At 40.7% G+C, this 134,042-nt stretch overlaps 4 protein-coding genes and 1 long non-coding RNA gene across 11 annotated transcripts; 2 read left to right on the plus strand and 3 right to left on the minus strand.

Moving 5' to 3' along the window:
- Positions 1-2,001: 2,001 nt before the first annotated feature.
- Positions 2,002-5,390, minus strand: LOC137140272 (uncharacterized). 3 transcript variants are annotated; one of them, XR_010916438.1, is made up of 4 exons: positions 4,491-5,390; positions 4,106-4,405; positions 3,401-3,588; positions 2,002-2,933 (listed from the first exon to the last, which is right to left on the minus strand). XR_010916438.1 is itself a non-coding variant. In XM_067528515.1 (3 exons), exons 1-3 carry the CDS (start codon positions 4,947-4,949, stop codon positions 2,928-2,930), a joined length of 765 nt encoding a protein of 254 aa, XP_067384616.1. In that variant the 5' UTR covers positions 4,950-5,376; the 3' UTR covers positions 2,214-2,927. The 3 variants fall into 3 exon arrangements, 1 of the variants encoding a protein (XP_067384616.1); XR_010916437.1 differs by having other exon boundaries at positions 3,401-3,591; XM_067528515.1 differs by lacking the exon at positions 3,401-3,588 and having other exon boundaries at positions 2,214-2,933; positions 4,491-5,376.
- A 1,430-nt stretch (positions 5,391-6,820) lies between these two features.
- st14b (ST14 transmembrane serine protease matriptase b) lies at positions 6,821-22,413 on the minus strand. Of its 2 annotated transcripts, XM_067528004.1 has the most exons (19): positions 21,845-22,413; positions 20,408-20,561; positions 19,005-19,135; positions 18,850-18,920; positions 18,095-18,282; positions 16,871-16,903; positions 16,382-16,610; positions 15,124-15,260; positions 14,374-14,471; positions 13,320-13,420; positions 12,195-12,328; positions 11,967-12,071; positions 11,587-11,694; positions 11,366-11,482; positions 11,149-11,274; positions 10,878-11,061; positions 9,203-9,474; positions 8,849-8,985; positions 6,821-8,445 (listed from the first exon to the last, which is right to left on the minus strand). In XM_067528004.1, exons 1-19 carry the CDS (start codon positions 21,884-21,886, stop codon positions 8,284-8,286), a joined length of 2,529 nt encoding a protein of 842 aa, XP_067384105.1. In that variant the 5' UTR covers positions 21,887-22,413; the 3' UTR covers positions 6,821-8,283. The 2 variants fall into 2 exon arrangements, with proteins under 2 accessions (XP_067384105.1, XP_067384106.1); XM_067528005.1 differs by lacking the exon at positions 20,408-20,561.
- A 1,263-nt stretch (positions 22,414-23,676) lies between these two features.
- LOC137140004 (uncharacterized) lies at positions 23,677-27,428 on the plus strand. Its single transcript, XM_067528006.1, has 3 exons — positions 23,677-24,128; positions 25,573-25,877; positions 27,128-27,428. Exons 1-3 carry the CDS (start codon positions 23,688-23,690, stop codon positions 27,144-27,146), a joined length of 765 nt encoding a protein of 254 aa, XP_067384107.1. The 5' UTR covers positions 23,677-23,687; the 3' UTR covers positions 27,147-27,428.
- Positions 27,429-29,774: 2,346 nt separating this feature from the next.
- Positions 29,775-34,137, plus strand: LOC137139944 (uncharacterized). The gene is made up of 4 exons (XR_010916411.1): positions 29,775-30,291; positions 31,503-31,839; positions 32,856-32,933; positions 33,022-34,137. It is a non-coding gene; the product is annotated as an uncharacterized lncRNA (long non-coding RNA).
- Positions 34,138-37,041: 2,904 nt separating this feature from the next.
- kcnd1 (potassium voltage-gated channel, Shal-related subfamily, member 1) lies at positions 37,042-101,263 on the minus strand. 4 transcript variants are annotated; one of them, XM_067527871.1, is made up of 10 exons: positions 101,027-101,263; positions 98,218-98,435; positions 90,937-92,150; positions 87,610-87,855; positions 85,074-85,786; positions 44,347-44,509; positions 42,718-42,801; positions 40,551-40,646; positions 40,217-40,467; positions 37,042-39,631 (listed from the first exon to the last, which is right to left on the minus strand). In XM_067527871.1, exons 3-10 carry the CDS (start codon positions 91,090-91,092, stop codon positions 39,424-39,426), a joined length of 1,917 nt encoding a protein of 638 aa, XP_067383972.1. In that variant the 5' UTR covers positions 91,093-92,150; positions 98,218-98,435; positions 101,027-101,263; the 3' UTR covers positions 37,042-39,423. The 4 variants fall into 4 exon arrangements, with proteins under 4 accessions (XP_067383972.1, XP_067383974.1, XP_067383971.1 ...); XM_067527873.1 differs by lacking the exon at positions 98,218-98,435 and having other exon boundaries at positions 90,937-92,145; XM_067527870.1 differs by lacking the exon at positions 98,218-98,435.
- Positions 101,264-134,042: the final 32,779 nt, after the last annotated feature.

Consider the following 134,042-nt stretch of genomic DNA (forward strand, 5'->3'; position numbering starts at 1 on the left):
GGACCACCTTTGACTTGGCCTGTGTGGTCTTTTGTATGCGACAGACCAGAAGGGCTACAACAAAATATGTCCTTAATTAGGTGCCGCACTGCATCACAGACCCTGTACTGGACTCTGCAGATGTTCTTCTCATACCGGTGCTTGGCACATTCCACTGATCTTGCCAGTGCGTCAAATGTTCTCTCTACTCCAAAATGCCTCCAATTGGACCATAGTGAAGCTGTTCCATCAGAGTCACGGTACATGTGAGGCAGCAGAATCAGAGGGTAGAACAACCTCCCTTCAGAGCAGTAACTTCCTCAGCAATACTCAGTTTGGGTCCAGTTTGCTTTGGTGGTAGGGCTGCATGATGCCATTTGTGACCAAGTAGGCCAACCTCTGCTCTTCTCCAACCCCTCCAGAATGAGCACTACATCGGGGTCAGCTATTTGAGCTGCTCTGAGAAGCTCCGAGGACCAACCACTGAAAGGACTTGTGCTTTGTGGCTCATTTACTCTATTGATTTTTGAGAACTGCTGGGACCAGTCTGGGCTGTGGCCAACCACCCAGTCCACCGCACTGCACAGTTCGGGTTTGACTCTATGAAGTCATAGGACTCCAACAGCTTCCTGCTGGTCCCTTCAGAGGTCACCACAGTGGGACACGTTGATTTGGCATGAACAAGTCAAAATTACAGCAGATGATTTCACAATATTTGATAAACTTCGATGCATCCTAAACAATGACAATGTCTCACTGAAGAACTGTTAAAGCTGACAGTGCAACATTTTGTAGGGAAAAACAGATGAAGTTCATTATTTCTGGGAAAACTCACTTCTTTTTAACCTGCTTCCGATGGGATTTTTGTCTATTGTCAGACATTTGTTTCGACAGCATCTGCTCAGTCCCAGACGCTTTATCCTTATTTTCCCTCCAGTTCACACCTTGTAAAAACATTTTTTGTCAGAACAAACGAGCCGCTGAGCTGCAGAAACAGTCAGACTGACGTAGTTCCAGTGGGTGGGACACCGACGGAGACAGAGGAAAGAACTGTCCAATCACAGGAGGTCAAAAACCTTGTAACCCCATTCTTTGGCTTCCAGTGCTACTCTGCGCCTAAATCTGCTAATCAGGGAGCAGCCTTTAGTTCATTAAGAATCAACTAAATACACATTTTAAAAATGTCTTGAATAATTGCTGACATGACAATGATGTGCACAGTGAGAATAAACAGAGTTTATTGACTAATTACTCTGCAATTTATTTTAATATGTCTCATTTCTTCTTGACTGAGGGGGAATGAATCACAGCACTTGAATCCACTCGTGACTAAAACCAGTAAAATATATTAAATGTCAGTCCCAGAGGAAGTTAAGGCCACTGATGACCCGAAACCGGTTAGGACAGGAAGGTGGCAAATAACCCAAGACGATCAATTAACAAAACGAAAAAAGCAAAAGGAAACAGCTGGTCCCTCACAAGACGAACTCCCAGATTTTTTCGTCTAACGGCCTGAAACACACAGCAGCAGGAAACAGTGATACAACACAAAGAAAAACATCAAATTATTACATCAAACAATTAAAACAATACCTTATTACTAAAAATAATCATATTTACACCATAAACCTAAACCTACTACATCCATCGATATCCCACATGGACAGTGGACTGTATAAAATGCCGTGGGGCCACACAGACGCTGAGTCTCACTGGACACAGGAGGCCGTTACCTCAGAACTCCAACCAAAAAGAATCAACTCCACACCAACACACCTGGCTCCTTTATCTGCTTCCCTCCTAATCCAGGGGGACACAGCAGGGGGGTCAACAGGTGACACCGATAACATCATTATTCTCTTAAGTTTGCAACAATGCAATGAGCTGTAGTCAACTATAGTCAATAGTCTTTATGTTTTCACAGCTTCTGAAGTTTATGTCTCAATCAGCAAAGACCAGCAGATGGCAGCACCCACCACAGAGACAGAGGACAGCGTCCAACAAGAGGAAGACAAAGATAATGATCAGCAGGAAAACACCATCCAGGTTATAATGTGGTGCTTTCTGATACTCACACGGACTTTACAAAGTTGGCTGATTGGAGAAAGACGGACAAAAGATAATGAAACAGACCAAATGAGGATTTTTCTGAATAAAAGACAAATGGTCAATTTTAGGTTGAACCCTGAGAACTGTCTTTCAGAAAACCATTTAAATCAGTCGTCACTTGTTGGGGTCTGATCATGTTGGAACAGGATAAAGACAAACTGTGGACACAAACTCACAGAAAGACTTGTCAGTATCATTTACTATGAGTTTCAAATTCATTTTCCCAAACTGGGACAAACAGAACAGGAAGAAAAGCACAGAGGTGTGTGGACAGACATGTCCACCTGGACTGATAAGGTAGTGTTTCTCAATGTCTTCACTGTGTAGTTTTCTCTAAACACAGGAAAAGTAACAATGTTCATATTGGTTGTTACAATTTTGAATTATTCTTTGGTCAAGATTGTCATTTTATTAATAAATAAATATTTGCAGTATTTTATTGCAGTACAAGTACATCATTACTAAAAGTTTTACAGATGAAGCTCAAATCTCGTGTGGAGAAAATTGTGGGTCAATGGTAGAAAACGATTCATTTGACAGTTTTCATTTTATATGTACATGTTAATTAGACATGAACGCAGTAAAAACGTTTTTAAAAAATGACAAAAATATGACATTTCATATTGAAACCAAATGTCTTAAACAGTCATTGGTAATCAGTTAAAAACTAAATCATATTAAGTAATTGGCTTCTTCCTCAGCTCAGTGTTCAAGATATAAACAACAAAACATAAAAAGTTTCCAAATTCCGTCTGGATTTTATTTCGATGTGAGAAAAATGAAACAATCTGTTGCACACTTTTGTCTCATTGACAGTCGGCTGCTGTGGAGGCGTCGTTTTAATCCTGTGAAAAGAAAAAAGGGACAAAGTCGGCAAAATATACAGCGACAAAAACACTACTACTGCTTTAAGTCATGAAGGTGAAATGTGCTGACGGTTAGTGTGGACTGGTCCCACACGGTTTAAAATATCACGATTATCATTTATTAGTTTGGGTAGTAACATTTAAAACAAATGGGAAAGTTTCATGTGTTTCCTTGTTCATTTTCATGAGGCTTAGGTTTTGTGTTTATTATTGTTTTAATAAATAATTTAATGTCAGGCCAAAGGACAACAGATGAATATTTGTGTCCTTTTCACCATGAAGGTGAAGGATGAAGGTAGGATTTACATCACAATAATCTTTTTACTTTCTTCACCATCCACATCATTTCTAACTCTTCTTTCAGCTCCTGGTTTTTCTCAAGCTTTTATTCTTCCTGATGTTGCTACATCTATCACTACAGCCTCGTCCACTCTTCTGGGCATTACCAGTTTGTCTGTTTGTATCTGGAAGTCCCACTGGATCTTAGCTCATTCTAAACCACCTTTGGAGCTGACGTGCTGCTTCCCTGTGGCATCTTCGTGGTTTCCATTTGTCAGCTATGTTCTCTTCTGGAAGTACAATCCTCTCAGTTCTGGCTTCCTCACCTCTGCTTGTTACTATAATTCATTAGACTCTGCTGACAGGGACAACAGAAAGACAGACGTCTCATCCTAAAGTGTCCAAAGCTGGTAAATGAATCAGTATATATCCTCGAGCCACAACTTTCATGAACATGCACGACTCTCTCACTTTGTCTCTTTATCTCCTCGAAGTTCTCAGACATGACTGTGGCCACTTCTGTGCACATGTTCCAATTCTCTGTCCACTATGGATTAAAACACATTTTACTGTGTTTTAATTCTTTAAATTGTTATATTTTCTCCCATATAATAATAATAAAAAAAAAAAAACTGATGTGATGCATTTATAATGTCTTTCTTTTGCACCGTCCCTGTTCTACATTAGTATCCTGATACTAATACTGTCGGTCTGCACAAAGGTGTTTTCTCAATTTCTACATAAGTTTGACCTAAAACACCAACCACCTACTGTAACATACCTACTGTACAACACAGCAATTTTCCATTTGCCATCATTAGAAGCAACATTTATCTTAGTAAGTAAAGTGGAAATGAGTCTGAATCCTTTACCTGGTCTTGTGCTCCTCGCCTTCGTTCAGAAACAGTCGGTGTAGTCGATGCTTTAATCAGTTCTTCGGCCACATCGAAACATCCCTCCCACTGCTCATCACGTATTTTATTCTGCATTCCTGCAGCCAACGTTTCTCTCGCTGACTGCCTCAAAATCTCCTTCAGTACCTTTTCCTCCTGTTCCAGAATAAGTTGGTGGTATAGGTTCTTTCTGTCGCCACTTGAAGGTTTCCTCCATCCCAATGATGACAACAGGGCTGGTACACCAACGATACCAAGAAGCAAAAAGGTGCCAATAATCTAAAAGAGAAACATTACAATGGTTATCTCATCCCACCATCCCTGTGTTTCCTGCACACAGCATAATTGAAGGAAAAATACTCACCCTGGACTTGTTCTTCAGTTCAGCGATGATGGCCCGTTCGTCATCAGTCAGGACCCCCTCAGACTTGCAGGGTAACTGGGCCTGTTCTTGAGAGTGATTGTTCATGCAGCAAATGAACCAGTTTCCCTCAAGGAAAACAAAAACGACCCACAGCAGACCGATGAAAGCTGCCTGGACAATGTGACGGAAAGAAGAACCCAAAAAACTGGAGATGTGGATCCAGTTTGTGCCTCCGGACACAGATGAACACAGGTGTCTACAGACTCTCTGAAATGTCCTGTCTGTCCACAGAATCAGGAGGAATATTATAACAAATGGCAAAGCCACATGTGAAGTACAGTCAAATTCTTGTGGTTTGCAAGTGCAGGCAAAGTCTTTGCCGAGCACGAGAATGATCACGACCACTGCGAAGTAGATGCAGAAATTTCCACGGATCAGATTATTTTGTGTCCTCTCCATGTCTGAAGTCCAGTTAGTGTCTGCTCACAGTCTGTAGCTTGTGTCAGACCACACCACATATTTCCTGTTTTTGTAAAGACGCCTGCTGAAGACATTCAGTCGACATTTGAAACTGAAAGTTACCAATTTGTTGGGTTTGTTTTCTTCCTCTCACCCATTTTCCAAAGGACAAATAAAACTTAATAAACCTAAAATAAATGGATCCTAATGGAAACATTTTTTGTCAGTCGGTGTTTTTTTTGTTATTGTCTATGTGGATGGAAATGGAGCTGATAATGTTCTGAAGGGGGGATTTGCCCCCAGGAAATAAAAAAAAGGAATCAATTTCCCATGAAGTACAAGTAAAACACCAACAAACATGCACAAATACCTAGAAGAAGAGGAGGTGCCATCCATCCTGATGAGGACGAGGCCTGTGTCCACAGGTCTCCAGTCTGTCTCAGGGCCAACACAGTGAGACATACACAGACAGACAACCATTCACACTCACATTCACACCCACAGGCATGTGTCTGGACTGTGGGAAGAAAAAAGAAGGAAATCCACACAAGCACAGGGAGAACATGCAAACTCCACACAGAAATCCTTAAAGCAGGGACCATTCCAGCACTGTGCCGCCCTGAGACGACACATATGCACCATTAAAAAATGGAAACGTTCTCAAACATTACACATTTGCATACGTTCATGTTGAATGTTTATAATATTGTTCATGTTGGTCTGTCATCACTTCCTCATTCAGTCACTAAACTAATTTTAGACAAAATGTTGAATTGCTGATGAATCACTGGTTGTAGTTGCACAAGTGAATTTTTGCCTGTATAAAATGCAGAACATGAAACTATAGGATTATGGTCGGGAAGTCAATCTACTTTTTTGTTCTGTGGTTTAAATTTGACGTTATAATTTTGAACTCAGACACAAATGCAGCAGCAGATGAATTGGTTTGAGACATTTCTGTGCTGAAGCTTAGTTTAAACATCTGGTACCGACAGGCTGCAGCAACACGCAGCAGGTGACTCAAATTCTGAAGTATGACGCCCACTTGATTTTATTACTGATGGGTCATTTTTCCCAGAACAAAGATCAATTGTCCCTAATGTCCATCTTCTTACTGAGATCACTGGCTGAGACACATTTGGTTTGGACAGCTGTAATAAGGGTGAAGCCTCAGTCACATGAGCCTGACGTGCTGTTGCCATGACTTCTTCTCTTAGTTCTTTTTTTTTTAATGACCGCAAATGCAGCTTTGGCATAAACTTGTCTCACGCTTCAGAATGTGAATGTAAGATGTACGTCTGGTGATGATTTTGACATCAATTAAAAAAAAAAAACACAACAAGCTTAGATCAGGAAGTTCATTGATCCGATTCTATAAACTATGTTAGCAGCACAAGTGTTGAGAGACACAATGTTTTAGTATTTTAAAGCTACAATGTGCACCTCAAGTTCATCCTAATGGGAGACACCTAATCTGTCCTCTGTGCTCAGAGACAGCTCGGCTTCACTCGTTACACACCACCATGCTGTGCACAGCTGTTCAGGAAGTGCTAGTTATCAAATTCCAATAAATAAGAGAGAGAGAGAGCACAAAGATCAGAGTTATGTCAAAGATGTTTGTGTATTAGACCAGATGTTAGTTTATGGAAAGTGTTTATTACAAAAAGTTGGGGCTGGGGGAGAATAGCGAAGACTTTTTTAACACAAGGACATGACTAAAAAGTAGTAAGTTACTACCTTTGATGCCAATATTTCTATGTGACCAGAGAATCACAATGACCCCAAACTACCTAAATGTCAGATTGAGACACTGTCCTCTGTTTGTCCTCCACAACTGTGAGTCTGCAGCTACAGCAAAGAAATCAGCACCATTACCTGAGAACATGTATCAGTTTAATAGGAATAATTCTTGCATTTACAAAAAGTTTCATGGCTAAATTGTTCCTAATCCTCCAGCCCAAACTAAAAGCGCAACAAGGGCAAAGACAGATGTGGAACTAAAACTCAATTAAGTCAGCTGTTATGCAACACTGTACAAATAACACAATCATCAGAAAATGTCTGCGAAAAACAGTGACAAACAGTGAAAAACACGAATTAAACAAACCACAAATACAGGAAAGCTGCTGCTTTAAGGTGGCAATGCTCAAATCTTCACAAGCATGAAAGTAGAGTTTCAAGGCTGTTTTTTAATATTGCATGAGTTTGTAGTTGTATTGAATATTGACAAGAAAAAGGGCTTTTAGACTTCTGCGGTTTCCTGGAGGCCCCAGGACGATTCCCTGAGGACGTCCTTCATGACAATTTCATGAAACCTGACAGTTTGACAACCTCAAACCTGCTGCAGTGATTTTTGATGGCAAGTTAGTTTTCAGATGAGTCCTTTGTTTTAAATACACCACATGAGAAATCCAATTATTTAAGATGAAGAGTTAGTGTTAAATCATCGGTACAATTTATCACAACTGTCAACATTTTGACAAAGACCAAAACAAAAAGGGCAAAAGAGCAAATCCTTTATAATACGCTTCATATTTGGAGGGAATTTGACATTTAAATATAAAAATACCAAAATAAGTGTTAATTTTTTGGAATACATTTAAATAATTCTGACAGTTTGACAAGTGTTTATCTGTGTGTGTGTGTGTGTGTGTGTAAATATGTTTGTGTTAGCTGCTGACTGCAGTTACACCTCTCTTCCTGTTTATTTCAAATTAAGAGCACAAGGTTACTAAATGTGTCCTCAAGACCAAGTTCAGCAGACTAACCAGTCTGCCAGTCTGGAGTTCAACTGTGAAGAATAAGGCGGAGTAAAGTGTTGATCCGTTTATACCAGTTTGAGAACTGATCCAGTAGCAACAAAGACGAGACTTGTTTTAAAAATTCCCTTTACACTGAGATTGTTGTTTTTTTAACATTTACCATAAGTTTTAGGAGCAAAATGTGATGCATTTATGTTTATTTAAACATAACGTTTGCTCCCGAACAAAAAGTGATATTAAATGTGCGTAAGCATTCCTGGTTTCCATCATCACCATCATCCTCATGCTTTATAAATTCACACTTGGAGAATAGATTGTTTTTCAGATTCTAGCTTTTAGAGGCCTGCAGTAACAAACTCACGTATTTGTTCCCCTATGGTTCAGATGCTGTAGACAGTAAAAGCATCATCTGTAAACCTAAAAAAAAACTAATTTCACAGACCATGCTGTGAATATAATAACAATCAGACCCTAAAATCAAAATTAAAACCTACACAGCCAACAGTCACCTCCAGTCAAACATAGCCATGAGAAAGAGCACTTGTCCAGACAATCTGTCCACTGGTCTGCAGCTACTCTCCGCTCTGTTCCTTTATCCAGCTGCGGTATTTGGTAACTTTGGTGTAGACGCCGGGTTTGTTCCTGCGACCACAGCCATCACCCCAGCTCACAATGCCAGCCAGGAAGACCCGTCCACTGATACTGGTGACAGACAGGGGTCCACCGGAGTCGCCCTGAGTGGGTCAGAGAGAGAAGGTACAAAGGAAGGTTTAGGTCTGCAGGGGATCCAACAGGGGGCTGTTTTCAGGAACATCAGCTCAGAGCAAAATTAAATCTGCATCAAGTTTTTCATTCAAACATACAGGGTTTAGTTTGACACTGATGGGTAAAAATCTAAAACAAAAACTACAGACTCAAATGTCCTGACACTGACTATAACCGGAATTTACATTTAGACATTTATCTGTGATGGATAGTGAGCTACCAAACAGGTAAATGTCGACTCAGGGAGAAGACACATTTCATTTTGTGCAGAATAGGATTTAAAGTGTCTTGCAACACCTGAAACCAGCCAACAGCTCTGACAGTCATTTTGCAAATAAAAAGGAAAAGTAAAGACGTGGGATTTGTTTGTACCTGACAAGCGTCCACGCCTCCTTTGAGGACGCCAGCACACAGCATCCTATCAGTCACCCCATCTTCCAGCAGCTTCTTACACACCGTGCCGTTGATGATCCGAACCTCGGCCTTCTGCAGGACGGTCGCAGCAACGCCTGAGACAAGGTGGGAAAACAATAGAAAGATGGTGAAGGTGAAATAGGAAAGTAGAATGTTTAGCCTCCAGCAATGTGGTGTTTTCACCTGTCCATCAAACCTGACTGTCCTCTCACTGCGCAAGGAACCCATTAAATCATATTCTCTTCCTTCATTTTTATTTCAAACTTCAGGAAAATCCAACAACGTGATCCATATCACTGTATTTCAGCTCACCTTCCTCTCTGGTGGCTCCCCAGCCGGTGATCCACGCCTCTTTGCCTGCTGGGAAGTCATAGGTGGAGGAGGGCAGGCAGATAGGCCAGATGTACTGGTTGAGAGTGATTTCGGTGTCAAGTTCCATCAGAGCGATGTCATGGTCGTAGGTGGAGGGGTTGTAGTCCTGGTGAGGGATGATTCGCCTTATGTTCCTCCTTACCGTCCACTCGTTGGTCTGACCCTGGGTGTGCAGACCCAGCAAGGCCTCCCATTGGTCTGCCTGCGAGTACCTGCAGCAACACAAAACTCAGGGGTCAGAGGTCACATCTGCAGGATTATTTAACAAACTGCAGGTCAGAAAATGTGAGTGTTCAATGGCTACAGTAGTGAAGATGGGGGTAAAAAGAACAACGTGAAACAGCTTAAAGGGAAACTCTGGCCTTCATGTTCAACTAAATTATCTTAATCATTGAATCTTTTTTTCTTAGAACGACACTGGAAATAAGTCAGAGCCCAAAGCAAAGACTATAAAAAGCTTTTAAAAGCCCTTTTATGTACAAGTGATCTGAGTACGTGACATCAGTTGTGACTGACTATCACAGGTTAAAGGTGAAATAAAATCAACCTGCAGATTAATCACCTAAAAACTGCATTTAAAATGGCAGATTTTAGCTCACGTTACTTGATGCTACAAGCTCGGCACTTAGCATCTTCTTTGCTGTACCTCTTTACTCTCAACTACACAGACTTCATGTCTTGGTTTGTGACCTTATACAGACGTGTGTGTGCTTCCAAATCATGTCCAATCAACTGAATTTCCCCACAGGTGGACTCCAATGAGTTGTAGAACCATCTCATGAATGATCAGTGGAAACTGGAGGCACCAGAGCTCAAGTTTCACAGGTCTCAAAATTTGCAAATTTCAAACAAACGTTACATTGTCATTATGGGATATGGTTTGTAGAATTTTGAGGAAAATAAAGAATTTGATCCATTTTGGAATAAGGCTGTAACAACAAAATGTGGAAAAAGTTAAGCGCTTGTGATATTTTCTGGATGCACTGTACTAGCTAGTCTCTGTACAGTTTTGCAGAGGTGGTAGAAGTACACAAACTCATTACTAGGTAGAAGTGCAATAATTTCCCTAAAAACATCCACTGCAAGTACAAGTACTTCTACAATCATTTTACTTAAGCTGAATACAACTGTGATTTCCAATAATAACTTAAAGTACAAGTAGTCCAAGGAAAAACAAAAGATAGAAATTATGCAAAGAAAAGTTAAAGTAATTAATTAGAAATTAGGGCCCACGTTAGCCAACAACACGGAAAAAAACAAACAAAAAAACGTGATTTTGCATTTGATTTTGTGTTAGAGGAGTTTACAGCTGTAAAAATTAACTAGTAACCAAAGTTGTAAATGTAGTAAAGTAAAAAAACAGTAGTTGCTTTAATTGTATTGAAGTAAAGTAAAACCTGAATATTTAAATAATGTAGTGCAATATTGTACTTAAGCACAGTACAGGGCTTGCAAACCGATCAGCACACTGGCTGTGCTCAAGGGTTTCAGAGTCTATATTTAAACTTAAAGTAGAACTAACAATGTAATATGTCAACTAGAAATGAAGAAAATGAGACGCGTCCCAATTTGCTCAGACACTCAGCTCTGTGGTCTCAGAGGGATGAGCCCCTACCTGACTGTTCCACTGTCCTGGACGCAGTGGGCGGCGGTCAGGAGCCAACGTTGGCTCAACACCGATGCTCCACACACGTGACCTGTGCCCTTGATGTGGAGGCTGACCTGCCAGGGCCACTCGCCCTCCCGCGATGCCTGGCCGCCCACGATACGAGAGCTCCGGTACGGCCTCATCCCGCACGCTGAGAACACAAGATGATGAGACACTGACGTTACTCCGCAGTCACGTGTTTGTGTGTGTGTGTGTGTGTCTGGGGGGGTGAACGTACCACAATTGTCCTCGTCCGAGCCGTCCTCACAGTCCTGCTCGCCGTCACACTCTGGGTTCACTTTACTGATGCAGTGTCCGTTCCTGCAGCGGAAGGTGAATTCCGAACACTTCTGCAGCACCAGAGCTGAACAACGAGAAACACAGGATCTCATCAGTGAAGCTGACACAGTGAAGTGATGCTCAGTGTTTTCATGTGAGCGGATGCTGCTTCTTACATCTTTCACATTTGGACTCATCAGATGCATCGGAGCAGTCGTCTCTTCCATTACACTTCAACTTCTCTGGGATACAGCGACCGTTTCTGCAGGAAAACTCTCCTGGTTTGCATTTTCCTGCATTGATAAAAAAACAATATCCCAAAAGCTGGTTTTATAGCACAGAACACGGACACGACAGCTTTAGTGTCGGGAGGATTTCAGAGTTTAGTTGAACCCACCACAGTTTTCTTCGTCAGTGTTGTCTCCACAGTCATCAAACCCATTACACTGCCAGAATTTGGGTTTACAGCGACTGTTTTTACACTGCATTTGAGACGCTTCACACTCTGATCAGAGACACAAAGTACAAACTGCATTAGACACAGAGAGACGTCCCAAATACAGATTCAATTACAACACAGTTTGCAGCATTAAAGCAGTATTTGCATTTAGTGGTAACAAGTGCATCTTCAGATGAATCCACCTTTGTGCTCTACTGAGTATTTGTAGCAGCAGGATGCCACATGTGAATAAAGGAGTCTTGGATCGACTTAACCAACTACAAATAATTCCCATCCACAGAGGTCTTATGGTTTGAGCACTAAGGTTCTGGACTCACTGCAGTTGGCCTCGTCGCTGCCGTCTCCACAGTCGTCATAGCCGTCACAGTGCAGATCGTTGTTGATGCACAGGTTGTTGCTGCACTGGAACCTTCCCGGACAAGCTGGTCAATAACATCAAAGTGTGAGACGATACACACAAATGACCTTTACAGTACGTACGAGGGCAGAGTTTGTAGTAACTGACACAACACTGCTACTGTCCAATTAAAACATGTCAGGCTTACGATTGGTCGGGACAAAAGCTTCGTACTCAGCGGTGAAACCCTGACTGACGTAAGACGAGTCAGAATGAAACGTGATGGTCATCGTGTTGCTGTGTGCGGTGATCACTGTGCTCTTCAACTGACTGCCACACAGTCTGCAAAACAAAGACACAGGTAGGGAAGATATTCACGTAACACTTTCATATCAAAGCAATGCAAACATGACTGGATGAGTCACTGTAACCTCTGTTTCGAATAATATAGACACCAGCACATCTGGTCTTGGTGATGACCTTGGAGTTTTGACCTGAGACCTGTTTTGTTCGGGGGACTGACTGGGAACTTGTTTATCTGGATTTGGACCGTCTTGGTCTCAGGCTTGCCCAGCTATGACTCTGGAAGATGTTGGTCTTGACTTGGAAGCTCTGACTTAGAATTTGATGTCCTCAAATTATAGTAGAAGTATGTAAACAGAGTGCATCACATAGCCTCTAAGATATATTAGAATTCCTAAAACGAGAACTCATAAATGAACTCATTTGACTTTTACAGTGGGCAGCATTGTTGGCCCTTCCACCTCCCAGTTAGAAGGTTGTCTCACAGTAGACCACAATCCAACTCCAGTGTTTGAGTTCAAGCGCTTTAATGACGATCGTTACACAACATAACACACACGTGTGTGTGACTTGTCACTGTATCTGGGGTTTTGTATGCAGTTGGTTAAAAGGTAAACTATCGCTCAGTTCCTGGTCCCTGTCTGCTCCTTGTTATTTGATGTGATGTGTTGACCTGTGTGTGTGAATGAGAAGCTACACTGGATATCGCTTTAGATAAAAGCACAATATAATCAGCCTTTTATAATCCTTATAGATAAAAGTTACTCGGAAGTTTTACTGCCTAAACTTCACTGCACAACTGCATGTAAATCTTACTGACGGAATTTGTTGTTTTACAGCATGGTCATGATAATACAGCAGATTTTTTTTATAGAATTATTCTGGCAACCGCAGCTGCCAGCTTTTGGCCATAAAAACAACACGTGTTGACTTGGGTGTTGCTGGATTTGACATAGCACTGGACCAGGTTGTTGTTGGTCTTGATCTACATATTAACCAGGACTCCAGTGAGGAACGTGTGAGCGCTGACCTTTGCTCGTTGATGGTGACATAATCTCTGAGGCACTGATCACTTGGATTTCCCACAAAGAACTTGGTGAACTGAACCTTCACAAACTTTTCACTTGGCACCTGAAAAACAAAGATCATGAAAATAAGAGGTTTTAAAAAAAACAAAACTAAACAAATCTTTCAGTTGAATTAATTCTCAAATGACAGTGATTGGATGCCCACTAGCCTGTATGTGACATTAAAGCATCTGACACAGAACATTAGAAATCAAATGTATTTAATATTGAAGGGCATCTGTTTCCCAGCATTGCCAAATACCAGACCAACAATGACACACAAAGGCCACCAGGCCGAACACGGGACACAAAGTCTAGTGCACAACTACTGATTTCAAAGTGTGCACAGTCTTTCTGTGGCATTTCACAGCTCTGTATGCAAGTAACACACCAAACATATTAGTGTAACAACTCAAGTAACCTGGTTACAGCAGAGTCAGGACAGCACAGCTATGTTATAATTATGCAGACACAGCAAGATGAAAGATAAATAATCCTACTTTCACCTGCTGTTTCTGCACTAGCTGACATTGATGCTTCAACTGCAGCATGAAATACTGGAAACAACTAACTAACTAACTGAAAGCAAACTCACACTGGTCTAAATGTTCAGCTGGTCCTGACTGTCAGTTCCTCAGGACGAGCTCCTGGAAAACATGTCCATCTATATTTTAACACAAATGTGCTAATATCTGAAGAGCTGGATTTCTGCAACCAACAGTATCCGTTCACAATGACAACTGTTCATAACCAGAGGGGTGTGTGTGTGTGTGTGTGTGTCCGTCCAACTGTCACCACCAGCTAATATCTAACTATCTGTGAATTTTGTGGTACAGTTGCAGCTTGTTTAAAAACTAAAGTGCACAGAATATGTGGCGTTTCCATATACAGGTAATATCAGAATGTGAAAGTCAGATTGTTCTAAAATGTCCTGATCTAATTCCTACTCTCCAGAGGATGAACCTCATCACATTATCACAACATTAAAAGCCTTAGAACAATACAATGTTGATTTACCTCGATGGTCCAGACGCATGTGGTTTGTGGAGGATAGTTGGATGGGAAGAACGGTGAGGAGAAGGAGCCTCGGTCTCTGGTAAAACTACCTCCACAACCTGGACAAAAAGATAGACAACAGGAAACTTCAGCTAACGTCAACAGCACAAACACTTTTATGGCATTAAAAGGTTTTAATCACTTAAAATTATTGAGTACAAGTGCTCACATTTTAGTACTTGCTGATACCGAGTACTGTTACATGTACTAAACTGTTTTGGTTACAGTTTTTAACTCAAGTCAGTCGCAAATAATAAATGCTTTTAAAATATTTTCTTCAAAACATAAATTGGCCTGTTAGTAACTAGATGTTAAGACTTGAGCACAGCAGAGTTTGTATTCAGCTTTACTTTTGTGCTCATCAATTATCTTGAAACCTACCTGCAGAGGTTAACATGGTACAGAACATCGGTTTTGCAAGTACATGTACAAGTACACAAAGAGAGGATTCGGCCTGATACTGGTATTGGCATCAGGTCATCCCTCATTGAAATATGAGCAGACTAATTCTTTCATTCCACGTTTCTCCATTACAAAGGTTTTATTTCTTAGGTTGGAAAATAGTTGCAGAATTTCACTTTGACCAAACTGTATAACAAAGCAGAATTAATCATTTTCATACTTTTAACAGAGCCAGTTTAAATCATTTTTCATGGTGGATACTTTTATTCTACCCTAAAACATATGTTCAGCCTGTGATTCCCATCGTACTTTGATCAGTCAGGGGGATCTGGGAGTAGTTGGCTCTGAAGCCGGGGAAGTTCTTCTTGGCACTGGTGACCAGACTCAGCAACATGACGTTTCCAGAGGACAGAAAGGACAGAGAGCCGTGAGGATACCCACACTGTCTGTGGAGAGAGCACACAAAACACAAAACTCTCAGTTCCTGTAGGTTCAACCCAAGAAGCTCATCCAGTAAAAATGACTCTCGGCTTTCATTAAGTCCATCAGTAAGTGTTGGTGTTGGAGAAAGGATGAAGAGAGAATTTCTGCCCCTTATTAGACAGAGGACGAGTTTATGGTGAGAGGAAATAAAGGCTTGGAGCTTTGGAGATGCCATAAAACCTAATATTTACCAAGTCAAATCTCATCTATAACACATATAATAATCTTAAGACGGTAATGAGCAACCAGTAGATGTGATCAGCTGCTCGATCTTCTGCCAATATCTTGTTAATATAGAAGGTAATTTAAAGGTTCAGAAGTGTTTGTGCATTAATCAAGCTTACATTTACATTTAGCAGAAGCTTTTATCCAAAGAAACTTACATGTGAAGTACAAGGCAGCAAGTCAAGGAGAAAACATCAAATCAAAGTCCTATGAGAAGAAGTGTTTCCATTTCATGAGATACCAGTCCAAGAAGCAGCAGAGAGAAGGTATTTTTTTTAAATAATAGATTTAAGTGCATAGAAATATACGGAAGAGTTCTGTTTCAGCAGGTTTTAGAATCTTGTGAGTGACATTGCTCAGCATGCAACTTTTTTCAGACTGAGGTTGAGCATCTGTACATTTGATGGAGGCCACTGAGCTGGTTTTCACCAGCGTCTATATACACGACCACAGGAACATCTACAAGCAGAGAGCAGGCTGCTTGTGGACAGTGTGAGCACGAACCAAAAACAGTTGATGCTGAGATCATAGCATCATAGTTTTCACAGAGCTCACTTCTGATGCAAACCCACTGTTCCAAAGGAGCACGGGATACAAGAGGTCGCTATACAATCAAAGACCATCCAGAGAATAACTGGCTTTGTTGATGTATGAATAGTCAAATTGTAGATGACTGTAGGAGGAGGTCAGAAGGACAAGAGGAAATTCCATGGATGATATTTCTGCTTGTTTCTCTTATGAAAACCTCACGCAGGAAAACAAGTAGCTACAGGTTTCAATCTAACATAGACAACAACAGATACATCACTCAGGTGAGTCCATTGTGGATGACTGAGGGAGTTATCAGGTCATATCTCACTCTGTCAGGGTGCGTTGTTCTATCGGAGCCAGGGAGTCGTAGATTTTGATGAAGTCCTGCTGACAGTCGTCCTCCAGGATCAGGGTGTGGAAGTCAAGCCGGACTCTGTGGCCGGGGTCGGCCCGCAGCCTCCACTGCAGGTAGCTGTTCGGAGGGTACGGTGAGTCTGGAAACCCTGGAGACTGGACCATTCCTGCTTCACTGACGTGGATGTTGAAGGTATCTCTATCTGAGGACACAACAGGAAAAATGAGATTTTCCAGACTGAACTTCAGCATCTCACCCGCCACCCGCCCTGTTCGTTTTTTTTTATTTTTGAGGTAATTTTTAAATATGAAAAAAACTGCATCATATAAAAAAGAAAAGTGAATATAATAGTAAATAATAATTATTAAATATGAAAATGTGTTAATATTCTGCAGGATACCAGTCCTCCTCTTAAAGATTTGTCACAAACGTCAAACATCAACAGAAATGAACAGTTCTCACCTAAAAAGCTCCTTGTCAAGCGAGGATCTATTGCTGCAAACAGAAAAAATAATCTTCATTTTAATAATGCACTTAGTGACATTCTCAGCACAAAGCTGATTTTGATGAGGGGAGTCAGATACTCGTTTCACTCGGTTCGCTCTCAACAGCACATGATGGAGCAAATATAAAGTCAGAAATAGTGTGTGGAGGCGATGCTTTACCACAACCCACAGGAGGACGGAACATAACGAATAACAGGGGACGGCGAACAATACAGGACACATTTGGATTTAGAAACTACACTAAAACTGTTTTCAGTTTGTTAGTGCTGTCACTAACATAATTTACCTCAAGGATCCACTATTTCCCCGTCCTCTCACCAAAATCCAGAGTATTTCCAAAGATCGCTCCAATCAATCAGTGGAAGTAACATTGTGCGACTCTTGTCCCTCATTCGGTGCAGAACAGCAGTTTCAGACAATTGAAATGTTCTTTTTTTACAATCAAATCTCTGCTTAAATACAAAGTGTCATTGAAACTGAACATTTAGTGGTCGATTCAAAGTTCAGACACTTGTCGTGATCTTTGCTGGAATCACCTTGTTGGAGAACAGCATTTCATACAATAAGTACTGAAACATTGAACAGTTGGACATGTGAATTCAAAAGTTTAATAGTAAAGTTATAGTGCATTTTAGGTGCATTCTGAAATTTTACCAGAAAGTCAAATATCCCAAACTTTTAGTGAGTAGTGTTTGTCCCACACTGGAAGCAAGGGATGAAATTCAGTGACATCATCTGTTTCTGCTGAATCCACCAGCTCACACTGAAGTTTCCCTGTGTGTCCTTTGTGACGGACTCTCAGGTTTCGTCCTAACTCTGAAGTCATTTGGTAGCAGAGTTCATGTTTCACGTTTAGCTTCAGGAACTGCCCCACGAAGCAGACGGAGAACAGAGAAGTGGAACCAGAGACAATAGAGATGCACAGTGTGTCAGAAAGGTCCTGCAGTGGAAACAAAGCTACTGACTGAGCTTTTTGAAGACAGCAGCAGCTTCAGTTCTCGCTTCTTTATCTCAGCATCACTACATTTATTTTGTTAAAGGACAATAGCAGATTATTACAACTTGTAATTTCCCATGTTCACTGCAGTAAACTGACCCAATTTTACAACTCATGCTCTCATTAAAATACTTCTTGAACTTCTTCTTTATACTTTGTACTAAACTGTTTGAGCTCTCAGACCTCGTGACATGACGCTGTTGATGCTCAGACCGTCGTCGGGTCTCATCATTGCTCGGCTCTTCCCGCCCTTCCGGCGTCCTGCCGTCGGCTCCAGAGACTCGATGGCCTGGTCCACCGAGTCCTGCTGAGGGATGGGAACGGTGAACTCGGACTGGTAGTAGGCCACCACACTGTCACCGCTGTCTTCACTGCAGCAAAACAAACGCGAGCGAATTAACAGCTACAAGACGTCTGAATTTCAAAATAAGAGTGAAGGCATCATTAGCTTAGCTTTGCATACACACTGGAGCCAGGTGGAAACAGCCAGCCTGACTGTCAACAACACCTCTGAAGTCCAGTGAACTGTATCACTTTTCATATCTCTTATCATCACTCTTATCATAAACAGAAATGCAGCTTGTGATTTTTCAGGGAGCCACTCAGGTTCTGTAGGTGATAAACAACATCTCGTTTCCGCTTGTGCTAAGATTTTACTTTGAAAGACCTGCAGGAAGTCTGACTAATAGAATTAACAGCCTTATTCTTTATACATAAACATGAAGTTGTGACTTTAAGACCATCTGGAACTGAACTGCATTGGGTCACAGGTTCTGGGCCGACTCCATCACCATGTACTGAAATTCTAAGATTTCAGTACATGAAATCTTAGAATTCTGGACGACAGGACCCTGTGTTACATTTGGTTTTTCAGCATGTACAACAGTCAGGAAGTCGACCTGAACAGTTTCTGCACCGCTGTGTGATGTGACTGGTACCTGAAGGCCTGGACAGAGGCGCCTTTAAAGTATTTGGCCAACACGGAGTTTTTGGAATAAATCTGATGCAGCTGAAAGAGAAAAAGGTCAAACGCATTAGCACGTCTCAGAAACAGGAAGCCACAAAGCAGAAGTGGTCAGTGTAAACGTCTCACCTGCTGACTGACCATCAGAGCCAGGTTAGCAAACTGAGAACTGCTGGGATCCTCAAAGGCCGGCTGGAAATGCAGGTTATTGATTCCCATGGCACCGATGTAAACTCGCTTCACCTTCAAATCACTGCGGACTGAGACAAAGACTGTGTGTCACCATCTCTTTCTCTTCTTGATTCCAATTAGTAGAAACTTTGAATGTGCTGGTTTTTCCTGCTGTTTCTACACCACAGATGCTGTCACCTATAACCCGACTTCACATCTCGATGAAATTAGAAACAGTCCAGGTTTTCTCCCTAAAAAACTGACCTCACTCCATCACTTCATGAGACAAACATCATCCTGTAACTGGCCAAATTCTCACTAAAGCCTGGAGGCTACAGCTGCATGTACAGTAATGCAAATGTTACAAGGCAACAAAATCCAGTTAGCATCAAACCAGAAGTGCATTAGAAGCAGGGCAGAATAACTGACATATGCACATGACTATGATGTAGGATGAGTATGAATAAATATGACAATAGTCTAAATAAACAGTACACAGAAAATGATACTGTAAACAATGGTTATCATGGTTTAAAGAAAAAAATATCTATCTATATCTCAACAATTTCCAGTTCAGGTTAGACACAACATAACAACTGGATCTGCAACACAGGAAGCTTGAGGAGAATTGCTGGTCAACACAGTGTTTGTTTAGTGTCATTTAACTTTATTCTCATTGTGTTTGACAATAACTGCTGAATGACTTCCTCTGCAGTGACACACAAAGACGAAACTCCGACAACAAACATGAAAAACTGGTTCTGTTTTGCTGTGTCACGTCATTAACAACACATTTTAAATCAACCAGTACACAACAGAGAAGTGAAGGTAGAAGATTAGTGAACAGTGTGTCTGGATGTTTTATAGAATGTTTGAAGATGTGGTTCGGTTTCTGGTAATTTGTTTCTCACGGATATGAAATGTTTTTTTCTCTGTTCCTTCTTCACTTTTACACAGACCTTTAGGTTTGTCTTCCCGTATGTAAAGTCAAGCTCCATCATATCTTAATGATCTCAGAATGCAGGCCTACTTGTGGTTCCCAGAATTTCCAAAAGTAGAATGGGAGGCAGAGCCTTTAGCTCTCAAGCTCCTGTGGAACCAGCTCCCAGTTCAGATTCAGGAAGCAGACACCCTCTATGCTTTGAGGACCACACTCGTGGATTTAGAGTCACTAGACTATAAAAAAAACTAATCTCAGCCCCTGACAGATACTGTTTTTGCATATAATTACATAGGATTTTACTTTTTGCTCATGGTCCACTGTAGATTCAACAGCACTGAGCACTTTCCAAAATGTCTACCCGGTTACACATAGTTAGCTTTTTTTCGTGTTTAAATAAAGGTTGTTAAAAGCAGCTCACGGTGAAAGTGCCAGACCAGCAGCCCGGTCAGCAGAGCCACGAGTGCAGCTAAGACCACCACAGCAAGGATGATCCCCAGCTTCTTCTTACGGCCCGGCTTCTTCTCCAGACGTTTGCCGTCTGTGGCTGGAAGGAACGTCTCCCATGCCTGGTCCTGCAGACACAGAGTGGAGGGAGGAGTCTTAGTGTGTTCATGGGTCTCCTAAAGATCCAGATACTTCTTCCCACCAGATGTGTGAGATATGAGCAGTGAACACCACAATATACAGGTGAGGTCATCAGGAAATGAAGACAGCAGTAAAAATATGGTGAAAAACTTAAAACTATCAATATCTGAGACCTAATGTTGTGTGAAATGTCTTTTTATTTCCATATGAAGCAAATACTGTAACTGGCAGCAGGGACAGAGCTTTAAACCTCATAGCCACTTCTGAAAGTTACAGCTCCTCCAACTCCTCCATGTTCGTCTCACTCAATTTCTCATTATGTCCACAACAACAACACCACCACCACCACCACCACCACCACTACTACTACTCCTAGTCCCACTACACTCCAGAATATGAACAATCTGAGACACTGGTGCAGACAAATGAAGCAGCAGGGCTCCGCCTGAACCTGTTCAGCAGTGTTTCTGTGGAGCAGGGCGGTGCTGGACAGGAATGCATTTATGCTCATATGTGTCATGTTGGCACGTTGTGTTCTGCACCTTCTCACGGGCTGGTTCAGTTTTATGTCCGCACCCTGATACACTTAGTGACATTCTCAGAACTGGGACTCCAGGAAAAAACTAAAAGAAACTGCTCAGGAGGACAGAGGTCAGACTCACTGCGAGTTCAGGACCTGGACGTCAAACTGTTGCTGACACCAACAGCTCTTTGTTTCACTATTTGTACATGAGACACACCTGAAGCTGTTGGACAGCTTATCTACATTTTAACAAACACTGATATCACGTTCTCATGCAGTGCTAACAAAGTGTCCCTCAGTTATATGCAACAGTAAAAGGTCCCCACAGCACCACTCTGTTAGTGGAAACCTGTCTTCAGTGTCCACCACATGTAACAGGTCCCCTGTGTTCCAAACTATTGACTCCTCAGTCCAGAGTAGATTTACGAGTGAAAATCTGAAGGACTGAAGACCAGCAGTGAGTCAGTCTGAGACTGTAAAATCAGACACAGGTCTGTGGTGCGATAGTCCTGCAATTTATCGGTCCACTGTCCATCCCCTCCACCTCATTCAGTTATTCAAAAAAACAAAACAACATGCGTCATCAGAATCTAGTCCCATCTTGTCAATCATCAGAAACCAGAAACACCATCAGAAACCAGCCACCCGCGAGATGCTACTGCACAGAAAACCATTCAAACCAGTATAATTTAGACTGTAAACCACTTCAGTCCACTTACGTCCCGCTCAGGTACCTAATGGACTCACCTGTCTCGGGCTGAACTTCTGTCCGGAGTCTAGTGAATCCATGGAGCATAAAGTGATGTTTTCCTATTTTCTTCCGTCTCCAACGCAGATTATGTCCCGTTTGTGAGCGGAGACGTTGCTGCCATTCCAGTCCTGACACGACGAGGACAGGTGAACAGGTGTCTCTGTGCGTCAGGTAGACGCCGAAACGTAGCGAAAAACCGTCTCTGGAAACGTCTTAGAGCTGAAAGTCAATTGTTACAAGTGGATCGCTGGGTTGACCGGGTCCCTGTCAGGTCTGGTACCACGGAACCGAACAGCAGCTCGATTCTAAAGAAGGAACGAGGATCCTGCGACAGAGCGGATCCGAAAGCTCGGAGCGAGTGAAAGGTGAAAGATTGGTCGCCGCAGGTAGAGACACCTGAGCCTGGATATTTCCTATGATTCATTGCGCGATGAAACCCGCCACACCTGCACCTGCAGCGGTTCTTTTACGTGTGAGTGCGTCACAGCAGCGGGGTCCTACGGGGTCTCTCTGAGCTCATTGTCCCGGCGAGGTGGGCGTCCTTTCATGTCCTGTCTGTGTCCACGCTGTGGGGATTCAGACGAACACATTCATCACTCACCTGTTGCATTTCATTGCTGAACTATTTCCGCTACGAGCTTCACATCACTTTAACTTGGAAGTGACGTAAAAAGTCAAAGTTGTGCAGAAGACGCTTAATGCATCGCTGTCACCTCCACTTTGTTCTTTGCATATTATTGAATTGTCCAAAAAACCTTTTACATTAAAAAAAAAGATTTACGTTTTCATACTTTACTGAGGTGGAAAACTTTATGTGAAAAACAACATCCGGTTTTTGTGATGAAACACAAACGTCACGTCTGCGTGATGTTTACCATCATCTGACGTGAGACTTTTTCCAATCTTCTTCTGCAGATGCTGTTTGTCCCAACTCATCAGAAGTCGCTGTAACACGGGGAATCAAACGGTCCAGGAGACAAATAACAGCTCGTTCCTGAGGCTCTGACACGCTCCTGTTACACCTGCTCATGTTACTAGTTGTCAAAGGCTCCATTCGTTTTTGATTTGCAGCAGTTACTTTTCCATCTTTTTGTTGCTTCTCTTCCAACTTTGTGAGATGTGTTGCTGCCATCAAATTCAAAATGAGCTTATATTTTTCCATGAAATGGTCAAAAGTCTCAGTTTCTACATCTGACATGTTGTTTATGTTCTATTGTGAATAAAATTTGAGTTGATGATTTATGTTTTCACTTCCTTCCGATGTTTTGGATTTGGGGTTGATCAAAAGTCAAAAATCAAAAACAAAAATGGTCCCTGAGTCTTTTTAGAAAGTTACAGTTAAAGAATTAGTCTGTCCCCCTTCATAGAGGAGATAAACATGAACTTCTTCTCTCTGATGAAACAAAACTCTCACCAACTCACATATAATATTATGAAACATCTTTGTTTTAATCTTTGACATTTTAAAATGACGGGATGCAAACTTTTGCAGCCACATCCCTGAATCGAATGTTCACTTTCACTATTGATTCTGCACCAGAAGCTGAACCATAACTTCATGATTTAACCATGAGCTGAGAAGAAAAACGTCATCAGTCACAAATGTAATTCTCCTAAAGCTTTGAAGCCTTGAATGATGCAGATCAACTGCTCATCTCAGGAAAACTCTACATGTCTCTCATTCACAGAGCGGACAATGGTGAGTCTTTTCAAACACAGCTGCTTTTATGCAAAAACATTTTCATCAAGACATTTGGCAGACAAATGAACAAACCGGTGAGGCTTGTTGTTGCTTGTTTCAGGCTGCAGGTCTGAGCAGATCCACATCTTCAAGCCACCATGCAGGACATCAAAGCAGCAGTGAGGGAGATCTTTGACGAGGTGTCTGAAAAGGCCGGTGCCTACAGCACAGTCGTCGGGATGTTTGCCTACAACTTCTTATACAACAAGAGCTTCCAGTGCAGCAGCCCGGCACCACCCTGGGTCTGCTGGACCTACATGTTTCTTCCAGTGCTTTTAACGCTTGTCCTGATGCTCTGGGTGGACAAATCCTTTCAGAGAACCTGGAAATTCGCACTCACAAGGGGACAATGCAACTGTGGCTGGAGCTGCCACTTTTGGAGGTTTTTGTGCGCTCACATCCTCAAATCCCTTTTCATGGCTCTGCTGTGGACTGTGTCCGTGTTGATAGACGGGGACTGGTACGTCTGCTGTGCATCCTGCTGCAACGGGACTCTGGCAAATGAAGAACACAAGTCTGACCTGCAAAACGAGTCAAGGGTGAGTGTTTATTTAGAGAGAGCCATTATTAATAAAAGCATCAGACACGACTGAACGGAAATGTTAAATCATAAAACTGTTTTATTCGGTGACGTGTGATGAAAAGTGTAAATTAGACAATAAAAGCATCAAACTGACACGTAAAGAAATGAAAGGAGGATCTGTCACTTCATCAACCATTTATTCTTTTATTTTTGCAAAAAGTGTCCATGTCCAGATTTTCAGTTCATATTTTTAGACTTTCTAAAAAAGGATTTCACTGTGCATCCTGTATGTTGTTCACCAGATGTTTACAGGATTTACACACAGTAAGTCACTATGTACTGATACTCAGGTACAGCAGCTAAATATAAACTTGAAGTGCTCGTTTACTTGAAAATAATATTGACTGACAGACAAAAATGAAACTGAAACTACATAAAAACTAAGCTTTGAGAAGAAGAACTAGGACTAAATGTCACAGGGAAGAAGTGATTCTTCGGTTGTGTGTGCGGTTAATGTTTAAACCAGACCCCAGTCTTTCTCCTCTGACCTTCACTGAGGCCTGAGAGAAACGTCCATGAACAAGTTGAGTTACACTAAATGACGCTGAACCAACAAGAGTGACACACAGCTCAGCTGGGTGAGGACAGGTGGAGGTGGGGCCTGGCTGCTTAATCTGGGCTTTAAATAGACTGATGAACACGGACCTGTGACGTCACAAGAGCTCACACAGTTTCACCAAAGATTCCAGATTTATCCCTGGTATTGTGGAAGCTTCACCGAGCAGCGTTTGATAAAGGAAGTTTTCCCACATCGCTGTGCTTGAAAAACATTGAGAAACTTTCGGTTTCACATCCAGATTTATCAAAGCAGGAAACAGCACTTTTCAGGTCACTTAAACTAATGTAGAATCACCTTTGAAACCTTTTTGCTGATGAATGATAAAGTTTACTGCTAATTCAGGAGTTTTTGTAGTAACGGTCAGTAATAGCGACGCCAATGGACCTAAAAATACGTGAAGCTGTGAGAAAAGAACGTCAGAAAATACAGCAACATCACTGTACTTTTTACTTTTAATACAATAAGCAAAATATTTCATTTTCTTACTTTTACTTCAGCAGAAATGTCAGTGTGGTACTTATACCACAGTACATTTTTCTTTGTGTATTTTTTGATTTTTAAATACTTCATCCAGCACTGGACTGGTGTATACACACTGTTGTTTATGAGTATTTCTGATGATTCTGTGTTGATGTAATCATCAGATTCTCAGCAACAGTTCACTAGCTTGACTGCTTCGTCCTAAACCAAACCACAGGACATGTGAAAGTGTTGATCACATATGAAGGATTCAGGCTCCAGGATCTTTTATTTTGGACCAACGTGCTCTAGCTGACATGTTTGGTTTGACATGACTGGTTTCATGTTAAAAAACAATCTTTCCTTTAATTCTGCTTTTCAGATCCAGGGCCTGATTATTCTCACCATCATTATTTCTCTGTCTGCCTTTGGGTCGTCACTGCCGTGGAGGAGATGCTCATCATGGACGGTGGATGTTGTGCAGATCATTTTGGAGGAGGGCGAAAACCTGGGGACGGACAATTTGCGAGCAGCAGCCAAAACGAAGCTGACCGAAGACCTCAACCGGCAGGTTACTGCTGGACAGTGGGGGAAATGTTTTGATGTCGCTGATGAACTGATTAAGAAGGTGACATCTGTGTCCCACTCTGAAGACGGACTCCATCTGGACGACTTTGCTCTCAGCAGGTGAGGTGATACTGTGACTATTAGAAAAGTAGCACAGTGAGCTCAGTCTGTTCTAGTGCACTGCATCCTGGATCAGGGGTTTTCTAGTCAATCAAAAGCTGGAAGATACTAACTCAGTTCACCTTCCTCCTCTCCATCCTTCAGCTTCCCACCTGATTCAGGTAATCAGCAGTGGGTAGTTCAGAGACAGTTGGAAAACAAGCAGGACAGGATTGAAAACCGCTATGAAAAGTGTAATTACCTCATCATTTAATGTCACCAGCAAGTTGCACTTTACCTGCATGTTAACACGTTATTCAGTGATTCAAAACCTTTTTAATTTACAGTGTAAACAAAGGAAAAACATGGGCTGAAGACACCAAATAAGAGTTGGTGGTCATGGTGGAACGGCCCAAAGAAGAATGTGTTGAAATCCAGGTAGAAGTAACTGCAGATCAGGGAACATTGGGAATATTAACAGTGTGAGTTTGGCCACTACTGAGAAACCAAGTTGCAATAAAGCAGCTATACAGAAACTCTGTCAACAAATCATCATTTTTTTCTGAGAAAAGTGTTATTTTTTTCATCGTGGAAAGAATAAATGACCAATGCTGTGTTCGAATTTATCTGGTGCAGAGGTTTACTGTAGCTCTTGTATGTCAGCCACTGTTCACGGGCTTAAAAAGAGCTGCACAGAAAAATGATAAATGAAAACTTTCTTTTTCTTTTTACAGTATTTTAGACCTGTATTCAACAGGTCATCTCAAAAAAGTGCACGTGCAGAGAGCAGAAGGGTTTGTTCTCCCTAGTAAAATCACTATGGCTTATTGGGATATTGATAGATTGATTTTGTATCTTGCTGTTTGACCAGAAGTCGTGTTGATTGAGAGAAAAATGAGTTTTTGTTGCACGTTGTTAATGTTTTGTTAGTGTTGGAGCATTTTGCAGACACAATGTGTCATTTTGGACAGTGAGCTTCTGTTCAGCCTGTGTGTTCACTGAAAATGTGATTTCAGAGAGGACACGAGTTTCTAAGCACGTGAGAAAAACTGGAACAGGCTTGTGTGTCTGTCCCCCTTCAGTTTTTGGTTCAATTGACGAAGAACTGGCCTGTAATTCCACGTTGTGCTCACTAGAGGTCACTGCCGCACCAGTTTCCAGGTTCACTGACTTTAATCAATGTCGTGTATTTAATGGGAATCTGTCCTGTTTGAAATGATTAATGCAGTAAACAGTTAAAAGTAACTATTTTTCTTTTTTCCCACACACAGTGACAACAAACCTCAGTAAGGACGACGACAGAAGTGTCTGACTCTCTGATGTTTAAATCCTTGTGTATCGCTGCTCAGCGTTGATAAATGTTCTTCTGGGACATGGTTGATTTATGTCTGTATTATTATTATATTCTTTATTATTAGTCTTTCAGTTCTTAAATGAGCTCAACAAGCTTGTGTAGCCCACTTCTGTCAGATATATGAAGATGAATAAACTGTACTTTTGTCCAATTTTGTAACTGAGTTAAATATTTTAAGCAAAATACTTTTACTTTTTCTTTCTGTAACACAAGAAGCTCAGCCATGAATTGGATATTGCTGTAAACGTGTGTTTGAAATAGAAACTTTAATGAAATGAATTAAACCTATTTATTGTTGAGTTATTGAGTTGTGTTCTTCTTTCCTTCAGTCAAGGTCCATATTTCTCTCTTTTAATCAACACTAAAGATGCACAAAGCTGAACGGAGGCTCCATGTCGTTAGCGTGAGCTTGTTAAAAGGCCCATTGAACTTCTAGTGTGAGATAATACGAGAATCCTTATTCACACGTTATAAAAATGCCAGCTCAGCTCATTGAGTCTGATAAACAAAAAACTGTGCGATGTGTGTGACATGCTGAGCACTGATCTGGTGAATAATTACTGCATTCTTTCATGTTCTAAAGCTTAATCAGATGTGCATCATATCACATCGGTTGCACTGTAAAACATTTCAGACTGAAACTCCTGTACAACAGGGAGAAACCTGAGCTCTAACTGACGGCTGTGTGCAGAGGTGGAGCAGACTGCTCACAGAGAACAGTGGATGGTAAAAGCTGGGCTGTGGTGTGGTGCCACTTTAGATTCAGTGGAAAACAGCTGTGGAAAACAGTGTCCTGCTTTGCTGCATGTCGTGGCAAAAACTGTAAGGCAGGTTAGGAGGCAAAAAGGCAACTAACAAGTGAATGTTAACGGTGAATTTAATCAGCAAAATAGAGAAACATGCAGAGCAGAACAGAACTACACTCATGAGTGGGTCAAAGTGATTGACCCAGATGTGTAGGTTGTTCAGCCTTTTATACATTTAACTCAACAGCTGGGTTCACACGAAGAACAAAGGGACGAGTCAATGCAAATCAACCTTCATACAATGTGGTCAGGAGTCTTAATTAGCAAGTTCTTGTTACTTTGTCCTTTTGTCTTCATTGTCTCTTAAGTCCTTGGGACTGATGATTTGTGCTGGTTCCCGTGGGCTCCCTTCTGGGAAGCAAAGGTTCAGCTGTAGGTAGTTTTATAGTTGATATCTAACTAACACACTTCTTTGTGAGGCCAGAGACAGGATGTCTTGCTGGGGAGCAAAAGGTGAGGAAGCACTGGTGAAAGCAGGTTTGATACTGGGTCTGTGAGAAGTGTGAAAACAGTGAAACACTGTTACCTAGATTTTGAAATTTCCCTCACACTGCACAGCACAGAAGTTCTTTTATGTTTGGAATTATCAGGCCTACTAATTTTAGTTTTACTGGTAAAGTGAAAATACATTTCACATCACTAACTGCTCCATACGTTATTGAGTTTATTGGATTGTAATCATGTGCAGCAAGGTTGTGCAGGGGACGTTTCCCCCCCTGCTTTCCTTCACACATCAAAAACATGCACGTAAAATGGCTTGAAGGTGTGAATGTTTGTCTCCCTGTGTGTGTCTCTCAGAGGCCCTGAGACACACTGGACACCAGACTGTTTATCCAAATCACTTTTAGAAAAAGGTCATTTTAAAAACAACTGCCCTTTGAGGACAATACAGTTTTTCTAGAGTCTTGAATCTTTCCAGTTATTGCAACTGTGGCACAGATAAATGGAAGCAACAGGCTCAGCGAGTAAATCATGGTAGGAAATACATAAAAGAAACGATTCGGACAAAATCTGAAAAATGTGTCAGTTTTACAACTTGTATTTACTGTAGCGTTTACAACCTCATGTTGATGTTCTCACTCACTCTCACCTGAAGACCACAGAATTACAGCAATTGTTTGATCAAATGGGGAGAGAATGAGTTAAAAAGTGTCTCTCAAAAATGCTAAATGAAATGCGGTAGAAATCTGTCTGCCCTCATCCATAAAATAAATTAAATAAATAAATAAGAAGTGTACTCACACTTACAATAGGCCATGCAGTCAACTATACCATAAAACACAGTATGTAGCTCGTTATCTGGATGAAACGAATCCTTATAGCAAAGAATTTGAGTTAATGTTAAAAACAAACTGATTAAACACTTAAACTTAATCTGTTGAAGTTTAATTCATGCACAGACTCAAGGAGATAAATATTTATTCCATCTCTTCACTAATTGTCAGTATCCATAAAAATGTTGGAGGAAACTGCTGAGAAATGACAATTTTGAAAGGAGAAAATATTCATAGTTAACAAACTTTAGAAAAACAGGTTTGTAGCCCTGCTGTCCTACAAACTACCTTTAGTTAACAAAGCTAAAATGCAATGTTAAGAATTCAATAGGGGGAAAAATGACCATTGACTCTACAGCTGCAAAAATGTTAACTACAAGGTGAAAAACTACTATAACTGTGTTTACTACGGGAGCAGTGAAGAGGTGCTGAAGGACGGACTTTACATCATGTCACATTCCTTCAGCAACAGGAAAGGGTGTGGTTTCCATTGTGCACTCGAGGATTAGTACCAGATGTTTCAGGCTGCAGTTCTGAGCAAACGCAAACTTTCCACCATGGAGCGACTGAAAAGAGCACTGGAAAATATCATCAGTGATGCCTCTCGCAAAGCCGGCGTCTACACCACAGTTATTCTGGTTTTCACTTATCACATCGTTTTCGACAAAGACTTCCAGTGCAGATGTGCAGGATACCAGTTTGACTGCTGGACTTACATGATCCTACCAGTATTTTTAATAGTCATCTTTCTGCTCTGGCTTGACAATGCATTTCAGAGAGTCTGGAAATTCACACTTAGGAAGTGTAGCTGCTACTTTTTTTACATTATATTGCAGTGTTTTTTGAAAGCATTGTTTGTGGGTCTGCTGTGGCCTGTGTCTGTGTTAATCGATGGAGACTGGTTAATTTGCTGTTGTGATACCTCATCTGCCCATCAGGCCGCCTGCACGGACTACGGTTTGCAAAGTAGAACCATTGTTGACGTTAAAAGCAAGTCAAAGGTGAGTTTTATCCTGTGTTATAGATGATTTACATGCTTATCGAGTTAACTAACTTTATGTTTACGGTCACGTTCAAACAGGAACCTTTATGGTAAAAAAACTGCATTTTATTCTTTGGAAGTGCCGTTGTTGCCTCCCATAAAGTGTTGCAGTTATTATTCCCTACCCCCAAAATTAAACTGTACTTCAAAATCAATCAAAAATGTTTCATATAACCAATTATAATTTGCAATTCAAAGTGCTTTACAAAAGGTTGAAAAACAGTGCAAGAATCCAAACTGTGATAATAAGGTCAATGAAACGTGAGCATACTGTAAAAAATATAGAGAAATCAACAACAAGGCAAATGAACGAGAGCAATAACACGTAAAAGTGTGAGACTATAAAACAATAAATAAAAGATTAAAAAAATAAATAATCTGAATTATAATTGAATTATAATTCATGAGAAATGTTAAGAACACGATAAAGAAAAGGTAAAACAGATACAAAGGATGAAAAAAACATGAAAAAAACGACAAAACAAAGTTAAGAAAACTAATAGTTAAAACAAATGATATGTAATAAATGCACAAAATAACAAAAATTAGCAGTTTCAATAAAAAAAGAAAACTATATATTGACAGAAATGACAAAATGTTTGGATTCTGGAATAGCAAGATATGTTCTTGTGGTAATGTTGTGGTAAAAGCATAAAGCATAAACATGATGTTACTTCATCATAGATTATAGATTCACAGAGCAGCATGTAGGATCTTTTTTTCAAATAACTGTGAAACTGTGAAAAAGTTCTGATTAGCACAGGTTATTACAATCTGAGGTTCTGAGGTTCTAGTAGCTAAAAGAATGTGGGGAATGGAATTAAAACGTTCTGTCCTGTCCTGTCTTGTCCTGTGAAACAGAGAGTTGCTAAATTCTTCCTTTGTCTGGTGGGACAGTATCTGAAAGCCACAATGTTCCCAACAAATGTGTAACAGTGCAGAAGAAGCAGAGGTTGTGATCTGCACATCCGAAGCTGCAGCTCTGACTGAGCAGCCATTTTGAAAGTGCAGCCTGAACATACTGATGCATAATGATGGAGACAGTGACAGATGATAACAAGTCAGGTTATGGGTGAACTTACTGACTGCGTGTGATGTAACTGTCGTATTAACGTGTATAAAACGACTTGATGGTGACACCATAACCTCTTTTTTGGTTTTATTTTTCAGATATGGGGCTTAGTTACACTCACTGTCATCGTTTGCTTAGCTGCCATTGTGACGTCACTGCCACTGAGAAAACGCTCAAAACAGCCTCTTGTTGCTGCAGAAATTGTTTTGGAAGAGGGTGAAAATCTAGGGACAAACAGACTGAGACAAGAAGTAAAAGCCAAACTGGAGAGAAAAATTAAAAGCTACTTCGACAACCAAGGAGAAAATTGGACACAATGCTGTTTTGCTGCCGAAGAATTTATTATGAAGGATTTATCTGTGCAGAATTCAGCCACAGCCGACAATGTCCCGGAAAGCACTTCTCCTCCTGACGCTCCTGCTCATCAAAATGAAGGTTGTCTGGTTTTTTATTTCACTTATAAGCCACTTTATACAAAACTGTATCAATTGTTAGCAAAACAGCAGCTTTTATCTGCACAATAAAACAGTAAATGGATGATTTACCATGAAATATAGCAACGATCATCACTGCTGATGTTCATTAAGTCAGTTTACTGCGTTATCATGTTAACGTTTTCTGACAAAACTAAGTCGTGAGAACGTCCTTAACTTTGCAAATTTATCAGAAATAAATACATCAATACACAAAGGAATCACAATAATTCCCAAAATTAATCTAAGAAAATCCATTAACCACGTTACCATATCGGGATAACGTTAGCTAAAGTTTGCTAATGTTAGCTTACTAGCTAATAGAAGTCAGCAGAGAAAAATGACCAACTTACTCAAAGAACATGGAAAAGATGCTGCTGTTCGTGGCGTCAGTTCACTACAGAAGCAGGTCGGTTTGGTCTTTTTGCAAAGTAAAAAGCAAATTAACGCTAAATAACGCTAATGGCAGCTCTGCTGTCTCACCTGTGCTGTCAGCAGAGCAGCTTTGATGGACAGGCAAAAGGCCATCAATCAAAGCTGTCAATCATACTAAGACAACTTCATTAATAACTTCTTAGAAAGACACTTAGGCACAAATGTAAGTCCACATGAAGTCAAACTCAAAATGTTACTGACAATCTTTGTCTTATATTAGACGCAATCGACAAGTATTTTTCAGGTTGACCAACAATATTTGAGTTTTACCAAGTGAAGCACAGAAAACAAAATTGATATATTTTACATATTTCTGCACTTATTCAACAGGCTAATCTTACAACACATTAAGATTAAAAGGATCTTTTTTATGAAACTGTGTGTTTCTACCACAGTGCTGAAAGAAGAGTTTCATATTGATGTGAATGTGCTTCAGCGTCTGATAAAATACACAAACTACTTATTTCTCTTTTAAAACATTTTGCACTGAACTGAAGATGCTACTGAATGTTGCTAAATGCTGCAATGTTCACCCCCCAACAGGAAGCAAACTACTGGATGAACTAGATGCTTCATCATCTGCAGGAATCCCACTGGACACCTTTCCTTAGAAGAAGGCAGGTTTTTCCTTTTCTTCATCGCTTTATACAGGCAAAGTGGCTCTGATTTCAATTCACTGACCAAAACTACTGTGTTTTTCCGCAGACAGACAGACGAAGCCAAGGCAGAGGTGAACACGAGTTTCACTCCACACATCAAGTGTTTTACTGGTTCATCAACAATACGGTGATTTAACGCTTCAGATCTTCCGTATAATCCATCCATCCATTATCTGTAAGCACTGATTGTTACTCAGGGCTGTGGGGGGCTGGAGTCTATCACAGGGGTCATTGGATGAGAGGCAGGGTCCACCATGGACAGGTCTCCCGTCTGTCTCAGGTCCTGTTCGATATAATCGATGTGCTTTCTTTCTATTTTAATACAAGTCAAACAACAACAGCCAAAATAAAATGGAACTTACATTACAGTTCGTTTGCATAATCTGCACATATGTAATTTTCCGATATGATACACAATGTTATGGGTTTTCTTTATATTAGGGGCGTCCTGACGCTGGTACCAGGATCGGCATCGAGCCCTGACTTTGTGTACTCGTACTCGTAAAACTTGTTCAATACTGCGCCCTGTAGCATGTTAGCTAACGCAGGTAGACGGAGGTGGAAAAATGTCTGTGATTTAAGAAAAATGCTGAGGACAAAGATAAAACTAATACAAACTTTTATGTGCTAAAGTCTTAAGATCTAGTTACTAACAGTCATATTAACTTTCTGAAGACCGTTTAATATTTGTAACTGACATCAGCATCGAGGGTTATATACAGTGACTAGAACGTTACCAGAAGTTCTCTTTGTTTTCCAAAGTTCTTTTACCTTCATGTTCCTGTGTTGTTCACACTTGTCCATCCAGGATCTCGAACTAAACCTGTGCTTTGTTCCAGTTTTTCTCCGTTTTCATTTTGTTCTTCTCAGCAAACGTTGCTTCGTGGTCGCCGCCATATTTGTCTTGACAGAAGAACACGTGAAAATTTTAGTTCTTTTTGTTTGTATAGTATTTGTATCAGTACTCGGTCTCCGTGAGTACTAAAATGTAAGTACTTGTACTCAGTCTGGGAAAACGTGGTATCAGCACATCCCTACTTTTTATCTTTGACTTATTGTTATATCATAAAATGAGCAATGTATGAAACTATTTGTTTTTACAGCTGTTGATTGGTTTTCTTTGTGTTTTGATTTCAGTATTATTACATGTACTCAAAATAAATAGTAGTAAAACTACTTTTTGCTATTAAAAAATGGTCACTGTGGTTGATACACATACTTACATACTGTTTTATATTAGATGATTATTAGTGGTGCAATATTTTGTACATATTTTATTGTTGTGGTTGATGTGGAGCTAGTTACAAAATCTTTATAAACCTGACACTAATCTTATTCACTATGGATTCATCTGGTATATATACAAATCCAGACAATAATGATGAATATTAGCATATTTAGAGTCCAAAGTGAAACCATCACAATACAAAATTAACAACTGATTTTAAAAATAGTTTTGAATTAATTTTTTTGGTAATCGACATCAATAATCCTTCACAAGTTTTAGGGCAATTCTCATGTTTATTGTTGGCTCATTAAATGTATAACCGTCTTAGATATTAAGCTCTTTATATGGTTTTGCTGCAAAAAAGAAGCTACATCTGCAAAAATAACATACAAAGGCCCAAAATAAACTATAAAGAGAAAATGCTCATAGCTACAGTATGCAACATTTTTCTAGTCTTTTTAAAAAAAAAAAATAAAGATATTAGTTCACATGCAGGGCGAAAACCCAGTTACTTTTGAATAACGGCAGCTTAAAACGAACAGCAACAAATGAAGTGACAGTGATGGTCCTTCACCACTAGGAGGCAGCAAACTCATGTTTAAGTGCACAACACTGAATACGCATGTTAGTACAGTGTCTACTCTGTGTAACTTATGTCAGTTTGCATGTTAATTTAAAATACACTTAAATATAATTTGATGTGATACTGGGTTTTGCAAACGCTGATTCTTGTTTGTCAGCAGACTTAATGTAATATTCTCATTAAGAAAACAGTTTTTGCTGTCAGTTGATGCAGATAAGTCTTTTTGAACTTCATAATAGATTTAAAACCACACAACATTTGTACAATACTTTAAATTTCAAATCAAGTGAAACTGAGGTGTCAACATGTTGCATCCTGAGTAAACTCTGCACCGTCTCAGTAAATGGTGAGAAAATAATTGGCTGAGTGTTCAGAAAAACCACAGCTCTCCACGTTCTGGTTTCTGTTGTCTTTATTAGTGGAATGGACTATACACCTCTGTGCTTTAATGCCGTTTTCTCCTTCGTTCATTCATTCATCACTCGCTGAGACTGAACATCACTGTTCATCAGTTCACTGGATGAAAAACTGTACGACTCCTAACACGTGTGAAGTGCTGGTTTTCATCTGAACTAATGTGTAAAAACGTTTGCCAGATAAATGCAGCCTGTTGGTTTGTTGGAATTTGGAATTGTGGCCTCTCAATTGAATTGACAGCAGTGTTACTGTTGTGTAAGCATCACTTCAGCTGCTGCTCTGCTGAAACATCTTCCCAGTAAAAACAAGTTGGAGAGCAGCTTAACACCTGTTCAAAAGCTCAAAAAACGCCCCTGTTCCCAGAATCAGGACAGTATGTTAAGTACAGTTGGATTCACTTCCAAATAAACTTTATCAGACTATTTTGAGATTGTGTGTGTGTGTTTGTGCATGAATCAACTCATTAAAACCAGGAACAGGAGAATAAATAAGTGTTTTTTGCTCTGGAAACTGGGTCTATTTTTAGTAAATATTCTTCACACACATTCCATTCAAGTGTAGTAGAGTCACAACTCCGTCATTCGCTGTAGTGTCAATGGTTTGTTGGGCAGAAGATTGTGGATGTTTAGCAATGATGTCTAATAACCAAAATACAATTCAGTGGATTTTCTTGTACAATTCAGACATTTTAAATAAACAACTGACAAAGCACGTGCATGAAAAACTGTAAAAACCGAACAGATTCAGCTAAAAGTGCAGCTTAACGTACAGAAGGCCAAAGCTGAGAAGGCAAACACACAAAGAGATTTCATAATTACACAACAGAGGTTATAATACTGACTACGTCCAGGAAACACATGAGCTCGAGTTGGGATCATTATGTCAAACATTAAGACTGCAGACAAATCATAGAAAATATGACGGTAAATAACAGAGAAAGACGTCCAGTGAACAAACAGACAGTGTGTTAAATCTCCTCTTTGTCGTCTCGCTTTAAACGGCCGGAGAAAACATAAAATACCTATAACGGTATCCATGCATATTTGTGACTGCTCATCATACAAACACTTTCTCTCTCTCTCTCACACACACACACACACTATGCATTCTGGCGAGGAACATGCCGGAATGAATTTTATTTTTGAAATCAATAATCTTTAATATAATTAGCTTTATTTCCTCTCAGTAATCTAATGTACATGTCTCAGTAGTGCAAACACTCATCTTGAAAAGTTTCGGGAAGATGAGGAAAAACAAACCAACGACTGACAGAAGAGAACAAAAAAAAGTCGTCATGCAAAAGAAAAGATGAGATTTTTTTTTTTCCCCATTTGTGTTTTTTTTTTTCCTTGCTTTTTTCAGCTATGGTTGATAAATTCCTAGGATCAGTAGGTGCTACTTCTACTGTACGACGCTCATGCACAGAGGAACGCCGGCCACACACCCGGCAACTTCTCATCATCGTTTTCTTTTTTCTTTTGGTTTGAGGATTTGTTTGGAAGATGCAGGTGAAAGTTTATGATACAAAATGTTACAGTATATACGTCTCATCTTCTGTCGGTGTGTCGCTCACACACACTCGCTCCTAAATGGTCGAGATAAAGCTTCGCCAAAATACTCACAGCTACAGGTTCATGGTGTCCAGCCCTGAAAACGACTCCGCACCTTTGGGTCTTTACAGGTGAAACCAACTCTGCTGCAGAAACATGTAATATTGTATATTATCTTAGAGGAAATTTGTTTACAAAAAATGAGTTCAGCCATTTTTTAAATAAATAAAATAAGATGCTTCTTTTAGACACACAATTACCCCATAGATGCTAAATGACTGGCTACGCAGGGAGACAGTGAATTGAATTTTACTTAACACGTCCTATAGTTCTTTTCAGAATGACTTCACAAATATATTTGTTTATTGTGCAGATTTATTTGATTATTTCCTATAATTAACACATTTCTTTCATTTTCCATTCTCATCTATTAAAGTGTGAAAGATTTGTTTGTTATCATGCAAATAAAGTATTGATTTGAACTATGAGTCACGACAGGCATTTAAAAACATGCACTTTTTGGTGGTTTCTTTTTTTAATGTTGCCTGTTGATTATTGTACACTTGGAGAACTGCTTGAAATTTGTTCCTGCTTCTTGTAGGAGGCAACATTAATGTGGCTGCAGGTGAAGCAGGCTTCAGGTGTGAACACCGGCCCCTGCTGGAGGATCTGCAGTTTGATTAACGTGAATAACAGGTCATCATGTAGAACTGGGCATCACAAAAAAAACATTCTAATGTTTTAATCCACCAGTCTAAAAAGTCTAAAATCACAAATCTTCTGCTCTGATTTTCTGTGGCATATGTGAACGGTTTGCACTGTTCCATCACGCTCAGGTTTGCAAAATTGGCCCCAAAGGTCTTTACAATACTCTATAGCACTGAAGCAATTCAGGCAAAAATGGGATTTAAATAAAGCTTAAGATGTCTGATTTTACCCTGAAATTTCCCAAAGAAAGATTAAAAATACTAGTTACAGCTAATACAGCTGGTGGAACAGAAGGAAACACAACAGTTTTAAGTGGGTTGTGTTCAAACTGATTTGAAAATGTTTGTCCGGATTCATTTGTTGGACCTGGACAGCCCCACCTGCTTACGTCCCACTGAAGCTCTGGCTTCATTTACAGCGCTCATGTTCAGGGGGATCCATGATAAATAAGAATCATTTTTTTTATGCTGAAGAGCTTTTGGCGTCGCTTTTCTCCGTCTCATTTAGATCTATTGCGAAACACGTGTTATGTGCTCTCTTACAGAAAAGATCACATAACAAATACATTTCTTGGTTGCTTTACATTTTGTTCCCTGCAATAATTACTGTAGTTTTTTAAACACACATTATTATTGTTATTAATATTCTGTTCACTTGTTGATGCTATTTTCCTGCTTGTTGTAATGTTGCATATTTTGATAAGTAAAGGCTTTCGTTCCCAGCCTGGGCGTCAGTATTTTACTGAAAATACTTCTGAGCTACAGCCAGACCAGTCAGTTCATATTGGACCAGGTGAACCCAGTCCTGGATCCTTCATTAGACTCTTTCCTCACCAAAGTTCCATTTAAAAACAAGGTAAGTCCAGTTCTGCTAAGACCAGCTCCAGCTCCATAAAGCAGCAGTTGTGTGAACAGTATTCGGGCTCAGCATAGATCAGTTAGACCCAGATCAAGTCAAGTGTTTAAGCAGCTTCATTACATTTCATTTTCATTTCTTGCAAATGGACGATGATAAGAGGTCAGATGTTCAGACTTTTCCAAACACGTGACCTGAAGTGACTTCAGGTAACGAGAGCGTCCACCTTCTCCTGAGCTCCACACTGAGGACATCAGAATCAATTAGAAATTAAGATTTGTTTCTTTGAAGACCATTAAGTCATGTGCAACCTTTACTTTCAAGCAAAACAAGTCCAACAGTAACTGAACCGAGCACCATTTTTTCTGCAATGCGGCTTCGAAGATCTCGTCTGCTGCTGTAAACAAAATTCTGCCTCAGAAAGCTTCCAGATTTGAGTAAAGCCGAAATGTAAATCCGTAAATAACAGTCTTTGAGCTGATACTTGTCCAACAACCATCTAACAGTTGGAAATCCAAAAATCACAGCCATGGTTGGTTTGGTTGTATGATTAATTTTGTCTTTTTCCAAACACAGATCCTCAAACGTACAGCAGTCCCTCTGGTTCTGATCAGTCCCTTCACACCAAGGTTGGACTAAAGCTACCACCATCGGTCTGTAGGGTCGTGAATGGGGATGAAAAAAACCCAACAATCCAGTGTGTTAGTTTCAGGGTCCTCTACTTCATCCTGCGGAGTCCTGGAATCTTTTCCATTGTGGTCCAGGAGTCTGTGCAATGAGGGCCAAGTTAATATTGTGCAGTGGGGGGAAGTGCATGTTGGGGTCTAAATGCATGAGGGAGTGATTCTTCAGAACAACATCAGGAGAACAATTACTGTTTTCTTTTAAAAGGACTTAATGGTTCATGGTCCCATGTGTTGCGTTGTGTCGTCCTCTGCATGGGAAGCCATTTTATGTAATCCACAAAATGTACCTGTCTCTGTGCCCGAAATCTCAGCTAGCAGCACCCCGGGTTCAGGATCAGAGGTTCAAAGGAAGGTCAGAACTTATAGTGAGTGTGACTGGCTGGGCGGCAGGGCGGTCGTCAGATGGATGGAAGTGTGGGCAGAGGTTATAACGAGGAGATTTTCACGGTCTCGTGGGTGAAGGCTGTTGCCCTGGTGTTGCGCAGGATACCAGGGATGGGAGCGGGTGACGGGGGGAGGCTCTCATCAGGTGTGTTGGCAGGCGGTGTGGGGATGCTGATGATGGCGGCGGTGAAGTCTTGTTCCCTGCAGTTGAGTTTTAGGTCACATGCCTGAGCGTTCAGACTGGAGCGACTGAGGACAAAGACAAAAACACAAACTAAGACATTGACATTATAGATTGACAGCAGATATGAGAAAGACAAACCACCACTGTGACACTAACACAGCAGATTATAGCCAACATTCATGCAGGTTTCCATTTGTCGTTTAAACCAAAAAGCTGTTTGCAGACATATTTATGTTGAGAACATGAAAATGCTGTTTGACGCTGGTTCAGTGTCCAAGGAAAGAGGTGAATAGACACGACCGGCCCCCACAGGGTGTCGACCCTGTGCAGACTGAGTCAGCTTGAAATTATTGGTGTTTAAATATCTTGAAGTTATAACAGTGAAGCCCCTAAAATGGGATTTGACCATCATTTTGAGATGATGCAGACCTGTAGGAAATCTCACGTGTATATTGGGTTCAAAACCAGAATTGCTTTAACTAAATGTAACAGAAGTTAAGAAACTCTGTAGCTTGTGCTGTGAAATAAGTACATCAAGGGTCTTTATTTTTAACTGGACTTCATCCCAAGTGTAACGAGGATTTGTGTCCCGCTGCATGTTTCTCTGCAAGGGGACACACAGTCCTCCTCAGTCAGGCATGTGTGTTTACGTTTGCGGTGGTATGGAGGTGGTTTTGATGTGCAGGGTGTCCAGCTCCTGGACGCTCCCCCTGCTGACGGACACAGTGGAGTTAGCCAACCGCATGGCAGCTCTCCTCCTGGCTCGGCGGGGGCAGCAGCCGGTGGAGTTGTTCTGCGCCCCCTGCTGGCTGGACAGGGAGGTGCTGCGACTGGTCCTGAAGCCCACGGACTCGGTCATACACAGCTCACTGTAGGTCATCTCGTCTGTGAACTCGTGATTCTGTAAGCAGGTGCAGAACATATCTTTGGCATTTGGGTGACACTGATTTACTGGACCTGGTCTAACACTTTGTGGATCCTCACCGTGGTTTTCTCCAGACAGTGCAGCAGGTGGTGGTGTTGATGCTCGAACGCTGATTTGTTCTTCACACACAGAGCTGTGCTGTCACTATCCCGGTCCTAGACACACACACACACACACACACACACACACAATAAAAAGAGAAACACACAGGCCTTAGTTGTTGTAACCTGGGTAAATTCATTTTTCATCATGTGTTTGTTGACATTAATTAGAATGAAATGTGTAATTGAAAGTTGACAAAGTCTGAGAATCTACACACAGTAAAACTTTTACTTACTTCAAGTTTTTTTTGCAAAAGGCCTAAATGAATTCATCTTTAAGTCTCTTTTCTCTATTTTTATCCAAACTAATCTCTCTTCTAATCTCACTTCTCTTCCCCCATCACTTCGCTCTTTTGCTTCCTTCCTTCTCCTTCTTTTCATGCGGTGTCAGAACAGACAGGGCCTCACTATGGCTCTTTGATTACACAGATTGATCTTCCTGTTCTTCCTCAGTGCCCTCTTCCTCCTCCTTTTCTTCATCCTTATTTTATAATTACTCCCCTCTCTTCATCACCCTTCTCTTCTTCTTTGCCCTCATTATGCACTCTGTAAATCCAGCATCGCTCTTTCTTGCTCAGTGCTGCAGAGGAATTAGGACCAAACCATATCTGAGAGAGTGTGTGTGTGTGTGTGTGTGTGTCAGCTCCACCTGAAGCTTAAAACCATTTTACTGATAAAACATTCAAACCCAGTAAGTGTTTCATCCTCTGACTGAGGAAAAAAACCCTGAGTTTCATGTGAGTTCACCTGCACATTCACATGCAGTTTATTTTCAGATTGTTCCACTTCCCAAAAAGTGGGATACGTTAATGTAGTGAACACACTACTGTGCAGTGACTGTAGATGTACTCAGACATTTACTTGATACTGCATTCAAACAATCCTCAGCCACTTGCAGTAACATGTAGTATTAAGCAAAATATGAAATAATGAATGTTTTATGTTTATAATGACAAACAATCCGAAAGCATTGAGACAACAGCTGAAGGTCACAGTCTGGGACTGTGTCCAGTCAAACTGTGATGAGCCTGATGACACCATCAGAGCCACGTTACCATAACACAGCCCTGTGAGGCCTCAGGAACTCATCCGTCCCAGTGTCCACCTCCCAGCTGCTGGTCTCTCCGTCCCTCTCTGTACTAATGGAGCTGATCTGTTTCTATTGTTCCTCTGCCAAGTTCCTGTTGGGAAAAGTATCTCTGATGGATTTGTTATTGGTGAAGCTACAAACTGCTGAAGCAGCAGCTCCTCATCTGTCTGTGTCTCGGAAACTGTCTCACTGTTTTTTTGCTCGTCCTATTCTGTCTTATTTTTACTCCCACTTGATCTCACTCACTAAAACCTCAGGCTCAAACACAAATACAGTGTCTTCCCCACCTGGTTTTAAGCTGTGATGATCACAAGCCACAAGAGGAAAATATGTTTAATACTCATAATTCCTTAAACATATTTCTAGTGCAGCTATTTACATAAAATTCCGAGCAAACTCAAAAAAAATTAACTCAATCAACCACCATATCCATAGAAAAAACGAGCTGTGAAGGCATCTTTATTGGGACAAGTTCATTTTATCTGCATCTGCTGGTTTGTGGACGGAACTCACATGTCAGCAAGCACAGAACACGTCCCAATTCTGTTACTACATCCACACTCCCCTCATGTTTTAGAGGGTTGAAAAGAGAAAATAAGTTTGTTCGTCCAAACAATAAGACTGACGCACACTTACACTGTTTGTTTGAATATGATCTGCATCATAACTAAGTGTGTTTAACAGCTTTTACTGATGCAGCTTGTGAATTATTCAGTATTAATAATAATAGCTTTCCAGTAATGACGACTTATGTATCGACCGAGAATCAAGGGATGGTCGAATAAGATTTGGGACGTACCCACAGAGTAATGGAGGACGCCCTGAGGGGCCCCTCCGATGTGCAAGGAGCAGCTCATGTGACCAGTGCAGACAGATGCTGGCTGGTTTCATCCGTTCACATTCATCCTCATGCGGACGTTTTCTTGGGTTTTTGTGACATGCACGGTTTTGGACATATTTGGGAGGTTTTCTTTCATTTATATCTTTTCTTACACTGAGTTAGTCTGTGTGTTTGTGTGTGTTTGTGTGTCTCACTCCGAGCGCTCGGTCTTCTTTGTACTGGAGGAAGGCGTTGGTTGTTCCTTTTTTCGCCATTCGGATTCGAGCCAAACGCACTTTCTGTTGGAAACACACAGGAAAACAGCATAGTCAGCGGATATATCACACACACACACACACACACACACACCTCAAGTGAAGCCTGTCAGACTTTCTTTGTTTCTTTAAACTCAACACTTCTCAGGTGAAGTATAAAACTTAAAGCTTTAGCTGTTATAACTTTATTTATTCAGTCACTGTCTGTCAGATTGTTGCATCACTTCCTGTGCATTAGTTAAGATATTTGTGAACAGCTGTAAGTCCTTCCATAGAAAATAGGATCCCGGCTCTTCAGACTGAAGACAAAAACCCAAAACCACTACGAGTGAAGTTAATATTAATCTGCTTTGTGATTTTGCACACTTTATTGTATTTCTAGTCTCTTTGGTAATATTTTTTTCTGTGGTTACTTTGTGTTTGTTTTAGTCATTTATTCTGTTGGTCCCATTGTATCAGGTAACTGAGCTCTGGGAATTTCTGAAAACATTAACACTCATTTCAAAGCCAGGAGGCCCTGAGCTCCTGTTCACTAAATGATCCATTTCATACTATACTGTACTATATACTGCACATTATATCCTTTAGAATTCACACACACTCAGTCAACAGCTGTAGTTAAATGTCAAGCTGGTTTTTGTGAAAAGAGCAATTTTAGCTGGAATCACTTGGTTGTTTATAACTGTGTGTGTGCTGACGTCTGGATAAACATGGAGGTTTTTTCCCCAAGAGATGCGTGTGGTATTATTTCAGACAATATTAATATATGACACAGTTATACTCACCTTAGTAAAAAACTGAAAAATACAACCTCAGAATTTAATACGAGGAACAATAAAATCGTTAATTCTGGTGGGAAATTACAATATTGTGGCAGCAGAAAGTAATATAACTGCACAAGTCAAAATAATAACCAAGGGAGATTAATATAAAGTGCTGGGGTTACTACAGGCCTTATATAATACAGCAAGCTACAGGGTCTGTGGTCTCGTGTGGGGTAAAATACCATAATATTAGTTATTTGTGCGTCTTTCATTATAAACAAATGTCAAAACTGTTAATTATGAAGTTATTTGAGAAACAGAAGAAAAATGCCTCCAGTTTTGACCTTTGTGCACAGAGATTCCTCCTTTTGATAATATTATATATACACTGTAGATGGTGGCATCTTCAAAGTCTTCGCAATTTTACATTGAGGAAACTTTTTCTGAAATTGTTCCACATTTAGACACAGATTGTTGAACCTCTGTCCATCTGTACATTCGAGAGACTGCGTCTCTGAAATGCTCTGTTTGTTTTTGATATGCAGCAATTACTTTTCCAGCCTTTTGTTGCTCCTCTTCCATCTTTTTGCTGCCATCAAATTCAAAATGAGCTCATATTTTCTATGAAATGTCTGTTTAAACACCCGATATGTTGTTTAATTTCTATTGTGAATAAAATATGAGTTGATGAGATTTGAAACACTCATTTGCATTTTACACATCGTCCCAACTTTTTGCCTTTGGGCTTGTAGAGGTTTAAATTCTGAGGTGACTTTGTATAGGAGAAAGCTGTCAGGACTCTGACCTGCTGTGCTCTCATCTTGTCCGCTCTCTGGTTCTGGTGGTAGATCCGGCTGAAATTGGACACGATGACGGGGACGGGCAGGGCGATTACAAGCACGCCACTGAGAGAGCAGATCGAACCGAAGATCTTTCCTGCGATGGTGTTTGGCACCATGTCACCGTACCTGCATAAAGAACACGGAGCCACATTTTCCTTCAGATTCGCGGAATTAAGATACTGAAATATGCATTAAATACATTTCTCATCAGCGTCCAGGAATATCAATCTAAAGGATCTACTGACCACAGAAACAGCACATCAGCAAATGTCTCATATGTGCACATCTCTCCCACGTTTCTGCTTTTTCCTTTCAGGCTTTTTTTGGCACAAACTGAGAATGTTCACAAATACGGATCAGTGGAGATACATTCTAAAGTTCAAAAACCACTTAATGAAGCTTTAAGTTGTTCTACAATATAACATCTGTAGTAACATTGGTACTTTGTATCTCTTCTGAACTAATCTGAACCTATTACCTCAAAATAAGATCACTGATCCTAACAAAAGGATGTACATCATTAAATGGACCTACAATACTGAAGTGATGTTGACACACAAACACAACAGCAATAATAATTCAGTGTGATTCCAAAATTATTCTGGTGGTAACCAGACAATTCTTCGACAAAATGCAGCTCATCTATCATTATAAATTACATTTTAAAAGCATTAAACTGTGATTTTATTATTACATGAAGCCAGTTCAGATGATTGTTTACTTAAATTGGTGGAGTTTAACTACAGAACAAAAACTGACATAGATCGATGCTGATCTGGGAGGTTTTAATCCTGCAGCAGATCTTACTGCTGTAAAGCTGCACACACACACGCACACACACACACACACACACACACACACACACAGTTGTTCCCTCTTGTGGCCTTCACCTTTCAATGTACAGAGCCATAAATCACAGGTGGAGAGACACGGAGGAGGATGAGGACATTAGATAGTGGGCAGGAAGCCAGGGGGGTTTGTGAGATTCTGCTCAGACACTGTGAGAAAACACATTACAGCTGCACTGATCCACGTTGTACTGAACAAACCACTGAAGAGCTTTGCTATAAAGCCAACTTTCTGTCTCCAGCTCCCTGTGATGGTTATTTTATGGTTTATGTGATAGTTTCACTACAGCAGAGGACACAGTTATTGTGCTTCTGTGAAGTTTCTATTCACACAGTTCTCAGATGAGGATTAAATTACCTGCTGTACATTTACTGTACGTGTTTGATTATTTCTTTGTGGTCTCTTTCAGGGAGACGTCCTGCAGTGGACATCCCACGTACGTCTGTGAGATGGCCGTTACCTTGGACCTCAGTCCACAAACAGCTCTGTGCAGAAGATGTTCAGTGTCCCACAAATCACACGATGTGCAGCAGACAGGCACATGATGAGCCCTGCAGCAGGGTTTATGTGAAGCTGATGATTCATAAACTATTCATGGCATTGTTTCTGAAAGCTTCCACATTTTACTTTTAGTGTCTAAAACTTCTTCACAGCACAGTCCGTGTGTGGAGCCAAATAACTAGAGCACTATGTGGGCACAGTTCCCAGCCTGGGGAAGTCTTCCAAACTGTGGGAGCTGCTGGTGTATATGTACATCTCAATAGTGTCCAACTGGATGAGCTGCTGTCCTTCCTCCTTATACCCAGGGAAAGGATTTTAGAACATGGCTACGTTTGCCTCTTTTACAGTTACACACATTGACCTGTGGGAGCTTCCCATTACACAAAGAGTGACCTGCTAGACTCCGAGCAGCTCCTCAGGAACAGTTCAAGGTTTTGCTCAAAGGAAAATGCTGCGTTATCACTTGACCCGCTCCAACTACTTGATGGTCTGGGGATTTAATCAATGACTTTCCAGTCACAAATGTGCTTCTCTAACCTCTAAGTGACAACCCCTCAAACAAACTCACTGTAGTCAGTGATGTCAATATTCAATGCATTTCCCTTTTTCTAAAAATAGAAACCAGAGATCTATTTAATAGGATGCAGCACATGCCTACATTTGCAACACAAGCCCATTTTCCATGTTTCTTAGAAGCTTTTCAAGGTGACTTGTCGGTTCAACTTCAGGCATTTTCAAGTATTCTGTTTTCTCTGATCTGATCCATGGACCAGTTTGAGAACTTGGTCAGTTTTCTTTTCACACCGAAAAATCCAATCAAACTAAGACACATTGCAGGGAACTCGTGCAATGAAGTTCTTCTCTGAGAGACAGAAGACCCTGTTCTGTAACTAAATGTTTCTACAGTATGAGTGAGAAATTTGTATCAAAGATGAAGTAAATGCAAATGTGGCATGAATCAAAAACCGATCATTATGTGGGGAGTCCACCAACAAACCAGACGCTAAAACATCTTAAAAACACCACAGCTTCAAACTTCATCGTAGCGTTTAGCAAACATCCTGTGTTTTGGGTCGGTTCAGGCTGTCGTGATAAACTTCACCAGAATTTGTTTGGCACCAGATTGAGACCCTATCCAGAAAAAGTGTTTTGGTTTACACCCAAGTGTGATTGCTGTGCTGAAACCTGCACATATAAACCAAACCAAGGGGGAAAAAAACCCGAGTCTGATTCAACCGCACTAAACCAACAGAAGGACTTCACACAGTTACATTCGTGTCTGCACTGTAGGATTTAATACATATTTTACATAACTGACAATAGCTATTGATACAGAGGCAACTGTGGCTCAGGAGGTAGAGCGGTCGTCCACCAATCTCGCAGTTGTTGGTTCGATCCCCAGCTCCTCCAGTCACATGTGGAAGTGTCCTTGAGCAAGACACTGAACCCCAACTTAGTTGGTCCCGGTGAGCGTTGGCCAGCTGCATAGCAGCTCCCCCATCGGTGTGTGAGTGTGTGTGAGTGTGTGAGTGTGAATGGGTGAATAAGCAGCAGTGTAAAGCGCTCTGAGTGCCTATAGGTAGAAAAGCACTTTAGAAGTGCAGAGTATTTATCAGTGCATTTCCCTCTCATGCATCAGAAGCTTTAACCACTCTCATCCTTTAGAGGTTCAGTTACTGTGGAACATGGCTGTGCTTCATTTATTACATCAAACACTGATTTCAGCTTCCGTGCTTCCTTTACATAAGCAGCCTTTCTGACCTGTAATCAACCAAAAGACTGTGTTCCTCCGCCGTGGACATACAGCTGGAGGAGACGTCTGTAAATTAATCAGCAAAGCTCAGTTTCTGTTGAGGCTTTTTTTGCTTCTGTCCTTGGCACCTGAACTGCTGTTATGCAGAAATGTTCCAGAAGCAGTTAGAATTAGAACCTGCATGAGTTTGTGTTACTTTAAAAATGTCCATGAAAATATTAGTGATATTCCCACACAGTCAGTGATTTGATGTGTGATATTATGGCTGTGTCACGCTTCATATTCAAATATGCAAATCACCCCTGACCGTACAGTACATTAGACATCCAGGTAATGGACTGAAGCTCTCTGCTCGAGTACCTGCTGCAGTGGATTATGTCTCAGCCCTTTACAAAATAAGGCCACGACCCTGTCGGCTGAGTTAGTGCTCGTATCGCTGAGCTAATTTACTTTTTCAAACTATGAAGCTAATTTCAACGCCGTGCAGTTTGTCTTAGCATTCATGCGTTTTATACTGGATCTCTGTGGCCATTACACGTTTGATCTTTACGCAAACGTAGATTTTATAATCTAAAAATCTAAATTCTCACTGAAGACTTAAATACCATTACAAACATTATACGTCACATTTTATCACATGTGATCTGATTTGTTTGTGGCTAAAGCTCTTCAGAAGGAACGTGACCTGGTGCTGAGACATCGGGTTTGGAATAAACTCTGTGCTGTGCCTGTCAAAGGTACAGAGATGCTGTTATTGCCGTTTCTCCTTTTATCTTGTGATAACTCTGTCATTACTCCAGGATATCAATTTAGTTTTCTTGGGATAATGAGATAAATCAGTAAAATTCAAATGACTTTCTCAGCTTCAGTAGACCACACGTAATGACTTGTTCTTTAGGGTTTGTCTAATAATGTGTGATTTTGCTTTGTGGACACGGGTTATTTGCTGTTTCGTAATCTTTACCTTAGTGGTCAAATTAGAATTCAAAAGACGTCACACAACGCTCCCACCATCACTGTGGAGCTGAAACAGAAGCAGGTTTCACGTCCAACTTTAAGGGCTTCAACTTTGTTACAAGAAAACAAACTTTTCTATCCAGAGAAATGATCTCAACTACACACGCAGATAAATATCCCACTGTTAACAGATAAAAGCACAAAAATGATGACAGCATCTCTGGCTGTTCTTGGCTTCCATACAAAAGGCTCCTGCTTCTTTGCAAGTATTTTTGATGTTGGGATATCTGAGCACATCAATTTACTTTTCAGCATGTTGGCTACAGAATTTTACGTTATACATGTTACTGTGAATACAGGTTAAAATCATCACCAGCTCAAATAAACTACCCCATCGTCCATGATCTGAACTGCTTGTCTTGGAGCTGTTCAGGGTCACAGGGGAGGGGCTTGGTCAATCCCAGCTCAATCTCAGTCAGACTCATTTTCACCATGACAAGCAATTTACAGTCATCCATGCAAAACAGCTGGCAGGGGGGATTCAAACCTGGGACATTCAAGCTGCGAGCCACTGTGCTATCAAGCAATTGAGATGGTTTTTAAAATGAGGTTGTGATATAATTTCTGATGATTACTGGTGATAAATTGTGCCACATACTGTAAGAGCTCACCTGTTGAACAGTCACCTGTTCAATGCAAAAAAATGTCAACATTTACAAAATCAATTTTACAACATCTGGCTTTGATGTTGTTACTCAGCAGTGTGTTTCCCTGCACTGCACTCTAATACCAGCGACTGAAAGCAAGGCAACGCTGGCAGAGGAGAGCAGATCAATGGAGATAACACAGAGGGCCGAGAGGAACAGAAGTCATCTGTAATTGTTGGTAAAAAGCGTTCAAAAGAATCGACAGAGACGTCAGGCTGAGGCCAAACAGCCATGATGAATCTCTGCTGGTACCTGAACTGAATCCCCCTGAACATCAAATGGACCTAAATATTACTCCTGACACAAGTTCACTCACATTTTATGGGGAGGGTTGCAGCAGGTAGAGCATCCGTAAAAATGCCAAATCACCCCCGAAGGGACGAGCCGAAAGCCGTAGATCTTTGTTTATAGGATGATTGTCAAGCTTCAAAACAGCCTCAGTGAAGTTAGTAAAACAAGCAAAGATTCTGCTTAAACCTGCTTCATGGTGCAAAATTCTGAGAAAAATACTTTCATCAGTATTTCACTCTTGTAACGAACAAGATGAATAGCAAACATCCATCCACTTTCTGTGAACTCTCATCGGGGGCTGGAGCCTATCCCAGCTGTCACTGGATGAGAGGTGGGGTCCAAGAACAAGTCAAGACCCCAAGACCAGACACAGCCAAAAACTGCACAAATAACCTTGACAAAAGTCAATACAAACATACAACATACTTTTTTGCAGTTAATCACCTCAATGTGCATCAAAAATTTGGGAAAAGATCCAATTAAGTGCATTTTAGGTGCATCCTGAAATTTCACCCAAAAGTCAAATATTCCTAACTTTTTGTTTAGATATAGATATATTTGATTCATCTGGTCTTTGGGTCTTCACTTGGTCTTTGTCTCGATTGTGACTACATACACAGACAGACAATCATTCACACCTACAGCCAATGTAGAGTCACCAGTTAATACAAGTCTTTGGGATGAAACCGGGGGAAAACGAGGACAAAATACAAACTACACGCAGAAAGGACCAGGGACCCTTTAGCTGTGAGGCAGCAGCGCTAACCATGCCTCCACTGTGCCGCTCTGAAGAAGATACATTATGGATATTTTTGATTCATGAGCAGTTGCAAGAGTTGTGCACAGGTTAACACACATTGGGTTTAGCAAGGAGCAGTTTGGTTCAGATCAGTTTGGTTTTGAAAGTAACATTCAGTTCTTTGCTAAAAAGCTTGTTCGGTTCTTGTTCAGCTCCGAAAACAGTTGTTAGGTTCAAACTGTTCAACAAAGTCAGAAGGTGAGTAATTATTTGATTTAATCCCAAAACCATTATATTAACACCTTTGCTTTAGTGGCTAAAGATGTTGGGTCATGTTCTACTTCAGCATCTACTTCAGTGCTATAAGGAGGCCTAGTGGCTCAGTGGGTCGAGCACTAGGCTGAGATGCAGTAGTGTGCAGGATCAAATCCCAGCCCAGACACCAGGTGTGTCCCTGAGTGAGACACCACTGCTCCCCTCAGGGGATGAGTTACATGGAATGTGATGTTGATAAAGCTTCTTTTTTTTTTCTTCCAAAACGGTTCAAGTTAACTAGCAGTTTAAACAAGTCAAAGTTAGCAAGTCACACACCAATATGTGGTTGGACCAGCTGTAGATTTTATTACAAAACACTGTCACTGTGGCATCATTTCAATGAGCTTATTCAGACTCACAACATTTATTTCCATCTCGAGTTGCATCAATTGTTCACCAGGATCTCGAATTGATGATGGGAGCATCAGTCCTCCCCAGCATCTCCCTCTCTACGTGTGAAAATGATGTCTCCTGCTCGCTGAACTACTCTTGCACAATGTGAGCGCGATGAATTCTGGCATTATCATTGTAAACTATGTCTTTATCATTGGGGAAGAAAAACCCCACTGATGGGAAAACCTGGCTATTCAGTGGATCAGTCAGTTCGTCACTGTCTCGCATTAATCAGTGCAGTAATTATCCAGTGGAAGCCTCTTTGCTGTTTGCTTAGTTAAATCCAGGTGGTGAATTTTTGGCCAGGCAGTGTGTACAGGTCATTTTTAACTAAATGTGGTAAAACAGCTGAGCAGAGTTTGATTCATGTTGATTTTAGTGAGTTTGATTTGTAATGTCGGGTTAACTTGAAGGTCGGTTTAGCAGATCAACTGTTACAACCTAAGACCTTCTTTCCAGCAACAGCAGCTGTTTAGAGTTTTCTACATGTAAATAAGCTGGACATTACACACATACATACATATACATTATACTTGAGGACACAGTCACAGTAAGGACAGAGAGACAGCTGCTGGCAGCTGAATGTAAATGTTACGAGTAAAGCAGTGACACGCAGATGTTTAACTGACACACTACATCTGGAACATCCGCATCATTAGCCTGTAATTTATGAACCTTGTACTTCGTGGGTCGTAAAGTTCCACTGTGACCTTTGGAGGAAGTAGAAAGAGCAAACACCAACATTATCAGCTGTTAACAGTCAAGTCAACAGTTCCTAAAGGTCAGGGAAGTGATTTCATTGAAACGTTACTCAATCTTTACAGATGTTAGTTTGACTTCCTTTCCTGTTCGGACTTATCCAACACTGTTCCTCTGTGAGCAACGGTGTTTAAACAAATGGTAAATGTTCTGCACTTATTTAGCGCTTTTCTACCTATCGACACTCAAAGTGCTTTACACTGCTTGTTATTCACCCATTCACCTTCCTGCACCCAAAAAATAAAATATGAATAAAATGTGAATAAAATATAGTTTGATGACATTTGCCATTTATTGCATTCTGTTTTTATTTACATTTTACACATTGTCCCAACTTTTTTAAATTGGTTGTGGTTGTAGTTAGGCGACTTGATGCAGTAGTATATTACTATTTTCAGAAAACATATTGTGAATTTTTTTTAACATAACTACAGTGAATTCATGTTTTCTAAGTAACAATCTCCTGAATCATCTCGTCTGTTTTTAGGTCCACTCACACACTACACTCGCCGAGTCAGACTCCAACGCTAATGTCTGAAGGAACTGGGCCTTTAGAACTTGACTTTACATCGGACCAAATATTATTTTAGTTTTGGAAAATTGAACTAAGAAATTGCTGCATTGAGAAGTAATATTGTATCTTTTTAATTTTAAATGAACAGTAATGTGTATTAAACGACTATAGAAAAGTAACTTCTCCAACCCTTATGTCATTAGGAAAGATGCATCAACAACTAACCCTTGTTCAACAACATAGAGGTAATGCTGAAAAAAGAATTAATAAAATTTAATTTTAAAAGATAGATTTGATACCAAATTCTAATTCCATAAATGCTAAAAAACTTCTACAAAATTAACAGTTTGAAATATTTAAATGTTTCTATTCTGTTTGCTAAGGTTTTAGTTTAGCAGCTAATACTAAAATGCATCCACACATTTTCACCATCTCCCCCTTTTCTCAAGTCATAAACGCAGGAGAGAAAAAAAATTTGATTGGATTTGGAAAATAGATGTCCACGTTTTTTTGTTTGATTTTCACTTACACAGCTTAACAGGGTTATTAAAGGGTAAGAGCTCAGTTTAGTATAGTAAAAGGTTTATTACCAGCGATTCTAAATCAATAAAATACAACCAAGAAACATTCAGGGCACACAGACCGAGAATTGTACCAAGAAACAAAACAAGAAAATATAAACTACAAAGTACAATTCTGCTTGGGATGAAACAATCTTTCCCAAAGGCCGAACAGTATTTGCTGCAGCACTGTATTGAATAGGTGTTTTTTTCCACCTTTCACGTGTGCGTGTGTCCTGTCAGTCGAATTGATCCTAGAATAGCTCAGCTCCCAGCAGAGCACACAGCCTAACCTACATCCAGCAGAATCAGTGACCTGACACCAGATCAGCAGCAGACTCAGGAAGGAAAAAAACCCTGACAGCTTCTCACAAACTGCAGTTTCTTCACTTGTAACAAAACACAAGCAGCCAGTGTCACGGCAAAAACCATCAGGCGGCACCTCAGCTCTCCACCAGCTTCACAGCTACCAGGGGTTTCCCAGAGTCAGCATGGGTGTGAAGTCCCTCACAGAAAAGCTGAGTGATTGGTTCATTCTTTCACTCTGTTCTCCACAGACACATGTTCCATCTCAGCGTGTTCAGTGCATACAGGAGGTTGGAGCTCAGTTTGGTGTGTTGGATGTTTCCACTACTGTAAATCTTCTGTTGAAGTTTAGATTGATATGCCGTATGACTTAATATCACGTAATCTGAAAACACTAATCTTTGGTTTTGTGAAATAAAAGTTCCAGTTTTGTCACAGGAATCATGTGCTGCACCGGCAATGAAAATACGACTTTTTTACTTTAACATTTTTAATGAATTGCTTCAAACAGAAGCTCTAAGTCTTACATCTGAGCTTAAAGCTACAGTGAATAACTTCTTGGAACCGTTTAGTAGAAACATGCTCCATGCTTCATGAAAATGAAGCGTTTTGTTCTCGGCTCTACATGCGCTGTGTTTACTGCCACAGCTCACTCTTCTAAAAAATCACAGAATTCCCACAGTTTCTGCTTGATTAGTAAGTTTGGCAGCTTCTAATTTATTGTAATTTGATAATAACTAACACCCGTTGAGCTGTGCACACAGTGAAAAGCATAGCAGAGCAGGGAGAGGGGGGGCAGGGTGGAGACTGGATTGATCTGCAGTCTCGTTTTGGCGCTAGTTTAAAGTTCCACATTGCAGCTTTAATGAGCTCCAAATATTGATTTAATGCACAAAAAGTTAAAGCAGGCTGATAATTTCTCTAGAGGAGTCTCCACTCCATTGAACTACAACACAGTTCACTAGTGGCCGTAGAGAAATAACGCACAGTAATGCATCTCAATCTTTAGCAGAGTCCAGCCAGCGGGTTGAGAGGCCACATTAACCAACAGACTACAGTTTCACTGCTGCTGTTGCACAATAATTATGACCCAATGTTGCTAATGTTGCTCGTTTTATCCAAAGAAGAACAGAGTCAGCACCAATAAGGGAAACAATGGCCCCAAAAAGTTGTTTATAACCAGAAACATCCAATAACTTTGGGCATGTTGAGTTTTTAGCACTTTTAACATGAACACACACACACACACACACACACACGTAGTCATAAAGCCTCGTGCTGCTGTTTGTGTGTTTTTATTGTCAGAGAGCAGCAGTAAATCTGCAGCGGCCTTCAGTCTATAGCCCAACATTACACACAATGCACCTTTAATGGACTGTAAATTAGCTTTGACGATGTTGCCGTCACTGCATTGTGTATTTGTGTGTCTGACTTTTGTAATGAACTTAGAACAAACAAGTGATGCGCCTGGTAGAATAATTCTCATCTACAAAGCTTTGTCATAAAGACTCAGAAGTCCAACAAATACACAATGTTTTTCCCGTATGTCTCCTTGTACAATGTTTCATTAAAGTGAGCTGATGTAAAGACAAATAATTTTTGAGGTTTTTAAGATTTACATCTTCAGCAGGAACTGCAGTGGTTTTGAGCTGACAGTTACAGACAGTATACATAAGAAACACTGTCAGACTCAACAAATCTCATCTCAAACCCAAACAACTGTTTAATACTATCAGACTGTAATTCTTTTTAAGTGGCTTTAACAAGGTAACAGTTATGTTATACACTTGTCATGAAAGCCATAGAAGAACAGTTAAGATCAACTCTGATGATCTGCCATAGTTGTGAGGGATAAACAGGCATAACAACCTTCATCTGTGCAGCACACAGCTGTTTCCTTTATCCTTTGGATCCACATCGTCTCCTCTCCAGTCCAGCCAGCTACACTCACCACATTTAAGGGAACCGAGTTAAAGCTAATACAAATCCTGCACTTGACCACTTTTTGAGTACAGACCTGTCTTTACCCATTCGTGGTTAAGACACTTGAATGAGTAGTTTTCAACCAAATCATGGCTTTTCTGTCTCTAAACAACTGCAAAGTTGGTCCAGCCCTCTGTCCTAATTCTACTCGATCCATCTGTGGTTTTCAACACTCCACCCTTTGACTTGGGCATCTCAGGTACAGCTCTGACTTGGCTCAGGTCTTACTTACTTGAACAAAGCTCAAACGGGTCTAGGCAGGGCCACCTTTCTCTCTCTCCACAGGTGCACCACATGGCTCACTTCTCAGCCCTCTTCTCCATCTGCACCACATCTGTAGGTCCCGTCCTAGTTTTTCCCAATCAATTACAATGGAGATAACACAGCTCTTCTTGTTCTTTCCACCGGATGACTCCGCTGTCTTAGCGTGCACCTCTGACATGTCCACTGCTCAGGCTGCTCACAGCCATCGTTTTTACCGAGGTGGTTATTTGTAATAATTTCCTACAAGCGATGATCTAAGTAGCTCCAGGGGTCTAAGGACATAAGGTAAAACAAAAGTAAGATCTACAGCAGCAAACTGTCTTGTGTCTCACACTATGAGTGCTTTTTAATAGACCATCATATGTTTGTACAATAAAGATGCTATTTTTAATATACAACAGTGTCCCGAGGGCGTTTCGCCTTATTGATGTCTGGAATTCACTTCGGTTGTGGAGGACTATGAAGTGTTCCTTCATATACGTCTCCATTTTGCTGCCGTGACATGCAATAAAGTTCCCCCCCAAGAGAAGCATAGTTGAATCCAAATTGTCAGCACAATATTGTTTACTACAACAACTCTACAGTGTGCAGTTGACTCGGACCAGCAGAGGTCAGTAAAGGGGAGCATTTCAGCTTAGAGCTAGGTTACCTTCTAAAATGTTGGAGGTTGTGACTGCAGAGAGGTGATTAAACCAGTTGAGACTGTGTGTAGCTGCCAATGTTAAATAATGGATTGCAGCATTAGAGGGCTTGTAGCTGGTTAGTAGGAAGAAGAGACTGAGGGAGGAAAAAGTTTATATACACCGTCTTCGTCCCTCCCTTCTCTCTTTATACTCTCTATTTCCTTCCTCTTGTGCCCTTTGTTCTCTCCTCCATCTTTCTTGCCATCTCCAGTTTCTCCCTCTTTCTCTGGGGTCATTATCTGCAGCTGCTGGAGCCAAGTCTCCATCCTGCAGCAGGAGAGGAGGACGACACATCGAGTGGTGGCTTGACACAAAGCCAGAGGAGGGAGATGTAGGAGGAGGCCGAGTTAGGACAGAGGGAAAACCCATTTTATAAAATCCATACAGGAAAATGACCTTACAAATCTTAGTTTGTTTTTTAAAAGCATAAAATAAACCCATTTAAACTTAAACTTGTCGAGCATATCAGTCTTGGACCTTTCCTCTCTATATTCTCCCTCCCGTTTTTTTACTGTGATTTCTGTTTTTTGGACGATGTGCTCCCTGTACAGACTTTGTTTTAATCCCCTTTGGATGTTTGGCTGTTTGTTATTTCTTTTAAGAATCCGAATCTGAGAGTCTTGGTGTTCGCTTCCCAAATGCTGCACTGAATGTTAAGAATAATAATAAAGAATAACGAGGCATGATAATATTCATTAAAAGGGAAGATGGACAGTGTGTTGTTTGTGTCATGTGCTTTCTACTCCTGCCTGGACTTTGACCTTTCTCTGCTTCTGCCTAACTGGTTTTTCCTGCCTTGACTGAGAGGATGCCTGTTCTTCCATTTGGTATTAAACCCTTTTACTCAGCTCGTCTGTGGTGTCTGTGTCTGCACAAGAAACGTGACAGTGTCCCTCCACTGCATGCATTATGGACAAACGGGTGAGACACGTTCACCTACAAAGCCTTGTCAAAAGAAAAACAAAATGGCTAAATGGAGTGAATAATTCATCGTCATTGCATGTCACCAACTGAAGCTGCTGATAAGGCTCTGAGCACGGCGTCTGCCCCTCCAACTGATCCCCATCGTTGTAGTAAATAACGTTTTTACAAAAAGGGGAATTCTCAGGAGGCCCGGGTCAGCCCGGTTATTCTGAGCTGCTCCCTCAGTACTTTAAATATTTCATGATGAGCATTATGTCATCCTGCGCCGAGCCACAGACGGAGACGAACCGGGAGAGAGGGAGACCGAAAAAGACCAGAAAAGAGAGAAAAATGTGATCTAATGATGGAGGCAGCGATGGAGACAATGAGGCTGAGACCCATAGTTTAAAAAACTGCTTCCAATTATGCCTGAGAGCAGAAAAACATCTGGTCAAACGGACAGAGAGATGAGAGAGTCTGCTGCCTCCCGATTGGAGCAGATAGGAATCCATTATTGCTGACTCAGCCAATCAAATGCACCCACCGATCCTTATCTCCTACCTGTAATAGGGGAGCCAGCCAATCGCAATCTAATAGAGGGACAGACAGCCAATGGTAATTAGTTTAGAGAGGAGAACAGGAAGGACAATTAAACTCAGGTGATCCCTGCCATCACAGAGAAGAAGAAAAATCTGCTCTTCATCTGCAGAGTTTCAAAGTGGTTAAAGTAGGAAAAACTAAAGTATGTGCCAATCTGATCGTGGTTTTTTTTAGCTTGTTTAATTCTAAAAGTCTCTTTTTTAAAGACACAACTAAGAACAAATGCCTAAAATATACACACAAGGCAATTGTGAAAAAATATTGCACCGAATGAGTTCACATGTTGTGCATGTGCAGTTGTACAAAGCTGAATCTAACACTGTGGTTTTCTCTGCTTTTATCGCAGTTAAATGCTTTTGGCTTGTGATTGGTTTATACAGTCACATGTGATTTGGGAAACAGGAAGTGGTTTGGTTGTGGCTACTCACAAAGTGAAGAAAGTGAACAGTAAATTCCTACCAATTCTCTAGAGTGATCCAGCCATTGGTTATGGATCACGGTTTGGTTTAAAGGTAATTTTTCCTCCATTAAGCTTTGACCACAGTCTTTCTGTTTCCTTATCACACGGCTGTATTGAAACAGTTTGTTAATGCTGTAGTTACAAAAACTGGATGTTGTTCTGCATAAAGGGTCATTTTAGTGATGTGTTTGTGACTTGTTAATAATGTAAATTGTCATATCCTCTATGAGTTTACAGATAACAATCTGGATGAAGTTCTATTTTCTACAAAATGTATTTACATTTGTAGTTAGTTATATGATGGAGGTGCAGGTGAAGACTAACATGTTTTTTTCCTTTACTAGCAGAGATGGAACAAATGAGAAACAAGAGTTAAAACCGTTTCTCCCGTCCCAGTTCCTTATGTCCTTATGTCCTGTCTCCAGCTTTGTGCTGAACAGAGACAAAGCTACTGTAGAATTTCCCATTATCTTTTATTCAATACAAATAAAAGCTCATGTCTTTGGTTTGAATTCTTCACAAGACTTCAGGGAAAGCTACAACCAGCTCACACACTGCTGGACATCTGAAAGACATTTCAGGGAAAATTTGAAGCCTCCAAACTGTCTGAATTGGGATTGTTCTTCACAAGGACACTGGTATCGACCGGACGAGTTTGAACCTCAGCTCAGTTTGTTTTTCCTCTTTGAAAACTTCTATTCTGGGTTACAGCACGCTGCTAAAAGCTTCTCCTCCTCTTTCCCCCTCCTTCTCATCTTCCCTCCTCCTCTCCTTTCCTCTCACCTTTTCCTAAATCTCCCCCCTTCTCCATCTCCTCTTTTCCTCTCCTTCTGTCCTCTGCTTTCCCTTTTCATTCTCCTCTTCCTCCTTCTCCAGTGTAATCTGTGTCCATGTTTAATTGATGGCGTGATGATGAAAGTTGCAGGAGGAGGGATGGTGGTTCCATGTTTTCTCCTCCTTGGTTGAAGGAGATCTGACTATTTAAGCAAACAGAAATCTTGCCTCTGTCCCCTCTCTCCCACATTTTCATTCCTTTTTCTGTTGTATCCACTGTTTTTCTCTTCTTTTATTCTTCCCTACTTTTAAATCTCTTTCCTAGATCTTGCAGTACAATACAGTCGTGTTTTTTAAGGACCTCAGATCAACCATTTACAGACCACATGACATGAGAGTAGCTGTGTCCACGTGAGAAAATACAACACGGCTGGAAGCTGCATTCACTTCCAGACTGACCGACTGATCTTAACTACACAGATGAACCTCGGAGCAGTGGTCGCCACATAAGTCAGAGTGGCTCTATGTATTCTCCTGAAACCTCCTAATCCAACGTTTAGCACATGTAAGTAAGGTGACGTCTGCCCCTAGGTTTGTGCTGACAACCTCTAAAGACCACTACAGCTGGAAATGAGCCTCACAAGCTTTATAAAAACAGTTACCATACATCTAACGATACACCACGGCCACCAAAACTTATTTCAGCCTGTGTTATTTGCGATCATGATCTGAGGTTTGGAGATGCTGACTGACTCCAATCACTGCCCACTCTGCTGCAAACTACCCCAGTGCATAGTGAAGGTCATTCTAGGCTGGTCGGGATTTCTACATGATACCACATGTAAAGATGTAGCTGCCTTAACTGTACCATAACACCAATACTATCTAGCTGTAAAATGCAAGAAAAGAGGAAGTGGTTTATTTTTTCCCTCTTGCCTACATGGATCGTGAACTGGCAAAGATAAGAACTGAGCCACTTTGGCTCAGCACTATATCAGACTAAGGCTTTTCAATCATTCTTGTCCTTAGAGCAGGCAGTCAGAGAGGCAGTTTTCACATCAGCTAAGCTGATAAAGATCAGCCAGCTAAAGTAAAAACAGATCCCTGGGTAAAAGTGACAAGCGCAAGTTAAACACCTACTACATAAATATAAAATGCTACATTTTCCATGTTAAAACTGCGATAGGTAGAAAAAGAACTGACAAACCACATTGGTTTAATCTCTAAAGCAAAGTTTATCAAACTAATTTTCAAAAGCAGGTTTAAATATGTGATCTTCCCAGTTTTGATTATTAAGGGCTTTAATAAAACTTAAATAACTAAGCAAAAGTAAAAGTAGTGATGACTTAAAGAAACAAAGTGGATCTGCTACAATTAAAAGAAAACGGTAAAAATAGAAGCTAAATCTCAGAGACTGAGTTTATTTTCAGCATCAGAGTTTCTGGTGTTATTTAAAGCTGCAGAGACAGTTTACAGGTTCAAACACTCAGATCACAGCACATCAAACTCTGACAGTGACGAAGGGCGTGACGTCACAGTACAGGTTCTCTAAGCTGGACCAGTTTGGAAAGGGAAAAAGTTCTCTACTTACATCATCTTTTGATCTACGTACAGTTGGTTTACTGTTTTATTCTTAAACCCTCACTGTTGGATGTGAGATTTTTTCAGATTGATATTCTCAACTTCTGGTCAACAAATTTAGACATATTCACTGGTGTTTGTTCATTCACCATTTAGTCCAGAAATATATCAATACCCTCAAATGCAGTCAGAGTTTGTACAGACATGTTCCCCACAACATGTATCCTAACAGTGACTCTCTTATTTTTTATTTTTTAGTGCCACCATGAGGTTGACATTTAGTCCAAAAGCCTGGATGGTAACACACTTGATGGAGACATAGTTCATGCCTAAATCTCATTTCCCTTGTGGGTAAGTGCTTATATACACCAATCAGCCACAACATTATGTTGTGCATGGCTACCAGTGAGCAGGACCAGGCAGGTATGTCTCCACGATGAAAGTCCTCTCAGTAGAGAGGGCAGAGACATTATAGAGCCACGAAATCTGTTTTTAAGCAATTCATGGTGGACGTGTAGAAATACAGGGAACACAAGATGACATAAAACAAACAATCCACTGTGTTCAGAATTTTGTGCAGGTACAATCCAGTAGCTCAGCATCAACAACAAAGTCTCTAGCATCTTTAAATTGAGCACAGGTAGGCTGCCAAAAATGAGCATCAACAAATCCGCTGATGACACAGTCCTTTGTTTTTATCAGCAGAGTTGACAGATCAGCATATAGAAAGAAGGTAAGAGCAGTGCAAATACAACTGTTGGATGTTAATAAAACATAAGAGATGATAATGGACCTGAGGAAGTCCTGACCACAAACCCAAGTGCACGTCAGCAGGATCCAGTTTTCTCGGTTTGCACGTGACCGAGGGCATTACCTGCATATAAAACACACCCTCCCCGTGTCTGTAAAACGTTATCTTGGCCTGTACTCAACCCTGTGACACAGCAGGATGGCTGAATGTCTCCTGGAGTGATTTCTCTGATCCACAGAGAGAATCAAACCTGGAATATAAAGATAGACTGTGCATCAATCCACCATGTGAGCAGAAAGCTGAGCAGGGCTAATATTAGACTCCAAACATGCTGAAAATAAAACTCTAAAGCCAGAACATCATTCCCAAAATAACACACACACACACACACACACAATGCTGAGCGTGTGTTTTCTAGGTCATAAAATAAATGTATATATTTTACACAGTCAGCTGATAAATACAGCACATCTGCCTGTTCTCTTGTGGATTCAATTTAAAAATGTTTACAAGAATAGAAGCAAAGGTTTGACCATATTCTAAACTAAAATCATTTTTATGGTTTAAGGGCCCACACACACACACACACACACACACACACACACACACTCTAGCACAGATATACAGTTACTTCAGATAGTATCTAGTACTCAATTATTAAACTTTAGTGAGAACAGCACTTTTTATGAACTTAAATGATCCATGGAATTTATTTTGTATTCTGGCTTCACTATTAAAAGTTTCTACAGTAACATTTTCACACTGCACTGACAATAGAAACCAGCATCAGCCTGTAATCAGCAGTTATCACTGCCATAATTCTGCTTCACAGGGAGCAAGTGGGATCTACCAGAAGGTCAAGAGGTGCATTTTATGGGACATAAAACTGATCATATTTTAGCCTGAAATTTCCCCAAATTTAAGAAAGTTGTTTTGTGCCTTAGTCTTGTTGCTCTGAGCTAAAGGTCCAGCAACCAACTCAGCAACAGAGGATGTGGAATGAGGCCGATGGCAAACGTGGCAAACTGCCATTGAATGGGAGATGCAGACAAGGACGATGGTTAACTTTAATCCGTCATCTTTTCTGAAATTAGGATCAGTAGTTATTTTATGTATGTCAGTTATGTATTAACATAATCTTAATAAAACCTTTGCGTTAATACCCAAACAAATCTAACACTGTTTATTTCACACTCAGTTGAGATTAAAATCAGCTTGTTGTTTTTTTCTACATCTCTCTCTTGTCTTTCCTCCAAGTCTGCGTCTTCCTCTCTGTTCTCAGTTTCTACACCTCGATCTTCCTATTTCCCTCCCCCTCATTTTCTCCTGTATTTACATCTCCCACGCTCTTTTTCTGCCTCCCCCATCCCTTCAACGCATTATTAACTCCACTGTTTGTCGCTGTGAGGAAGGTCACGTTGTTTCACGTCGCCTCTGATATGTTTTATTTGTTCATTTTGCATAATCCACATTTCTGTGTTTATTTTTACTGCACACACACATGACAGACATAATCCATCTGTGTGTGTGTGTGCGCGTGTGTTTAAATATCACATGATTTGTTATAAATGTTTCAGATACAGTCTCACATGAAGAAGGAGGAAAGGGAAAAAAAGGACAGGGGGAGAACAAGCAAAAAGAGAAAAGGAAGAAGTAAAGGATCGAATGAAATAAAGAGGAAAACAAAAATAGGAGGAAGGAATAAAAAGAGAACAGTAGGTAAGATCTAAGGAATAAAGCGGGAGAGGAACCAGTGAAAAAAAGACAGGAAAGAAGAACTATTCTATTTGATGAAAGGGAAAAAAATATTAAAGGAAAGTAGTAAGGACAGAGAACTTAAATTTAAGTGGGGAAGAGATGAGAAATGTGATGGAAAAGATAAAGAAAAACAGAAGAGGAGGAGAAAAAAAGAAACCCTTTCAATAGATGAAGGAGGAGGAGAGGAAAACAGGGGGAAGGAGTGTAGGATAGAATGAGACTGAGAAGAAATGTAAAAAGGAAGAAAAGACAAACTTTGGCAAGGAGAGGAAAAATAAATGAAGGAATGGGACAAAAGGAGGAAGGAAGGAGAAGTGAAGGGGAGACAGAAAGAGGAGACAATGGAAATGGAAAGGACAGGATAAAGAGGTGAGATAGTAGAGGAGAGAAAGGAAGAGATAAGCAGTGATAAAACAGGAAAGGAAGAGGATTAACTAAAACTAGAAGAGGGTGTGAGTCTGGCAGAAGAAAGGGGAGGTAAAGTAAGAAAGAATGGAGGTGGGGAAAAGATGGAAACAAAGCAGGAAGGTGAGAGGATAATATGAAAAGAATAAGTATAGACATAAAAGGATGGATGAGGGTAGGAATGACAGAGCAGAGATGAGAGGAAAGACATGGGAAACAGGAAAACGAAAGACAGACGGAAGATGGGAGGAGGAGGGAGGAGGGAGGAGGGAGGAGGGAGGAGGGAGGAGGGAGGAGGGAGGAGGGAGGAGGGAGGAGGGAGGAGGGAGGAGGGAGGAGGGAGGAGGGAGGAGGGAGGAGGGAGGAGGGAGGAGGGAGGACGGAGGACGGAGGAGGGAGGACAGGGTACCCAGACGCTAAGAGGAAATCATTCATGAGAAGAAAAGTTCTCTCCTCCTTTTTTTGCATCTGTTTATCTGAAGCTTGCTCGGCCAGACAGAGCAGCTGCAGCAATTAGGGTCAAGAGACGGGGAAAAGAAAAAGACAAAGAAAGGGGAGAGGGGGAAACATAGGAGGAGAAATAAAGTGGGAAAAGGGGGGTTACAATGAAAGAAAGGACAACTGGAGTTTTAAGAGAAGGATAAAGAAGAAAGAAAAGATATCTAAAAATGACAGAACAGGAAAAAGAAAGAGGCCAAAAGAAGAGAAAAGAAGGAAGAAAGGAGCAGAAGAGGTCAGAAATGAAAAGAAAGAAGAGTGGAAACGAAATGAGTGGTTAATTAAAGTAATAAGAGAAAGAACTTGCAAACTCCACACAGAGGCTGCAGTCGGACGGGGATTTGAATCAGGGACCTTCTAGCTGTGAGGGGACAATGCTAACGACTGTGGTGAAAAATCAAATACAGCCAAAAGTAGAGACTTGAGACACTGCACCATCCAAGTCCGAAACCTCTATGCCAAGTACTACGAGCAGCTTCAGACCAAAATGCTGAACCAGGACCAGACCCATTGAGCTAAACTCCAACAGAATTAAAATAGAAATCACTTTAGAAAGTGCTGCCTCCTACAAAGGCTATGCTTACTTTAAAGGTTTTGATTAAGTTTTCTCAAAAAAATGATGAGCAATAAAAACTTGGAATTTCAAGTGTCCGCATCAGCTGCAAAAGCCACAAGTCAGTCTTCTGTCTTAATCCTACTTGATATATCTTTAGCCTTTGACACTGAACCATCAGATCCTCTTGTCCACACTCTCTGACTTGGGCGTCTCTGGATCAGCTCTAGACTGGTTTCGTTCTTACCTATCGGGACAAACCTTTAAGGTATCCTTGCAGGGGGCATCTTTCTCATAGCCTCTCTACCGGTGTGCCACAGGGCTCAGTTCTTGGTCCTCTTCTTTTTTCTGTCTGTACTACATCCCTGGGTTCCAATATTCACTCACATGGTCTTTCCTATCACTGCTATGCTGATGACACACAGCTCTTCCTGTCCTTTCCACCGGATGACTCCACTGTCTCATCACATATTTCTGCCTGTCTCTCAGACATCTCAGCCTGGACGAGAGAGAGACATCTTCAACTCAACCTCTTCAAGACCGAAGTCCTTATCTTCCCAGCCAGACCTTCGACGCATCAGCATCAACATTGGATCTATAGTGACTGTCCCCAGTAAGTTGGCCAAAAATCTGGGGTCATCATCGGCGACCAACTGAGCTTTAAGGACCACATCTCCTCAGTCTCTAGGGCAGCAGATTTGCCCGTACAACATCCGGAAGATCAGACCCTACATCCCGGAATATACAACCCAACTCATTGTACAGGAGCTGGTCACATTTCATCCCGATTACTGCAACGCTTTGTTGATGAAGTTACCGATATCCACAATCAAACCCTTGCAGATGATGCCAAACGCAGCAGCTCACCTCATTTTTAATCAGCCAAAAAAGACCCATGTCACACCCCTCTTCAGATCTCTGCACTGGCTTCCTGTAGCTGCTCACATCAGGTTCAAAGCTCTGTCTCTTGCTTAAAGGATGGTTAACTCAACAGCTCCTGCTGACCTCAACTCACCTCAACTTTCTGCTCTTTCTCACACTTGCATCTCATGAAATGTAAACACTTTTCTGATAAGACTTTGCTTTGATGTTTTCTCCTTGATTTGGATAAAAGCGTCTGCTAAATGACTAAATGTAAATGTAATAAAATAAATGCAAGAAAATTGACTTTCTTGAGGTTCTTGAAGATGTTCATCATAAGACATGTTTTGAGAAAATATTGCTACATTAGATTTTCCCATTTTTTTAGTTAGCAAATAATAACTTCAGAACGGAGAGAAAGAGGCTTTCAAAGGGAGGAACTAGAGGTAGTGGTGGATAGAAAGATGGCAGGGAGGAGCAAGGATAAGGTGTTGATATAGACAGAGGGCTGTGGATGGATGGACGAGAAGGACGCTCACAGGAGGGGAGAAAGACCAGAGAGCTGAGTGGAGTAGAACAAATTAAAAATAAAGAAGAAGAGGCTGAAAGGATGGATGGAGAATAACTTAAATGAAAGAAAGGAGAGGAAAGGAAAAATTAAAGTGAGGAGAAGAAGGAGGGCAAGGTGTGAACAGATAGTCCCTGCAGGGACTCCAGTCACCTGGAAAACTGGGACACAGACACACTTGGGTCTACACCATGTTTTACATTACTTTACAGCACAGAGAACTCTGCTCTCTGATTGGCTGGCGTGAGTTTGACATGAACAGGTGTGATTTTAGGTCAACAGTTTAACCTCAAGATGGAGCAACAGTACACATTTTCATGTTTTGCACCCGCTCAAGGACATCTGGAATTTCTTCAAGGTCTCTGCAACTCGCTGAACCAACTGCCGAGTATTCAGAAAATAAACGTTTGAAAGACATTTTATTTACTCATTTTGTTCAAACTGTATGTTTGTGCATTAGCATCTAAATGTTTGCCAGTAATCTGTTGTTTAAATCAACAAAATATTGAGTTAGTCAATAAAAAACTCCTTCATTTTCAATGTGAAAACCACAGTTTCCTTTGCTGATGACACGGTCTTGGAAGTGTATTGATGCTAACACAGATTGTTCCCTCTCTGGGTCACAGTCTGCTTTTTATGATGTATAGACTTCCTCTTAATTTCAAAGTTGCGGTAAACTGCATGAAGATGTGATGCTTCTTCTATCTCATCAGTACACTACGCCATGCACACTGGATTGTGGAGACATTGTATAAAATAGAGTTATTTGTCCACTGGATGTAAATCCACCAACTTCTCTACAGCTCATCGTCTGTTCATGGTTTCCATTTAGCCTCGAATGGAAACACTTCTGTTGATACTACAATCGCGTGTATGAATATGTGAAACTGTTCCACGTGTGTCCACCAGAAAACTAAAAGAAAAGTTCCTTTTTTGTTGTTTTTAGCGATAGAACCTTAAATGGAGTAAAAGCTGGCTACAACAAGAAGAGACATAAGCAATATGTGTGGTGCACTTATCTTTTCTAGCACATCAGTTGGTCATAATGCAGAAAAAGAAACTCTCCAAGGACTCAGAGTCCATGCACAGTCTTCACAATGTCTGTGCAGAGCATCTGCATGTTTCAGTGCCAATAGGTATCTATCAGTGATTCATGGGATACATTAGGCAACATGTAGAAGCCATAGCACATATCAAAGGGTCAAGTATGGCAATAAGTGACATTTAAAAGCATATGGAGGAGTTGAAGGTGGAGGCCCAGTGAGATAACACAGGACTGTGAAAAGACCAACCAACAGACGGTTTCTTTAGTCAATGCTCCTACTTTAACCCAAACTGAGACCTTTTCTCCAACACTAACTTTAGTTAGTGTTTGAGTTTTGATAATGTCCTACTGGACCCACTGAGTCACAGCTAGTAAGTCATAAATATGGGCTGATATCATGACAGAGAGCTTGATAACATCTAAATCTGGTGCTTTGCATTAACAAGCAGCCTTGTTTGCTCTCTTTCCTGGAGCATGTTCACACACAGTTCCCATGGGCCACTCCACAAAGTCATGTTTACACAATTGCAAATTCCTGAAAGATTACTTTGTAATGTTATCTTCATACTTCTGCCATATTACAACCTCACATTCATCAGGACCAAAGATAAGGTGGTTCTGCAGACAACATTCCTCCTATGTGTGTACATGAAACAATGCAGAGTAAATGTCTGGATCAAAGAATTATTAAAGAAGATGTAGCAATAGAAAAAGCCAAATTGCTCACAGAAAGTGAACAAATCTGTGCTTCATCCTTATTTTTTTTCCACTCCTATCAAAGCGCAGTCACACATTTTTTTATATTACACTCAGCCTATTTACGCCCTTTGCCTGTACTCGGTCATGTCTGCTCTGACATTAGCTCCTGTAACTTCCATCTAAGTCAGTGCTGATCCTCAGCAGGTGTTCGACCCGGCTGAGCACGACTCTTGATAAGAGGCTGTAGAGGAGACAGAAGGGCAATGGGAGGCCAGCGCTGCTCGACAGGCGGATTCAGAGCTGCGAGGTCGAGGTATGAGTTTCAGAGCTGTGATTTAATTTCCTCTGTTCTCGTCCGATTTCTGATCTACTCTCAGAAAGTTCTCACTGAGGACACTGTGGCAGGAAAAAAAGTATAACTGTTGAACAAAGTCGAGGTGTTTAAGAATTTAAGCAATTGCAAAGTTAATATGTTAGGTTTAGGGTTCACTTTGCAACCGCTTACACTGAAACTACATGTAGGGGGGATGCAAACCTACTACAGTAACAATGGACATTCAACTTGTACAAATGATCTTTCATCAGAAGTAACAATATAGGAAATGAATTTCTATAAAAAAGTTAAAGAAAAAGAATTCAAAAGTGCAAAAGTTTGCATCCCCTGGATAAATTTGTGAAATATTAATTAAATGCTGATAAAGCGTGGAAAAAGTGGATTAAATACTATGTTTTACTCTTTCTGCATTTTCAAAATAAGGAGATGCAAACTTTTGCAGTGACTGCATGGCGTCAGTGATGATCCACAGAGTCTAAAAATGTCTTATTTATCAGGGTTTAAATTTGTGGGAACAAAACCAGCTTTTAAAATAGTTGCGTCCACTGTCCTGGTTTACTGAGTATTTGACCTTTTACTATAAATGTCAAGCCTTCACAAGCCTGCTTTTATCTTAAAGGCTGCAGCAGTCAAACTAAACTTCAGTCAGTAGAAGAATTCATTTTTCTACATCTCAGATCTATTTTTAATCTAATAGAGAAACCCAGTGGACCAATCACACCACCGGTGCTCTTTAATCCCAGCGGGATCATAACTCCGGATCTAAAACTGATCACATATTCACATATAAATCACAGCTAAACATGATATTTTCATTTTCCTTGTTGAACACAGTTTGAGGTTCACAATTAACAACATGACCTCCAGACATGACCTGTCTCCACTGGAAGGTCATAGTGTTTGATGGACCATCTGTCCCAACTCCTGATACACAGGAGTTTTATTTTAATCAGATTATAACATCCACTGGACACAATTTCCTTAAAAAAAATAAAACCAAAACACATATGTAACCATGGTAACAGATCTATTTGTGTGTGTGTGTGTGTGTGTGTTGAGGGATTTGGTGAAACAAGAATTTCCTAAGCACACAGGAGCAGGATAAAATATTTTCTTCGCTTGTTAGAGAACTCTGAACACTGAGTGTGTGTGTGTGTACGTGTGTGTGTGTGTGTGTGTGTGTGTGTGTGTGCACGTGAGCACGTGTGTGTTGGTGTGTGTGTGTCTGTGGGTGTGTGTGTGTGTGTGCGTCCCTGTGTGCATCTCAGGGGCAAAAGTAAAGAATCAAATCCTTAATTACATTTTGTAATACATTTCTGGGGCTCGTTGAAGGGCAGAAACAGCGTCTGTGCCCTGAGGCTCCGTCGGCCTTCAGACCATCACTGTCATGTTGACTTTCTGAGCAACGGGAAACCAAACACACACTTACATGAAGTACTAATTTCCCTCTGCTACAGAGAAAAATGTCCACGCTGATATTGTACACGTTTCACTTGTGGCCATGAGACCACTACATGTACTAAGTCTTACACATCTAACCTCAACAACTGAATACGGCTCTGAACGCTTCCAAAACACAAGTTACCTTTACTGTCGATGCATGGACAGATTATAAGAATATTGGCTCTTGAACAAGGACAGATTAAAGTATATATGTGATGGGGTCCAAGAGGTCCTCTGTATGAACCGACTGTGCCGAGCAGGCTCGTTCAGTAATCCATCTATGTCCTGAGCCAATCTGGAGGATCAGCATCAGCACAGATCCAAGCACGTGTTAAAGGCTCAATATCAGTTAAAAGAAACCACATCAGATTCTACTCCTGTCTTTACTGAATGCTTAGTCTGAAATTCTGCTGCAGCTGCTCTACTTCCCGGCCGGGCTGTACAGAGCTAAGAAAACATTAGAGAGAGTTCACATACTGTTGGCAGATCTCACAGATTCAATCTGTTCTCCTGATCAACCATCACAGAAGAAAACATTCAGCTGCAGCAGCTTTCCATGTTTAACCAGAGCTGACGCTGCATTTACTGCAGTACACGTTTTCAATATCATATTGCTGGAGAGGCTTGAACGCTAAACATTAAACACAGAAACAATTAATGGTAACCTGTGGTAACTCCTGCTTTGATGGTCAACCTAACATACGAGGAAGTGATTCATGTAATAATAAAAGACTAGACTGTGCAGTCCACATGTGGCACCTGACAGGCTAAGGTCAGAAACACAGCTGGATCCCCTGCAGTTCAAACAGCTGAGCTGAACTCTGGCACCACTTTTACAAGAAATGGTACAGTAGGCAGTTAAAAGTTTTAAAAGCATCACTCAACTCCAACAAGTGTAAAACAAGAATGGACACGAGTCATGCTGATTTCTAAGCAGGCATGTTGGATTTGGTCTGAACAGCTGGAGCATTTCTTCAGTTTAGCTGTTCATCTCATCAACGTCCTCCCATAGTAATGATTATGTAACACGAGACGTACAGGTTGAACACAGTGAACTTACCGTGTATTTATTAGTAACAATGGTGCCACAGTACCTATGGATATATATTTGTTACTTGATAACAATGAGCAAACTTTGGGGGGTAACAGGGATGAGAATAAGAATGAGTATTTTGTAGTTAAGGGTATCTGTTAAATATTACATGATAGGTGTGAATATTTATGATGCATCTGCTGTGTAACTACACATAAAGGGTAAAAGGCTCCACTTTAAATCACAGCCCTCATTTGTTGCACCTCCTGTATAACAGGTAACAAAATGGGTTGAGAATTATATATTATATTACAAAACAAACAGCAATTATTCTCTGTGTATTGCCTCAAAGCATGGAAAACTAATTTAAATCAGTTTAATTTTGTAACTTGAACAACTTATTGAGCCTCATTTTAAATTAATTCACCCACATTAATGTCACCAACATTAGTTTTAGAACAGAGTAAAACACAGGCACCAGTTTGCAGAATATTCTTGTAACCTCACTGACTCCTGTTCTCAGGTTTTCTTACTTACTCTGAAAAATAAATAAATAAAGTAGAAATTATTTTTTAAAAAGTTATATCGTGGTGCCAGGAAGAATTCAGGTTTAATTTATCAGGTATTTTCAGCATTTTTGCAGCATCTTTAAATTCTTCATAGTCGCTCTAAAAATTCTTTGTCGCTCTATGACACAAATAAGACATAAGTACTACTACATTTGAATTACTGCAGCTTCTGCTCTGCTGATGAATGAAGCAGCCATACTCGATTTAGAGATCAGGGTTGCTCAGGTTTGTCCAACTTTCGAAGATCTGACTTTGGGGGCATTGTGTTTGAAACTTGGAAATTCTGACATGTGGTCTAGTCAGCAACCACAGATAATAAAATTCTGCCTTTCTAATCTTATTCTCAAGTGGATCTGAAGAACAGACATAACCATAGAACCTGGTCCAGGATTAGAACATCCAGCATTATCTTTTTGATCTTGGATCTGTTTTGCTAAATAAAATGAACAGGGACAAAATCTCACACAACCAAAATTTGGCTAAAAGGTCTAACATGTCCGCAATCAAGTCATTCATTGTCTTCAGGAACCCGTCAAGCCTCTCCTGAGGATGCATGTGAAATATTTTAGTCTGACCTGACACCACACATGCAACTCCCCACTGATGATATTTTTAGTTTTTATTTAAGTCTTCTGACATTGAAGACATTGTGGCTGGAGCATCACAGCAGAATTTGATGGCGTGTACATTTGTGAATACCAGAGAAATAAAAGAGCCTATAAGACTATGTATGGACAGTGTGTACACTCCTCTGTACTGTACCTGAACCGGCTGCACAAACATGTAATCAACATCCTCTTAACAATCAGAATCAAGAACCCCAGAAAATACTATGCATCAAATCATTTACTTCCTCAAAGTGGATTTAGTCTTTTGTTGATACTTAAATTGTGTGTGAGCAACAGCATCTGTTTGTTTAGCTCTCACTCTCTCTCTCTCTCACACACACACACACACACACACACACACACACACACACACACACAGGTTATTGTATGAATAAAGATCATCAACATTACGCAGAGAGTGCGGCTCCAAAGGTCAGCGACTTTCTGCCAAAAGCTTCAGGAGATGCTTGAGCAGAATGACTCATTGAATTAGACTCATGTTTACTCTGAATGAAAATTAGGAATTTTGTTTTGTAAGCGTCTTTAAGCGAGTTGATTTGCAGATTGGAGTTTTAGAATTGAATGTCTCCACATAAATAAAACAGAACATACGTCTCGGCTGAACTGGGCCAAAACTAGAGAAATGACCACCGCATCTAAATGTGTGGGATTTATTTCCAGAATAAAATCATAATGCATAAAACTTATTAAATATTTATTTCATGTGTTACAAATATAATTACCTGCATTAAATAAAAGTTTACCAAGCATGTTACAGCTGACAGACACAGTATAAACTATCAGCTAATTTAATCCCAGCCGTGTGATTGCTGTGTTTGCTGTGTTCAGCTACTGCGATTTGCTCCTACCGATCTTGTTTCACATGGAGTTCACATTGAATAATTAATTCTGAGGGACTGTTCAACACTTAATTACTGTTGATGTTTCACTGAAACTGAATTTTCTGAAACCAAATGCTACATCGCAGCAGTGGAACAATCTGAAAACCAGCTTTCACTAAGACGGTTGTGCTTGAGCACCTGATATTTAAAGTCTAATATTTTACTCTGGTTCTGTCGACGCACAGATCCGGACACCACAGCATCTTTGACCACAAGAAAAACATGCAATACAAGGAAAGTTGTTTATCCACTGATACCAGAGCTCCAGCATTTGATTCAGCAGGAACTCAGGGACTGAATCAGTTAGGAACATTTCCTGCAGAGCACAGCTCCGTATTACCATAATGTCTCACTTAGCATACTCTGCTAATTACTACAACCTGAGAATTAGCATATTACATAATGACTTGTGCTGTGGTAAATGCCGTAGCACTGTATTATACCAGTGTGACCTGTTACATAAAACACACAGACCATAGGTTTGGACTCATGTTTCCATCATGCCCTGTGAGAAAAGACAAGACCTTTGGATTCAGCGTCTTGTTCTTCAGTAGAGTTCAGAGATGTTAGTGAAAAAGATTTGGTTCTGGCAGGAACACGAACCATCTCCACAAACACACACTTCCCCTTTTTGACCAACACCAAAGTGAGGAGCTATGGAACTTAAGATATGAGCTAATACATCTCTAGTCCGATTGAGTCTAAAGCCTCTTTTCCAGCAAAACAGCTGCATTTGAGAAGTTAGCACTGATCCAAGCTTTTGTCAGCTGTGAACCACGTCTCTACAGAAGAGACAAAAACTGAATGATCCAAGAACTGATCGTCTTTATTTGCACACATGCAGGGCATCTTTAAATGCTGCTCACTGGGTCAAATTTGATGATCACGTATACAGGCAGAAAGGACCAAGGTGAGAAAACTGACTAACTGAAGTTTAACATGTAGTCTTTTCATAAATTAGAGGCATTTTCAACAATGAATTTCTTCTACTCATGTTTAGTGTCCATCAGTCCGTAAGCTGGATTAACTCAGTCTGTGGTGTAGACCTCTGCTGTTGTCATCCAAAACCAGAAAGGAACTGGAACTGAGGAACTGAAACCACAATTAAATTTAGAAATGACCAAAGTTATGCTTTAGTAACAGACCAATCACAGATCTGTATCAATGTCCACACTCCTCAGGGGCCTCTGTCCTATCACTGCATTACCCACTGCTGAATACCTGGATCAGGTGAGTTCAGTGCAGTTCACTGCTGCACAACAGTGTCCCTCTGAGATTAATAAAGTGGTTTGAATGTTAAATCTTTACAGAAATGGCAGATAAATCACACTATTTAGCCTGTACGGTTACTGGTAGGAGGCAATTACCAGACACCTGAGGGCTAAAAAAAAGTTTGGTAGAGTTATTAATTTGTCAAATGAATAAATGTGTAAACACGTAGAAAATAACGTGGGCTTTTTGAGGGGTGGAAAAAATATTTAGCTGTTGCTGTCTAAATAACATCCTGGCTCAGCAGACCGAGTACAGGTCTGCAGTTCTAGATCTGCTCTGAAAGGTTAGTTTACCCTTCAAAGCTCCTGTGTAGATCCACAGCAACACAGATTAGAGACTCATTACAGAGTCTCTGCCAGAACCAGATCGATCGCAGGTTATTGATCAGGTTCATGCCAGGGCTCTCAGAAGCTTTTCACTGAGGGAGACAGCAGCTGATTTCTCCCGTTATGGATCCACGCTGGAGTTCTCACTCCATTACAAGAGCAGAGGATAGATGTACGGGCACATAGATCAGCAAAAAGCCGACCTGATGATCGCACAAGTTCTCACTCTGTCTCTGCATCACTGTGGAGGCAAGTCAAGCAGGAAACCTGGTTCAGCTCCAGCTTGTCCACATCACAAAGAGCGGAAGATTAATTAACCAAGCAGCTTCTGCAGGGTAACTGAAATTTGTCTTTTTTAATGCCCCCTCCCCCCCCACACACACACCATTTATCTCCATCTCCTCAGTTACTCTCATTGGCCCGTACAGCTCAGTGCAGCAATCAGCAGTTCAGTGCATTGCTTAAGGGCACGTTGGCAGTAAAACTGATACATGTGCACCTTATCAAATCACGGCAGACCAGGATTTTTTTAAACTGAAATGTACTTTTCATGGAGAGAGTTACTCATTAAAAGGGTCAGAACACCAGTTCTATAGACGAGGACCAGTTTAGTAGTCTTACAGCTTCCAGGACTGCGTCACTAATTAATCATTGGGATTCATCTTCTGATCATTATTCTGCAGTTTGAAGGTATTAAAGTGGGAAGGAAAATAATTATTAATTGATGAGGAAATTAGTTTTTCAAATAATCAGGTAGTTCTTGTTAATATCAGAGAAAAGTGAAACTTTCCATATTGAAGTCAAAGAAAAGATGACTTCACCCATAACCAGAAGAGGTGCTGAACTGAGATAATTGTTCGTGTTTTGTAGAAGGTACCGTTGCAGTTTCATGCAGGCGTAACTCAACATCCTCTTTTTCATCTATGTCTGTGGCAAACAAACACATTTCAACAATCTGTCTTTGAAACGGTTTGTTATAACTCTTCATGCGGGTTCACATGATCACAAGCAATTACAGGTGAATTCACACTAAAGGCTGTACTATGACAAACTGCAGCAGATCGTGTGTGAAAGCAAGGTGTGGCAGCTTCTCTCCACAGCAGACAGTAAACACCTGACTGAGGATTCAGACTCATTAATCTCTTGGAGGCTGATTGTGCTCATGTAGTGTGAAAGATGTACACACAGTGTAATGAGAGTTTCTCCTCTGTAACATTAAAATCAAAGAAATTGAGTCATTAAAAGAAGATGTTCGAAAACTCTGCAGCACTTTCCATCCATGAGCCAATTATGGGATTGGTCTGTACGTGTATGCTGTACTTGTTAGAAGAGATATTACTGTGTTTTGTTACTGCTCAGTATAAGCAGCAGTACAGCAACACTAACCCAACACCACACAATTATACAGCACCATTCACAACACAGCAGTTAGATATTACAAGTTGTTTTGTCCTTTCCCAGTATCTTTAAAGAGCATAATAAATACTCAAACCAAGGCACTTTCCCGATTTACAGCTTTTCCTCTTTTATAAATTCCTTTGCGACAACTTCCTTTCCGAAGCAGATAAACCACATTCGCAAAATAGATGAAAAAAAAACTCAAGGTTAAAACTATATTTAAATAAACTATAACTGTTATAATCTGCCGTCACCTAATAAATTCAGTCTAAATCTACTTCAAATTTCAATATCTTTTCCTCTTGTACATTTTGAAGTATCATTAAAAGTCTGAACATAAAATCGAGCTACCAAACTGTGTGTTTAAATTTAAATTTATAAAAAAGGAAGTGCAGACATAAACAATGATAAATGAGATAAATGACTGGTGTTTTTGGCTCATTCACGCTTTTTTCTGGCTTCTGATTGGTCAACTGAACATGCTGCTGCTCCCACACAGCTTCCAATTAGTGTACACAGCTGCAAAGCCATCTCTCACAATGAAAGGCAGCTGCTGCTGGCCCAGGTTTGTGTTAATGCTATTAGGAGAAGTCCAGTACAACTGGATCGATGGATTCGCTGTCAACTTCTTGTGTCAAGGTGGTTATGTTGAAGTAGCATATTACAGTGACCATATTTGGACACAGACACTTGTTCAATGGAGGCACTCAGGTCACACTGAGCCAGACTGCAGCTTCTAGGCTGACTAACTTCCTGCTTAAACATCATTCTGATCTGTAGAGACAGGGGAAAGCATCTGGTCCTGCAGCTAAGCTTGTTAAACAAAGATTAACCTGGACAAAGTGCAGCACCAACATCACTTTCCAGACTAGATATAACTAATCAACTGCAGCAGGCTAATGACCTGAAACAAATGTTCTCTTTGGTGCTGCTGTCTCTTAACTTGTCTCTCATTACTTGCAGTAAAACACATCCCCAGCTGCTGTCAATTGAGAAAATGGTTAATGAAGAACAGAAATAACTTTGAGTTCTCCACAGTCATCTGCTGACGTGAGGAAGCCCTTAGCAGCCATTTTGAACTCCTTTCATTTAGCCGTCTGACAGGAAATTTACAGTCCATCCAGGAAGAATTTACAGAACTTAACATTTTCCACATTTTGTTATGTTGGTCTTATTCCAAGAGTCGGCGCACAGCCATTTTCAGATCTTTCCAGAGATGTTCAATCTGGCCTCTGGCTGGGCCTCTCACGTACATTCACAGAGTTGTTCCTGTAACTACTCCTTTTTTATCTTGGCTGTGTGCTTAGGGTCATTGTCCTGTTGAAAGATGAACCGCCCAGAGCTCTGGAACAGGTTTTCATCCAGGCTGTTTCTGTACATTGCTGCATTCATCTTTCCCTACATCCTGACTAGTCTCCCAGTTCCTGCCGCTGAAAAACATCCCCACAGCATGATGCTGCCACCACCATGCTTCACTGTAGGGATGGTATTGGCCAGACCAGATAATTTTGTTTGTCATGGTCTGAGAGTCCTTTAGGTGGGCTGTCATGGGCCTTTTATTGAGGAATGGTTCATGTCTGGCCACTCCACCATACAGGCCTGATTGGTGGAGTGCTGCAGAGATGGTTGCTCTTCTGGAAGGTTCTCCTCTCTCCACAGAGAAAAGCCCTTCCCTGATTGTCCTGTTGAAAGATGAACCGTCTCTCTTGATCGCTCACTTTGGCCAGACACGCACTCTAGAAAGAGTTTCTAGGTTTCAAACTTCCATTTACAGATGGAGGCCACTGTGCTCATTGGGACCTTCAATGCAGCAGAAATTTGTTTTGTTCCCTTCCCGAGATCTGTGCCTTGATACAATCTTGTTTCTTCGGTCTACAGATGATTCCTTGGACTTCATGGCTTGGTTTGTGCACTGCATGCACTGTTCACTTTGGGACCCAATCAACTGAATTTCCCACAGGTGGACTTGTATAAGAAGTTGTAGGATGATAAATGGAAACAATGGAAACGTGCCAAAGGCAGTGGATACTTATGTACATGTGAATTTTTTAATACATTTGTAAACAGCTTTCTTTTATGTTGTTATTGTTATTTAATCCATTTTGAAATAAGGCTGTAACATGTGAATACTTTCTGGATGCACTGTACCTAATAAACTAACTTTACGTCATCATCTCACCATCGCTGTAACTGTGATTAGATTTTTTTTTTATATCTCCTCTCTACATCTCTCTATTAAAATATTACTGTACATGAGCCATGCGTTGAGTTGGTCTATAATTCCATCCAGGCGGTTTTATAAGGCCATTGCTCTCAGGCTCATATACATCCTGTTCCTCTGAGGAAATTGCTGCTTCCGTTCATGTTCTTATAAATAATGTTGGATGCTAAAGTGCTCTGCAGCAGCACAAACTCTCTGTAGCCAAAGCGAACAAACAGGACACGAGGCCTGCTCTTATGGAGTGTTGTATGTGAAAGTGCAGTGAAATTTTAAACTTTGAACCTTGGCTCAGATTTTCAGATCGATATAAATTGTATATAAAAGCCCATTTCACGATGTGATTGAGTAACTAATCAGTTTGAAAATTAATGCTCAGGTTAAAGCACAAAGTAATGTACTGATGGGCTCCTTTCCCTTCTCTTAGTTGAGCTTTTCTTGCCATAACATGGATTAGTACTATAGTCATAACTTCGATGAAACCTACCCATGCTCAACTCATGATGACAAATGCGCAAAGATTTAAAGAAATAACAGAAATTACCTTTCGACATGTTAGATTAATTTCAAACCATTTTCAAGTGATGCAGCAAATGGATAAAAATGAACAAAGCTGCCGTCATAGATTGACAGCACCTTGTGATTGTCATGGGTTTCTCTGCATAACCAGCTCCCTACAAGCTGCCGACATCAAATCTGCCAAAATTATGATCAAATTCCTCAGTTTTTTGGTCTATTCCATATAATCTCAGCCACAACATTAAAAAACCTCCTGCTTCACATTGTGTAGGTTTCTCTCTGCTGCTAAAACAGCTCTGATGATTCAAAGCATGGACACCAAGGGGTGAGCAGCAGACCTTTTAAGAACCGGACACGTTATGCCTTTTGCAGATAAGGAGCCTGAACACTGAGAACACAGCACTGCTGTGGCCAGACAAACTGAACCTGGGTTTGAGTTCATCAGCTTTACTGGCCACTTTTATGCAGAGTTTTGCATGCCCGTCGAGAATTGCATCCCCTAGCCTTAATCTGAACCAAAGCATGCCCTAACCCTAACAACCGAGGGGAGGGCGCTACATGAATCCAAAGTTAACGTCAGGCAAACGCACAAAATGGCATAACAACCACATTTCTTTCAGGCTGCAGTTTTCCCCTTCGACCACATCCGAAAGATCAGAACCTACCTTTCTGAATATGCAACCATCTCGTCGTTCAGCTGCTGTTCAACGTCCCATCACAGGGCGTCAAAATCAAACCCTCTAGATGATCCGAAATGCAGAAGCACATCTCATTTTGATCAGCTAAAAAGGACACGTCACTCTGCATCTCTGCACTGGCTTTACTTTTACATTTGCTTTAAAAACTTCAGTGTATTCTTTGCTGTATTTAAAAGAACGCTGCAGAGTTTTACATTTTATGTTGTTCTAGTTTATCTTTTGTTTTCACTGTAATGCAGCCCATTAAGAGAAAATTTCATTTGAGATCATTTTTCTTCATCATTGGCTGAATGAAAGATTTCCCCAGTGAAACAAACTATTAATTGTTCAATTCAAAGTTTAATTAGACCACCTGAAGGAAATCAAGGATTATCTGGTTTCCAGACACCAACAGTCTGTATGTTTCCCCTCTCTGACTGAGCTCCAGCAGATTGTGTTTTGTCTCACATATATTGTTTCTGGAAGGGCTGCAGTAGGTTTATGGTTTCACTTGTAGTTTATTTGCACAGGGATAAAACACCGGAGCAAAGCAATAAACACAGCACAATGAAAAAACAATGATAACAAACCAGTCAGACCACAGACCTGGAAGGAAGAGAAAGGGATGGGAAGGAGGACACGGCAGGAGGGGGTAGAGGACCAGAAAGAGGAAGTGGAGAGAACAAGAAGGAGAAGAACAACGCAGAATAAAAACATTTTAAAACAAATGTGATCAATGAAGGTTTCTGAAAGTCGATCATGATGCTGTAAGTTTAGAAACATTTCAAACATCTCAGGACACTAAAGTCTCCATTAAAACCAGACAGGACAATATAATTGTGTCTTCATAATAAGAGTTTTTACATTGATTTCCTGATCCATAGTGTGAAAAGGGGCAGCTGTAGCTCAGTTGGTAAGGCAGTCATCACCATGGACCACAGGGCCAGCGGTTCGATCCTGGGTATGTATCGAAGTGTCCTTGGGCAAGATACTGAATCCCAAGTTGCTCCCGGTGGTTCAGGTGAGCGTCTTGCATGGCAGCCACCGCCATCGGTGTGAGTGTGTGTAAGTGAGGAGCAACACTTCAAAGTGCTTTGGATAAAGTGCTGTTAATTTTGAAAGAAAATCTCTTCACATTCGCAGACCCCACTTGTTTCAAGCGTCTAAGGTCCAGATTAAAACTGAACACACTATGTGACTAAGCGTCAATCATTCATCTCTGTTGCCCAAAGCACAACTCTGATGATCTAATTACAAACCCCTGATAAAGTACAAGGAATCCGTCCCAACAGCTGCGAAGGAGCTCAGGGCTCATCCTGAGGATGGCTGCTTAATTCCGAACAATGTGAACAGAACTTTGATGTGCAGTAAAAGGCAGATTGTGAATTACCATTTGATTATATTTTAGTAATGGAATAATTAATATTTCATCTGCTGCTTCTTGTCTGATTTCGGGTGGTAGTTGCACCTTCTCTGGGATCCTGAGCTGGTCTGACGATGGTTCGAGGTCCACCCCAAAGTCTCCTTCCAGATGGATTCTCTGGGAAAACCTTCAATGGAAGACATGTAGGACAATTGTGACCAGACACCAACTGGTGAACTGGTTCCTGTTGATGTAAAGTAGCAGTGCCTCTACGTGCAACTCTATTAGGACGTTCAAACTCCATCTGATGAGGGCTGACGCACACTGTGGAGCAGGGTGCCCAATACGTCGATCGCAAAGGTAGTGTGGGTAGATCGCATGGAATTAACAAAGTAGACGTCAGCCCATCTTCCATCCTCACTATGAAATTTGTCACTTGATTGACGTACAGAGCAGCCAGTCTGACATCTGACTTTTTCAGGGTCACCACGCATGCGCATCAGAGTAAGGTAATGACAAAAAAATTACAGAGTTGTATTGTGCAGTATGGGTTCATGCAGTTATGTAAGCTACACCAACATATACTGTGCATATAAAGAATTCTCAATATATTCATAAATAAATATATGTTTTGTACTTTTATAGTAGGTAGATCATTTTTACTTGGTCAAGTAGCTCATGAGCCCAAAAAGTGTGGGCACCCCTGCTGTAGAGGGACCTCTTTAAAACAACGTCACCATTACTGCTGATGCTGCACTGATCCAACTGTATCACATTTAACCTCACTTGTGAACAAGATCACAGAATAGTCAAAGTCCTTCACTGGTGTCAGCCACTCACTCCCATCCAAAGAGAAGCGATCCACTGTTTTCCAGCACAGACTCATGGCTTCACACGTGGAGGTTAGTTGAGGGTTGCAGTGCAGATCCAAATCAAAGTCTTTACCTTCTGGCTTCACATTCACGTTACTGTTGATGTGAACACCACACCAACTGTCAATCTCATGCTCCATTTTCCACTCACTTGTGTACGAGAACAAGATACCTAAACTCATAATCAAGTTAACACAGCTTTGCCCTCTGTGTGAAAATGTACACAGCTTCGTTCTTAATTTGACGATGCACAGGACCCCGCAGAGCAGCTTATTAGGAATCATGCTGCTTTTACTTGGTAGCAGCTACAGTACAAAGTGGGGTCAGGGTGTGGGAGACCACCGTTTATTCCCTGTATTAAATTTATACAAGAAGTTCCACAACTATGGACAAAGAAGAACCAATTTTAACCCTAAACCACAGCGCCTCCTTTAACCTGACCATGTTCTTGTGGTGCATAAACATAACCAATACTAAGTGAAATATCCAGATTTATGGTATGGTTGGGTAGGTGTTATGAATGGTTGTCCATCTGTGTATGTCTCTCTCTGAAACACTGAATGGTGACCAGGGTGGACCCTGCCTCTCACCCGATGACAGCTAGGATAGGCTCCAGCCTCCCTGCGACCCAAATAGGATAAGTGATTACAGATAATGGATGGATTAAATGTATGTTGGGGTATGGACCAGCCAACAATCCATGATCATTTACAGCACGTTTAATGACATATTGATTCTTCCTGCTTCTGCATGATGGCTTTAAGTCAAAAAACATAATCTGACCAAGAGTCCAAATTAACGACATTCCAGCCTCTGTTTAGAAGGTTTTTGCATAGTTGCTAAAAAAGCCAAGCAAATAGTGGCTATTGTTCATTCTGTAATGTGTTAATGTCTGAACTGGAATGTGGGAGAATAAACTAACATCCAGACTCTGTCTTGTGTGCAGGTGCAGCCTGGCTAACCTGTACTTTACAGCTTTTTTTACATTTTTTTCACCAAGAAGTGGTTCACGGCTTTGTCTTCTGCTGCAGCCAACACCTGCCATCTCCAATGTAGCATGAGTTCCTGAATAATTCACAGTTTTTTGAAGCAGTGACTATTAAAGGCTGCATCACTACAAGCTAAAACACTGGCTAAACTAAACACATTCAGCAGGCTAAATAGGCCTAAACCTAAGCTCCAGACAGGTAAGACAATCAGAGTTGTCCCTGAAGTTATGAGTCTTCCTCCACATATAATTAATACTTCACTGGATCAAAGCAGTCTTTGGAAACTGAGGTTTTCTAAACATCTGATCAGTCATGTTGGATGCTGAGAGTAATCAAATTCACATTAGACAGATAATGTGTTATTTTGTTTGGTGCCTTAATGCTGCTACAAGTTCTGATACTACAGTGGGAGAGAGTAGTGAGGACACAGAGGAATACTCCCCACAAGGAAACAGTAACTGAGAGCATGGAGAGAAGTGAGGAGGAGGAGGAGGAGAGGGGTGAGGTAAAAGCCTGGGTTGGGTTTTGCTGCCTGTAGAATCCATTTAGTGGCCGGCCTCTCCCTGATAACTAATGGACCAGAAGACTGAAGGGGAGAGAATTGCAGGAGACAACAGTAAGTTGCATGTTTTTTAAAATGCAACTTACTGTTGTGTAATTTGCTACCATTAATTCAACAGATCATTTTGTTAGTGTACAACATGCAGCATGTCCAACAGCTGAAATCGATCAGTTCACCATTAAAGATAATTTAGAAGTCAAGCCTTAAGCTCACTGCTTTAACTGGTCAGTGATGCTGAGAGCAGCCATTGTACAGACTCTGCACTCGATATGTCGTCATGAATCAGCTCGGTGCTGCAGCATAGATAAGCAACATACTAACTTTAAGAGCTTATTAGTGTTAATCAATAGCCTCACAACACCTGGAAAACCTGTGGACACCACAACTTCAACTGCCCATTTGTGCCAGATTAGGACATTTTCAGATAGAAATGTTTAGATTTGAAAAAAAGAAAATCTATTAAAAAAAATAAAACTAATTAAATTTTTACATAATTCCAATATAAAACACATACTGCTAATGTTATTTTCAAATGTTTTTTGTTAGCCTGATTTAAAAAACTAATCCTTTCTACAAATAAAGCCTGAGTACTGATAAAAAGTGTGCTTCCTATTAAAATGATAACTTTGGACATTAGCATTTTTAGAGCATTGGTACTGTTAATGTTATTTTCAAATGCTTAAGTCGATGAAGAGTGAATGTGTCAATAAACCATGTGTTTCTGAATTTTTTTTTGTCCTTTCAGTTTATCCCGTGAGTTCAGTGTCGTCACAGCGGATCATTGTCCGCATGTTGATTTGGCATAGTTTTTACGCCGGATGTCCTTCCCGATGCAACCCTCCCTAGTTTCTGCTGGGCTTGGACCGGCACTGCACAGCTGGGGAGGGGAATGGCCTGTTAGGGTTTAAGAGTCTTGCACAAAGACACTTAACATATAGCCGGGACAGGGGATCGACCCTGTGGTCCGTGGACGACTGCCTTTACCAACTGAGCTACAGCTTTTCTGACTCTTTAAATAAGACTTATTTATTTCTGCTCTGGTATTTTACTATGTGATTCCCTTATTACAATCCTTGACCCTTTTCAGCATTTCCTGCTGGTTCCCCATGTTCATTTCACCCTTTAATATCTCTCCATGTTTCTTTTTACATCTACTTTTGTCATTTTTAGCTACAATACATGAACAGGAAGATTTGTTGGTTTCTGATACATTTTCATAGAGATTCCTGCCGTCATGTGCTGCACTATGTGGCCTAAAGTTCTCAAGACCCAAAGTTAGAAAAAACTGAAACGCGTACAGGTTGGCAACCAGCAACTCGCTATCGATTGTACAGAGACAAGATCAGAGTAAAGAATCTTTTTAGTGTGTCACACTCACAGATGAAACTGATTAAATCACAGAGACAACCACAGGCTGCTAAGCAACTAGAGTCACAAGAGTAGGGTTGGGTTTGGTAAACATTTTTAATACCAACACAATAACTATATTTTCAGAGCCACTAATCTTTTGCTTTCTACAAGTGCTAAAAAAATGCTGAGAATCAGTCGACATACCTACTCAGAGTTGTACTTGCCACCTAAACAGTTTTTTCCCCCCGGAATACAACGCTCTAATTTACAGTCGGGATAAACGTTCACACTGTTCAGTCCTGCTTCAGTATCTTATGTTGGAATTTAACGACAAGACAGTTTTCAATATTCAATAGTAATGAAGCAGACTAGTCGGCGCCAAAAAAGTACGGAAGTTAAATTTACTTTGGGTAATATATGAGCAATATTTCAAAGTAACTGATCACCAGTTTGTTTATGTTAAACCAATGAAAATCCAGAAGTGATGGTTTTCTTTGGTCTGGACCAACTGAACCAACCTGCAGCTGTGAAAGAGACCTTAGTGCTATGAACACAAAATGGTGTTTCCCAAAAGCAGTGTTTCAAACCGCGTCAGCGTTTCACAGCTCTGCACAGCTTAACACTACTGTGGGTTTACTACAGCTCACTGCAATGTTGAAGTCATTCACACTTTACTCATTCACACGTTCACTTTCTCCATTCACAGACAGGTAGGAGTAAAGAGTCTTATAGAGAGGTGTGTGTGTGAGCAGTATGGTGGTGGCGCGGTTGAAGCTTATGGCAGATTCCTGACTCACTCAGTTTCTGATTATTCTCTTTCAGTGCAGATAATAGATCAGTGCTGGAGAGCTGCAGGGCAAACACACCATCATCCTCACACACAGAAACACGCACTCTCTCATCCACATGGCAGCAGGGAGTGTGTGTGTGTGGGCGGCACCAGGGTGAAGATACACTACCGTACTCGGGAAGCAGCGAGTGGGAGGCCAACACACACAGTTTTGGATTTTCACACTTCATCTCTTTTCATGATGGAAACAGACAGTAAATCCTCCTCCACGATAATAATGACATATCTGAGTTCTAACACATAACATGACAGTTGCACTATCACACACTTGCGATGCTACAGTGATGAAGTCATCAGTAGAGAAAATAAATGTGTTTAGTGTCAGATATTACAGCAGTGAGTGAATCCACCAGCATCAGTTTGATGCTAACTCACCCTAGCGTCGTCATGGTGACAATGGTGTACCAGAAGGAGGCTGGGATGGAGGTGAAGGTCGAGCCCTTGGTCCCCTTCTCGGCATAGAACATGACAGTAGCGAAGATGATGATGGCCATAGTGAGCGAGAAGAGCAGAAAGCCAAGCTCGGAGGCACAGCTCTTCAGCGTGTAGCCCAAAATCCTCAAACCCTGCGAGTGACGTGAGAACTTGAAGATCCGGAAGACGCGGAAAACCCGCAGGGTGACGAAGGCGCCGCTCACGTCCTCGTTCTCAGGCATCACCAGGCCGATGTAGTAGGGCATGATGGCCACCACGTCGATCACAGACATCACCGAGCGCATGAACTTGCAGCGGCTGGGTGCGGCAAACAGGCGCATCAGGTACTCGAAGGTGAAGATGAGCACGCAGGCCGTGTCCATGCAGAAGAAGGCCAGCTGGTATTTTTCCCCACAGGGAAGGTCTTTGACGCTGCCTTTGGGGGGCCGGCAGGGGACCGTCTCCACCACGTTAGCAATGACAGAGACAGCGATGAAGAAGCCAGTGACGTAGTAAAAGACCAATGCCATGGTGGAGGTGTGAGGGTTCTCGAAGGCTCTCCACAGACGCTCCCTGGGAGTGCTGTGTGGAGGGAGGGGGGCATCTGTTGCCTCATTGGCCTCAGTGTCCTCTGCCAGACGCTCCTGGTTCTCCTTTTTCCTGTCTCGATATTCCTGCAGAGAGAGGGACAGACAACGATTATCCAGATCATTTATCATCATACACAGGATGTCTATATTTGTGCATCCTGGGTCTCTCCTCCGTTGCTACTCCAGAGGTTTCTACCATGTTGTTGCATTGAAGGGGTTTTTGAGGGAGCATCTCTTTATTGAATTCATGGGTCTGAGGACAGATAATGTCATGATCATACAGATTGTGAAGGCTCATAAAACAAGTTTGCAGGCTGCATAAATAAAACTTTATTTAAGCAAGAAGACAAACCTTAAGAAGAAACTAGTCAGTCATATTACCAAAGAACTGACTTCAGGAAAAGAAAAAAGGTTAGTTCTTGCAGTCTATGATTTGTCCAAACAATGACTATGGAATGTCCATTCTTAAGGTAACTTCTAGGACCCAGTTTGCACCAAACATCAACTCACTTCATTTGCTTTTTTTCTTTCAGCAGTTAGTGAGAGCTTAACCACTGCCCTGGCAGGAAGATACCCTCTCAATATTAGGCTTTAACTCCAATCTGACAAAAACTCGAGTCAACATGCAGAGAGAAGATGGTAAAAGAGATGTGTGAAATTACTAGAGGAGTAAAAATAGAAATCATGTCGACCACTTCTGGTGAGAAACTATGGGGGAAGTGTTGAGCGAGTAAAAACGAAATCCAGAAATCAAATTCTCTCACAGCTGAATCAACGCTTGTGTGACCATGATCAAGGCTGCCAAATCTGAGGAAATAAAGAAGCATTACTCATTCATGAGTCATTGGACAGGCCAGTTCTGAAGATATAAAAGGCTCTGAAGACCAGGCTGATATAAAAAAGATTATATAAAGAGCTGAAGGTGATTTGTGAGAAGGGAACAAATGACTTGTTTATGAAACGTTAAAGAAATCACTCACAGCAAGAGGAGGCTTCCGAGCCTGCCAAAATCACGAGCAATAAAGAGCCAAATAGATTGCATTTGAGCTGCTGGTGTTTCACAGGCCTCATCACGCCATCTTAATGAGTTTGACTTGGATAATGGAGTTTGAGTGCAGCACTGTAGTTAGTAATCCCCCCAGATCCATCTGTGTTTTTAACATTTGAGTCATTTAGCAGATGATGCTCTTCTCCGGGGAGACTTAATGAGTACAGCAGCAGAATAACCAACAACTATCAGGAAGACATCAGAGGTCAAAGGTCGCAGGCCCACATGAGTACATTACAAGTGGCGCCATTATAATAAACACGTCTGAATGCACTGCAGAAAGAAAACAACAGAACGCAACAATAGCACTTCAACATGCACCTGCAGCTGTTTCACAATAAAAACTGTTGGACACATAACCAAGAAATGCACGAATAAGCACTTTTATCTTGGAGCAGCTACAGGCACGTACACAAAGCTGTTCAGAATTTTGGTTGCTACAAGTTGCTTAGAACACCTTCGGCTCTGCAATGATATGGTTTAATAGCTCACAGTTTGTCGAGTCAGGTCCCACATGAAAACTGAAAGACGTCTACAGGTTGATGTAATGATTCCTTCTGTTCATACTTCAGTAATCTGAAGTAAACAAATCAAATTGATAGCTTTACAAATTTCGACTATTTTTGTTTGAAATTCCAATTTTTTCTTCTTTTTTTATACAGTTGAAGGAAATTAACTATGAGAGGAAATTTTGTACTGAGCATATCCATTCAATGGAGAATGGACGCACTAGGCACAGGCAGTCTGAATTACTGGACATTAGACAAAATGATGCAGCTTCTCATTGACAACAATTAGTCAAATTTTAAAAATTACAGTAGCAGCGAATTCCCAAGCTAGAAAAAAGGAAAGGGTTTACCTCCATGCAGCAGTCTCCGATGATCTCTGGAATGATGCCGTAGAAGGCCAGCTCCTCATCGAAGGCCTGGATGCACTCATGTCTCGGGTAGTGGAGCTTGCCCGTACGGTAGAAGTTGAGAATGTGCCGGAACATTTCAGGGTCTCTATCGAAGAAGTATTCTTGCGTGTCATCGTTGTAGAAAAACTCTTTTTCCGAAGAGCCCAGCAGCGTGTCAGGATAGCGATCCAGAGTGTTCTTCCACGTCTGGAACAATGGAACAGAAGAGAATTTTAAACATGTTATCATGTGGATGTCCCCTTACTACACACACAAACACATCCCAGCATCACAAAACTCTGTAGCTGTAGTTACGTTGAGCCTTCTACAAAAGACTTCAGATCACGGTTTCTGGTGCCTTGTATCTTCTTTTGTAGGATCTTGTAACTGGTGAGCGGGCCCAGTGCTCCGAAGTTGCTTCAAAAACTGCTTTTAATCAACCACTTGCACTTCCCACACATCCTCTCATCAATATTGACACAAAACAGTGGACAGAAATGTGGTCCAGCTTCAAAGCCAGAGTTAATTAACAAACAACAATGAACCCACAACACAAACCTCAGAACAAACCATGGGCCCTGTGAGACAGGGGGCCGCTAGGTACTTCTACAATCAGGCAAAAGGCATGTGTGTTGGCTTAACTAGTGTCTTTGCTGGTGCTGATTCAGTGCAGGTGAGAGTGGGCGGGGTGAGCTAGGGTGGGCGGGGCATGTAGAAAAGGAGACAAAGGTGTCGGCAGGGCTTAGTGAATGTGACCAGGTAGGAGAAAATAAAGAAATGTCAGGACTATAACTATCATTGTTACACATTTACATTTACTCAAGTACTGTACTTGAGTAAATGTAAGTACAATTTTGAGGTAATTCCATTTTATTTTACTCCACCTCATGTATCTGACAGCTTTAGTGACTTTACAGATGCTGATTAATAAAACTAATAAATCATACAGTACAGCCCCAATTTCCCATATGGAATCAATAAAGTTGTTGGATCTTGAATCAGCTGGATGGACTTTCTGCTGAAATACGGTTTAAATCTGAGAGTTCATCTTGTTTACAATGACTAATCCCTCCTGCTCCTGAGCAGGTTTGAGATCTGATATGTTGTCAGGACAACGAGCTTAACATGGATTTGATGGCTCAGCTCATAACAACATTATGAGCTGAGCAGTGAGTCCTCGTATGGTAACAGGGCACAGGTGTGCAGGGTGTGCAGATTTTAAGAAGAGAATAATGTACAATCAGTCATATAGAGCATGAAACTTTTTACCACATGTTCCTAAGTTGTTGAGTCAGATGGAAGCACTGAGCCATCACTAAGTGATGTGAAGTAGTTAATGCCTCTCAGTTATTGTTTGCCATTTTACATTAAAAGCCAGCATTACTGTATGTTTCTATTTTTACTGGCACTTAAAAATTGGGACAAACTCACAGGTTTGACAACAACTTTGTTCTTGTTCTGCCACCACAGCAGAAAGCCACCAAAAATCTATTTCAGTCACGGAGCCACTTTTTTATTATTTCTGCCCAAATGCACATCATTGCGCTGATTAGAAGTCCAGTATTTACAACTTCCAGCAGTCAAAGTGGGAGCAGAGGCATCGAAAGCTGCACAAATCTGTAACAGCACTTGCATTTTTCCTCATTGATGATCTCAAGCGTTCTTATTATAGAACAATTGAACAAACATTGAGCTTAGAAAAGCATCTAGAATATTTGGTTTCAGTATAAATGTACAAGTTTGGAGGAACATTCAAAACAATTTGCATTTAAAATTTGTGGAGCCTGTTGGATAAATTTACACATCTCTTAATCTACTTTTGGATTTTTGAAGCATTTTTGCAGCAGCCTTTTGGATGTAGCAGAAACACTATTAAAAAGCTGCTAAGCTCTGTGGATTTTATTAACAATCTTTTAATGCACCAACATGAAGGATAAAACCTGGAAGTCCGTATAGAAGAAACCTGTGCATGAAATCTAATCTGTATTTACAAGGTCAGTATTAAATATGAACATTAGATATCTGCTTAAATTTGGCTCAACCATTAGAAGAAATGAGCCCAACACCACATTCAGTGATTAACATCTTGTAGGATTATCATCTGATAAAGACAAACGTCAGGCAGTGAATATGAACACTGTAGTAAATGGCTTAAAGTGATGACAACTGCAGTGTACAGAAGAGAAAGTGGACATGGAACCACTTCAGTGATAAACTGGATAAATGTCCCCTGGACTAATACCTCATGATGAAACTCAATGATGAGAATTTAGCCAGTTTTTAATTGTTGCACTTCAAAACAAACTGAACAGAAAACATATGTTTACTTTAGCAAATCTGACTGAAAATAATGGTAAACCACATAAAAACAACTGCTGATTTTTCTGTCATTAACATCTGTCATTAACTTCTGTAGATCTACAGATGGAGCTGATGTAGTTCTAGAAATACAACATGAAGGAGTGGTTCTTGGCATCAGAGTGGAACAGCAGGGGGTTAACATACATTTATAAGTTTCACTCAAACAAATGATGATCTTAGAATAAATAGAAGAACCTAAGAACTTAAGTCAACTTGAGGTTATAGTTATACACATGGTTAGGATGCAGATTTAAGTGCTGGCCAGTGTGGTTTGTGTCTGGGAGTCTCAGTGGGGAGTATGGTGGCCTACAAACAGCTAATGTTATAAATGCTGGCAAAAAACTGAATCAGAACTGAATTTTGCAGAATCATGCAACCAAGGGGGGACAAGCCCAACACTCTGCCCAGAGGAACGTACTGTCACTCACGGACCTCGTTACTATGACCACCTGCCCGATGTAATCCAGTCTAAAAAAGCAGCTCTGCATGAATTCTACTTAAACCTGTCAGAAAGCTGATAATTCTACTCTGTGTTTATTGTTGAGGACAAAGTGGCTAGTGGAATCAGACTGGACTCCATTAGATTAAGAGGTGGTTCTAATGCTTTGATTACCGCATTTAAAATGAATGAAGGGGCCAAAACATTCGAACTATCTCTCAATATAATGCACTCCGGTCCGACCCTCTATGAGCTCAATAATAAGCAGATAGAATTACCACCTTTTTGACAGTTTCAACTTGAAACCAGAAAAATTGGAACCATGTAAAAGAAGAACTCGTGGCAGAGCTACTGTGTTTGGGTTGTATTAGATGGTACCTAGTGTATTGGTAGACTTGTGCACTATGACTGTCATTTGTAAAGTTTGACACTTCTTGAATCAGGTTTAAGCACATTTTGGAGCATTCTCAATAAACAGCAGCACCCACCTGGAACCTGACCCCGCTGACGTTGACGTACAGGATCTCGTCAGATTTGGACGAGTTGTCCACCGGAGGTTTGGGCATTGTCTTTTTGGCCAGCGGCAACCAGCCCACTGCCGCCGCCCGTGCAAACGGCAGCCACGTCGCCACGCCGGCTGCCATCTTGCATTAGAACGTCCCAGCTGTTAAAAGTGTGTCCTCGGTGGAGAGTGGAACAAATGAATCGGGGCTAAGTGCTTTAATAAAGTCCTCGATCACTTCTTGTACGGCCCTGATTCCCTCAAGCCATCGGGGCAGTAAGAGACAAGATTGGCAGACATTTTGAAGGTGGAGGAATGGGGGAGGTGGGGCAGAGGGAGGGGCCAGATGGAAGTCAGGTGTCAAGCCATGAAGAAAACAGTGTAAAACTGCAGGAAAGGCAGTGCATGTGAGAGCTGTCCTGGTGGGCGAGGACAGAAGCTTCCTTCTGCTCTCTCTCGGCTCTTCTTCCAGCGTGTTAGATGCTCCTCGGGGTAAAACCGACGCCGCGACGCTCTCGGGAATCTCAGAAATCCCTGGATGTTTTTTCCAAGCCTAAGTAACAAGCCGCTCCGGTTCAGAAGACAGACTCTCCTGGTAGGAAAACATCATTTCTTGAACTCTCAGCAGCTTTAGAACAGGAAAACAACTGCAAAGGTTCCAAAAGGTTGTTCTCTGATATTTGTGTCACAGGTTTATTGCTGCTGGGATTAAGAACAAAAGGAATCCAGGTAGAAAAGCTTTACAAATTTGTGTCCGACCCCAACTTCACTGCTTCTTCTCTCTCTGTCTGACTCTAGCTCTCTCGCCCACCCTCTCTCCCTCTGAAGACAGATTTGTTGCAGCACCGCAGCCTTTCAAATTCTTATTAAATTGTGATGATGGTCCCTGAAGTTGCAAGATAGACAGAATCACCAGTGTTGCCTCCCTCCCTCTAAGTGTTTCTCTGCTGTGGAGAGTATGGATCTGCAGACTCCCTCTTCCTCTTCCTCCCTTTCTGCTTTTGCTTGCTGTTTTGCGCTTTCTAATTTCCCTCTATCTGTCTCTGTGTTTTACTGTCTCTCTTTGTCTTTCTCTCCTTCTCAAGTCAGTGAGGCATTAGTGGCAGCCGCAATGGTGGTGGTAAAGAGACACTGGCTTTGTTTTGGAAAGCGAGGAGGCGGCGTCAGGCGGTCCTTACTCCATGTCCATGTATGGCTGTCCTGCCAGAAACATACAAACAGAAGAGAGACACAGAGTGAGAGGCAAACCAGGAGGGCAAGTGGAAAGGAAAGGAAAAGAATAAAGAAAACAGAAAGAGAGAAGAGAGAAAGAATGAATGGAAAAGAAGGGGAAAAGAAGTAAAAGAATGGATGAGCTGTAAGCTAAAAAGAATAAAGACGAGAAGGCTGGACATAAATAGATGAGTGGAAATGAAAAAAGAAGGATAAGGAAGTAGATTTGTCAGAACAGAGAAGGAGGGATGACGCTTGGCAGATAAGAGAGTAAATCCTGTCACTGTCTCTCAGTCTGTCACTTATTATTTATTCGTCTTTTCATCACTTAGTAACCGCTCTGTAATTCCAAACCCAGAAACCACCGCCCCACCCTGACTCACCCCCTCCCCTGCTGCCCACCTGGTTAAACACTGTCCAGCTTTATTCCTCCTTGTAGCTTGTTGACCCATTCCTTACTTCCCTGGTTTTTGGATTAACACTACCAATAAATGACGTAAGGACTGTTTATTTGAACTTTTACCAACTGATCCCAAGCTGCGAATTTAAGTTCCTCCTTAAAACATAACACCTTCTTAAAAATATCTTGACAATTTACTTATGCTGGCATTTTATTATGATGAAAGTGGGACAATATGGGACCTGTAAAACGGAGGAAAGGACTTGGTCGGCAAAGCGGGGAAAGAATAAACTTTTTTGTTGATGTGGAAAAGGAGTGAAATCACAAGGAAGTGAGTAGATGAATAATCATAAGGAGCCAAGAGAAGAGTGTGGATTTTTGATTTTTATCGTACTGTATCATATTGGAATGTACATCTGCAGCACAAGTAAACACCCAAATTAAATCGTCCTAGTTTGGTAAGAAACTACACAAACTGGTCCTCAAAAAAGTGAAACTCTTTTCCACACTCTCTCTGTTGCTCTGAACCGTTGACCCTAAGTACTTAAAGTCCTGCACCTTCTTCACCTCTGCTCCCTGTAACCTCACTGTTCCACCTGGGTCCCTCTCATTCACACACATGTATTCTGTCTTACTGCAGCTAAGCTTCATTCCTCTGTTTTCCAGAGCAGACCTCCACCTCTAGATGTTCCTCCACCTCTCACTACAGATCACAATGTCACATCCTACTTCCTGCTCCACACCAGTCACCTCTTCTACTCTTCGTTCCCTTTCATTTTCCTCGTTCATCAACTCTTCAAAGTTCTCCTTCCATCTTCCCATCACACTCCTGGCACCTGTCAATACATTTCCATCCTTATCTTTAATCACACTAACCTGCTGCACATCCTTCCCATCTCTATCTCTTTGTCTGGCCAACCTGTACAAATCCACCTCTCCCTCTTTAGTGTCCAACCTAACATACAAGTCCTCATATGCTCTTTGTTTGGCCTTTGCCACCTCTACCTTCACCTTGCGCTGTATCTCCCTGTACTCCTGTCTACTCTCTTCAGTCCTCTCAGTGTCCCACTTCTTCTTAGCTAACCTCTTTCCCTGTATACACTCCTAGACTTTCTCACTCCTACACTGAGTCTAGAAGCACCCTCCTGACCACCCAGAGTCTGTCTCAACTCCTCCCTGAAAGCTACACAACATTTGTCCTCTGCTGTGCCTTAGTCTTCTTTATCTTCCTCACCACCAGCATCATTTTACACCCCACCATCCTGTGTTGTCTGGCTACACTCTCCCCTACCAATGCTTTACAGTCACTGATCTCTTTCAGATTATAACGTCTACAAGATGTCGTCAACCTGAGTGCTTCTCCCTCCGCTCGTATACGTCACCCTATGTTCCTGCCTCTTCTGGAAGAAAGTGTTCACTACAGCCATTTCCATCCTCTTAGGAAAAACTACTTTGTATACTCTTTTCACCTCTAGAACATTTCTCACAAACTCCTCTCGTAGGATAACTCCTACCACATTTCTACTTCCTATGCAAATCATGGTAAAACAACCTGAAACCTGCTCCTAAGCTTCTAGCCTTGCTATCTTTCCACCTGGAGACACAGTATATCCGCCTTCCTTCTCTGCATCCTGTCAACCAACCAACCCTCTAGCCTTCTCTGTCATAGTCCCACCATTCAAAGTCCCTACTTCTCTCTCTGCCTACAAACACGCCTTCCTCATCATGACCAGCACCCTGTAGGTCACCAGCACCGGTGATGGTCCTTTTTAACCTGGGCACTAACCGATCCAGTATGGAAGTCAGATTCGGTGTGGAAGTCATGATTCACATGTTTAATTTATCATGTGTTTTACGTCGGATGCCAGAGTTTTTCCAGAGTTGGGACTGGCACAAAAAGAATCACATCAGTGGGTAAAATGAAAGCTGAAGGAGATTCCTTTGTTTTTACATGCAATCAACATGTATTTTAGCAGATTGTCTATTCCATATCCAGTATGATGAGTTATTTTCTTTTACTAAAGTGGTGAAAGAATTTAGTTTGGACTTCTTTGTTTTAAAATTACTTGTTTTCAACATGGTGATGTCTCTTCCTGTTTCCAACATCCATTCCAACATGTTGAACATGACAGTATAAAGCTACAGGTTGGTAAAGATGGTTTCTTCTCCTCAGAGATGCAGAGTTTCACTGAGACTGCTGAAGAATGAAACAGTCACTCGTCTCACTCTCTGTTCTTCACTTAATAAAGCAGCAACAATAAAGTTACCTGTGAAACAGCTTCTCATCAGATAAAAAGTTACTCTTTTCAGTTTATAGCATAAAATCCACAGTGGGAGCAATAAAATGATTCCTTTCTCAGGTTTAGTTAGAATCAGACAGATTCTGTGAGATTCAGGAAGTTAAACCTGAAGATAGATCTTTATAAACTATTTGTCCAAGAACTTTATTTAAAATATAAGTGGAGATCCTAAGTACACTTACTCAAGCACTGAAGCTTCCGAAGTACAACTTTGTGTTTTCTACCTGTGCGATATATCCATACATCACTACTTTTTAGTGAGAGGCTTCTTAAAACCTTCACTCATTTTAAATAGATTTTTAATTTTGGATATCGAATTCAGAATTGTATTAACAAATAACTTTTGCTGCATTATTATGACATAAGGCTTTCTTGAAATGTAATCCCACCCTCAGCAGATTAAAAATAGTAAGACCCCCCCCTCCCCCCCATTTCCAGGAAAGCTGGGAGGCTGTGTAACATGTAAACAAATGATTTTTTGAAAAAGTATTTGCTGCTTTCAAAAAAGTTGTCACTTTATTTCTTTTTTTACCAGCACTCTGTGTTTGGGAGATCAGCTGCTTTAATTTTCGAAAGCAGATTTTTTCCTAATTCTTATTCAATATATTATTAGTTGTGGGAAGTTCTATTAGGTCTTTTAGTTGTTGTCTGCCTCTGTCCCAAGTTTCTGGAAACATTTGGCTGTCATCAAAATGAGAGCATATTTTTTAACGAACAATCAAATTTCTCAGTTTCTACATTTGATGTGTGTCTTTGTTTTATTTGCAATCAAAAAAATTGTGCTTTGTAAAAGTATGATTTGTAAATCATTGCATTCTTTGTTTACAGTGCAGCACTAGAACTTTTCTGAAAATGGGGTTTGTATTATTGATGCAAATACTTTTGCATATTATTTTAACTAACATACTGAATACAGTTATTTTACTTTCAACAGGACTCTGTGGTAATGATACATTCACAGTGTTTAAGTACAAATGTTGAGTACTTCCTTTCCCTTAGTTGTGGTAGAGGTGAATATATTGTGTTAGCAGTAGTGTTAGTTTCTCTGCAGGTTTCCAGTCAGTCCATCTGTCCGCCCTGTCTGTGGGAATCCCTGCTGACATCACATGTTCCTGAGGAGACATTAGATATTTGCAGCGTCTATACGAAGCTATTAACCTGCAGCCACAGTTCTGAGATCAGTGTTTCCGTCACACCGAGCTGCAGTTGCTGCTGTTGCTGTGGCTTCAGGCCTGGAATCTTTCAGTAATGTATCAGCTGCTGGTTTTAGGGTTATTAGTGTGTGAGGTCTCATCCCGAGTCAGTGGACTTCTGTCTGACCACGGAGTGAAAATGTCTCCTCGAGCTTTTGTGACCGGACTTAAGAAAACAATGGACGATCACATTTCTGTCTCCTGCACTAATTAAACAACAGGTTTCTGTCCAGACTGCTCAGTCAACTCAGTGCATGTCGTTTCCATCTCACTATCAGTCATTTAAAAGCTTCAGACAGATCTGAACAATTGTGTTTGTCTATGAACAACCTCTCATCTTCATCTACCTGTGAACACGAGATGAAGAATAAAAAGTGTGTTTACATAAGGGAAGAAAAAGACTCAGTATTACTGTCTAAATTTCTTTTGGATCCTGAGAATAAACTCTTTTGATTTTTGTTCTGTCAAACTGTGTTTAATAAGTTTCTGAAACACCGGCAGGAACATTGGAGCCTCTGTAATTTACAGCTTTTTAAAAAGGAGACCCAACAAAACCTGATCCAGTGCTGACATGACAGTCCTGCAGCCTCTGCTCAGCTTTCTGTAACAATAATCAATACCAGAACAACAATGCATCTCCGATCACTGATCAATGAAACACAAAACATGTTTTCTTTGCTGATCAATAATGAGGAAGCAGAGTTCTCTGATCACTGATCAATACAAAGGTAAACAGGAAGTCTGGAGCAGACACAGTTCAAGATCCAATTTTGTTTGAACAAATGTATTTGAATATAATTTTCTTTTGGGAAACAGTTACTATATAAACTCAGATCTATTCTCCATTTTCCCTTTGCACCATCCTTCTTATACCTAAAGCCTTATTTTGTGTAAGAATATTTCTGGTGTGTTACAACTTTTCTCTTTTATATAAATTTATGAGAAATAATACATTTTCCTTTAAATGTTTTTCAAAAACTGTATGTTTAAGGTAGATCAGATCCTCCCCACAATTATCAGATAGATCCTCATGTTCAACAGTTTTTCCATCCTAAATAAGAGCACAATGTCTCTTAGACTGCGTCTATAGATCTGGCTGACTTCAACAATTGCTTCAACTAAATCATCATGATGCCTGTTAAGCCTCCTCCTGAATAGACTGGAACTGTCTTGATCCAGGTGTTTTAGCCAATTACAGACCAATATCTAATCTTCCCTTTATTTCTAAAATGCTTGAAAAAGTAGTTGCAAAACGGTTATATGATCACCTGTACAGGAATAATCTGTATGAAGACTTTCAGTCAGGATTTAGAGTTCATCATAGTACAGAAACAGCACTGGTAAAAGTCACCAACGATCTTCTCATGGCCTCAGATAATGGACTAGTCTCTGTACTTGTTCTGTTAGATCTTAGTGCTGCATTTCAGCAGCAGTTGAGACAAATCTTAACTTATTTGTCCCTAAATCTCAGAAATATGATGGCTAAGCATATAATTAATTTAGATGGTATAGCTTTGGCCTCCAGTGCTCTGTGAGGAACCTTGGAGTTATTTCTGACCAGGATTTGTCTTTTACCTCAAATATAAAACAACTCTCTAGAACAGCCTTTCCTTCAACTAAGGAATATTGCTTAAATTAAGGGGAACCTGTCTCAAAGTGATAACAAAAACTAGTGCATGCATTTGTTATACTGGTCAGTGGTTCAACTTCCATTCCTTCCTGGTTATTTGTTGAAGTGTCCTTGGCCAAGACGCTGAAGCCAAGGTCGCTCCCCATGGGTCAGGTGAGCACCTTGCATGGCAGCCATTGTTTCAGGGACTGTGTGTGTGGGAATGGGTGAACGAGAAGCAATATTGTAAAGCACTTTGGATAAAATCAATATAGGCGGAGCATTTACCATTTACTAAAATGCTGCAGCAAGACTATTGACAGGCACGACAGATTATATTTCTTATTTATTGTATTTTATTTTAAGCTACTTTGTACTTGTAGTGACATGTGTAGCCAATAGTTACTTTACAAATTTAGGACATATCCCCCACCCCAACTATTGTTCACATTTTTGTGATTAACACCAGTCAAAACAACATCAACAGTTGAAATCCAATATTCAAATTATTCTGAAAAAGTATTTCAAAAGCATTTCTGAGAGAATAACTTACTGCTTGTGTGAACAGTGGGGTGAGGGGCCACAGTTATGCCTTTGGCACCTGACATCGGGTTCATTGTTCTCCGCAGTCCGGTTGCAAACCTCCAGAAGATATACTGTAGCTTCCCAACAGATTTGGGAGGTGTTTCCTCTTTCAGTTTCAACAGTTTCCCCCTGCTTCTGCTGTTTATGCTAAGCTCGGCTAGTCTCCTTCAAGGACTGATTTCTGTACTGGACTCGCAGACAAAAGAACTGAAGTCAGCAGTGTTTCCTGCAAAATGACTGCACCTTTTAACTACAGACTCATATTGTCATTCAGTATCACACACACTGTCCAGAGCACATTCATAAACAGGAAACAAATCTGTTATCTACATGTGTTTCTTCTTCGCCACTTCACTTGGTCTGATGGAACACAGATGATAATCCAGTCCAACACTGATGTTTAACACTCAAACCACCAGGGGTAGAGCAGCAAAAGGAACCAGAACAAGGAACGGACCTAACTTGACAAATCAAAGACGGGGGCAGCTGTTGGTAGGTCAGTTGGTAAGGCAGTCGTCCACGGACCACAGGGTCAGTGGTTTGATTCCCGTCCCCCTTGCTATGTGTCATAGTGTCCTTGGGCAAGACACTGAACCCTAAGTTGCTCCTGGTGGGTCAGGTGAGCACCTTGCATGGCAGACACCACCATCAGTGTGTGAGAGTGTGTGTGAATATGTAAATGTGAATGAATGTGATTGAAAGAGCTCCAATTAAAGCTCAAATGATGGAAAACGATGGAATGGACTTGATCTTAAAGGCAAAGGCAAAGACCCATATGGTGACGAGCCGACTTATACTGGATTTTAGTCTTTGGCACTCAGGAAGGAGCAAACACCTTACGACTGAGGGAACACTGCAGACAACAGGACACAAAAATGCTATTTATGCGAGCTCACACCAATTCTCATGTGTCCTTGTTCCCAATTACACGTGGACAGCAGCTGGCAGCTTGTACTGTTTAGACAGTGGCAAAACAAGGGTTCGATCGTGGCTGGAGAAGCGTGGACAATGCTGACGGTGGATCTGCAGAGGGAGCTGCTGTCAGTCACATACAAAAGTCTTTAAGACAAGTGGCAGCGACTTGGTTTAAAGAGTCTGTACGCACATCTTAGGTTTTGTCAGCACCAATTGACAGAGAGTGGAACAGACCCAGCCCAACGAACAAACTACATCCATAATCAACTCAAAAGTCCCCACCCGACTTTTTGACTGCATGTACAGGTATTAAAAACCTGAAACGATTATTGTGTGAGATTTTTTAAAACTCCCACTCTTCATAATGTGCAATGTGAACAGCTAGTACAAAACCTCACAAACAAGTCTTAAATCAGGAAAACAACTTATTTTGTGATCATCATTGGATATAAAGCATAAATCTGGTACTATTTTATATTTTTTTCTTTTTAATTAACACTGTTATTTTATAATAGTTATAATTGCACTTTTTTTACATGCTGGACATTTAAATGCACTATACCGTTTACATGCTGCTCTTTTTTTTTAACATCCCTAGCACACTTAACTGAACTGTACTGTACTGTAAAATAGTATACAGTAGGTTTACTGGTCGGCACTGTCTTGGGTCTTGTGTCTTGTGTCCTGTCCTGTGTTACTTGTGTTGTCTGTCTACACTGTACGTCTGTACTGTTTTTTCGTCTGCACTGTTTGCACTTGGTTGCGCTCGATGCACTTTATTATAGCTTGTGTTGTTTGTAGCACCTTGGTTCTTGGAGGAACGTTATCTCGTTTCTACTGTGTACTGTGTACCACTGTGTATAGTAGAAATGACAATAAAAGCCACTTGACTTGACTTGACTTGACTTGAATGTATCCTGTGTTTGTCTTCTGCCTCTATGCCACAGAAGATGTGATCCATACTATACCTCTTTTCTTTCATCACCATTATCACACTCTAGTTTACTTTGACTCAGTCCTACATTCTCTGCACTGCTGCCACAAATGTGCAATAATCCACCACTGACAACAGCCCCCAACAAATGCACGATTTGCTCCTGTTTGACAAAAGCTAGTGAAGTGTTTTTTGATTTATGTCTTCAGCAGGAACCCGTGAGTTTAGGGCTGCGAGATTGGGGAATGAAACAGAAATTTCAAATCACATGGATGCATGTAACCTCCATCTCCAGCTGGCAGGATTTGACTTAAAAACTACCAACTCTGCATCATTGATGTTTTGCACAAAACATTCATTAAACTTTAAAAAATACATGAACATTATATGAATATTGAAGAAGGATTTTCAACACAACAGGAAAAGTGTTTAGTTAAGGCAGAAGCAGAAGGTGTGTGAATTTTAATGAGCACTGTGGATTTACGTGTGTGTGTGTACATGCATATATATAAAAAGTGTGTATGCAGTTGTGTTTGTGTCTTAATGCCAACCACCGTCAATAGCAAACATACAGAAGTTCATCACTAATTCATACAACTGGATTACGTCAACCTCAACACACACGCACGCACACACACTCACACTGTTTGCAGACCCCTCTATTCTAGTTACTCTGCCCTGTTCCACTTCTGTCTTTATCGCTTTTATTATCTCTCCAGTTTCTATTCTTCACTCTTTATTCTCTTCTAACACTCAACACTCATTTTCTACTCTGATTTTATTTTCCTCTTTTTTCCTCCTCTCCATAAACTCTTCCCCCTCTGTGCCGCTTCACCGTCCTGTCCCACTCCTGTCCTCGACTTTTTCTCTCTCCTCATTCTATTCTCAGCAAAAGAGGTGTATCTGGAGCAGTTTTCATCCTACTTACCACAGTTGGTGCTGCTGCTGATGATGATGGTGATGATGATGATGAAGGTAAAGAAGAGGAGAAGGAGTAGGAGGAAAGCAGGAGCAGTTTTTTCCAGGTGGGAATTGGACGAATGGATGTGGAAGGACACAAGAATATTAATACTGAAAAGAAGAAGAAAGAAGAGGAGGAGTGTTGTTTTATTGTCTTAGATCTGCTCTGCTCTGCGGCCGCTGCAACAGCCACATCTCCTGTCATCCCTCCTCTCTCTCTCTCTCTCTCTCCCTCACACACTCTCTCTCTCTCTCTTTGGCTCCACCTTCTCCCATTTGCTTGCTCGACCCACCCCTCCTTTATCCTTTACTCTCTCTCTCAGTTCGTTGTCATTTCTCGCTCTCCTCTTCCTTTTTTCTCTCATCCCTCCCTTTTCTCTCTCTGCACACACACTGCTCCACATTAAACCGACTGATGGGAGTTCCATGTTGGGATGGGGAGAGAGAGAGAGAGAGAGAGAGAGAGAGAGAGAGAGAGAGAGAGAGAGAGAGAGAGAGAGAGAGAGAGAGAGAGATTTAATGAATTGTTAAAAGCTAAACCCCATCCTCACAAAACTAACTGCCACCTGCACAGTGGTGCACACATCCAGGCCAAAAAGGGTAAATGTAACTACTACACTGGTATCATTCCAGTTTTTCTCACGTGCTTAGAAACTCGTGTCCTCTCTGAAATCACATTTTCAGTGAACACACAGGCTGAACAGAAGCTCACTGTCCAAAATGACACATTGTGTCTGCAAAATGCTCTAACACTAACAAAACATTAACAACGTGCAACAAAAACTCATTTTTCTCTCAATCAACGCGACTTCTGGTCAAACAGCAAGATACAAAATCAATCTATCAATATCCCAATAAGCCATAGTGATTTTACTAGGGAGAACAAACCCTTCTGCTCTCTGCACGTGCACTTTTTTGAGATGACCTGTTGAATACAGGTCTAAAATACTGTAAAAAGAAAAAGAAAGTTTTCATTTATCATTTTTCTGTGCAGCTCTTTTTAAGCCCGTGAACAGTGGCTGACATACAAGAGCTACAGTAAACCTCTGCACCAGATAAATTCGAACACAGCATTGGTCATTTATTCTTTCCACGATGAAAAAAATAACACTTTTCTCAGAAAAAAATGATGATTTGTTGACAGAGTTTCTGTATAGCTGCTTTATTGCAACTTGGTTTCTCAGTAGTGGCCAAACTCACACTGTTAATATTCCCAATGTTCCCTGATCTGCAGTTACTTCTACCTGGATTTCAACACATTCTTCTTTGGGCCGTTCCACCATGACCACCAACTCTTATTTGGTGTCTTCAGCCCATGCTTGCAACAACATCTTGATATTGTTCATGTTGTATCAAAGATGTTGAACTAAAGCTCACAATCCTGTGATAGTTATATATATTTTTATTTCTTTTCCTTTTGGCTTGTCCTGTAAGTTCGGGGAGGCCTGATAAACCAAAGCACTGGCTAATTGAAATCAGTTGGTGGAGTTGTTGGTGGCACCAGGTAAAAAGTCAGGAGTTGACTAAATTCACAACAATGAATGTCTTTCCAAAAAATGTCATTGCAATGGTGCAATGGTGGTTGGGTTAGCACCTAGTGGGAACACGGATGTCCGTAGCAGCTGGATCTCACATCTCACAGGGCGACTGGCATCACTTTGTGTGATTTCCACATCATACCTTCTGTGTCATGACCTGTCTCCTGCACCAGACACGGTCCCTCCCCAGAACTAGGGTTGTCCTGCATCAATTTTAGTTCAGTTCACTTGGTTTTACAAAGTTATTTTACCTTAGTATTCCTGTGTGGACTCTACGGTCAGCGCTTATAGCGCTATGTTGAACTAAAGCTCACAACTACAGAGCTGGTGAAAACTGAAGAGCATGGGGGGGACAGGATCTGAGAAGTGGTGATGGCCAACTGAAGCAGTTAAGATGGTTTGGCAGCAGAGTATAGCAGGTGCACCAGCAGAGGTGTATAAGCTGGTGAGAAGGCAATCAGCACAGTCAGAGAATCCACTAACAAACTTAAGCAGGCAAAATAAAAATTAGAAGGCAGAGAGTCGATTAACAGACTGACAAAGCCGATGAGATAATATCGACAGAAAATAAACTGCCATGCTGAACCAGCCGCTAGTGAATGGTGACGAGGGGTTTATGATATGTAAGGTGCGTTAATTAACAAAAGATTACAGGCGAAGATTTAAAGAGAACAATACCCTGCACACCAGAACTTCACCTACTTCTACAGACAGAAATACAGCTGTGCCATGGTTCCCCAGTGTCACCTATAATTGCCAACCTGTAACTGGAGAAAGTGGAGAAGAAAGCACAAAGGACACAAAGGGCAACAGACTTGGCCTTTCTAGACTGTGCAGTTAGTGCAGGGAGCTGTGGGGAACAAGAAACAGAAATCTACATGAAACTCAAACTGACCCACCACCCACTGCAACACAAACTAGGATTTATCAGGATGTTGCACCATAGGGCAGAAAACATCCCCATCTCCATGGAAGCCAAAAAGAAGGAGGACACATCTGAGGAGAGCTCTTAAGGCCTGTGGTTATCCTAAGTGGGCCTTAAACAAGATGTCATCCAGATCCAGCAGAAGGACGGCAAACAGAGGAGAGACTCAAAATCAAATTCCATATTGCACTAATACACACAAAGAAAAACGTGTGATAAAAGAAGTTACCCAATGAAATGGTTGGTGACTACAAGAAAAAGGAAGGACGAGTCCCCACCAAATATAACACCCTGTATTGGAGGTTCGAGTGCAACATACAAGGAACATCCACTCTTACTGATAAAAAATTCACACAAAACACAATGTAAAAAGAACAACAACTTAAAAGACATAGAGCTAGGGCCAGATATTCCCCTAAAATGCCTGATTATTAGGTACAGGTAGACACATGTGACAAGGCATCAGCAAAAACATTTTCTGCTCCTTTTTTGTGATGGATTTCCAGATTAATGTCCTGAATGAGCAAAGACCAACTCATTACTCTCTAGTCCAAGTTTTGCATCTGTGCCAAGAATACAAGACGATTTTGATCAGTATATACTGTACAGCAAGTGGTAGTGAGCTGGGGCCAACATAAACCTCATATTGTTGGAGGACTAGAAGCAATGAGAGGGCTTCCTTTTCAATGGTGCTGTATTTTAACCGGTGTTTGTTGAATGGATAAATAAACAGATGACATGATCGATACCCGGCTCATCCTCTTGCAGCAATACTGCACTGATACCACTGGCACCTGCATCTACCTCCAGTTTAAAGAGTTAGGCAAAATTAGGTGGCGCTACAACAGGTGTGCTGCAGAGGAGAACTTTAACAGACTGAAAAGCATTTTGACAAGCAGAAGACCAGACAAAGGATTTGGTGGTGCTGGTGAGACTCGTTAGGGGAACATCAGCAAAGTATTTACAGAAACATTTAACCTCGCAAAGATTGTTTTTAATGTGCTCAGGCCACAGTATCCTCCATGTATACCTCACCTTACCAGCAAGGACAAGGTGCATCAGGCACTAAAACATAGCAGGTACGTTTCATGATAAAAGCAGAAGTTTCAGAAACACGTGCAGTTTAAGGGACTTGCCAATATCCTTTCAACGCGTCGGTGAAGATCCTCAGTAATCCAAGTTTTGTTATCCGAAGATTGAACCATGTCAACTGGACTTCTTTTTATTTAGTTGCAACAAGGACAGAGGACACTCGTTTGAGGATGACAATGTACACAATTTGGACAGAGAAGACAGACGGTATGAGAGAGGAATATGTGAAGCCATTTCTGTTCACATGAAGAATCCTTCCCTCAACAGAGGAGGAGGTCTCCTTCTTGCCATGTTTTATGCTCCCCTTTCATCCCCAGGAAGATTAAGACCACTTTAAACATCCACCAAGAGGGCCACAGCTAACAGCCCCATCTTAGGGGTTTAAGGAGTTATGCTTGTAATTGTTACATCTTGATGACTCCACCCTGTTCCCACCTCTCACCTTAACAAGCCTATTCAGGCCAGGGTGGAAAAAAGGCTACTCTGGAGGATATAACTGGGTTCCCCACTTTATAAGTAGCAAAACATTTCTAACCATGAAAAAAGTTCAGTTGACATGAAGCAATCTTCAGATCCTTCAACAGTTCCAGCTTAGTCATAAAGTTTAGGGCAGAGGATATGATTGTCCTTTGGTTACTTTTTGAAAATCAGAAATGTGGAGTTTTGTCTGGCTTGGGCACCAGAAGACATGGGAACTCCATGTACTAGAACATGGGACAGCTAAACTATTCTCCAGCAAGAACTTTCTGCAAGAGCAGAGCACGCTTCATTGGGTTCATGCAGTACGCATGCTGCTTAATTGGCGGATGGTCACCAACATCAAAGTCATGAGAGAGAACCAGTGCAGGACGGCGTGTCTGAGAAAAGGCCAAGGTTATTTTCAATAAGCTACATAACATTGGTTTTTGTTCATGTTGTGTACGGTAAGGTTGGTTAGATAAAGAAGTGTATGTGTAAGTGTACTGATGATGTCTTCAATTACATCACATGGGGGCCTTTGAAGTGCTTGCCTCTAAGGTGTTTGCCTTTGAAGTTTGTTTAACCAGTTGTCAAGGAAACAATGTAGATGGTTGTCAAGGAAACAATGTAGATAGAAGGTTGGTTACAAAAGTTTGTGCAGCTCTAATACTGAAAAGAAGAGACACATCTATCGGAGCTAGAGACACAGGTTTTGAAACTGACTACAAGGTTGTGGAGAGCAACAAGGTACAGTAGCTGTGGAAAGTTACACGGTTTCTTAACTTGTTCAGTGGAAATGATTTGTTAACATGTACTGTGGAATTACTATGATGAACGTGTTCGTGGAAGTGAGTAAATGTTCATTTGTCATTCACCAATCTCTGGAGTGGACAATCTTTGGACCACCAGACATGATTAAGTCTGCCTCTACATTAGTAAGAAACTGTCTCTACGTGGACTAAACACGTGGATTGACATTCGGTTAATAACGGAAGGATAAATTGATCCAGCTATAGTGGATCTGTATAGTGGATTCTCACATGCAAACTTAACATACGTTTGGTTTTTCAGACTCTAAACCTTTGCCAATATGCCTCAGGAACAAGCTCATAATGTCGCAAAACCGTGGCCTTCAAAATAGCTCTCATCTTTGCCTTCGATGCATTTGAAGGTACAGAGACATATAAAAAAACTTGTCAAAGGTTGGATGTCTTGTAAACTCATCCATATTACAGGGTTAGGGCAGTTTACCCCTACAGCTTAAAGTAAAACACTTTATTTCTCATTATACATACAAGTTGTACAACACAATTATGGTGATCAGATGGAGGGTTGAGCCGATGCGACTAAGCAGGTCTCCCCGATGGGCCAAACTGATCTGGTCCTTTACATGCTTTCTAGTGGTAGCGGGAAACCAGAGCACCCAGAGGAAACCTACATGCAGAGTCCACATAGAGAGGCCCTGTCTGGTCCAGGGATTGAACCTGAGACCTTCTTTCTGTGAGGAGTCATAACTCCAAGAGTGCTAACCACTCTTCCACCGTGCCGCCCAGTACTTGCTTCAGTACCATTTACAGATTATGTTGACATGATAGACAGTGATACGTTTATTTATTTATTGTTCAAATATGAAGGAAGACCTCTTATCTGTGTGTTTGTATGTTAAGTTTACCTGGGGGAACGCTGCAGTAATGGGAACTTAAACTGTCCCTGGGGTCCAAACACCCCCCTCACTAGCCGATTATCCATTGATTTTTCTACTGCTGAGTGTGTGCATTTCCCGTCTTTCCGATACAGTATAGGTCAACACAATTACAACTCGGTTTTCACCACAAGAAAGGAGAAAAGATGGTTAATGTCTTTTCTTCTCTTGTACAAAAGAATTTCAAAAAGCAAATACTGAGGGTGCAGTGTGGAAAATATGGCTTGGATTTAGTGTTCAGCCATTTACTTCGCCTCATTCCACACATATTGTTCTTTTGCATTCCTATAAAAAACGGTTCCAGACATGGAAACTGGTTGCTGCTTATCGCCTTATATCATTTCCCCTTATGACTAGGGTCATCACTGACAACCAGTCGATGACTGATGAATTTTACTGGCCACATCTTTGCTCTCTTTGGCACCAGGTTTACCCTCTACAACATCAGAAGGATCAGACCCTAGATCAATGGTTTTTGGGCTTGTCCCTTCAGGGGTCACCACAGCGGAACATGTTCCGCACATTGATTTGGCACACGTCTGTTTAAACTGGACGCCCTTCCTGCTGCAACCCTCCCATTCCATCTGAGCTGGGGACCAGCTTGGACCCAACCCAATGCTCTACCACTGAGTCTGATCTCTCTAAGGGGGCCTTAGAGAGATCAGACCCAACTCATTGTGCAGGGATTGGTGATATCTCTTCTCGACTATACCCCTGCTGACAGCTACCAGCAGCACAATTAAATTCCTTTAGATGATTCAAAATGCAGCAGCACAGCTCTTATTTGATCCTCTAAATGGGACAAACATCACAGTACTCATACTTCAGATCTCTGCCCTGGTTTCTAGTAGCTTTCCACATCAGGTTCAAAGCTCTGATTCTTGCCTACAAGCGTGATCAACTTAAGGACTCTCCTACCTAAGCACCCTCATCCACGTCTTCAATCCCTCCTGCCCACTGGACTCTGCCATCAAAAGGTGTCTGGTGGTCCCTTCACAATAAAGCAAAAGATCCTAAGCAAAGCTCTTCATCTTAGTGGTCCCACAGTAGTGGAACAAGCTCCCAATATTCGAAAAGTTATTGAAAATTAAATTCTTCTGCATCTCCATATGCACTTAAACTAATTAAAAATAAATTCTATATGTCCTATTTTCCTTTCTTTTCCTAGCACTTTGCTTTAATGTCTTCACCTTGGCCACCTCGTAAGTCACTTTAGATAAAAGCATCCGCCATATGAGTAAATGTAAAGATAATTTGTAGACAGCTTGATGTTGGCAGCAGAAGGTTACAATACTTTTGGAACAAGTATGATTTGAGTCGTCTGTTACAAAAGGTGCTTGTTTAATGTATCTAGGTGTAAATACAGTCACATTCTTCGTTTGATCTTAAAACCAAATATTGATGTTCCAATCATTTTGGAGGAGACCATCTACTTTACTGAAACATATGCTGCCAAATCATGTCAACAAATCATACACTGAAGCAAAAACTGGTGCTTGAATTGAAAAACATGGATCTTTTCATATATTGTTTAGTCAAAATGATTTCTTTCATTAAACATTCTAAAACAATTCATGTTCAATATACTCAATTTTCATTTATTAAACTAATATGAACTTTTTCATATTCACTTAAAGAATTTGATTGAATTGAATGATTTACAGGATATTCAGTTTTATTATTATGCATATATTATGTTATGCATATCAAGTGAGGCCAGAGCCAGATTTCCGGGGCTTTGATAAAAAGCTCATATTTTATTATCTGACATATTCTCTGTTAGCTTGACCTCTAGTTGGGACAGTACCATTTTGTTGTTTAAAATAAATTGAGTTTATCGACACATATCTAATTCTTGTTCACAGCAGTAAATACCTCTAAATCCCTGAATTATTGTTTGAACGCAGCATTAACTGTTTTTATCTTTGCTCAAACACCATCTAACCAGCTAACGTTAGCTGGTAGCTAACGTTAGCTAGTTAGCGGCTAACCGCAACTAACGTTAGCTAGCTAGCCAACAGCAATCCAATATCAGGCATCTCACTGAATTAGTAAATCTTGATGAACAAACCTGAAACCTTCCGCTGGTCTGGGTTGGGGTGGCTGAATGAAACCTATCTGTCCCAGCTGATCCACCTGTCAGTAGGCGAGACACAAATCACAAAAAAACAACCCCAACAACAACGTTAGTGCTGAACTACAGACGAAGATATTAGAATAAAACTACCAGCTCAGTCTGAAGGACACAACATTATAGTAATGCCCACATGCAGACACACCTGTAGACTAGTGAAGACACTCAAAGACTGGACAGTTCACACATAAAGACTGTTTCCACCAGCTATCACAGATTTGTAGTTTTTGAAAGTCTGGAAGCAGCACACACCTGGCGACTGTTAACCTGTGAAAACACACGTGAAGACTGGTCTGAATTACTACACATTCTGGAGATAAGACGACCCCCTCAAAAGAAATCCAAGTAAATAAGACAGTAACTAACAACTTTGCCTTTTTAACTTAACAATTTGTGCATAAAAAAGGAAAGAAAAATCAGCCAAATCGTGGATTTAAAGGTGAGGACAACGCAGATTACACAGAAGTAAATAAACCAAATAAAGTTCATACATCAACACTGTGTTCAGGTGAAGCTGTGGTTTAAATTTGTCTTTTTTTAATGGACAGGTGAAGATGTGGTTTTTGATGGTCTGACTCAGGTGGGATGCTGCCAAAACTGGGCATAAAAATTAAACTTTTTAAAAAAATTTGAGACAGAGTCTTAAGACTAACGATCAGCTTTACCTCAAAGTCTGCAACTTGTCATTGTTTACTGTGGGTCGAATTCCCAGTGCTGAAATCCAACAAGTGTACAGTGATACTTTGTCTCCTAAACGCAAATGAGATTCATACCCATGTTCTCAGCACTAGGATTAAAAAAATACTCTTCACTATTACAGAGCTTATAATTATGAGGTTCAGTAGTTTGTCCACTTATCACAGGTTCGATTCCCTGTTCTTTCTGTCCTCATGTTAATGTTTCCTCCCAAGGAAACATTAACATGAATTTAAATTCCTCATGATGATCAAACCAGCACATTCCAGTACAGTCAAATTGTTAAAATTGTCAAAAAATTGTTAGAAGCCATAATAGCACTGTGAACACCGTGTGGCAGAGCAGACAGGAAAGTAAAAGTGAAGAGGAAGAACAAGGGAGGGTCAGAGGAAAGGTTTTTTCTGGACGTATTGATCGAAAGAGAAGACACACTGACGGTGTGTGTGTGTGTATTTGTGTTAGAAAGACCTCATGAATAATTCAGAATGGCCTGGTGCAGTGTGGGAGGAGAGAGCAAAAGGGCGACGAATAGAAACGAAAAGCAGGAGAAACCCAGGGAAAGAAGGGAGGAGAACGAACACACACACCAACGATAATATTCACCAGCCTGTGTGTGTGCTTCTATATATAGACAGTGGTGCTGACTGGACTGACATTTCCCAGACAAACAGGGAACTCCCAGATGTCCTCAGAGTTCAGAGAGGAGTTCGCGTCAGACTAAGTCTGGTAACTGACTTAAACACATTCTACCACTGCTGAACTATCCACCTGTTGTAGGAACAACAGAGAGGATATATTGCAAACCTGAATAACATATAATACATTTTTCAAATCCACCTAAATGTAGTCGCAGGCTTCTACTTCTGTCTATATAACCAGCAGCAGTCCTGCACATTTTGGTGCCCAATGTAAAATACTCAGTGACCCAAAATTATAATATTACACTCAACATCATCAGCTGCTCCTTCAGGATCACTGGAAGCCAGCAAACAGCTGAGCAGACCTGTACGAATGCTGTAACACTAAGTATTTCAGTTGGAGTTGGAGACCCACTTTGTCTTTTACCTTTTCCATTGTTTTACTGCAAATGTCTGAATGCAAAGCAGCCATTATGGAAGCTGACAAATGTGATGCAGCGACACTGGAATCAATACAAATTTCCCCCAAGTTGACTTTGTCTCTTTAACATCGGTGAAACCAGCACACAGTGAGGATGTTGTTGTACTGTAGTGTCTGAAAAATTTTTAAGCAAAGTACCAAATTGGATTATTGGGAAACTCCTGCTTTTTCCTTCCTCACAGAGACTCTATCACTTCCACCACCACCTACTCTCCATTTTTGTTTAGACTAAAAAAGTCACTCCCCATCGTCCGTCATAAGTTAAAAACTCATTTCATCAGCAAACACTCCATGACTCTGCTCTGTCATCCTTGTTGAATCACAATCTCTAATATCGTGCTCCCTGTCTAATAGTCTGCTCTGAGGCCTCCGGAGAGAAAAACTAATAAACTCAGCGACTGTGTTGATGTATATAATGGGATGATGATGTATGAAGCTTATTTTGCTCTGGACATTAAACAGCAGCAGTGGTGAAAGCGTCAACACTTACATAATGTTGTTTTTGAAAACCTTTAACCTTTCTCCAACAGGACAAAAAACATTTAGTCAAACGTGTTTTAACCAATGAGTGCATAGTTTTAGTGGTCAGAAATAAAATCCTGAAGGGGCTTTGTGTGTCCCTGGACCCATAAACATTGAGAACTTGTACAAATGTAGCCATCGGCTACTGTAAGCAATTGTTAAGCAATTGTTTCATGTCTAATTTATAAGAGTTGATGGTGAATGATTTATGCAGAGGTGTAAGTAGTTCTGCAGAGGTTCATCTGGATTAGCTGAGTGGTGCCATAGAACATCTGAGAGGAAGCAAATTACTTAACCAGTGATGAGCTGTATCTAATGGTTTATTAATGGTTGGTTCTTTTATGCTGAACCAACACAATCTGTGCATTTACCAGAAATTATAACTGAAGTTATAAGTGTTGTAAAAATTGTTGTGTTATTACCTAAACTGACCTTCAGAGAAACTTTATAGAATCAACAGGATGTGATTAGCTTAGCTTAGCAGACATTTTGGGAGCCAGGAGAAAAGCTTAGCCTTGAGCTGTTCAGAGTTTAAAAATACACCAACTAAATCCTTCAAAGCTCATGAATGAACTTGTATCTCATTTTCATCTGAACCCAAACAAAGGTGTAAAAAGCACAGTTTGGTTTTTCTAACGAAAAGATTTACTTTGTCTATTACACTGTGTTTTTTTTTCTGGTTCTGTACTTGGAGGAAATAGTTTTTGGTTTACATGATCCTGCTTGGAAAGTTTAATAGTAAATGTTAAACGTTCTATACAGATGACACACTGTTGTGTTACTGCTACTAATAAAATATTAATGTGTATTTTCTGTTTTGATTTTGTTTGTTTTTTTTAGATTATAAAACAACATTGACAAACTGAAATGCAGTAAACTGTCACAATACAGGTTTTTAGTAGGACCCAAATGCACGAGATTGGAGGCAGATACACCTAAGTTTACACACATAATACTTACATTCCCAAGGCACCTCTCATCTATAAACATACTTAGGGCCACATTTCCTCATCTGCTCCATTCCACAGAGGAAACAACACAAGTACATGGCTTAGAAAAAATGTAAAAAAGAACCACAAAAGAGCGACTGACTTTACACTGTGAGGCCTTAAATATAAAATCTGAGACGTCTATGTGAGGGAGGCAGTACTTAAAGGAATAGTTGGGAATCCAACACAAATCTCTAACTGAGTGACAATTAACCTGAGTCAGCTGAGGCCAAACTAAGGTAAAACACCAAAGCCTAAAACACTGATCATGACATACAGTAAAGGGCCACACAGAAGCGTTATTGACATCAGTGACACAGTTTTATCAAAAATGACACAGCACCTGAATATTGTTTTACCACTGGTGCACTCTCCTTATGAACAGACGAAATGTTCCCAAACAACATATTTCTTCTCTGCCAAAATATCCAATGTTGCAGTACAACATTCAGTTTGTCTGACTACAGCTTTGTGTTTACACTCTCACAGCAGTTGCTTGGGTTTAAGTTAAGAAAAAAATTGACCTAACTGTAAGTGTTTCAACAAAACCACTATCTCTATCTAAGCTCCACTAAAAAGCTTTCTTGCCTAAACCTAATGTTGTATTGAAATTAATCTGGCCAGTTGATTAAGTTCGCTGAAAACATTTCGTTGTGTTTGGAAATTACATTACAGACATAATTTGTTAGGGGACAGGGTTTTACCCTCCTCTGTCTTTTTAAAAATGTTTGTTTCAGTAATGATATCACTGATTGCTGTGATACAGTCGCTGCATTTTCTTCATTCTCTGGGTTTGGGGGTGGAAGACAGAGTATAACACAGTGATTGCCTGGGGGAGGAAGCCTGTCAGAACCAATGAGTCTTGATTTGTATGTCATGCTACAGTCTGTGTTGGGGGTATCTCCTGTGCTTAATTTCACTACCTCTCTTCAGCATAGATCTTCAGGTTAGCCTTTAGTTTTTTTGTGTATTTAGTCTTTCCACTGCTGTCTCCTTTTATCATACAGTCTATTTTTTTTCTAACTGCAAGCACTACACCAGCACCTGAAGTCATAATTTGCTGTCATAATTAATCCACCGCATAAACATAAAATGACAAAAGCTAGTTACAGACTTCAGTTAGGTGTGATTCATTTTGTTGAAATGTTCAAACCACAGTGGGATGACTAAAGGATGAAAAGGATTCCGATTCAAGAAGTGGATTTGATACTGACTGCTCTGCTACTGGCGAAGTCCTGATAAATGAGATTTTTTTATCTTGTGTGAACAAGCGATAATATTCTATCTACTATATAAGATAAAAATATCGGATTTTCAGGGTCTCTGGGAGCTCTGGACTATTCAGATGATATTAAATGAGTGTGTGTTGTGTGCAGATGATTGCGAAGTGTGCGTGTGAGACTGATATGAAATGATATTAAATCCCAACTGTGTATCCTGGAGAGAAACAAGCTACTTTGAGGATGTAGTAGAGAGGAACTGCAGGACAACAGGCTGAAGTGCAGCTGCAGGATAGATGAAGGACGAAGAACTTCAGTGTTCCCTGATAACATCGAGACCTGATATCATCTGTTAACTCTCTCTCTTTCTGTCTTTGTCTGGTGTCTGTCTCTCTCTCTCTGAGGCAGAGAGGATGTTAACTGAGGGCAGTGCAGTGACCCAGAGGTTATAATTTAACACTCATGCATCATAGATGAGACACATACACAAAAAATGACCTTAATTCAGACACAAAGCTCTGCATTTAAAAGCTGGAAGAGGAGGTGGAGGAGAGGGGTAAAGAGAAGGGAGAGTATGTATTGACTGAGAGGAGGACAAAAAGCAATAAGTGGAAAAAGAAAAAGGGAAAGTGGAGTTTCACTATACTTATGTATTTAAAAGCAGGAGGAAGTGAAGGAGAGAAACAGTGAAGTGGAAACATGAATGCATATGGAAGAAGACGTGAGCATGGGAAAATAGAAAGTTGAAAAGAGGAATGAAAGCTTTGGATCAATAGAGAGTGAAAGAGATGGAGGAGAGGAGGGGGTAGGAAGATGGAAAGAGTGCAAGGAGAGGAAGGATAAAGGATGAAGGAAGAGTCCTCTAAAGCCGACACTGCATGTGGACGCAGAAGCTGCTAAAACTCAGCTGTTGGAAGTCTCCACGCCTGTGGGACAGACCAGCTTCAGAAAGCACACACGCCCTGAGAGAGACACGGAGAAGAAAACAAGAACCCTGTCAGTTCTGAGAATAGGACAGAGGAAACACCACAGCTTTATTCGTGTACGAGGAATCAGAGTCTGGGTGCAGTGGCAGCACGTTTAATAAGGCTTTAGAGCTGCTTGATAAATGTCCCACTGTACGCTGAAGGTCATGGTCTGATGGAGTCAACACAATCACATCATCTGCAAAAAGCAGGGAAGTCATTTTAAGGTCCCCAAAGCAGACACTGTGATCCTGTCCATGAAAGTCACAAACAGGATCGTCGACAAGAGACGACCCTCAGGGAGGCAAAGACCAACGGGGAACAACCCAGAATACGGACACAATTCTTACTCCAATATCACCAAAAGGACCAGATTGCTTGTGATGGCTGAGGCAAACATATGTGATGCAGTAAAAGTACAAGAGCCCTCACTCAACAATCATGCAAACAGGTACAGATCCTTACACACAACCCTGCACGCAATGTGTGCTTGAACACACACAGGAGAAGGTCAGCGGATGGTTGAGTTACATTAGAGAGTGAGTGGGCAGTTCCTTCTCACGCAATGCTCTGTAGCTCACACACTTCTCTGCTATTCACACATGTTGTGCTGCACTCTAACACACATGCATTCATATTCACTCATTCATGTCCTGACACAAGGCTGCTTTTCTTTTGAAGGACACAGTCAATGAACATGCATCCGTCACAGACTAAGAGCTCCCATGTTCGGCACTGCAGACTTATTTAGTCTGTGTTTCAGTGTAGTTTGTGCTAAATTTGAAAGCCTACAACAATAAAAAATTCACAATCTGCTGAATGCTGAAAGCAGAGTGGTGATGTAATGGTCTGTGCCACATATTACAGGGCCATGTACACTTATACAGTAAAGTCCTGGCAGATCATCACCAGCTTGGGACCGAGCATCTGATGATGTTGGAGGATTCAGATAACCAAACCTGCATGAATCAGAATCTTGTTTTTTTTCTTCTTGTTTTTGAGGACCTAAAGTGAAATCTGTAAATAGAAACTGCTTTGTAAAAAAGTTGGGTTGTAATTCTCACATATTTCATCCAACATTAAAAAAAAAGCTGACAGTCTACAATTAAAGCAGATCTTCGCAGTCACTTTAAATCCACTGTAGTGTATAACTCTCTGTCCACATACGTGTGGACCTAACTGTACCTACCTGATCTACATATGCACAGATCACTTAAAATGCCATATATAAAGCACATGGTGTGCTTCTTTACTAAGCTGAAAGAATAAGACATCCTAACATGAATCTTGTTCAAGCTTATTGCTGCATATATGTACTGTAGCTGTCAGTGGTCTACATCCAAATTTAAAAAATACCTGTATGAGCGCAACGATACAACGATCTGCAGAGTTAAGGTTTCTTACCGTGTTCTGCAAGTTCAGTGAGTTCAGCCATACTTTGAGAAGCTGGTTTGATGAAACCGCTTGCGAACTTGCTAGTGAGATTACTGTACTTAAACTTGTATGTACAATTGATCCGTCATCCGCTAAGTTGAGAAGTACAATAAATGTTTAATGTTTGTCATACAAAGATCTCTGGAGTAAAGTATTTGCTGGAGCGTCAGATTCGTCAGATTCGTCAGATTCGAGTAAGACCACCTCTACAACACCCGTTTTGTGAGACATGATTTGCTGTCAAACACAAACACATCTAGTCTAATAAGTACACTAGGACAATGTCCAAACATTCAAGAGCTATTCTTGTTCATTTGTAAACAATTTCTGATCTTTGCAGATTATTCCAGCAAATCCCCTAAAGCACCACAATGCGATTGCTCTGTGATGAACCTCTGTCTGTTTGGAATATTGTAGTGTCCCCTAACGTCACCGAGTGCAGTGTCCACGCTGGGTTTCTGTTTCATAATATATCTAATTACAAGAACACACTGCTCACAAGACACAAACTCTGTATGCTCATTTTTAAAAGTCCTTTAAAAGTAACGTTTAAATACTTTTAAAAATATTTTTTTTCATTTCAGTTGTAAAATCTATTTTTTCTGCGACTTTGCTCGACATATTACTGCTTTAAAACATATGACTTATATTTGATTATAATAGATTCTATATAATATTTAAGAAGTGTTCCTGAGTTGGCCATTTTAAATATCTAGGTCAGTCTGATTTCATCTAAAACGTGTAAGAGGAATACATTGTTTTTTTCTGACAGAAAAAGTGTCCAGACTTTTTAGTAGATTACTGATCACTCAGCATAGATGTGTCAGAGGTAACAAGACTATCATGTTTTTATGGGAATTCAAAATCAGAACTTATAGTTAACACACACACACACACACACACACACAGTGTGCTGAGCCTCAAATGAAGGCAGAAATCATCTTGACATGCTTGTTCTATAATTAAACTGTCTTCCACAGGATCAGGCTGCAGCTGCATGAGACACACTTACGGTGTCCTTCCTGCCAAACTGGCTACTGTTACACTCTAACACACACACGTACACACACACATGTACAGTAAACCTCTTTTCATCATAGCGCTAAAGGAAGATTTTCCCCCCTGAATCTAGAATCTGTTCACCTCAGTCCTTATGTTTTACTGCCTCTTTTGTTAGAATCACAGGGTTCTGGAGAAAAGTCTTGTCCTAAAGAAATCATGATATTGTCTGCAGGTTTTTTGGTTTTGTTTAGTTTTCCATCTTTCTTTGTAACTAATCCCATGGAAATTAAGTCGATTAGTAAAGAGAACTACATGGTAAAGAATAAATATCATCATCTGTCTACTTGGCTCTCAGCAGGTAATAGGTGACCTGGATGACTAAGAATTGTAAATTTGAGTTTCAATTCTGAAAGTCAGAAAAATCTCAAAAACTTATTTTTTTTTTTTGCACACTAGCCTGATTCCTCTTTCATAGCAAACGTTAAGTTCTTACATATCTAATAAAGTATAAGTCTGAACCAGGACTTTGCTGCACAAATAGATAAATATTGAAGCAGCATAAACATATTGCTTCAGATTCATCCATTGTTTTTATATGAATAGATCATTACAGAAGTTAAATAACAAAGGAACATGTCATTTGGAAAGTTTCTATTCATTAGTTTACCAATATTTATATGATTATGTGCAATACATTTCGTAAGTTATGAACGTTTCCCGTTTTAATCAACGTTCTTCAAAAGAGTCAAACAGCGCCCCTCATCATAGTCTAGTGGTGACAAGCAGTATTGCACCCGCCCCCAAAAAGGTTAAATTGATAAAGGGTCATTATTAAATACCGTATGTTGGTCATATTTGGGCAGTTTGCATTTCGGTGAAAACTGGGAATGCTGTGGGAATAAGGAGGAACTGACTGTAAGTCAGTTGTTGCGTGGAGTTACAATAAACAAAGTACTAAAGTTTAGCTAACATCATGATGTGACTGAGATCCGTTGCTAATGCTAATGCTAATGCTAACAGCTAGCTAGCTAATGCTACGTGTTAGTTTGCTAACATTGACGGAGGCGAAGGTGAGAAGCAACAATTAAAGTGAACCATCGGACATGGACCCACCTGACTTTCAAGAAGAAGATGAAATGGATTTATTCAGATAACGTTAAAGTGAGTCGCACTCTGCCTGGCTGTGTGTTCTGACAGCTAACGTTAGCTGGTCCGTTAGCGTCTAAAATCTACGTTTATTCTCTGAAATTGCAGATAAAATTCAAACACACAAACACAACATAGTTTAGATTGTGATATACTTTGATATAACCTTAAAAATGCAAAAGTTGCCTCAGAATCATCATTTTTTAAGTTTTCTATAAAATTCAAATTAATGAATTGATATCTGTCAGAAATGCAAACCGGAAGTATTACTAGCTAACTTTCCCAAATGTAACCAAATGCACCGATCAGCAATAACATTATGACCCCTGTGTAATTCAATCCAGTACAGCAGCTCTTCCACAAACTCTACTTTTACAAGGTTAGAATTTCTCAGCTTTTAGGTTGAAACTGTTGGAAAGGTGATAATTGTCCTATGTGTCTATTATTGGGGTCAAAGTGGCTTGTGGAGTCGTACTGTGGCTCATTAGAACCAGAGGGGCTTCTACTGTTTTGCCCCCTCATTCATTTTAAACAGGGTGGTAGAATTACTGTGTGCTGTCTTTGGACAGTCAGCAGCAGACGTCTTTGTGTTACACTGGGATTTTTGGAACAAGTCTTTTTACAGACGGTACAGACAGATTCTTCTACACCTGTCAATTTTTAAAATCTATTTTATCATTTATTTATTTGTCATTTAAAATCTCTCTGTCTCCCTCCAATAATTAAACTGATCGCCTAGTTCCTCTTACCTGTACACTGCACTCCTTGCCGTTCTGTCTTGGTATTAGTATGAGGCCATGTTTTATTGGTCATTGCATTACAGATTAATTTTAGTCATTTTCTAAATGTACGTTTTTTGTTTTTTACCCATTTCCTCACAGACTCTAACATCAACAATGAATTGTCTCTACTTTTGTCTTGGCAATACACATCATCCAAACTTAGCATTCGACTCAAATGGTGCAAATCAACAAAAGTCTTTTTTTAAAGTAAAGGCAACTTGGAGCCTCTGGGACATTTGTTAACTTTTTCTCTGCCAAACATTTTGGAATGAAGAAATACGTGTCATGCTGGTGTGTTTTAATACATTTTAGACAAAAACAAAGGTCTATGGCACAAATGAAGAAGCTAATCCAGGCTGCAGATGGTAACACGTAACATGAGTAGAGGGAGGTATTGTTAGTTTGGGTCCATGTCACGCACATATTTCCTGCTTGGTTATTGAGTCATGTTCACATGCACTAATACTCTAAACACTTAAGCCACTGATGGCTGCAGCTGGTTTGTGCTTTAGACTGCTTTCTATGGAGGGTGGGTTTGATTTTATTAATGAAACCATCAAACAACAGTGTTTTTACAGTATTGGAAATGTTTGCTACCTTTGCATCTGTCCCTGCTGTGCATCCTCTCGTCTAAAACTAAATGGGTCCCGATGACTGATGGAATTTTTAACTTTGACACTTGTGTCGTCTCGCTGACTTTTCCGTACGTCTTTTATCTTATGTCACCACAGTGAGCAGTGAGTGCAAAGACGGGGCTGAATTATGCTACTGTACCTTGTCGAGACAATGCAGTGCTTTCCGGTCATTATGTAGACTGTAGTGGCCCACAATAGTCTCAAAATGTATTGAAAATATTAATTCTGTGCTCATAATAAAAGATCTCGAATCATTTCGCTTACTTAAAACTTCAATCTTCAATGGGCATTACTAACATGGATCTGCTCTGTCTTACAGCATTGAGCTACAGCCCGTGGTTTAGTTCTGATCATGATTCTGACTATGGATGGGTAGCAAAACCTTGTATTAAACCAGCCCTGGGGCTAAATTATTCAGGACAGAAGGATCAATAAGCTTTGAGATTATCGGTTCTGCTTTCAATAGTGCAGACATTGAGAAAAGTGTTTTCTAATTTACAGTTATCTTGTACATTTTACATCACCAACTGAGTTTCTGCCTAAGACGTTAGTCTGTGATGCATTTTTGCTATTACCAGTCCAGGGAAGATCTCTGTGTGAGGGGTGGGGGCAGCTCTGTCTCTGTCATACGCTGACACTGAATGTGCTCTTAGTGAAAATGGTGGAGAGAAGTACAGGTTCAGAAGTGTTCTTACTCTTCTTTAGAGTCACTGCTCACAGTTTTTGACTGCATCACTCATATTCATTTCTCATTGCCCAGGTATGTTATGCTACAGCATGGAGTCTGAAATCTAAACCGTTTCAGAGCACTAAGTGCAGGGGCAGTGATTTGGGAGCTGCAGGCAAACTACCACATTAAAAACACATTCATAGAAAAAGTCCTGCAATATTTATGTTTCTTAAAAATGAAGAATGAAAGGAGTATTATCAGCACAATGCACTTACATTCACTTGTTTTACATTCATTCTTTGTTTGAGTAATAATGCACGGCTTTATTTGTTTCAGTTAAACCTGTGACACTGTGCAGAATACTCTGAACTCTTCTATGAACCAACCTGCTCCTCCCTGTACTGCTGCTGTTGCACTAGGTTATAATTTCTCAGATTTTAGATTGTAACTGTGAGATGGTTTCATGTGTTTATTATTCAGGTGAAAGTGAGTAGTTGGGTTATACTGGAGTGTGTTGCAAGAAGAGGTGGTTCTATTGTTTTGGCCACCATCTAAAATCAGGTGTCCAAAACAGAGAGAATGATCTATTCTATCTTTCATGGTAGAGCCACTGTATTGCATTGAATTAAATTGCACAGGTGGTTAGAATGTTTTTCCTGATCGGTGTATAGTAAACATAAGACAAGTATTGATAGGAGCACTGTACTATTAGTATCTAGTACTACAGTATCTATCTAGTACTAGTATCGATCTAGTACTACAAGTACTAGATCGATAGGCATTACCAGTAGTAATACTGTTAAATCTGAATGATATTCATCCCTAGTTCTGACACTTGTTCAGCTCATGTTAGCAGCTTCCTGTTTTAGTCGGTGGTAATCTCTTAAATGTCAAACATCAGGTTTGATCAGTCTCTCTGACTAATATCAATATAATGGCAGGACTTTAAAACTGCTGACAGGCCAAACTGCGTGTGTGTGTGTGTGTGTGTGTGTGTCGACAGACTTGTTTTACAAACACAGCTGTTTGTTAAACAAAGATGTTGAGTCTGTTGTCCAGCTTTCATAATGCATCCTCATCCGACTAGTATTACAAAAACACATGCAGCTTGTTTGTAGATTTAAAAGTGCAGCTCTGTTAAACTGCAGTGTCAGTTTGAAAAAGATACTGAGGTAAATGTAAGTGAAAATCACAAGCTTAGACAGTTCAGTGTTAGAAGTAGAAGCAATGGAGGAAAAGAGGTGATGAAAAACCAGGTAGTTGTTCTTCTTGGTCCTGTGCATTAGAAGACAGGCAGATAAAGTGAGGTGAACAGTGGTTGCAGCAGAGGCCAAAATAATTAGAGATTAAAGAAAATGTCAGAGAGAAAGGAGGCAGACAGATAATGTGCTGCTTAGCAAAACTGGACTGTAGAAGAAGAGAGAAGTAATTATTGGTCTGTCAGTTTAATGATCTACCAGCAGAGAGAGAGGAGGAGGTTGTAGAGTGAAGAGGAGGATGGAGTGGAAACTGTTCTTCTTAATACCAAAGAGGTTAACAGGGGGAGAAGTGACGGAGGAAATCATCGGTAAGGAGGTTTCGAAGCCGATACCAGGATCCTGCCTCTGTGTACTTGTACTCGTAAAACTTCTCCAGTACTGTGCCTGATGCCACATTAGCCTCAGCAGGTAGGCAGAGGTGGAAAAATGTCTGTGGTTTAAAGCTGTGTTAGGATAACTGTTGATGACAAAAGTAGAGCTGACATGCTCCTGTTTCTCAGGTATATTTTAAAAACATTTAATATTTGTGACTGGCAGCAACTAGAACGTTGCCTGAAGTTATTTTACCTCGATATTCCTTTGCAGATTCCACAGTCCATGTTGTTTTTTCCCTTTCGTTTTGTTCATTTCAGCCAAAGCGTCTTCATTTATTAACACAGGTTGCCGCCATATTTGTTTTGGCAGGAGAATACGAGAGAATTTCCGTTCTGGTAGGATCTGCTTCCATGCAATGGACTGATGAGGATTTTGCTATCCAGCAACTTATTCTAAGAGCATAACAGTTTAGTACTCGTGACTTTACTCAGTATCGATGAGTAGTAAAATGTTAGTACTTGTACTTGTAATCAGTCTGTGGCATCGGGACATCTCTAATCAGGAACAACATTTGGAGGTGGTGCGGATGGAGAGATGTTGGGGAGAAAGAACACATGAAGGCTAAAACATGAAAAATACAAAGTCAATAAAAGGATAAAAAAAGTAAAACATGCTTTTGCGGCTGTTCCGCTGCCATCAGGAAGAGGTGTGAGAGACTCTGTCTGTCAGTCTCTCTCCACCTGCCTCTGTGGATGGAAACTTTGGGGGCCTGCAGAAACATGATGCTGTCTGTGGTTCTGCCTGTCTGCCCTCCTGATTCTGTCTTTATATCGGATTTTACTGTCACACACCACAGCAACGTGATCATATGTAAGTCTTACCTGTCACCCCACCTGTCTGCCTCCCTCCCTGTACATCCACCTGCTCAGACCTCGTGTAACTCAATCGTGTCTGTGTTTATTGCTGCCTATTGGTCTGTCCTGCTGTCCCGTTGTGGGACAGTTGATATAAAACCTTCTTTTTCGTCTCTCTGCTTCCACTGTCCCTACATCAGCAGCAGTGGTAATGAAAAATGTTTTTTTTGCTCAGAATTTGCAGGTGTTGTGTACTGAAAGTAACTACAGTCTCATTTGAGGTCTTTGTACCTAATTTCCAAATATGTTGTTATTCTCTTGCACTACAGGTCTTGATTTCAATGATTAAGCGTAACTAATTATGTTCGACAGCTTTATTGAATTTCTGTTGTGTAACACCCTGTGAAAAAGTTCCTTAAATTATAAATTGACTCACACCAGAAATACTCTGCACACATTTTCAAAACAACAATGGTGGATCAGCTGATTATTTCTAACCATGTGGACACTGAGTAAAACATGACAGTCATGGATTCAGTTTCCTGTGAGTTTCAGTGCAATGATACGCAGATTTGCTGTCATCACATTTGGGGTTAAATTACCACAAAGTAACCGACCACCTGCTGCTGCCCTCAGCCGAACTCTTGCACATCGTAGCCTCCTTGAGGTGGATTAATGTGTTTGGGGGACTGACTTATCAGAAACTAGTAGAAACAGAATTGATGCAGTTCTGCAGCTTAATGCTTTTGAACAGCGACACAGTTGTCAGGTCAGTGCTGTAGTCACTGTTTTGTCTTTGTACCGTAGGCAGAGTTTTGTATTTGAGCCACTCATCACTAAATGAGCTGTTGTTCTCCTCCTGTCTGCGCCCTGTGTTTGATCAGTCGTCCTGTTCCTCTGTGCAGCTGTGGATCTGTCCGCGAGGCGTTCAGGGCCAACGTTGTCTTTCAGCCCGAGGCGGCTTCATTATGTTCCGAGCAGGTCTATCAATCTACCTGTCATCCTTATCTACCTGTGGATCGGTCAGCGACACGCTGAGCCAGCAGTCTGTCTCTGTGCCGCTGAGCTTTGGCTCCATCCCCAGATGCAATTTGCGTTCAGCCTTCAGACGGGACGGACACGAGTCCCTCACACCAGTTTGTTTTACTCAACACTTACTCTCTGTTTCAGTGTGAAGCGTTTAGGAAGAAACTGTCAACTGTACAAGATAAATACACTGAGGAGCAGTGGAGAGGGAGGCAACTAAGTACATATACAGTACTGATGAGTACATCTCCCATAGCAATTTATACTTTACAGCAATTGATAGGGAAATACTCAAATAATATATAAAGAGTTTTTATTCTAATGCGTTTATGGATGGATTGTGAGGCACAGGCAGGGACATTTGTTTTTGATGTTTTATGTGAGTTTTTGGTTAGTTGCACCTCTTTTGGATAAATGTTGATGCTTGTTGAGCCTTTTTGAATCTTTCGTGGTCTTTTCTGTCTGTATTGGTTTTTCAAAAAAAAACAAAACTGTAGTGTCAGAGGCTCTGGCCCACGATCTTATTCAACTTGTTGGGCCCTGGAACTGTGACCTGGAGGTCAGAACTGTGATCCCTTCATGATCAGAGTTATTTGAGAACTTGAGGTTTTCAGGCTGTGATACAGTTCTTGGTGTGGGGCAAAAGGGAAACTGCAGAATTGTTTGGACAATAATTAATTAACACTGAATTTGGCAGTAGCTCCTCCTGTTTATGGGAGAGGGAACGTCCCTATTTAGTTTTCTTGTTGAACCTGATGACCAGATGAAAACTGACCCAGGATTGTTTGTATCTTGTGACTGAGTTACAGCCCTATTGATCTGCAGTGTTTCAGACAGTATGATGCTCAGTACAGAGGAACGTTAGCTCAGATTTGTACATTTACACTGTAAAGTTATATTACTCCAGTGTTACAATAAAACACACTGTCTTGTTAAAAAGGTGGTTTGTGTGTGTGCGTGCGTGTCTGTGTGTGTGTTTCAGCAGGAGGGAAATCAGTTTTCTTTGATCATCGTAACCTGACCCTGCTGCATTAATGAAGCCTTATTAAAACCAATCAGATCACATAACACAAAAAGACAGAGGAGACAGATCAGGGTTATGTGACCCGATGTCTGAACACACACACACACACACACACACACACACACTAACATTGTTATTGACTGATAACTTTAAACTCTTCAGATTTTTACACAAGAACTAATTGTAGTAACATGACATGAGATAGGAGCCAAGCAACTTCATATTATACCGTCACTACAGTTGTAGCCAAAGACTTCCCCAAACAAACTTCTCTACAAAGGTGCTGGGCAGGGGGAGTGTGGGTAACCATGGAGATGGCCTCACACCTGAGAAGTGTCAATGAAGACTTTATTTAAATGTGAATGAAAATCCCCAAACCTCTGCAGGCATCGGGCCTGGTTTTACTATTGTTCTACTTTTTCAGCACAGTCACATCCACCGTACTGTACAACTCAGAGAGATTTCAAATTTGGACAAGAATTAAATTCACTGAGTTTCTGTGTTAACTGGAAGGAGCTGAGAGTAGAAACCTCCCTCACGTGTTACAGCAGCTCGTGTTCCCAGCTGATCAGTCTGTTCTCCTGTACATACGCAGCAACGTCACCAAGGTTAAATGACCACATCCAAAATATAAATGTAACAGTAATAAGTAATGTAACACTAGTGGCTTTGCTGTGTACATGTATACTGGGTTTAGTTTGATGAGTCAAAGACTGTAACTGCTGTCTTTTAGGGAAACAAATCGCCCAAAATCAGGCTGAATGTTTGCTGTCATTAGCATCAGTTTCCACTGGTCAAAGTGTGTCTCTGAGGACAGGGACACAGCCAGCAGCTGTTAAACCTCCTCTGTCCTTTAAGGTGGAGGAATAACACGAGTCCAGAAACAGCTGTAAGTAGATTCCACCCAGTCTCCGAAAAGCTGCCTTCATGAACAAATACATTTTATTCTCTGTCCTCCTGTTTCTGTAACCACAGTCACATTATAGTAAACTATTTAAGGAGCAGTTTATCTTCTGTTTTCTTATGTTTAGGATAATTATAATGAGAGGAAAACAGTGTCATCCAGCTGAATATTTAGTGCATCATCAAAATGAGAAAATGATTTAAAGTGTCAATCATTAGATTGATGTGATCACATAAACAGTAACACAACACCACATATAAGCCTCATTTTTCTTTTATGGGTAGAGGCTTTTAAAAAAACGGTGCACAAAAGTGCACATAGTTTCCCATATGAACACAAAGCAGCCGTCATGTGTGAACAGTAATTATGTGTGTGATCGTGGGATAAAGTCACATTACCGGAGACATATTTATGTTCCTTTAAACTTTCTGTTGGGAAAAGTTTGCTGTTCTCAGGCCTCTTGAATAATACTACTCCAGTACATTGTTGGTGTACAAATACAGTACTACTGGTACAGAATGATGATGTGTGCATGCAGTGTCAGCTTAGCGCCACCTACCTACCATATACTGTCATCACATGTCATCCCGCGAAACAACACGAGAAATCGCCGAAACAGTGACGAACTCACGCGGCAGAGAAAAATACTTTAAATGCCAACACCTGGACATCAAATGATAAACCAGAAAACTCTGATCTCATTGTGATTCATATTTTGCCTGGTTTCCCCCACATTGTATTATGTTGTGTGTTTATATGACTGTGTTGCATATCGCACTTTTTGTGGCAGCTCCACTGGAGAACACGCGGAGAAATGACTGGAACCAGAAACAACTGACAGAAGCCTGCAGCAACTATACAGTGATATTGAACAAAAACATTTGTTTTAATTAAAACAAGTTAGTTTAAAATATAGATATTTTTCATTGTGAACATCACTGACTAAATGCGACAATTATAGCCTTTGACTTTTTATTTTCCTGTCTCTACATTGTTGCCAAGCAAACTACTTCTTTCCTGCTTTTGGTTTTGTCATTTGGCTGCAAAGTAAACAGACACGAAGCCCCTAGTTGCTGAGCCTGAAGCTCTGCTGCGTCCCTGTGTGGGAAAAGTCCTATACATGTAAAAGCGTTAATTAAATTATCTGCTCCTGAGCACAATAATGACTTAACCTCTTCCTGTTTCTCTGGATTTGACCAAGGAGCCTTCTGAGAGATTCCTGTACACATTTCAGCTGCAGGTCCATCACCACAAACCACCACAAAGATTTGGTTCTGGCCTTTCTGTTTGCTGCCTTCTTCCCTATCCTCAGGTATCTGAGCCTGCTCTATGTGTTCAGTCTCTTTGTGGCCAAATCACGGCTGTGTTGGGAAGTTTCAGTCTGAAGCACCAACACTTCTCTACTGTGGCTTAAAGAGACTGAAAAAGACTGCAAAACAAATACAGAGAGAAACAGGTTGAGACTAATGGGACCAAATGGTATAAAGTAAGAGAAAAGTGGGTAGTGGTGGTGTAATCAGACCTCAGGCTGTTTCTGCTCAATTACAGCCTCCCACACTGCTCAGTGTGTGTCTGCATGAAGACGTGTGCATTTCTTATTGTACGTGTGTGTGAAAGTATGTTTGTGTTATTGTTGTGCATGTCTGTTAGAGAGTGTGTGTGTGTGTGTGTTTTGCCGCAGTGCCACGTCTCTCTCCTCCCACTCTAAAGCTAAAAACAAACGCAGCGGCTCTCATTACACACACTGAAAGTCCAATCAATACACTGAGGCCTCTGGGGGCCCCCACTGGACTCTGAGTGTGTGTGTGTGTGTGTGTGTGTTGTGAACACTTAGCTATAACTTAGGTCTGTTTAGTTTAAAAAAAACCCAACTACAAAACAACACAGTAGGATATTTACTGCCCTGTCTTTCCCGACATTATCTCCTTCTCTGATTTGTTTCATTCCATCGTCTCCCAGACAATGAGCTTTATGTCCTGGCTGCAAACTCATACAAACCTGAGTAAGATATGAATGAGATGATGCTGGTACCAGCTCTCTTACAGACTTGGGCTCCCTTGACAGTTCCGAACACCCTGAGTGTTACTGCTGCTGCTTCTTTACAGCTCTAATATGGCCTGTTAGCGCGCTAGTTGTTAGCCTGGTTGGAAAGACCTGCTGATGCTGCTGTAGTTTGGTTAAGAGACCCACATCCTAGTCCCTGTTAGTGTTAATAGTTGCTTTGCATTTTGATTTAAATACATTTAAATATCCATGATATGGCCACAATATAAGTTCACCTGAACAATGTAATCCAATCCAATACAGCGGCTTTACACCGAATTGTACTTTTAAAAGTCGTTATCAAATAAAAAAACTACCAAAGGTTTTTGCCCTCACATTGCAGTGATGGTTGGATGCTACGCCGCCTTGTCTGATGCTTTAGTTCTCCAAGCCAAGTGACAGTGTTTGCAAAGGGATCTACTCTCCCAGACCTGCAAGCAGACATCATCATTTTTGTAAAAATGCGCATGAAGTAATATTTTTCTAACTACCCTCCCAATTACTTGTTGTCTTCGTTTGTAAATCATGAATAAAAAAAAGTCATTTACATAGATCCTCCAACCCCCACGATCTGAGAAATGATCCAATCCGTGACCCAAGAACCACGACACAATCCGATCTATGACGTTTGGGATGTATCGCACCCTAAGAACAGGTGTGTGGCCAGTGATTCCATTTACAAGTGAGTATTTTTAATAGACTGTAAAAATACAAGGCATCAACACAATTACCACATTAAATTAATAAGCCTCGGTTTTATAAATTGATAACTTTTTACCTGGCAGTTTAATATTTTTGGAGGAGTGTGTGTGTGTGTGAGAGCGGCTAGCGCTCAGTTGGTAGAGTAGTTGTCCACGGACCATAGGGTCATTGGTTCGACCCCTGTCCTCCTGGCTACAAGCCGAAGTGTCCCAAAATGTATGTTTTTTTTCTCTGGAAGCGTTTACAGTCCCTGTCAAATGTGTTCACTGTCTGCCTCATGATGCATTTACTGGCTGATGATGACCATTCTTCTTGTTGTCTGAGGTGATATATATTTCTTATGTCTTGTTACAATACCTTCACTTTCTTCTGTAATATATTTCTCTTGTTTGTTTTGTGGTGATGCGTTTATGAACTCTTATGTTGTGCAGGAGATTGCTCCATTGTTCTGCCCCTTGTAGTTAAGTATTTGATGTTGTCAGGCTTCATTTCTAAATCACTGTGTGTGCGGCTCAGACTATCTGCTGTTTTGCCTTTGGCCAAAAAAGATACTGTTGAATGATTCATATCATCATTTGTATAAGTTCTGCAAAAATACTGTCACATAACATGATACAGTTTTCAGTCTGAATGGTCCAGACTGATATGGGACATGTTGTGAAGACAAACTGATTCATTCAGTCATCAAACACACAGTCCTTCTATATTTAGCAACTGCTACAGGAGAAAACTCGTGAATTTTTTAAACTCTGTAACCCGACTTCCACCTCCACTCTCTTAGGCTCTGTCAGACATGTTGGGATTGCCGTGGTAACCCTCTGGTTTCCTGGGGTGATGAGAGAGCCCTGTTACATCATCATCCTGTTTTCACACATCTATATTTGTGAGGACAGTCACTGTCACAAGGCTCAGGCCTAATAAATTAATATGTTAACTTCATCCACTCTGACCCTGTTTTTAAGGAAACATTTCTACAATGACCCAAATGAAAACATTTACATTTACATTTAGTCATTTGTCAGACGCTTTTATCCAAAGTGACGTACAAGTGAGGTACAAGGCAGCAAAAATCTAAGTCGAGGAGAAAACATTAAAGCAAAGTCCTATTAGAAAAGTGTTCACAGCTCACGAGATACAAGTGCAAGAGAGCAGAAGGTTAGTTAGTTAGTTAGTTAGTTAGTTAGTTAAGTGCATAGGAATATGCAGAAGTTCTGTTTTCAGCAGTAAAACAGATATAACTCCTGAGGAGATACATCCTCTTCGGAAAGAAACCCTGACAGTCACAGTGTTGCATAAAGTGATTTTTAGAAATCGTGCAGCATCAGTTGTTTCCTCAATCACAGATAAGCATCAAAATTAGAGATTAAATTTTAATCCCATTTTTAACTGCAAAAAAACATCTTAGGACACACACTGAAATTGCCATTGTAGTTTAGTGATAGAACCTTTTCATTTTTTGTGTATATAGATGTACGACTCTGACCTTATAAAGCGCTTTACACTGCTTGTCAATCACACAAACACACACACACACACCAATGGAGGAGCTGCTATTCCTATTCAGCTGGCCAACACTCACCATGAGCAACTAAATTGCGTCCAGTGTCTTGGACACAAGGACACAAGGACACTTGACACGTGAGGCAGGGATTGCATTGATTGATTGAACCAACAACTGGGGTATTGGTGGACGACCTGCTTTACCTCCTGCGCCACAGTTGGCTCTGATGTGCTGTGAACAAAACCAGATGTTTTCTATGGTGGTAAACCTCCTGTGTGAGCTGCCGTCTCGCTGAAATCCAGTTTCTCCCCTAAGGAAGCTTCATGTTCATGTTTTTGAGCTGATTTAGAAGATGTAGTCAGATGTATGAATTTGAAACAAATCTCAGGGCAGATGTTCAGATCCACTGTGTGTCAGAGACCACAGTGATCTCTGTGTCTGCAGCCCGACTCCTGAGACAGTGACTGCGGCCGACTTCATTCCTGGGGTGTTAATTTACCACCGGCTCGTGTACAACAGTGTTTTAAATCTTAGAACTAAGTTTGGAAGATAAAAGCTGGTCACAGTTGGAAATGAAATCCTCCATTTATCTAAAGGGGAAGATGACAATACAGGTTTTATTGGAAAATCCGAACATCTGCAGACTCAAGAAAGCAGAAATGCAAACAGAGAAGGAGATGGAATAGTTCTGGGGGGAATCTCTAGAACTATGTCCGTAGCAGTTTGGTCGGGAAGCCCCTGTTTTACTGACTGTAAGTTTACATCACGCAGCAAAACTGAGCAGAATTTTTTGTCAAATAAAAGGAGTAAAATGAAATAGAGATATGTCACTATCTCCTTTCTTCTTCCTCTTAACTGTGCTCTCATGTCCCCTCTGTCCTCCTCACCTTACACCTCCTATTATCCAGCATCACTTCACCCCCCATGTGCTACAGTTTCACGTCTTCTCGTCTCATTTTATCTCCTCTTTCTTTTCTCCTTCAATCAAATCCCCCTTTGTCTCTTCCTCCGCTAATCTTTCACTTTACCTCCTAATCTGTCGCTGTCCTCTTCTCTGTCCTGTCTCATCACCCCACCCTTCTCTTTTCTTTCGTCTCCTTTTTCTATTTTGAACCCTCGTCATGTTTCTCCATTGTCCTTTATCACTTTTTCATATTTCTTTTCTCATGTTACTCCTCTCATGGACCACACATCATTATTCTTCATCACAAATTCAAAAAGGTTTGTCAGCTAAATAACGGATGGAGTCAGGTCTTTATTGCCTGCAGGAAAACACTGGATACTGACTTATTTTTCAGTAATCCTGATAAAAAATCTGTGTTTCACCAATAGAGAACAATCATTTATTCCCCTTTTATTTACTAATTGATTCTTATGTTAGAAGTAATTAAAAGAGGAAAGACTCCAGAGAAACTAATTCAAATCTGTGTGTATCCGTTCGTATTGTTATGGTGTTGATGTGCTCTATTGTTGGAGTGGCAGTGATCTGTGAGCTGGTAAACTGAAGGACTTTTACACATTTTAGTTTATTAATATTTTTGCAAGTTGTAGTTACTATTTTGTATGTTGTAAAACTACTTTGGATGGGAAAAAGGCTGATGAGCTGAAACATAAAGCAGACAGGTTAAACCACACTGTTTCAATTTTGATGTCATTATATCAATGTATGATGTCATTTGTATTGTTACAGTCGATCTCATGAATATAAAAAGCATTTTTCAGGAATTGCTATGAAATCTTTGTTACTACTACTGTGACTAAACTTTTTCATTAAATATTAGGGTTTTGTTGTTGAGTACATTTATTTAAAAAAAAGTTTAAAACAATTGCAATAGTACACAGTGCTGCTACATCAGTTACTTTTGTATGTACGTTTTGTATAAATATAAAAAACACTATATTGCAAAATGTTTCTATAAACATTTTTTCTTTAACAGTGACAGAAAAAGTCCAAACATTCTTTGCACTTCACAAAGCTTTATTTGTATTTGTACCTTTCAATGTATTAATGTAACCAAGGACAAAATTTAATACTAAACAATCTTTTGCTCTGCTTTTATTTTAATTGCAATTTGAGAACCAATCAGGGTTTGTTTTGTTTTTTTGTTTTATTTAAGAAAGATTAAATGAGGGATTCATTTGGCTGCAGACATTGTACTGGATCCAAAGTGGAGGCAGCTGTCACATCCATCATCAAACACATGATACTTTTATGACTAAAGTTGAGAAATAACATCTCTCCTGATGAGTTCAAGGAATCAGCACAGCAAGAGTTTTAAGAGCGAGGACGGCGAAGTGACAACAGGCGAGTGGAGACACGGACGGACGGACATTTTCCTACAAGAACAGACAGTCCTCCTCCCCGAGTTTTCCTTTTAATTAAAACCACATCATCACTTCCTCCCCACCAATTAACCCTCGGCCCAGCCAATCAGACACTATCTCGTTAAGGCGGACCCTGTCAGCTTTGAGGGGTCACGTCTCTAATCTGTGTCTCTCTGTGGGACAGAAAGTAGCAGATAGCTAATTAGTGTTGGGCAAAGCGGCGTCTCCCCGCTGAGAGCCCATGGGTCGACCTCCATCTCCAAACTTTACAGAGAGCATAAAGTCTTTTATTATTAAAAGAAACGATGACTGTGGGATTGTGGGACGGAGGGAAGAAAGGGGAGGTCGTCTTTTCCACAGTTTGCCGTTTGGTTTCACACACACACAAAGAGAATTTAATGTTACCTGCAGAGATTAGAACATAACTAACGAACCAAACTTCAGGAATCTGCACATTTTATGAGTTTGCTGTGAGTGTGAACATTTGCCTGAGCTTGACATAAAAGATAAAAGGAAGAGAAACAGTTGCAGCTGAAGCCCAAACTTTCAGTTTTTACTGTATGTGTGTCTCCAAATGTAAATGGAGGATGAAAATTGTAAAACAGTTATTATGATCCAGGACACAGTTAATTTCATTTTTTCATGATGTGTTGTTGTCTGTACAGATCAGATATATTTCTCTGTCTGCCTCTTATGGCATTAAGTCCAGGATATAGACCAAGGCCGAGTTGTCTTTGGTAACACTTTGTTTCTCTGTCTTCCTTTTCAACTTTACACCAACCTCTCTCCACATGGACCGTACCCTCCTGATTGGATGGGAAGAGTCTGTGCCGTCATCATCAGGTCTCTCCACAGACGTTCGTGGGGGTTTAAGTCTTGGCACCGGGTGAGACTTTGGTCCATTCAGACACTTGTCCTAAAGCCTCTTCAGTATTGCCTTGGTAGGTTCAGATTTTCTTCTAGAACCTGTCCCTCTAGCCCTGCTGCTGAGAGCCCCCACCCCAACAGCATGATGCTGCCCCCACCAGGCTTAATAGCAGATTATGATCAATGCTGGTGTTCATCAGACATGAAACGTTATCCAAAAGTTTAACTGTTTCATCAAACCACAAATGTTCATGCTTCTGGCAGGTTTTCCCATTTCTGCAGAGAAATTTGGAAGCTCTATCAAGTCGGTTTTGCACTGCCAGTGGATAGAGAGATAGATTTTTTTTTTTTCCAAGGAATCTTTGTAAAAGGCGAGTTCCTCAAACGGAACTAAAAACAAGTACTTGGTGAGGGACCAGACCTTTCTGAGGGGAACAGCACCTGAATGTTACTCATTGGTCAAATACCACCCAGTGTTTTTTAAAACCCGCTGGGCCTTCATGTCCAACTTTTGAGCAGCCCAGAAGATTTCAGGACTGTTGGACTGACGTCTAATCGGACATAATGGCATAAAGGCAGTCAACTTTTACAATTTACAGTTATTTTGCAAATGCTTTTATCCAAAGTGACTTACAACTAAGCAGCAGAAACTAGGGACAAATTGGGGCTTCACTGTCTTGCCCATGGACCCCACTAAGCTGCCCTTTTGACACATCAGTTGGCTAATTTGATCGGCAGTGGAAATTACAACCTCCTCTTTCACAACAGGGAAGGTCTTGGGCTTCCTCCTAATGGACCTGATGCACCTTCAGAGTGACAGTTCTGTTTTTGGTCAAAAAGCTCCTTGTTGAAGACACAGTGTTTATAAAGTCCTATAATTCCAAGAATTTACTTAGCTAATTTTTTCCTTTACATTGAAACTACAACAAAATGTGCAGAAAGCAAAAGGGTCTAAAGGTTATAGTCGTCCTTGTTGAGGTGTCACAAACCCTCCAGGAAGACTTGCAAGAGATACTTTAACAAATTTGCCATTATTTTGCAACGAGCAGCACAATATTTTTTTACTTACTTCCTGAAGGGAGTGATTAAATAAAATAAAAAATGCTTTATAGTAATAACTTGAAGGACAAAAAT

Source organism: Channa argus, chromosome 13 (genome assembly GCF_033026475.1).
Source record: "Channa argus isolate prfri chromosome 13, Channa argus male v1.0, whole genome shotgun sequence".
NCBI classification, from domain to species: Eukaryota; Metazoa; Chordata; class Actinopteri; order Anabantiformes; family Channidae; genus Channa; species Channa argus.

Excerpts from the sequence above, each read along its gene's own strand:
- LOC137140272 (XM_067528515.1), bottom strand. The coding sequence starts at position 4,949 with ATGGAGAGGACACAAAATAATCTGATCCGTGGAAATTTCTGCATCTAC. Across the intron at positions 4,406-4,490 it reads AACTGAAGAACAAGTCCAGG|ATTATTGGCACCTTTTTGCT; the intron begins GTGAGTATTTTT and ends TTTCTCTTTTAG.
- st14b (XM_067528004.1), bottom strand. The coding sequence starts at position 21,886 with ATGGATTCACTAGACTCCGGACAGAAGTTCAGCCCGAGACAG. Across the intron at positions 19,136-20,407 it reads GCTGGTCTGGCACTTTCACC|TCCGCAGTGATTTGAAGGTG; the intron begins GTGAGCTGCTTT and ends TCTTTGTCTCAG. Across the intron at positions 13,421-14,373 it reads CATGCGTCTGGACCATCGAG|GTGCCAAGTGAAAAGTTTGT; the intron begins GTAAATCAACAT and ends TTTGTTTTTCAG.
- LOC137140004 (XM_067528006.1), top strand. The coding sequence starts at position 23,688 with ATGCAGGACATCAAAGCAGCAGTGAGGGAGATCTTTGACGAGGTGTCT. Across the intron at positions 24,129-25,572 it reads ACCTGCAAAACGAGTCAAGG|ATCCAGGGCCTGATTATTCT; the intron begins GTGAGTGTTTAT and ends TCTGCTTTTCAG.
- kcnd1 (XM_067527873.1), bottom strand. The coding sequence starts at position 91,092 with ATGGCAGCCGGCGTGGCGACGTGGCTGCCGTTTGCACGGGCGGCGGCA. Across the intron at positions 42,802-44,346 it reads ACAAGATGAGAGCACAGCAG|AAAGTGCGTTTGGCTCGAAT; the intron begins GTCAGAGTCCTG and ends TGTTTCCAACAG. Across the intron at positions 40,468-40,550 it reads ACTGTCTGGAGAAAACCACG|AATCACGAGTTCACAGACGA; the intron begins GTGAGGATCCAC and ends ACCTGCTTACAG.